Source organism: Odocoileus virginianus, chromosome 2 (genome assembly GCF_023699985.2).
Source record: "Odocoileus virginianus isolate 20LAN1187 ecotype Illinois chromosome 2, Ovbor_1.2, whole genome shotgun sequence".
Lineage (NCBI taxonomy): Eukaryota > Metazoa > Chordata > Mammalia > Artiodactyla > Cervidae > Odocoileus > Odocoileus virginianus.
The window spans coordinates 77,920,288-78,064,466 of record NC_069675.1 but is presented as its reverse complement, the minus strand read 5'-3'; the positions used below and the strand labels follow the sequence as shown (position 1 = coordinate 78,064,466).

The window sequence follows — 144,179 nt, the reverse complement described above, 5'->3', positions numbered from 1 at the left end:
TAGGATCCTGACCAAGTCAGAGCCTCCCTCTGGTGGCCTCTGTGCTGATCGGCCAGCCCTCCTGGTCCTTTATCACCATCTGCGTTCCTTAGAGATACTGGCTTCGCTTTCACATGCCATTCAGGGGGTCACCATTCCCATTTCATTTCCTTTGGTGATTTCTTTTGTACAAATTGGAAAAAGCATCAGGAAAAAAAAAAAAAGGAAATCCACCAATTAACCAGCTCTTTTTCCCACTTCTAAAATAGATCTCTGGTCCCAAACCACAATGAGGGGTGTGATTCACAGCTTCTGCTCTTTAGCTTCTGTGTCCATCACAGGAGTGGGTGAAGGCCAGTGTGAAGTACCTGGAAGGACTTTTCTGAGAACCAGTAGCTAGACCCTCCTGATTGACTTCGTTTCTTTGTTGTTTGTTTATTCATTCATTCCTTTACTGAGAATAAAAACTGTCGTGACCTCACTGTCCATAGGGCTGCATTCTTGGGCAGACACTTTGCCGAAGTCAGAGGCCAGGCATTTGGGAAGTGGATGGCAACATAAAACCAGAATCTGACCATTTCTCAGCTCTCCCACCACCAGCCACTGCTATTTCTTCTCTGAATGATGGCGGTAGACTGCTAACTCCTCTCTCCACGTCTCTTTTCTTCTGCCTACCTCACAGGCCAGTCTTGGGAAGGAAGTCAGAGCACTCTTTTATTTTTCTTAAGCCATTTTTAAAAAGGGAATTATAGTTAATTTGCAATATTGTTTGTTTCAGAGTGTCCTTTGTAAAATACAATTTGTAATATGTAGCTTCCCTCTTCAAAATTGTACACCGATTCCCCATTTCACTCAGAGTGGAAACCCAAATCCTCACTATAACCTTCAAGGTCACAGGATCTTTCCCTGCCCCCAGGACAGCTCTTAACTTTCTGGCCACAAAATCCTACTGCAGTCACGATGCTCCTCGCTCACCCTCCATCACCGCGGGGCTAAGTCTCGGGATGCGGTGCTTTCTTGCAGTCTCAATTCAGCCCCCTTGATGTGCAGTCTATTCCCAAATGTTGAATTCCCCGCCGCCTCAGTGCAACAGACAGCAGGGCGGTCTGGAGTTTGGACATGTTCAGAAACACTAGTCTGTTCATTAAGAATTTCCTAGTCTGCTTCTACCTGAAGCCAAACATCTGGATGGAATATGCAAAAGCCAGACCGTGTATCTGGGTGTTCTTCACATGCCGACAGAACACAGATCATCTGGAGACTATTGCAGTTTCACTCTTTACCCTTGGGTTAAGGTTCAGTTACTTTAAATTCAACAAACACTTGTTTACACCAGCTTTTTGCTTTTTTAAAAAATCTTTTCAATAGAGAGATGAATGAGTCCCACCATGAAGGAACTGGCAGGCTAGCTAAGGTCACAGGTAATAATCTACCCAAGCCTAAAAGTGCTCTGTGAAGATGCCTGATCTGGACCCAGTGGCTGCTTCATGGAGGGACCCCCGACAGACAAATCAGAGGCGCTCATCACTGATGAACTGGATGTTCCAACTGCAATGTTGGAAGTTGCAGTCTGTCAAGGCAATGAAACTCAGCCCAAAGCTCAGTTGTTTCCTCTGTAGAATGGGGGGAACACCTTTGAGTTGTCCAAGGCTGGGGTGGACAGTAAGGAAAAGGATTTGAAGCCACGGCATATGGGGAGTACCATCCTTAACAGCAAATAAGGGGTGTGTATGTAATTTAAAATTTCTCTGTTTTTAAAAGTACAGTTTAGCTCATGGGCTAATCAAATATAGGAGCTTTACCTCCTTTGAAAGTAGATCCTTCCCCTGTTCTCCCTACAGGAGAAACATTTACTCATCACTTAAGATGCAGCATAATTGCCCCCACTTTCCTGGAGAAGTCTTCTCGACCGTGAGTACACTGGTCACTTTTGTCTGTCTGCGATCAGCTCTCATCAGACTAAGCTCTGCCACACTGTCTACTTCACCATGTTCTCCTTGCTTATGTAGGGGTCCTACCCAGACCAGACAGAAGGGAATGCATGTCCCCTCCTTGGACACTTCGGGGTGGACCATCTTTCACACTCCAGTGTTGTGCTTTCTCTAGACCCTCGCCAGGGAGCTGGACCTGAAGGGAAGATGGGGAAGGGCCAGGAAGACCCTGGAGACCTGGGACGAAGGATATGGAAAGACAGGTGCAGCACCTCTGGGCACAAAGTGCCAAGCCTTTGGGCTTTCTCTCAGCAGGGTCCATGGGGCACAGAGGACATTTGGGGACATGCATCAGTCTGCCATGGGTAGATACCAGACACCTTGAGTACTCCTTCCTTCCTTCGTTTTCCAGGTCTTCCATGATACCTGCACCATTTTGTTTAACTTTTTATTTTATATCAGAGTGTAGTTGATGAACAATGTGCTGTTTATCAGTCCAGTCACTCAGTAGTGTCCCTGTCCATCACCAACTCCCAGAGCTTACTTAAACTCATGTCCATCGAGTTGGTGATGCCATCCGACCATCTTATCTTCTGTTGTCCCTTCCTCCTCCTGCCTTCAATTTTTCCTAGCATCATGGTCTTTGCCAGTGAGTCAGTTCTTCGCATCAAGTGGCCAAAGTATTGGAGTTTCAGCTTCAACATTAGTCCTTCCAATGAATGTTCAGGACTGATTTCCTTTAGGATGGAATGGTTGGATCTCCTTGCAGTCCAAGGGACTCTCAAGAGTCTTTTCCAACATTACAGTTCAAAAGCATCAATTATTCGGCACTCAGCCTTCTTTATAGTCCACCTCTCATGTCCATACATGACTACTGGAAAAACCATACTTTGACTAGATGGACCTCTGCTTTTTAATATGCTGTTTAGCTTGTTGATAGCTTTCTTTCAAGGAGCAAGTGTCTTTTACTTTCATGGCTGCAGCCACCATTAGCAGTGATTTTGGAGCCCAAAACATAAAGTTTGTCGCTGTTTCCATTGTTTCCCCATCTATTAGCCATGAAGTGATGGGACCAGATGCCATGATCTTAGTTTTCTGAATGTTGAGTTTTAAGCCAACTTTTTCACTCTCTTCTTTCACCTTCATCAAGAGGCTCTTTTGTTCCTCTTCAGTTTCTGCCATAAGGGTGGTGTCATCTGTGTATCTGAGTTTACTGATATTTCTCCCAGCAATCTTGATTCCAGCTGTGCTTCATCCAGCCCGGCATTGCATATGATATACTCTGCATATATAAATTAAATAGGCTAAATATAGTTATATAAGTTAAATATATATAAGCTAAATAAGCAGGGTGACAATATACAACCTTGATGTACTCCTTTTCCTATTTCGAACCAGTCTGTTGGTCCATGTCCAGTTCTAACTATTACTTCTTGACCTGCATACAGATTTCTCAGGAGGCAGGTCAGGTGGTCTGGTATTCCCATCTCTTTAAGAATTTTCCACAGTTTATTGTGATCCACACAGTCAAAGGCTTTGGCAGAGTCAATAAAGCAGAAGTAGATGTTTATCTGAAACTCTCTCTTTTTTTTTTTTCAGTGATCCAACAGATATTGGCAATTTGACCTCTAGTTCTTCTGCCTTTTCTAAATCCAGCTTGAATATCTGGAAGTTCACAGTTCATGTACTGCTGAAGCCTCACTTGGAGAATCTTGAGCATTACTTTGCTAGCGTGTGAGATGAGTGCAATTGTGCAGTAGTTTGAGCATTCTTTGGCATTGCCTTTCTTTGGGATTGGAATGAAAACTGACCTTTTCCAGTCCTGTGGCCACTGCTGAGTTTTCCAGATTTGCTGGCATATTGAGTGCAGCACTTTCACAGCATCATCTTTTAGGATTTGAAATAGCTCAACTGGAATTCCATCACTTCCACTAGCTTTGTTTGTAGTGATGCTTCCTAAGGCCCACTTAACTTCGTATTCCAGGATGACTGGCTCTAGGTGAATGATCATACCATCATGGTTATCTGGATCATGAAGATCTTCTTTGTACAGTTCTTCTGTGTACTCTTGACACCTCTTCTTAATATCTTCTGCTTCTGTTGTGTCCATACTCTTTCTGTCCTTTATTGTGCCCATCTTTGCATGAAATGTTCCCCTGGTATCTCTAATTTTCTTAAAGAGATCGCTAGTCTTTCCCATTCTATTAATTTCCTCTATTTTTTTTGCACTGATCACTGAGGAAGTCTTTCTTATCTCTCCTCGTTACTCTTTGGATCTCTGTATTCAAATGGGTATATCTTTCCTTTTCTCCTTTGCCTTTAGCTTCTCTTCTTTTCTCAGCCATTTGTAAGGCTTACTCAGGCAACCATTTTGCCTTTTGTATTTCTTTTTCTTGGGGACAATCTTGTTCACTGCCTCTTGTACAATGTCACGAACCTCTGTCCACAATTCTTCAGGTATTCTGTCTATCAGATCTAATCCCTTGACTCTATTTGCCACTTCCATTGTATAATCGTAAGGGATTTGATTTAGGTCATGCTTGAATAGTCTAATGGTTTTCCCTACTTTCTTCAATTGAAGTATGGATTTGGCAATAAGGAGTTCATGATCTGAGCCATAGTCAGCTACCGGTGTTTCTGCTGACTGCTTAAGCTTCTCCATCTTTGGCTGTAAAGATATTAATCAATCTGATTTCGGTATTGACCGTCTGGTGATGTCCATCTGTAGAGTCTCTTCTCGTGTTGTTGAAAGAGGGTGTTTGCTATGACCAGTGTGCTCTCTTGGCAAAACTTTGTTAGCCTTTGACCTGCTTCTTTTTGTACTCCATGGCCAAATCTGCATGTTACTCCAGGTATCTCTTGACTTCCTACTTTTGCGTTCCAGTTCCCCATAATGAAAAGGACATCTTTTTGGGTGTTAGTTCTAGAAGGCCTTGTAGGTCTTCATAGAACCATTCAACTTCAGCTTCTTCAGCATTACTTGTCAGGGCAAAGGCTTGGATTACTATGACATTGAATTGTTTGCCTTGGAAAGAGAGATCATTCTGTCGTTTTTGAGATTGCATCCAAGTACTGCATTTCTGACTGTTTAGTTTACTATGATGGCTATTCCCTTTCCTCTAAAGGAGTCTTTCCCACAGTAGTAGATATAATGGTCATCTGACTTAAATTCACTGATTCCAATCCATTTTGGCTCACTGACTCCTAAAATGTCGATGTTCGCTCTTGCTGTCTCCTGTTTGACCACTTCCAATTTGCCTTGATTTGTGGACCTAACATTTCAGGTTCCTATGCAATATTGCTCTTTATAGCATTGGGCCTTGCTTCCATCACCAATCACATCCACAACTGGGTGTTGTTTTTACTTTGGGTTCCATCTCTTCATTCTTTTTGGAGTTATTTCTCCACTGATCTCCAGTAGCATGTAGGGCACCTACCAACCTGGGGAGGTCAATTTTCAGTGTCCTATCTTTTTGCCTTTTCACATTGTACATGGGGTTCTCAAGGCAAGAATACTAAAGTGGCTTGCCATTCCCTCTCCAGTGGACCACATTTAGTCAGAACTCTCCACCATGACCCGTCCATCTTGGGTGGCCTTACACAGCATGGCTCATAGTTTCATTGAGTTAGAGAAGTCTGTGGTCCATGTGATCCGTTTGGTTAGTTTTCTGTGACTGTGGTTTTCGGTCTGTCTTCCCTCTAATGGATAAGGATAAGAGGCTTATGGAAGCTTCCTGACAGGAAAGACTGACTGAGGGAGAAACTGGGTCTTGTTCTGATTGGCGGGGCCATGCTCAGTAAATCTTTACTCCAACTTTCTGTTGATGGGCAAGGCTGTGTTCTCTCCTTGTTGTGTGACCTGAGGTCAAACTACGGCGGAGGTAATGAAGATAATGGCAACCTCCTTCAAAAGGTCCCATGCACCCATTGCCACACTCAGTGCCCCCGACCCTGCAGCAGGCTACCATTGACCCATGCCTCCGCCAGAGACTCCTGGACACTCACAGGCAAGTCTGGGTCAGTCTCTTGTGGGGTCACTGCTCCTTTCTCCTGGGTCTTGGTGTACACAGTGTTATGTTTGTGCCCTCCAAGAATCTGTTTCCCCAGTCCTTTGTAAGTTCTGGCAGCTCTATAGTTGGATTAATGGTGACCTCCTCCAACAGGGTTTATGCCATACCCAGGTCTGCTGTACCCAGAGCCCCTGCCCCTGTGGCAGGCCACTGTTGACCTGTATCTTTGCAGGAGACACTCAAACACAGTTCTGGCTCAGTCTCTGGACTGTTTTAAAAGACACTAGAAAAAATCATGATGCTCCCAGACACACAGACTATTGTTCTTTGATCTTGCAAGAAACCATTCTCCCTAGTATCAGAGTCTCTATTGCTGAGAAGGCAGCAGAATAGTTAATTTCCTACAGAGTTGCTTTCCATAGGAAAAAGAACTTGATTGAAAACCTAAGCTGATGATTTGACCTCGTTCACTGTGGAAAATTCTTCAAGAGATGGGAATACCAGAGCACCTTACCAACCTCCTGAGAAACCTGTTTGCAGTTGAAGAAGCAACAGTTAGAACAGGATATGGAACAACAGACGGATTCAAAATTGACAAAGGAGTATGTCAAAGTTGTGTATTGTCACCCTGCTTATTTAACTTATATGCAGAGTACATCATGCGATTTACCATGCTGGATGATGCAGAAGCTGGAATCAAAATTGCCAAGAGAAATATCAATAACCTCAGGTATGCAGATGATACCACCCTTATGGCAGGAAGCAAAGAGGAACTAAAGAGCCTATTGATGAAGGTGAAAAAGGAATGGAAAAGATGGCTTAAAACTCAAAATTCAGAAAACTAAGATCATGGCATCTGGTCCCATCACTTCATGGCAAATAGATGGGGAAACAATGGAAACAGTGACAGACTTTATTTTTTGGGCTCCAAAATTACTGCAGATGATGATTTTAGCTATGAAATTAAAAGACACTTGCTCCTTGGAAGAAAAGCTATGACAAACCTAGATAGTGTATTAAAAAGCAGAGACATTACTTTACCGGCAAAGGTCCATATAGTCAAAGCTGTGGTTCTTCCAGTAGTGATGGATGGATGGGAGAGTTGGACCATAGAGAAGGCTGAGTGCCAAAGAACTGATGCTTTTGAACTGTGGTGTTGAAGAAGACTCTTGAAAACCCCATTGGACTGCAAAGAGATCCAACCAGTCAATCCTGAAGGAAATCAATCGTGAATATTCATTGGAAGGACTGATGCTGAAGCTGAAGCTCCAATACTTTGGCCACCTGATGTGAAGAGTTGATTTATTAGAAAAGACCCTGATGCTGGGAAAGATTGAAGGCATGAGGAGAAGGGGACAACAGAGGATGAAATAGTTGGCTGGCATCACTGACTTGATGGACAGAAATTTGAGAAAGCTCTGGAAGATGGTGAAGGACAGGGAAGCATGGCAGTCCTTGAGGTCACAAAGAGTTGGACATGACTGAGCCACTGAACAACACCAACTGCTCTGAGCAGGCTTATCTTCCTAAGGCCTTGGGAATCTTTGGCCAGGACTGCTTCTTGCAAGCAGGTCCATCTCTATGCAGAGAATGGCAAACTGCAGGTTCCTATGCTCACACCAGGTCTTTTCTTGCCCCCAGTGCTGTCATGTAGCATCTCAGAAAGCTGCTTCTCTGGTTCTGTCTAGATTTAGAGACTGGTTTTAGCTGCTGACATGATGCTTCGACTGTCTGCCCAGTCTGGATGTTGCTTGTGGTCAAACCCAGCTCTGTTGATTTGTCAAGGCTGTTCAGCCACAGGGAAAGGGGGTGTGTGTGTGTGTGTGATAGGACCCGTTGATCACTTCAATGCTTTCCCCTGAGAGCATTACACTCACTGAGGCTTGTGCTAAGAGCTTGGGGGAAATAGAGAGGGATGTGATTGAGTCCCACCACGTGGGAGCTGGGGTGACAGAACTAACATAACTCAGGCTGAACATGTTCAAAAGCAAACTGCACTTGTTTTGCCTACAAATTCACTCCTATTTTGTAAATGATTCTGGCCCCTGATCCACTCACTCATACCAGAGACCTGGCATTCATCCTGGACTTTTTCCTCTCTCTTCCCCCCACAAAGTGATCTTAAATCCTCTTGATTCTTTTTCTGGTTCTCCTTTCCCATGTTGTGAGCCCTGCCTCCACCCAGCTGTTTCTTGTAATGCCCCTGACTTCCCCACACAATCACTTCTAGATGACAACTCATGAAAATTTCCTTTAAAAAAACTTGTCAATGATTTTTCCATTGACTTCTGGGTCAAGTCTGCCCAGACATCTGAAAACCAAGTGACCTCCTCGATGCAGCCCCATGGGGCGTTTCCATCTCATTTCTCCCTCTTCTCCTTTGGGAGTCAAAGTAGGTTCTATACACCGCCCCCCACCCCCGCCCCCAAGATTCAGTTCACATTTCCTGATGCTTTCCCCTTTCTTCTTGACTTTCATCCTGTATGAAATGTATCTCCCTTTGTCCAAATGCTGTCTGTCCTTCACAACTGGCCCAAATGCTACTTCCTACATGAAGCCTTTTCTGATCTTCGAATCTGAGAGTATCTTTCTCTTCTCCAAGTCTCTTGAAGACCTTGGAACCGAGCAGAACCCTGTGGGGCTCTCCTAGGTACAAAAACCTTTTGTGTGCCATTTCTTAATTACAGGATAATGCCTTCAAGCTCCCTGATCTCCCTTGAATTCCAAAGAGTAGATTCAAACAGTGCTAATCAGGGAAGGGAGGAAATGCAGAAACAAAGGAGGAATAATCAAGAAACAATAGAGTAGTGATTAAAGTAGGAGCTGGGTTCCTTTTCAAGGAATATTCATAATACCTTTGAGTTTTTCTGCAGGAACAAAGGCCTCCACCCAGGTGGAGGATGGCAACTTCAGGCTGAGCCCAAGATCCCTAGGGCACTGCCCTGTTACCTTACCATCAACTAATCAGAAGAAAGTCATACACCCTGCAACCCTCACCCCAAAATTTGCCTATATAGCCTTCTCCCTGAAAAGCACTGAGGAGTTTGTGATTTTTTTAGAGGATGGCCCATCCATTCTCCTTGCTTAGCCCTGCAGTAACATTTTCTGGACTCCATACTCCTATGTCTCACTTTGTTAACCTCGCTGTGTATCAGGTACACATCAGGTACTGTTTGATGTGTACATCAGGTACTGTTTGCAGAAGCATTGCATTGTAACTAGAGCAGAAGCTTGAGATAAACCAAGCATGGGCTGGAAGTTTGATTAAGCCACTAAATAACCAAGTGTTCTTGGGGAACTAGTATCTCTAAGCCTGTTTTGTTTTTAAATCCATGAAATGGGAAATCCTCAAGCTTTCTACATTTATTGAGAGGATGAGAGAATGGTACATGCTAAGCACTGAGTGCAATGCCCATAGTAGGTGTTTGATATAGTATAGTTTTCAGTGGTATAGTTTTCAGTGGGGATTGGTATTATTCGAGGTCTGTATTATGCACTGACTGTATTTAAGTTATGTGTGCATTGGCCAAAGCATCTGCCCAAGCCCTGAGTCCTTCTAGCGGGTGGGGGTGGGTTGCCCCAGGGCCTGCCTGGTGGGTGGTGGACTGCTGGGAACATGGGAGGGGGTCTGCTGAGGGCACTGCGCGGTCAGAGAGAGCAGCAGTCCCAGGGATGACAGTATCAAAGGCCTGAGGCCCCTGAAGAACCAGCTTGTTTCATTAAAACAAAGGGAAGGGTTTCCTTGAAAATCCCACTTTTCCCCAGATTTCCCTCTCAGCCGCTTCTGTGGTCACACATGTTTCCGATGAATCCACATTCAAATGAATTTCGGCCGACAAATAACTCGATACAGCTCTTTGGTGGGAGAGAATTCCTTCGGGATGAAGTCATGGTTTGGCTACAGTAAAATTAAAAATAACCCAGAACCCCCCACCGCCCCACCTGGCATCCACCCAGGACAGTGCATTTGGGAACCATTATCGGGTTTATCGGGGTAACGTATCGCAGAAAACCTGCTTCTGTTTATGGACCATTTTATTATTCCGTTTTGACATTTCCCTTTTTTCTTCAACCCTTTTCCCCCTTAAGCAAATATCTATTAGACTGAGTTGAAATGTGAGCCAACCAAATATATGCTTTTTCAACTTCAGGCTAAAGCAGGTCTGACTAGAAGCAGAAATACTTAAGTGAAAAGTTATGATTTACTTTCTTTCTAAAGGGAAACAGTGTCAGAAGGAGAATTTTATGTGACAAGGGAAACTTCGGAGCACAGAGCAGGGGCTGGCAGCTGACATACGCGCTGCCTGGGGAAGCGGCGGTGCTTAGAAGGCGGGGTGTGATCCTGGCCTGTGCTCCCCACGCCCGGGCCAACCAGGAACAGCACACACCTGAGTGACGTCCACCGTAGCAAAGCCCCCAGATTGGATTGTAGGCACAGCAGTGGTCAGATCAGGAAGAGAACTTAGAGACCGCACGGCGCTATCCCTCTTGTCTTACTATGGCATCGACTGAGACCCACAAGATGGAGGCGGCTTGCCCAGGGTAACTTCACGGAGGTCTGGTGTTAACCGGCTTGGTCTCAGACTGGAGCTCCGCTGGCCTGAGCTTGAGGACCAGTTCTGCCTCATGTTCTCAGGCGAGAGACTTGATTTTATGGTGCCTCCAGTCCATTGTCTGTTGTTGCTGGTCAGTCGCTCTGTCATGTCCGACTCTTTGCGACCCCATGGACTGCAGCACGCCAGGCTCCTCTGTCTTCCAGTGTCTTCCAGAGTTTGCTCAGATTCATGTCCATTGAGTCAGTGACGCCATCCAACCATCTCATCTTCTGTCACCCCCTTCTCCTCCTGCCCTCGATCTTTCCCAGCATCAGGGTCTTTTCCGAGGAGTTAGTTCTTGGCCTCAGATGGCCAAAATATTGTAGCTTCAGCTTCAGCTACCAGCTGTAAAATGGGATAGTGATTTCTGCCATGTCTGTGAAACAGGAGGATGCAAAGAAGACCCAGCTAGTATAGCAAATATTGACCGAGTGCTTTCTATGTGCTCTGCACTGTTCTAAGCCTTCACTCAACCTGCTTACCACTCAGAGCAATTGCATCAGTTAGATACCAGAACAATGTCCATCCCTGGGAATGAGGGAGCTGAGTGAGGCTCAGAGTTTAGTTACATGACCAAGGTTACATCTTTGGAGGACATAGAGGCTCAATTTGAACCTAGGGTGTCCCACGCCAGAGCCTGTGCTCCTGACTAGAACCAGTTGGTCTCTGTGACCTGTTCCCTCGGAGCCCAGATGTGAAGGTGAAAGGTGAGATCCAGGCTGAGGCATAATGAGACCAGCGCTCCTGCTTCCTGCACTGCATCCTTTTCCAGGACCCTGAACGGCCTCAGCTTCTGGAGGGAGAGGCGGTCAGGCTGCTTTCATGCCCTTTCTGTCGGGCCTGGAGCAACAGATTAAATGATGACATGGAAGGATGGTTTGAATTCTCTTTGTGTGCATCAAAGTGCAGACCTGAAAGGAATGTGTGCCAGTGAGGGTCGGGGGTGGGGGGTGGGGTCAGGAGGCAGGCCTTTCCTGAAGGCCGAAACACATAACAGCATTTCACGGGTGAGACTGGGGGGCCAGGTGAGCCCCCCCCCCGTGGCTGCCGACTGAGGCTCTGCCCTTGAATTTGCTCCCCTCCCCTCTTCCTCCTTCTCTTCAATGTCTGATTGCTCCCAGGCCTGACTGCCTCCTGGCTCGCCTCTTCATAAACCCCTGGATGTGTGGATGATCTGACAACTGGTTCCCCACTTCTTCTTTAATCTCCGTGTTCCTCTCCCTCTCACCCTCTGGGCTCCAGCTCTACTGCTGTGTGTGTCTGTGTGTGTCTGTGTGTGTGTGTGTGTGTGTGTGTGTGTGTGTGTGTGTGTGAATGCATCAAGTTCTCACCCCCCCTAGGGGCTGCTACCTCTGCCCAGAATGTTCCACCACCCCACTCTTTGCCCAGCTAACAACTCACCCTTCCCATCTGCTCCAAATGGCCTTCCTCAGACAGAACTCCCTTGATCCTTCTTCTTAATTAATCTCCCCTGAATCTCTCCTTACTTCCCTCATAGAACCATTTCTTTTCCTTTGTGCCCTCCTTACCCTTTGCACTCATACGTGTATTTTTTAAATATGTCTCTTTATTGAGACCAGGTATCTACAAGCTCTCCATTACCCTCATGAACTTTTTGTTATAACCCACATGGCCTATGAGCTAAAAAAAGTTTCTTGCATTATAAATGGCTATGTAAGCACCTACATAGTATCTCTGATTTTGCTTCTATACCTTACAAAACCTGAAATATTTTTAAAAATATTTATTTATTATGTTTAGGCTGTGTTGGGTCTTAGATGCAGCTCACGCCGGGCCTAGTTGTTGTGCAGCATGTGAGCTCTTAGTCCTCAACCAGGGATCAAACCCATGTCCCCTGCATTGCAAGGCAGACTCTGAACCACTGGAACACCAGGGACATCCCTGAAATATTTGTATGTCTATTTATTTTTTAAGTAAATGAAACTTGCCAATGTGTTCAAGACTGTGAGCACCATTAGAGCAGAGACAATGTCTCTTTTATCTACTCCACATATCTAGTACCCAACTCAGTGCCTTGTATGTAGTGGATGCTCAGTAAATATTGCTGTCCTGAAATTATCAACGGACCCTTCCTTCCTTCTAGCTCCTCCCAGGGGAAGGTGAGATGTTCAGTAGGAAGAATTCACACTGCATGTAAAATCTCGTTTGAACTCCAACTCTTCTGTTTACTAGTTGTGGGACTCTGGATAAGTCAGTGTCTTTGAACTTCAAACTTCTTATCCTTTAGGTGAAGTTAATAATTGGAAGGATGCAATAAGGTCATAACTATAAAGATTATGTAACAACATGTAAAGACTATATAAAATGTTAATTACTTTCATCATAATTGATGCTTTTGTGCCAGGTATCAATTTATCGTCTATCAACCCCCAACCACCTTTCATTGCGGGCTCTGTGCTAATGGAGAGGGACTCTGTATTTTCTTTGCCCATTCACACAATGTTTAGTTCTCTCAGTAGAGGGCACTGAAGAAAGAAATCAGGAGGAGGAGACTCCTCCTCTTGATTCTGCTGCTTATTCCTCCAGTCTTTCTGCTGCCAGCATCACATTTGGGAACATTCACTGGGGTTAACCTCCACACCTTTTGGGGGTTCTTCTATAGACAATTTCCCTTTGATTTGTGGGGTACATCTGTGGGCAGATCCCCAGTGCATCCCACAGGCATTCCAATGACTGGCTTCCCTGTCAGGCCCGCACATGGTAGGTTTCCAGCTTGCCAGCCATGGCTGTTGGTCCCTGCCCATCTGTTTCAATCTACCAGTTCCTAGATGGAGTATTTCCTGTTGGCCACTTTCAGTTGCAGCTCCCTGCCCACCAGCCTCAGCCTGGTATCTGTGGACCAGCTCTTTCAGCAACACAATGAACTTCATTGCCAACCAGCGGGGTACAAACTGCATCTTCTTCAATGAGGTGAGCTCCATGCTGAGAGAGGGCCCCAGGCTTTCAAGTTGATTTCTTTCTTAGAGGATTTTTATCAACCTTAGGAAGTTCTTTAGAGTAGTCTTTGTGTGTGTGCATGCTAAGTTGCTTCAGTCATGTCCAACTCTTTGCAACCCCTTGGACTGTAACCCGACAGGCTCCTCCGTTCATGGAATTCTCCAGGCAAGAATACTGGAGTGGATTGCCATGCTCTCCTCCAGGGGTTCTTCCCCACCCAGGGATCGAACCCATATCTTATGTCTCCAGAATTGGCAGGCAGGTTCTTTATCACTAATGCCACCTAGCAAGCCCAGAGTAGTGTTTACTCCTTTACAAAGTAACTGTAACTGTTATAGTTAATAATTCCTTATATTATTTTTTCTTCTGTTCAAATAGCTGTTTGTTCTCTGTCTCCTGATTCAACCCTAACTGAGAATGGTTTCAGGAGATAAATATACAAAGTTGAGATTCAGGGTTGCTTCGGTAGTGTCTTTGAACTTGAGGGCAGTGCTGTATTTTTTTGCTAATAGAAAATGAGATGCTAACAATTCATGGCATGCAATGGCATTGCCATTAGTCCAGCTGTTGCCTGTGGTTGAATGTGTTAAAGTGCCAATTGAAGATGTGGCCTATGTGGCAATAACGATGACAGTGGGGACTGTGGTGTGGGATGACTCTTCAGAGTGCACTAGAGCAATTATAGAAGAAAGTGACAAACTCTAGTCATATAACTGTCAGCTCAAGTCACAGATTGAGGAGCAAAGAGCTTACAAGATGGTTCTAAAATATGTTCTTGTTTCTTACAGCTGCAGGGCTGATATTGTGAAAAAATCAACAAAAAAATGTATCATGCAAGTTGCTGAATTACAGTAACAGGTGAACTCAGAGTCTTGCCAAGTTTCTCATGTGAGAGTGAAGACACTCATTTGGAAAGATTAGGAGACTAAAACTAGGATTGAGAACATCTGGTTGGCCCCTGATGCAACTGACAATCTTGAGCCGCCAAGTCACTCTGGATTTCCCTTGACACTGAAATTACCTAGTTCTCCTGTACACAGAAGTCAGACTTACATTCCTGTACCTGAAAATCTTATTACTTAATCTTACCTGGGGTAGATGCTTCAATAGTGGACGATCTCTCTCTTTAAAATCTACCACCATCACCTTCTATTGCCAACAAACCCATAGTTAGTGTTAAGTTGCTTCAGTCATGTCCAACTCTTTACAACCCTATGGACTGTAGCCCACCAGGCTCCTCTGTCCATGGAATTCTCCAGGCAAGAATACTGGAGTGGGTTGCTATTTCCTTCTCCAGGAAGACTATAGCAATAGATTGGGTCAAATTCATTGGTTTTACTAGGTGTTCCAGAGAAAGCATCAGATCATGCATTGTGGGTAGTTCTAACAGTTTATTATGAAACTGTGAACCAGACAGAGAGGTAGGATTTGTACAATGAAGAGACACAGAGGATTTCTGGTCTCATCTCACCCTCCAAAAGACTGTAACTCTGCTGGGGAGAAAAACCACATAAATCCATGTGAAAGTAAATAAAAAACAGTCTGTCAGGAAGGCAGCCTCTTTTAAACAATAGGAAAACATGTAGCACAAACAGTCAGAACAGTGGTGCTCAGGAGACAGAAACTTTCATGGACTGGAGGAGTCAGGAATTGTTTCTTTGAAGGAAGAAAAGCGCTATTTTGGAGATGGAGATGACTGGGTTTGAGGAGGTCAAGACAATAGAGGTCAGTGAATGGGAGAGGCAGGTTTTTAGATCCAGACTCTAAGTGTGGCCGCAAAACAGGGATCAAGATATCTGTGGAGCTTGTCAAATATCCCATGGATGCCTAGGGCAACTCAAGATCCCAACAAGGTACTGACTCCCAATGTGTAAGGTACACCCTATGACCTCAGCATCTTCAGTCTATGCCCAGGGCTGTCATACCTCCTTTCCAGATCCTAACACATGGTAGGCCTGAACTTCACATTTTACTCCCAGGAGCCCAACATATCCAGCCTTTACCATCATCAGGGTCTGGATCGAAGAGCATTCAGCCTCTAAACAGCAGGAACCCCTGAAGCTGCAAGTTAACCTCCTCATTGATACTAGTTTTGAGGAACAGATCTCTTTCCCCGGGTGGCTGGGTGGAAATGGCCTGTTCATTTTAAGAGAAATGCTGCTCCTACCCTGGAAGTTTTGCTAACACTCATACCAAAGTCTGACCATCACAGCAACAGGACTATGACAAGATACAGTAGACCTCTCAGAAGAGGTCACCCAATTATCATCAGCGTGGAAAGAAAAAGCAGTGGACTACTCTCTTCATTCTGCCTTTTGGACACTGATGTTCATACTACTGTCTTGCTTTAGTCTTCTGAGCATTTGTCACAGTTGATTAGTCAAAAATGCCACTAAAGAACAATAATCCTTTCAGAGCAAGGAGCATGGCAGAGAGGAGGAGATGCACTGTATCTGGCTCCAGGTCAGGGTGCATTACAATCTGGCACCCTCTGATGTTGGATCCTCCCTCCAGAAGCTGAGCTGCTTTTCAACTGGAGACAGTGGAATCAGTGCTATGGGTGAGTGACTCAGTGGGACAGTGGGGGCCGAAAAGTCTAGCTGACTTTGCAAGAGGAGATTCTCTTCCATTCTTGTCATGGATGATCTGATTTATATCTTTGGTAATAAAAGGAGCTCCTGATAGAGGCATGTTATGTTAGAGACAGCAGAAAACAGGCATGGATCTAGCCTTCAGCAGTAGGTTGGTCACCATCACAAACTGAGAGAAAAAGGCAGGAGGTGTAGGAGCTGGACAATGGCCACAGGAAGGAGAGCTGAGGAAAAGAGGGGAAGAAGAGAAACATATTCAGGGCTTAGTTAGTGTCCTTGGACCTCTGGGAACTGGGAAGAAACTCACTTTGTTTGGCTTCAGTTTATAAGCATTCTGTTCCTTCCTGTGGAATGTAATGGAAATTAAATAAATACTTGAATGATGAATGAAGATCCCAAAAGTAAACCCAGAAATAAATGAAGGTAAGGTAAAAATAAGATGTATTTTAGTTGAATATGAAGACCACATTAAAAATCAATGTCAAATAGCTGATTGACCTATGTTCCTTTGGAATAATAAGCTCCTCACCACTGGGGTATACAGACATTAGCAGAATGACCCTCCCTTAGGAATGCCATGAAAGGGCATTTCTGCATGGTGTTACACTCAGGGATACATGCCAAGCTGTCACCCACTGAATTTATGCTAATAAAGCTGTGAGTTACGTATGTGGGGTGGTCACTTGGGGTGGCCTTGCTCCCCAGACCACAGCAGGAAAAGGAGGGTTTCCTTTGCTCATGGATCCATTGATAAATTTCATGGTTGTTATAACCCTGATTTATCAGTACTTCAAACTTTTGTCTGAAGTGAAGCACAGACTTGTGGAAAGAAATAAGAGAAGACACATAAAGCTGGGTGACTGCCACAAGGCTAAATTGGATATGCCATGAATAATAAAATAAAGATGAAATATGCCTTATTATTTGCAAATTTTAACTAAACCTATTAGAAATATTTAATTACAGCTATAAAAGTTGTCATCAAAATGGCCTACCCTAATGTGAACATAAAAAGAATAGACAATGAAATCTTCATTAGTTAATTAAAATTTCTTAATTTAATGAAGTGTCATCCTGATAGATTAAGTTAAATAAATATGGTATGCTCTGTAGTTTACAAATGAAACCCTGAAAATAAAAACCATTCAAAAGAAGAGCCCTCTGTCTGTGTTTTGTTCATTCGTTCATTCCATGCCCTCACCATCATTACTGCAACACACATGCTATCAAATATCAGAGCTAAAAGGACCCAAGACAATGGATGGGACTCAGTAAACATGTCTCTATGCATGGTTGATCTTCAATACCAGTGCTCAACCGTGGCTCACACAGAGGGAGAAACACTTGAGGCCAAAAGCACATGCAATTTATTAAAGGAGAAAAAATGTCATCTATAAGGATTTTGCTTTAGTGGCAGCATTACAGACATGATCTGACATCACTGGGTAAAGTGTTCCACTAATGACTAATGACTGCGTTAGGTTGAACATTGGGTAAAAGAATAAGAATGCCTAGATGCCTGTCTCTCCCACAGTTGCATGGCCCTCATCTCTTACAGATGGCAAGGTGAGTTTGGAAACTCCATTAACAGAGAAAAGTGTAAGCACAAGACTTACTGCAGGTGAATGAAAAGTGGAAAAGTGGACCACCCTCAAGAACCCAGCAGGAGGCATTATTGTGTCCAGACCCCCTTGGTAAAGGGTTCCCTTTCCCCTTCCATGGGTGCCTCTGCTTTGACTGGGTGACAGTTGAGCACACCTGAATTGAAATCTATTCTGGATCTAGGTCCAGTCTTCAGAGATTACCTGACATCATCATTTCCCAACCATCCATTCATACCCGCTGGCCACCTCATGAAGCTTTGTTTGCCCTAGCTCTGTAATATATCAGTCCCTAGACTGTGGAGTCCCCAAGGCTCAAGATTCAATTTTGAGTTTACTTAGGGCCACGTGTGGCTCAGTCGTGTCTGACTTTTCATGACCCCACGGACTGCAGCCCGCCAGGCTCCTCTGTCCACGGAGTTCTCCAGGCAAGAATCCTGGAGTGGGTTGCCATTTCCTCCTCCAGGGGATTTTCCCAACCCAGAGATCGAACTCAGGTCTCCTGCATTGCAGGCAGATTCTTTACCATCTGAGCCACCAAGGAAGCCTAAGAATATTGGAGTGGGTAGCCTATCCCTTCTCCAGGTGATCTTCCCGATCCAGGAATCCAACCAGGGTTTCCTGCATTGCAGGTGGATTCTTTTACCAGCTCAGCTACCAGGGAAGTCCCATTCTCTGCGGAGTCAACACCCTGGAGTTCCCGGAAAGCGCCTATAATCTCTGGATGAGTAGTTTTCAAACCATGAAGTTCAATGTCTTTGTTCTTCAGTGTTCCGTGGAGATCGGGCAGTGGCAAGTAGTTATCTAGACCCATCCTCCTCTCCGAGTCAAGCAGCTCTACTTGTGTTTGTTCTACCTGCTGGCACTCTAGTTAAGCTTTTATTTGAACAAAGGGGCTTTTAGGCAACAATATGGAAGTCCAAAGATCTAAGCCAGTGTTTCTTAAAATAAACCATATAGACATATGGAAAATGAGGATTCCTTGACTCCTTGCAAAGAAATTCTGATTCAGTAGGTCTGGGATAGAACCCAGAAAACCGCTTTGTGGAAAATTGCCCAGGAGGTTTTGTCAGTGACATTTCAATACCTGGGTAACATGCAAGCTGTCTTCCATAGAACTTTTGGCTATGCAGTTCGTCTTCGATAGAACTTTCTGCCATGATGGAAACGCTCTCTCCGTGTATCACCACATTAGTTATTATATGCGACTACTGAGCATTTGAAGTGTGGCTAGGACTGAAGAATTAAATTTTAAAATTTACTTAATTTTACCTGGTTTGAAAGGACTGAGGCTAAAGCTGAAGCTCCAATACTTTGGCCACCTGATGCAAAGAGCCAACTCACTGGAAAAGACCCTGATACTAGGAAAGATTGAAGGCAGGAGGAGAAGAGGACCACAGAGGATGAGATAGTTGGCTGGCATCACCAACTTAATGGACATGATTTTGAGCAAACTCTGAGAGATAGTGAAGGACAGGGAAGCCTGACATGCTGCAGTCCATGGGTTGCAAAGAGTTCGACATGACTGAATGACTGAAAAACAACAAAGTCACATGTGGTTAGTGGCTGTAGCATCCTAAACAGTCAGACACTTTTTTTTATTCAAAGACTTCTTTGCCTATGCTGAAACACTTTTGGGTTGGGTTGCCTTAATTAACTTTCTTAAGTCCTATTTAATATGTATCTGGAATACATGGATAAATAATTTAGGGTCCCTTTCCTCAAAAAGCTTTTTACTCAAAAACCTAGATAGGAAGATTCTAGTCAGGGAAATCAGCAAGTCCGGTCATGTCAAAAGAAATAAAGATTCCAGTCTTGCCAGATGATTTTAATTCTTTCTGAATCCTTCAATTTCTAACATGGATGAGGGCTTTATATCAGGTAAGTTTCTGCTTCAATAGTTAGAATCTCTCTGAAATTCCAGCAACAACTTGTTGATGGGGAGATCACAGTAATTAAAAGGACAGGCTCTGGAATGAGACAGCCTGGGTCCCCATCCTCAGTCTGACCTTTTTAAGCTGTGTGCCCTTGGGAAACTTTTCCAACTTCTCTGTGCTTCACTTTCCTCATCTGTAAAATGGGGATAATACTATCACCTACTCAGAGGCATTGCTGTGAAGAGTAATAAAGTATGCTAAGTGCTGAGCCACTGCCTACACACAGTGACAGCCCATAAACAGGCAAATTTCCATAGCAGGGAGATTAAGAGCATGAACTCTGGAACTCAGCTGCCTGGTTTAGAATCCCAGACCTGCCACTCACAGCTCTGAGACCCTGGATCATTCACTTTACTTCTTTGGGCCTCCATTTTCTCCAATGTAAAAATGGGACTTATTAAGCAGTAGGGATCCTGTAAAGAGGTTAATATGCATAATTCACTGAGTCTAGCTCCTGGTATGTGTTATTATAAGCATTTATACTTATTTGTACCCTTACTAATTGTTCGTTTCCTCTCTTCAGTCTATATTTTCCAGATTGTCCTTCCAGACAGAAGTCAGAGTAATCTCTGGAAGGCATAAATCTGACCATGTCACTTCTCAAAGTCTTTCCATATCTTCCTATCACTCTCTTAACCTTTCACGAAGAAGTTTGGCCTCCCCTCTCACTGGGTTCTCATCTTTTATCTCTCACTCCCCAGGGAGAGGGGAGAACAAAAGCTTGTGCTCCATGCATACAAAGCCCCTGCTGGTATTATGGTCTTTTACCTTTGCACATGATGCTATTCCTATCTGAAACAATCTCCCTTTAGCCCTGGTCCGTCTGGGGGTCTCCCTCTAGTTTTCAAACCTCAGCTGCCTTTGCCAAGAGTAACTTTCTTGACTCCATCCAAACCAATTAGGCTAGGTTAGGTTTCCCATGACCTTCCTAACATATAACTTTGCATTTATCTCTATCATAATAATTATCAAATTGAATCATATTTATGTCCCCTCACTAGACTGCTAATTCTCTGGCTTTCATAACCATATCCTTGGCAATTATCACATGGGCCTTATACTCAGTGTAAATAACTCAGTAAGTGAGCAATGAGAAATAAGTGACTGAATTCTGGGTGAGAAATGAAGGATGTTTTCACTGGGAACCTCCTCCCTTTTATCCAGGGGTCAGCGATCTTCACTTATCACCACAAGAATCCTGAGATGCTAATTTGACAACCCTTTGAAAAAGTTGCATAATACATGGAAAACTGTAATTCCACAGGTATGGTCTAGCTATCTTGAGGTTACAAGATGAGTTAATAACAGGTAGTTTAAGTCAGCATACCATGCATGGCTGCTTCTCAAACAGCTCAACTCTGTCTAAGGCTAGAAGGGGACATTTATTAAAAACACTGGCAAAGGCTGTCAGAGTGAGACCTTTCATATCCGTAATTCCTACCATCTGTAACATCTTATGTTACATAAGATCCCCAATTACCAGTAGCAGTGTTAATCCATCATCTGTCCTAAATATTTTTTAGATATTCTTTATATATTCTATTTAGCTCCCCTTTCTGTTTTTATAAATGCACGTTCTTAACTTGCCACAGTTAATTTTATGCTGACTTTATCATATCACGGGACAATACAAAACCCTGTGGGATGATTTTTCAGAAGTAGTATAGGGTATAATATAATGAGTTATATTGAAACCAAAGAAAAAATTCCAAATCTCTGAAGTAAAAGGAGACATTCAAGTTTTCTCTTCCAAACATAAAATATTACAAATATAATTTCTTATGGGGTTATTCTTTCTTTCTTATTTTTTTTAAACCGATTTCATTCACTTTATTATTCTCTTTATAAAATTATGTGGTGGCTACAGCTGGGGCCTGGGTCCTCTGCACGGAGACTCTGGGGTGGGTCTTCACAAGATGGTCAGTAAATTCCTGATATGGAGACTTGGTGAACACCGTCTCTTCCCAGAGGTCAGGGGTGAGATAACTGCAGGTCTTGGAAATGGCATCAAATGTGGCCTTGGCGAAGTTGCCCAGGGTGGCGGTGCAGCCCCTGGCAGAAGTGTAGCAGTCGTCGATGCCGGTCATCATCAGCAGTTTCTTGGGCACAGGGGCGGAGACGATGCCAGTGCCTCTAGGGGCAGGGATGAGGCGCACCAGCACGGAGCCGCAGCGGCCAGTCACCTTGCGAGGAACTGTGTGGGGCTTGCCGATCTTGTTCCCCCAGCAGCCTCTTCGCACGGGGACGATGGACAGCTTGGCCAGGATGATGGCCCCACGGATGGCAGTGGCTACTTCCTGGGAGCACTTGACACCCAGACCGACATGTCCGTTGTAATCCCCGATGGCAACAAATGCCTTGAACCTGGTCCGCTGGCCAGCACGGGTCTGCTTTTGCACGGGCATAATCTTCAAAACTTCATCCTTGAGGGACGCTCCCAGGAAAAAGTCAATAATCTCAGACTCCTTGATGGGCAGAGAGAAAAGGTAGATCTCCTCCAGGGACTTGATCTTCATGTCCTTGACCAGGCGGCCCAGCTTGGTAACGGGGAGTCACTCCTTGTCCTTGGCCTTGCCTCCGCGAGCTCCGCGGCCTCTGCCCCGGCCCCGACCTCGGCCACGACCCCGGCCCCGGACGCCACTACCGAAGCCTCCGCGGAAGCCACCGCGGCCTCCCATTCCCTCCCGCAGCACCGGCGTCACCTGCCATTTGGTGTTTTCATGAAGAAGAGAGCTGGGGTTATTATTTGTATCTAGATAAGTTACTCTATAAAATCTGCTATTATTTGTAATAATAGGCAAAACACATTTCTGGTTAATTAATGCTGATGATTTCAGATTGTATCTATTCCATCTGTTCATAATCAGTATAAGAGAGTTATTTACTATTCAAGTTACATTTTGACATAAAAAAACTCTTAGCCAAATACGTTTGATTAATTATTTACCATTTGATAAATAAGAAGGTTCTACCCCTCTGCACCTCCGTCTTTTGTAATGGCAATACAATCATATATTCCTGAATAGAGCTGTCTGCCTTGTGAAGTATTGAGCTTCTCCTTGATACAAATTTAGAAGCAAAGACTGGAAATTATACTCCAAGTGTCTTTAAAAAAAAGCAAAAAAAAAAAAAAAAAAATCCTTACCATTGGCACACTTTAAAAATGGAGATGATTTTATATGTAACCTACAAGATGGATTCCCATACCAGATCGCTTAGGCCTGTCCAAGATGTCAGTGGTGGCTGCAGTGGGCAATATGTAAGCACATGGTGGGTGGCCTGCCAGAGATTGAATTCTCTCTCTCTGACTTTCTATTTCCTGACTTTCTCTGAAATGAAGAAAGGTTGCTCAGCCCATGCATAGATGCAGCCGCAGTATTCAGTCCTTCAAGGAGACAATATTTGGGAGTTTCTGTATCGTTCCCTAAAGAGTGTTCAGAATGACTGGGCTCCACTTGTCCTCAGAAGTAAGTTTCTCAGTGAAGCTTCTGCTATTACATCCTCCTCCTGCCTCATCTCTTTCTGTCTCCTGACCCCTGCTTCCTGGGTTCATGTCCTAAACAAACTACCTGTGCCTGAGTCTTATTATTAGGATCTGCTTTTGGGGGGAATTCAGACTTAAATATTAGGCTACAAAGAAAACCTTGGTTAATTCCAAAATGATCAGTTCAGTTCAGTTCAGTCGCTCAGTCATGTCTGACTCCGCGACCCCATGGACTGCTGCACACCAGGCCTCCCTGTTTATCACCAACTCCCGGAGTTTACTCAAACCCACATCCATTGAGTCGGTGATGCCATCCAACCATCTCATCTTCTGTCATCCCCTTCTGCTCCTGCCTTCAATCTCTCCCAGCATCAGGGTCTTTTCAGATGAGTCAGCTCTTCACATCAGGTGGCCAAAGTATTGGAATTTCAGCTTCAGCATCAGTCCTTCCTATGAACACTCAGGACGGATCTCCTTTAGGATGGACTGGTTGGATCTCCTTGCAGTCCAAGGGACTCTCAAGAGTCTTCTCCAACACCATAGTTCAAAAGCATCAATTCTTCAGTTACTCAGCTTTCTTTATAGTCCAACTCTCACATTCATACGTGACTACTGGAGAAAACATAGCCATGATAGCAATAGTATAAATCACACATTCTAATCATGATATGATAATACTAACATTGACAAAAATTAGAGTACAAAACTCAACAAAACCCTCAACTCTTAATATACTTAAAATCACTCCTAAATTATGCACAAATGGATGAAAACTTACACTCAGAGTATAAAGTAATCTAGTAAAAATGGTAATGAAGTGAAGCTAAAAGTATTATCATAGAAAAATGCACTTCCTGAATGAGTTTTTTCATGAACAGAGAAAAAAACCACTAAATATTCCATGAAAGACATTGTAAAAATAAGAAATGAAGAAGTTAAAAAGTAAAATAAGGAGCTTTAACTAAGAAAGTGGGAAATAATGGAGATAAAAATTGCTACAATAGATAAGTATCAGTTCAGTTCAGTTGCTCACTCATATTCTACTCTTTGCAACTCCATGGACCACAGCACGCCAGGCCTCCCTGTCCATCACCAACTCCCAAGGTTTACTCAGACTCGTGTCCATTGAGTCAGTGATGCCATCCAACCATCTCATCCTCTGTCATCCCCTTCTCCTCCTGCCTTCAATCTTTCCCAGCATCAGGGTTTGTTCAGTGAGTCAGTTCTTCACATCAGGTGGCCAAAGTATTGGAGTTTCAGCTTCAACATCAGTCCTTCCAATGAACACCCAGGACTGATTCCTTTAGGATGGACAAGTTGGATCTCTTTGCAGTCCAAGGGATTCTCAAGAGTCTTCTCCAAAACCACAGTTCAAAAGCATCAATTCTTCAGGGCCCAGCTTTCTTTATAATCCAACTCTCACATCCCTACATGACCACTGGAAAAACCATAGCTTTGACTAGACAGACCTTTCTTGGCAAAGTAACATCTCTGTTTTTTAATATGCTGTCTAGTTTGGTCATAACTTTTCTTCCAAGGGGAAAGAGTCTTTTAATTTCATGGTTGCAGTCACCATCTGCAGTGATTTTGGAGCCCCCCCCAAATAAAGTCTGTCACTGTTTCCATTGTTTCCCCATCTATTTGCCATGAAGTGATGGGACCAGATGCCATGATCTTAGTTTTCGGAATATTGAGTTTTAAACCAACTTTTTCACTCTCCTCTTTCACTTTCATCAAGAGGCTTTTTAGTTCTTCTTTGCTTTCTGCCCTAAGGGTGGTGTCATATGCATATCTGAGTTTATTGATATTTCTCCTGACAATCTTGATTCCAGCTTGTGCTTGATCCAGCCCAGCATTTCTCATGATGTACTCTGCATATAAGTTAAATAAGCAGGGTGACAATATACAACCTTGATGTACTCCTTTCCCTATTTGGAACCAGTCTGTTGTTCCATGTCCAGTTTTAACTGTTGCCTCCTGACCTGCATAACAGATTCCTCAAGAGGCAGATCAGGTGGTCTGGTATTTTCATCCATTTAAGAATTTTCCACAGTTGGTTGTGATTTACAGAGTCAAAGACTTTGGCACAGTCAATAAAGCAGAAATAGATGTTTTTCTGGAACTCTCTTGCTTTTTCAATGATGTAAGTATAAATAACAATTATTGATTGGTTACTACACGAAAGGCTCTTTGTCATGTTTTATAATTAACATAAATCCACAGATGATAAAATTGAAACACAAATAAAGTTCACCAAGATTATACACTTAGTAAGTCATGTAATCTGAATGAAAACCTAGTGTGTTTTTTTGGACTTTGAGTGACCCTCCCTTTCGTAAACCATGAATATTTGTCATATTTTATAATTTGTAAATTCAAAAATGTTTATTCTAAGGAAGTAGAAACAACCACAGATAAAGAGAAGATAATAAAATAGTGAATAATTTGTAGAAGGTCTTGCTAAATACTTTTTAAAGTGGATAAAATGTACCATTTTCTATTAAAATGCAAGTTACTAAAAATCAAATTAAATATATAGACTACACCAACAAACCTCACAAATACTGAAAATATTAAGACTTTACTGAAAATATCTGCCTAAAAATGTCAGCTGAGATGGTTTCTTAAGTGACTAGTTTCAGATCTCCAAAATAATACATTTTTTTTTTAAATCATAGAGTTGATTGAAAAAAATTGAATCTTTTAAAGAAGTCTCAGATATGGGTTATTATTTTAGTGACTTACTAGAGTAAGAGAAAAAAATGAGACCTAAGCACAGGTGCTCACCACTGATCTCTCCAGCAGTACCTAAATCTGAAACTGGTGTAATGGAAATGGAACAGGGGAACATGTAGGAAAGAGCAACTAACTCTGCTTGGGGAAGGCATGGAAATAGTCAAAGACCAAGAGTCACTGAAGCAATGCCTTAAATGCATGAACAGGATTTCACAAGACAAAGTAGGGGAAATAGAGTTTCAGGCAGAAGGAACAACATTATTATCAGTGTTATAAGTATGAAAAAATACATATGTCAGAAAATTATGAATGTTTTTTTATAGCATGGGGAAATGAGATGCATGTTTGATAGAAGGTAAGTGAGATGGAAAAGTTAAGCTCTTGGGTTTGCTTAAACAGTGTTTCTGCAGAATGCTAATGTCCATGAGAAACCATAGATGTTCTGTGGCATATGAGTTCTGTAGACAAATACACTTGAGAATTGCTACATATCATGTGCTTTTCCTTCCTGTGGAGATCTACAGTGAACAAAAAATTCTAGTAGTAAAAAGAATAAGTAGATAAAATAATTTGTTTAAACTTGTTCCACAAGTACTTGAAAATTGATTTTCTTTCCATGGAATACCAATTAGCATCTGCAAGAAGATATTTCAAGGAACATGATAAAGGCAATAATTTGGCCCAGACATTGTCAAATTTATGTCACAGAAATATGAATGTTAGCTGTATGCAAAATGAGTTGAAGGAAGGAAAATGTAAAGACTTAGTGACCTTCTAAAGAAGAGATGGTGTAAACAAAGCTAAATGAAGTGAGGAGAATTTGACAGATCTTTTCTTTAAAAAGTGTACTTGTTAGCTCTTAATTATCAGCTGGAGGAGTGGGGACAAAGAAGAAGAAAGATTTATTAGTATGAGTCTGATCTGAATCTAAAAGTATTGTGTATATGAAAAGGCAAGGTGCTATATGGACATTTCCAAAACTACTTTCTTATTTAATATTCAGAATTTCCTATCATGGAAAAATTATTTTCCAACTGCCAAAAATATTTAATTTTATGAATAGCATATTGTCTTTGATAAGCAGAGTTCTAGAAATAAAGTTGAACCAACGAATAGGGCTTATAGATTCCAGGATCCATGGCTGTGGACAGCCAGGGCAACAAGCATAGGCTGCTATCCAAGGTGCTGAACCGATCTGTCTCGCTACTGAAAACTGCTTCTCTTGCCTTTCTGCCTCTGCCTCAAGCTCAACTCTCTGATGGAGTAACAGCCTAGCACCAGACTGAGCAAGACTTAATCCGACTAGTATGCTTGCCTTTGTCAGAACTAGATGACTCTGACTTTTGATCAAGACAACAGCTTGATTTCTCAGCTGGACTCCTGGCATATCTGCGGCAATCTGCAGGCTCTGTGTTTACATAGGGCCTGGTGCACTGGGAAGACCCAGAGGGATCCGGTGGAGAGGGAGGTGGGAGGGGGGACCAGGATGGGGAATACATGTAAATCCATGGCTAATTCATTTCAATGTATGAAAAAAACCACTGCAATGATGTAAAATAATTAGTCTCCAACTAATAAAAATAAATGGAAAAAAAAGAAGAAAAAAAAAAACCTGACAAGTAGGTAAAAATTTCCTCCAGGAATAAAGCTGACCAGCCAGAGGGTCCAGTAATTTGTGGTTGTGGATGGCTGTGAGCTGTAGAAATTAATTCTCAAGTTCTCATTTCAGCACACTCAGCCTTCAGGACCCTGGAGTTTCCCCTTTGCAGACATCTACTGGTTATTGAACTAAGTTGAGCTTCACATTCTTTAGGACACATTTTCTGCCCACAGGAACTTAAATTTCTAATGGACAAATAAAACACATAATTCATTTATTTTTTTAAAAATTGATTTATTTATTTCAATTGGAGGATAATTTCTTTACAATATGGTGGTGGTTTTTGCCATATATATCGACATGAATGACCCATGGGTGCACATATGTCCCCCCAACCTGAACCCCCCTCCCACCTTTCTCCCCTCCCATCCCTCTGGGTTGTCCCAGAGCACCAGCTTTAAGTGCCTTGCTTCATGCATCAAACTCGCACTGGTCATCTACTTTACATATGATAATATACATGCTTCAATACTATTCTCTCAAATCATCCCACCCTCACCTTCTCCTACATAGCCCGAAAGTCTGTTCTTTACATCTGTGTCTCTTTTGTTGCCTTGCATATAGGATCATTGTTACCATCTTTCAAAATTCCATATATATATGTGTTAATATGCTGTATTAGTGTTTCTCTTTCTGACTTACTTCACTTTGTAAAATAGGCTCCAGTTTCATCCACCTCATTAGAACTGACTCAGATGTGTTCTTTCTTATATCTGAGCAATATTCCACTGTGTATATGTACTGCAACTTCCTTATCCACTTGTCTGCTGATGGACATCTTGGTTGCTCCCATGTCCTGGCCATTGTAAAGTGTTGCGGTGAACATCACTGGGGTACATGTGCCTCTTTCAATTCTGGCTTCCTCGGTGTGTACGGCCAGCAGTGGCGTTGCTGGGTCATATGGCAGTTCTATTTCCAGTTTAAGGCATCGCCCCATTGTTCTCCATAGTGGCTGCACCAGTTTGCATTGCCAGCAGCAGTGTAAGAAGCTTCCCTCTTCTCCACACCCTCTCCAACATTTATTGTCTGTAGACTTTTTGATGGTGGCCATTCTGACTGGCATGAGATGATACCTCATTGTGGTTTTGATTTGCATTTCTCTGATAATAATGCTGAGCATCTTTTCATGTGTTTATTAGCTATCCATATGTTTTCTTTGGAGAAATGTCTGTTTAGTTCTTTGACCCACTTTTTGATTGGGTTGTTTGTTTTTCTGGTATTGAGCTGCTGAGCTGCTTTGTATATTTTGTCGGTTGTTTTGTTTGCTATTATTTTCTCCCATTCTGAAGGCTGCCTTTTCACCTTGCTTATAGTTTCCTTCATTGTACAAAAGCTTTTAAGTTTAATTAGGTCATATTTGTTTACTTTTGTTTTTATTTCCATTACTTTGGTGGGTGGATCATAGAGGATCTTGCTGTGATTTATGTCTGAGCATGTTCTGCCTATGTTTTCCTGTAAGAGTTTTATAGTTTCTGGTCTTACCTTTAGATCTTTAATCCATTTTGAGTTTATTTTTGTGTAAGGTGTTAGAAAGTGTTCTAGCAAACACATAGTTTAAATTGCTGTGCAGTGGCCTATATTTAGCATCAAATACATTAAATCCATTAAGAACTGAAAAAGAGGTTTAGCATCCTTCCCACTCATATTCACATGTAGCACCACCACCTTTATAACTTCTCCCCATAATGATTGCATTATTTCTGTCACATAAAGGACTTAAAAAATCCTTTTAAATCTATTTAAATTTGGAAGGAAAGAATTTTATGGCCTCCTCCAAGTGCTTTTGATAATTTCTAGAGATAAGCTTCTTCAAAGTCTAAGAAGCCTTTTAGAACTACCAGTTCTCAAATCACAATATTGAAGACTTTAGCTCTTGGATGCCTTAGGGATGTTAATAAAATATAGCTCATGACTTGAGAAAAAGCCTGTTGTGGGGCAAACAAGGACAATTTAAAATTGCAGGCAGAGAGAAAGAGGAGTCTGGAAATGTGCAATTTGATAGCAAAAACTGGAACATTTTATACAGAAAAGACTATCTTGAGTTTACAAGAACTTTCAGCCAAAAAGACACTCTCTAAAGGAAATTCTGGGACATCAGTCAAGGGCTGAGCTAGAGTGGTAAAAATACAGCCCTAGGAACTTGATGAGACCTAGGAAGAAAAATTCCCTCTTTGGAATTTGACCTTTGAGCTGGAGCAGACAGAATGGCCAAGACCTTTCTATTTACTGAGTAAGAGGTACGTGTAGGTGTACTCAGTCAGGGTGGAGGTAATCAGCAGTGACCAGGATTTTGGTATTGGATATATTAATGCACTTAATATAAATAGTTTATATAAGTCAATCAATATTATACAGTATTATTTAATTGGTCATTTACATTGTGATGACTAATTAACCTTATAGACCTTTCAAATAGCAAACATCTAGAAGTTCTGTCTGCTTACTGATAATTGAGCAATATCATCACCTTGCCAGCAAAGGTCCATGTAGTCAAAGCTATAGTTTTTCTAGTGGTCATGTATGGATATGAGAGTTGGACCATAAAGAAAGCTGAGCACTAAAGAATTGATGTTTTTGAGCTGAGGTGCTGGAGAAGACCCTTGAAAGTCCCTTGGACTGCAAGGAGATCAAACAAGTCAATCCTAAGGGAAATCAACCCTGAATATTCACTGGAAGGACTGATGCTGAAACTGAAACTCCAATAATTTAGCTACCTGATGCGAAGAGCCAACTCACTGAAAAAGACCCTGATGCTGGGAAAGATTGAAGGTAGGAGGAGAAGGAGATGATAGATGAGATAGTTGGATGGCATCACTGACTCAATGGGCATAAATTTGAGCAAACTCTAGGAGATGGTGAAGGACAGGGAAGCCTGGCATATTGCAGTCCATGGGGTTACAAAGAGTTGGACACGACTCAGCAACTGAATAACTGGTAACTGATAAAGCACAAAATCAGGTATGGACTACTGATTGCAAATATTCACTAGGTTTCAGGAATGTATCAGCTGAGCCCTCCTTTACCATCCTTCCAGAACTCTGATTAACAACCAAATTTCTGGTTGGTATAAGGCATGTGCAGTTCCTCACCAGTTGTGTTCCTTTTGACAATCACACATATGCTTACTCATTTTTTTTCATGTCTTTTGACTCTCAGCATTTATTTAATTAGGGTTTCTCTCTCTCCTCTTCTTCACTCTCAAAGGCCCCTTTCTTTTTCCTTCTTTCCAGCTTTTGTCCATTATAACTTGCCTGTGTGTCAATTTACAGAAAAATTATTCATTTCCCTTTGTGTTTTGTATATAGACTCATGGAAAGTCTCTCTTGGGGACTCTGACCCACTGAAAACACACACAATTAGCTCTTAGGTGATCAGCTTAAGAGGTTCAGGGATTAAAAGTAGTGCTCTAGAAAAGTTTCAGTGTTTGATCATTAGGAGAGTTGCTTTAGAGTTTAAATTGCCTGAAAAACGTGCTTTTATGGAATAGGTTATTATTAATTTTGCCAAACCCAGAAAGTACCACTGAAGAGAAAAAATAAAAGAGCAAATAAATGCTCTTTTACTTCTTAGCATCCTTGAATAAGTAGGTCTCATGCATCTCTAGATATGTCATGCATCTCTGTAGTTTATGCCTTTTTAAATAATGGGGGTCTTTGCTGAAGTGCATAAATACAGCTGGTACCAAGAGGAGTTCATTTTGGATGTTTCAGATTTTGGATATATGAAGAAATGGAGGCTTAGAGAGGTGAAGGCAATTGGTGTGATTTCCTGATCCCCAGAGCAGACATTCAGCAAATATTTATGTGCAGCAAGCATCTAGAGCTTCCCTGGTGTCTCAGATGGTAAAGAATCTACCTGCAATGCAGGAGACCTGGGTTTGATCCCTGGGTTGGGAAGATCCCCTGGAGAAGGGAATGCTACCCACTCCAGTATTCTTGCCTGGAGAACTGCATGGACAGAGGAGCCTGGTGGGCTACAGTCCATGGGTTGCAAAGAGTCAGACACAACTGAGTGACTAACACTTAGCACAGCAAGTTCTTATGGCTGTGTGATTATTACCCACTCAACCTTGAACATCATATAAAAGAAGTATATTTTTAAATATATGTACCAAACTTTAATTTTCATTTCACACTCAAAACTTCTGTACAAAAAGAGGCAAAGCAGGCAAAAAAATGACAATGACTTCAGCAAACAACATATGACACTTTTTAAACAGCTTTGTGTATGCAACAGCCTTTATAGATGTAGTGGGAACATTGGGTTCCAAAGTTTTTGTTTCTTTAAGACAAAATTCCAATGTTTATTATTAACATCTACAAAAATTTGTAGCTGTCTGGGATACAAGATTGAATGAGAAGTCTCTGATGTCTACTGCACAGTTAGATCCCAAGACTGAGTAAGCTTCATTTTTCTTTTGAGGAAGCATGAAATTATTGTTATTTAAATGTGGTAATGTATTAAAAACCTCAGTTTACCATTAATATCTTGATACAATGGTGATGACTAGGAGCAAAGACCGATGAAGCATGATATTAACTAATAGTTAAAGGATAGTATCCAGGAGTTTCTTTCTGGTTCTTAATTAAAACTCCAGCCCCAAGGGGTCACCACAATTCAAAACACTGTCACTTTCTTTTTTTAACTAATGCCTAGTGGCACATAAAAGGTTTCTGAGAACAAAATTATAATGCCAAAGTAGCAGTGCATCTAAGAAATGTAATTTTCACCTTGTCACTTGCCCAAAAATAAATATCTGAGTAATGGAGTACACTTTTATTTGAAAACTATGAGACCGCAAATATGAAATATAGCTAACATTGACATGGATACCGTGGCTAGCACTTTCCCCTGCCCAGTTCATGGGTCCTGGACACACGTGCATGCAGCACACAAAAATGTGATTGTTCAAAGACACCTGAAGGACAGTCTGTTAAAAGAATTTGTCTCCCACTATAGCTCTGGAGTGGACCCAAGGCCCATCACCTGTTAGTGATCACAGACATTCAGTTAACCTGTCCTGCTGCTAACCAGAAGCAATAGTTCAGGCCCTGGGCTTTTGAGAATCCATGTACTGATGAATCTCGGCTTTGAAACAAGGTGGCCTGACTAAACTGGGGCAGGCCAGCAGCTCTCCCCCCATATGTTTGGTCCCACTTGTGAGAAGGTCGAATTAAAAATTATAAATGCGCTCAACCATTTACTCTGCAAGTCCTTTGTCTGATATGGGAGGAAAATAGACCCCATTACAATAAATACTGAGTACTTTTACATTTCTAGTCTTGAAAGTTGTTGCCCAAAGACAACAGGTGGCTTCCAAGTAAAAGAAGCTGAGTATCTAATGAATTTGTTCACCCAGTGTTATCCCAACTTCTGGACTCCTCTAGGGTTTAAGAATCCCTAGGTTTGGAAAGGTCTTTGAAAGCCATTTAGTGCATTTCTGTTATGATGACAGAACCCTCATCCAACCAGCTGTACTTGTTCAGCTTGAAAAGCTCTAAGGAAAAGGGCTTTTCCTCTCTATATTGACTGACTGACATTTAGATATAGACCAGGGAATCCATTCTGCCACTGAATGGATTTATTAAAAAGAAACAAAACCTAAGTATGTCTCTCCTATTCTTAAGAGGACTCAAGGGACTACCACCTGGCCACCAAAATCCAGAAAGTAATGGTGTGACAGCTCATTCCTTGGGACAATGACATCAAACTCTGATATACCCAAACCCAACTTCTGGAATTATCATTCCCTGGGCAACTCTCTGCTTCCATCAGAAATAGGCAAGCAATTATACAGGCCAGGTTGAAGGTTTATTTAAAAGTGTCCAATATCACCCTATAGTATGTATGCATAGGCCACGTGGTGAAAAGAAAAGGACATGGAATCAGGAATGAGGCATCCTGGGTTCTAGTCCTACAGAGGGGTGATGCTGTTTGACTTCATTCTCACTGGAGACCAGAATAGAAGTTTTCCAAGATTCCACTCTAAACTCTGATCTGCAGACAGAATAACCCTTGTCATATCGCTAATCATCAAGGCAAGGTGGGGTGATGCTTACCGGATTCTATTTACAAACGAAGGATGTGAGAGTCAGTCTTCTTATTGGCTCATGGTCTTATAGGAGTATCGGAGGTTATCTATTTTATTTGCCCATTTTATAGATGAGGACAGTGAGACACATAGAATTTAAGTGAATTTTCCAAGTTCACTCTGAATCAACAAGTCTAGGATTTAATCCCAGTACTCAGGCCCGAGTTTATACATTGTAACAAGTTGGTAGTTAGGTCCTGGAGGAGCTGTCTTTTAAATATCAGATAACCAGAAAATAAAAATCTCCCCTCTAAATTCCCCAAGCTTTCTGATAACTAGTTAAGGTCTAGCTAGATCTCTGCTGCCACATGAATGGTCCCCAGAGGCCATGGCTCCTATTAGGAGGAGTTGTGTGCCTAGCGCTCCACAGACAACTGGAATATTAGCAACCTCACCCACAATTTTAGCCAGAGTTCCACTTCCCTGATCCTGGAGACAGAGGGTTGAAGCAGAGAGATGACTGTCACTGTTGCTTGGATGCCCTTCTTCCCCACCTGTCCCCACTTCCACGACAGTCACCAGCCCAGTCACAAGAGCATATCTCTCTATTCTCCCTTCTCTGCCACAAACTGATGCAAACACGCTGATTTTTTCCTCTTGAAAAATGAAAAGGGAACGTTACCGGGTATAAATCAAAACAGGAAGAGAAAATGCTGATAAATAAAATAGGTGCAAACAGAAAAGTTGCAAGGGTGCTGTGCCATCTGAGGAAAGAGAGGGGGTGTGCTGAATTCGACACTGGGGTTTGCATCTCCACGTGCATTTTTCTTTTCTGGGATTCCCCCTCTCTCTCTGTCAGGATAACAGTTGTGTTTCTTGTAGCTGGGCTGACCCAGGAAATCAAACTCTTCATGTTTCTCTAACTATACTTCCCAGAAAGATCACACATCTAGAATTAAAACATGACCAAAAGCTGTTGGGAAGTTCTGATTGTTACAGGCGTAAGGAACTCCAGTAGCAAAGATCAACGTCTCCAAATTCTGCCTTTTGGAGAAGGGGTTTTTGTTCTAGACATCGAAGGTAAGGCTCTCCAGTCAATTTATGATCTCTGGGTTGAGTCAGTCAGGATACAAATTAAGGTCCATATATTTCAGTGACAAGAAGGGAACGGTTATGTAAATACACAAGTATTAACATCAATCTGTATTAAATTATGTAAACATATACATCTTCTGAGGTCAGTTCAAAGATCCTCTTCACTGAGCAAGGCTTTACTGAAGCATCGCTCGAATCTGTTTGGAAGTCGATTCATCATTCAAGTGCTTTGTAGTGAACCTGGGTGGAGAGAAAATGACGGCAGTCAGCGTGCAAACAGTGTGCAAACAGTGAGCTCTGAGACAGCTTCCATCGGAGTTGTCAGCTCATCTTTAGCTCGAGAGGCACAGCTGATATTTAGAAATCAAACGTGGCATCCGTTCTTTACACAAAGAGTCACACTTCAGTTCCAAATTAGTGTCAGATTTAATATTCAATCCTTCCTTCTAAAGAAGTTTATATTTTGGTTATTAAACAAATAGATCTTCTACCTAATCAAATAATTACATTAAAGAGATACAAGCAATCTCATTTTCCAGGGAGACAGATTTCACGTGCTTGAGTGCAGGCTGTTGGCCATCTAGGGCACAGCTCCTGAGTCACAGATATTAAAAGATCGGTTTGCCCATAACAACACTGTTGTTTAGTTGCTAAATCGTGTGTGACTCTTTTGGCACCCTATGGACTATAGCTCATAGGCTCCTCTGTCCATGGGATTCCCCAGGCAAGGATACTGGAATGGGCTCCCATTTCCTCCACCAGGGATCGAACCCACATCTCCTGCACTGAGTCACCATGACAACATTATCCAACTCACTGGTTACTGTTTTCTCCTTTTGTGAGAGTGTTTATCCTCATTCCCACCACAAGGGGGCACTAAGGCAGATCCATATAGGAAACAAAAGTGGTGTAGTATGCATCCTCACATTAACTGGTGTAGAAATAGGTCATGAAAAGGAAGGGAAAGAGAATGAACGTCTAATAAAATCTTGACCATGTTCTAGGCACTCTGTGGAAGTTTTTATTTCACAAACACTCACACTAACTCTTTGCATGACAGGTTATTACTTCCATTTTACAGATGAGCAAACTGAGATTTAGAGAAGTTAAATGACCCATTCCAGATGACAAATGTAACAATGCATGATTTGTGAACAATTTGTGGTTTCTGATGTGGATCCAGGTCTGGCTGCCTCAAAAGTCTGTACCCTCTGACTTCATCACAGTGCCTAGAGGAGACACAAAATGCCAAGAACGCGATGGAACTCGCAGTCTATCACAGTGCCCTGGTCTCCAAGCCTTGCTTAACTGAATGACACTGGACTTCCCTGATGGTCCAGTGGTCAACCTTTCAATGCAAGGGGCGTGGGTTCGATCCCTGGTCGGGTAGTCAATATTCCCCACACACCCCGTGGCCAAAAAACAAAAAACATAAAACAGAAGCAATATTGTCATGAATTTAACACAACATGGTCTGCATAAAAAATAAAATCTTAAAAGAAAAATCAGAAGCCAAAAGGTTTCTTAGTGAGTGTGGAAAGTTTGCCTTCTATGAAATGAGCACCAATGGAGAAAAACCTTGGTTTACCCACAGGATCTGAAAGACTCTTAGGTTAATGCCACATCTGTTCTGAAGCATGGTGACTTAGCAGCTGCACCAAAAAGGATCAGCCTCAGTGTATAATTTATTCGTGTCATGTGCATCTGAATTTCTTCCTTTATTAGATGGGGATAATAGATCTTACCACTCTGACTTGTGATGATTAAATGAGGGCATGAAACATACATGTTGTACATCAGAGAGGTTCATTGCTCCATTCCACTTATTGAACATCCACTACATGAATGGTATTGAGAGGAACAGAGGGAAATCAACAACGAGTAAGACAGCAGGGACCATAAACTTTTCCAGATGGCAATCCGATTGGCACAATTCAACAAACCATATAGATGTGTCACAGCTAAACAAATAAGAAGCCTGCCCCTGCAGTGGATTAAGTGCATGTGTCCTTGGGAAGAGCATGCTTTAGCATGGCTCGGGACCAGAGAGGAAGCTGTCAGGAGCACTGGCCAGAAACAGGGGCATCTAGACAGGGGAGTAGGGTTCTCAGTATTGGCAACTGCACAGATGCCTCATGCAGGGACCTTCAGAACAAACCCACAAACCCGAAATGGATTCCTGAGCCCCTACCCCAGCGATTAAAATTCATCTGGCCTGGGTTGGACCCAAGCACCTGTGTTGGCAAAAGCTGTGCACATAATTCTCATGTGCAGCCAGGTCTGGGGATCAGGGGTGGAGGGGGAAGTGACACCCAGGAGGTTTCTTCTCCTGACAAGTCCCCACCAACCACAAAGCAGTGTGGCCAGGATCTGGTCTTTGACCTGCAGGGTCACCCAGACCTGGGTTTAATCTCGGCTCAGCCATCTGTCGTGAAAACTTTCGCCAAGTGAGTTGACTTCTCTAAATTTCAGCTTCTTCCATCTGTGAAAAGGGGATGATAAAAATGGGGCTGACCTCAACATGTGTTAACAGACGTAAGAGGTTAAGCTTGGTGTTTTTAGCCCTCGGACCCTGGCAGCATCTAAATTAGCAGTGGATCTGAAGGATTGCTGCGCCACAGGGCTGAGGCTCACCTGAGGGCATTCAGCAGCCCCTCCACACTGTCTGGGGCCTGTTCCTTCAAAACCTTTATGCAGCCTTTCATCTAGGAAGAGAAAGAACAAGATTTGGTTAATATCTTAGCAATTTTGCCCATCATAGTATCTGTCCATAACAACATCTACCTGTAATAATACCACATTGTTTGTGCTCATAGAAACCAAACATTGAAATGACCAACAAACCTTCCTCCTCCGTCGGGCCAGGGAGTTGCTTCTGTGGGTTTCTAGAAGCGTCTGTGTCAGTTTTCATATTATACCACAATTGAATGTCTTCTGTGTCTGGCCTTTGGGGACAAAGACTTGAGACTGATTTTCTTGTCTTGGACACCAGAGCCAAGAGCAGAGCTTCTCTAAGTCTGTGCTCAGGGGAGGCTGACCAAATGAACTGCAAACGTGATCATTTTACACCATCCTTCTGCCCAGAATGCTTTTCCTCCTTTAGTTGTTTGACTGGTAATCTCTTTAAAAAATTTTTTAGGACTCAGCTAGAGCTCACCAACACCAGGAAGCTTCTTCTGATCTCATTACCTTCACCAGGTAGAAGTATTTGTATCCCTGATAGCACACTGGCATTTCTCAGAGAACCTTAGAGATTTTAGTGCTCAGATTAATTTGTCTCCCTCCCTAGGCCAGGAGAGGGCCAATAAAGGACAATAGTTAGGAGTATGAAGCACATGGAGGCAGAATGCCTGGGTTTCATCCATCCTTCTTTGTTTAGCATCTTCATAAACCTGGGCAAGTTTCTTAGCTTTTTGTGTCCTTGAAATATAATTTATTCATCATTTGGGAAATACATGAAAGCTAAATCTGCATCTTAATAGATCACATTATGTTATTCATATATGGGAATTTTTTTCACAAAGGAAGAATCCTTCTGGAAAGAATATAGTCAGTCATTTTAAACTCACAGATATTCATTCACTGATAGTATACAGTACTACGGACCTCTCTCACAATGGTCACTTAGAAAATGTTCTTGTAGGTTGAAAGCTTTTTCCTAAAAACCTGATAAAGCTTGTTGGATTGATGGGGGCAGCCAGAAGCACAGGGCTGAGAATCATTTGGGGGTATGTTTAGACTCATCCAAAAAGAATGTTGTGGTAAATCAGATGCCTGTCACAGGTGCAGGACGAGGACAAGAACAGGATGAAGAGATTCAGTCCCTCTCCCAAGAGCTCAGAGTCCAGTGGGAGAAGAGAGACAAACAGCTCCTTATCATCCTCTGATATGTGTTCTTGTAAAAAGTGCCCGGGGAGAAATAGGGACACAGATTAGAAAAGAGGCAGGAGTGTGGTGTGGTGGACACTCTATGGGAATTTCTAGTTCGATCTCAGGCTGATGAATGCCTGGGGCGTGAATTACAAGACACAGTCAGAGATGCAGTCGGGACCAGATTCAATGTGCGTTTAACAATATGTTCAGGACTCGAGGCCTTGACCTGTGGAAAATATTCTTGATAGGTGTTCAACAATCTAATAATGTGATTAATACTGAAAGGGATCTGGGCAGGCAGAGCTGGAGATGGGAGGGCCAGTGGGAGCCCCTGAGAGGGAGGGTGTGAGTGAGCATGTGAGTGAGTGTGTAGGGAGGGTGTGAGTGAGCGTGTGAGTGAGTGTGTAGGGAGGGTGTGAGTGAGCATGTGAGTGAGTGTGTAGGGAGGGTGTGAGTGAGCGTGCGAGTGATGGTGTGAGGGAGGGTGTGAGTGAGCGTGTGAGTGACGGTGTGAGTGAGCATGTGAGTGATGGTGTGAGTGAGCATGTGAGGGAGAGTGTGAGTGAGCATGTGAGGGAGGGTGTGAGTGAGCGTGTGAGTGACGGTGTGAGTGAGCATGTGAGTGATGGTGTGAGCGAGTGTGTGAGGGAGAGTGTGAGTGAGCATGTGAGGGAGGGTATGAGTGAGCGTGTGAGTGAGCATGTGAGGGAGGGTGTGAGTGAGCGTGTGAGTGAGCATGTGAGGGAGGGTGTGAGTGAGCGTGTGAGTGACGGTGTGAGTGATGGTGTGAGTGAGCATGTGAGTGATGGTGTGAGTGAGCGTGTGAGGGAGAGTGTGAGTGAGTGTGTGAGTGAGCGTGTGAGAGCAGCAGTAGACACAGAGGGTCAGGGCGAGATGAGAGGACGCGCTGAGGTCCAGGCCACAGGACTCGGGTGTCTGAGGAGGTGTGACGGTGAAGAGCGAACAAGATTGTTCCTAGGTTCTGGGGAAAAACCGCAGGTTTGGCTTTGACCCCAAGTTGAAAGGAAGTGAAATACCTGAGACAGGAGCACAAGAGGAGGAGCAGGTCTGTGTGAAAGTGAGAACCTTTGAGAGGCCGGCCGTACCTCAGGTGTCCAGAGGAGGTGGGGGTCTGGGATTCTGGGTGAGGTGTGGGCTTGAGACTGGGCCTAAAGAGTGACTGTATTGGATTGCTCCGTGTAGTTTTAAGGAAATCAGTTGAAAACGCCACCTCACTCCAGCCTGCATCCCTGACACCCATTTACAGCATCTGTTCTCTAAATGACGAACCTCCCTCTGGGCCGCGATGACTCTGCTGGGATGAATCCTCTGCCTGGAGCACTCTTCCTTCTCTCCATCCACTTGGTAAGATCCCCCAGATCCACCTGAAACATCGCCCTCTTTCTCTGCCTCTCTACAGAAGGAATTTCTCCCTCATCTGGGTGTCTAGAGCTCAGCACTTCCATTTTGGGCTCCAGAACACATTCTCTGTAAGGGCAGGGGACAGGATCTACTTCATTATCTGCTTCTTCATAGTTGATGCTGATACCCTCTTTATAAACCCTGTGCCTGTAACTGCTGACTTCGAAGCAGACTGATATCCGGAAGGAGAGCATTTATGTCATCAGAGAAAAATGGCCCATTATATAGTATACATACTGTGCTCTGTAAATCTGAAACTGTCTTAGAGACATGGGTGAGCTTCAATACAAGCAAGCCGTTCTTAGTGAGACCGACATGAACAAACAGACTTCATCATGCCTGGGGAGGGTTAGAACTAACATCATATAATGTTTACAGCCTCCGCAGAAAGAGTCAGTGAGTGACAAGCAAGGACGAGCTTTTTTTAAAGGTTAGGGCTACAAGACATAATGGTACTCAGTGTATTTTTAATTATTGACTCTCTGACAAGTTAACAAATGGCTGTGGTAAATGAGAATGTCCTATGAGTACTGAGTAATAAATTCAATCCATATTCAAATGATATTCATGGGTTATTAATAGAGCTATTTATGCTCAATCTATAGCATGAAAATGTTAAAGCCTCATGAAGAATACAATAAAATATTTATTGGTATGGAAAAAACTCGGTAATATACTGTTATGCAAATTAAATACGTTTTTAAATAGCAATTATAGCAGGGTGCTAATCTGTTAAGTATTACTACATACACACAGACACCCAAACATCTATATAAAATGAAGGGACAAACACATGTGACTTATTGATGGTGGTCACCTGTCCATGGTGAGGTTACCCAGATATGTTTAATTTTCTGTATATTGATTTCCTTTATTTTCCCCAAATTTTTATATAAATATTTATTTTCTTGAGAAATAAAAACAATTATATTAAAAATAAGAAAGACTCTATGGAGAACCATGGCGAGCTATGCTAGGAAGTCAGAACCTCAAAATGAGTAAACCGAGTTGCATTATGAATTGATATATTTTCTTATACTCTTCAGACTCACAGACCCTCTGGGCGTCTGGACCTTCTGTCTGCACAGAACTAAAGCATCAGAGATGCTCTTGTGTATGCATGAATGAGTCTAGAGTGTGCATGCCCCTACTTAGCCGTGTCAGAATAAGTTAGTACCAAAGGTCCTATTGTGTGCTTAGAAGGCTTTAAATTAATACAGGGATACACTACTGGGTGCTGCTGCAGGCAAACACTGGGCTGAGAGGAGTGTCTTTATCCTACTATCAACAGGAAATCACTTGCACACCACTGTCATTTGTTTTCCAATCCTATTCATTCACTCAGCAAAAATTTTATGGAGCGTCTGCTGAGCACCACGCTCTGTAGACCAAAGACACTGTCAGGCAATGGAGTGGGCATCAGGTGTATAGATCTTGGTCTCTGCTCTTGCCAACAGACTCAGAATCTGTGCTTGTTGTTTAGTTGCCAAGTCGTGTCCAACGGTTTGTGACCCCCTGGACTACAGCCCACCAGGCTCCCTGTCCATGGGATTTCCCAGGCAAGAATACTGGAGTGGGTTGCCATTTCCTTCTCCAGGGGATCTTCCTGACCCGGGGATTGAACCTGCGTCTCCTGCATTGCAGGCAGATGCTTTATTGCTGAGCCACCAGGGAAGCCCCAGAGTCTGTCAGAAAATCCAAAATGGTGGGAACTTTGGGGCCGGAAGAGAAGCAAGGCTCTGCTCCATGCAGGGAGCGGGAGACATGCTCCACATGAGGGGACATGTGAGGAGTGTCTTAAAGGAACCCTCCCCCAGTGGAGAAGAGGGCGGGCACTCTGGGTAGGGCTCAAGCATAGTCCAAGGACAAGAAAAGCATGAGAATCAGGTAGTACCATCTGCTGGGCTATGGGACAGGAAGTCGGAATGTTGCTTGGGATTTGACCATGGTGTTTTGTAATCCAGTTATCTCCTGATGCTTTTCACATTGAGACACATATATACAAATAAACATGTATATGGCACATGGGTAAGCTGAAGGGGCAGCTAGCAGCTAAGTGACTGTTCACCCCTCAGCCCCTCTACAGGCTGAGGGAATCAGCATCTCCACTCATCTTCTGTGCCTTTGAGGTTGAATGCATTTGCTGTAAGCCCGTGAACAGGACTGGACTTCTTGCTAAGAGGAGAGATGCCTTGATGGATTTGCAACCGGGAGAACTCACTCATGGGCAGTTGGTGGGGGGTGGATGGAGGGGAGGGAGAGAGAGAAGCAAGGTCTGTTTGGTGACATTCATGAGACCCTATTGGGAAATCACCTATCATAACTATTCTTACATCGATCTTGGATGTCTTGCAGAATGCTCCTACGGGGTGCACGTGGTCGTAGAGGATGATGACCCCCACCATGACCCTCATGCAGAACATCAGCGTTTCTTCACTGGTAAACCTACTCCTGTATTCCCTGGAAGAGACGAGAAATGGCAGAGGTGTTACTTCCATGACAGAATGTGTTTGTTTTTGGATCCACAACTGGCTAGTTTAGCCTCCTGCAATCCTCTCTTGAGAACAATCCTAGACCTGCAAGAAGCAGGTTATAATAAGCTCTTAAAGAAACTGGCGATGATAATTCTCCTTGACTCTATCCAACCAGTGTGAAAACAAGGTAAATTGGAGGGCAGTAAATTCTTTTCTCTTCTGCCCTCAGCAAGCCAGCTCATCACGTACCTAACTCCCCCGCCCATCAATCATGAATATTTTATAGCAGGTCTCTCTGGCTGTCCTAGATTATAGAGAATAATGGCTTTATTATGGAGAAAACGAATCAAGCTCATTTCTATAGAGCAGCTACTGCGTCGCCAGTCAGGGTAACTTCCTTTGTTAAGATACAGGCTGCAGATTGAATTAGATTGGCAAAGATACCTAAAAGAGATTGCACACCACTGATTGGGTTGAGAGTATTTGTGGAGCTTGAGTTCTGTTCACTTACCTTGACAGGGTCATTGATGATTCAGATAATTCAGGCCAATTCTAGAGGCTTTCTTAACATCAACTTCATTCTGACTTGGCCCCACAATGATGATGATTACTATTTCCATCTTGGAATAAATATTAACTATAAATGAAATATCTGAAAGGAATGCCATCTTACATTTGAACAGAACATCAAATTTTAGAAGGCATTTTTTATGCCTTTGGCACTCCCAAACTTTCTGCCTCGTAGATGGCATTATGATGATCTCATCAGGTAAGGAAACCAAGGTCCAGACAGGTCAGACCACTTGTCAATGGGCACAGAAGGGGCTACAAAATAAATAGAATAAGGGGAACCCTTACACTGGAGTGAAGATTTCCTCATTACCATACTGCCTCACCTCAACAACTCAACCATTTTTTAAATCTAGCAACTAATTTAAGTACAAAGAAACTGCCACATGCATGAAAGAGAGATTTTCATTATCATTTTTACAACAGTCTTACCTCTTCTACTCTTGGTTCTAAATATTCTCTCAAATCTTTTCTCCAACATACTTATAACAATACTCAGTCATTTAACTTAATCCACCATTTTATCTGCATACAACTTCTCCTGCATCTTTGATTCGAGTTTTGATTCTGCCATCTAACAAGCCATGTGATCTTTGGGAAGATGTCAGTTAACCAATTTCTGCCTCATCTTCTTTAGCTTTAAGATGGGGATAACTACACCTAGAGCCAGAGTTCTTTATGAAATTAATTCAGTTAATATATAATGAAATGTTGACGTGCTGACCCACACGTTAGAAGTTGTCATCACCACCATCATTGTTACAGAGATACGTGAATTTTTGACACGGCTACACCTCTGATTTAACTTACGGAGTTTCCAGCATGACTTTACAAACACTTGTCATCGTACTGAGGCAGTCTGTGGTGTTCTCTATTGGCAGGGTTTTGTTCTAAACGGGAGACACAAAGGGTGTTAGCCTGTTAGCAGCTTTTATGCACAACTGGGCAGAAGGCACTTTGTTGGTCAACATCACTTACTTCGGAGACAAAGTGCATGGTGGCATTGCTGAGGGTTTTCAGCATCGGCGTGGCTTCTGCATAGAACAGGGACATTCGATTTGCCATCTCATTGTTGACTTCATTCTCAATGTCTAGCTGATGAAAAGAAGATGAGAAGATGCGAGTGATAAAGAGATGGTCAACATCTCAAATGGTGTCCTCTGGAAAATGAATCACAAAGGCTCTGTCTTCTCCCTGTGCCCCTCCTGATGCAAAAATTAAAAGAGATTTGGAACCTGGGGCTGTCGACCCAGGAGATCCAGGGACTCACATGCATGTTGTTGATGCGATTGCGACTGATGGTCCTTCTGTAGTAGCTGAAGTCATTCTGAATAGCTGGGTTCCTCATCTGAAGTTCAGAAAAGAGGAAAGAAGGTCATTTCTCAGCATCAGAGGGGGGTTACACACCTGAAGTCCAGGCACTACATTTTGCACAGATACCAGGACTTCTCTTTGTTACCCAAAAGTCAAAATAACTTTGGGTTAAAAATAAACTCAGAGCTTCATTATTTAAGAATACACCCTATTTTTACCCTAGGCTAGATTTTAGGGAAAGCACACTGGCTTCCAAAGAGGAATAGACACTTGAGATGTTTTCTCTGGTTGCATCTGGCAGATTTTGAATTTCCACATACAAACCACCATTGTAAATCACTTTGACCACAAGGAGTGTGAATTCTCACCACATCACAGGTCTCTCGAGGAAAGGAGCTACTTCCCTAGTCTTTTTCCCCCACCCCACAGCCCTGCAAAGCACCTGGACATGCAGGTGCTCAGTACGAATCTGTTAAATTGTCCAAGCACACATGGCCTAACCTTCAGCTCATCAAATCGAAGGGTGAAATGCAGAATTTCCGCAAATTCCTTGGCCAGGGCCTGCTCCCGCTCCAGGTGCTGGGTTGGTGTGTAGGGTGGACAGGTCAGAGATTCCAATAAACTCTGAAGAGCTTTTTCTAAAAGTCAAAGGGATACATACATATTTGAGGTGGACCACAGAGATTTTTAAAAAGCCCAATTTGCAACCCCAGTTGACATTCTGAGATAACCTGTGTGAGTGTTTCCTCTCCACCTTTCCCCCCCAGAACAGTGTGAAATGTGATGTGTGTGGATAAGGAGGAAAAGGAACCCCCCTGCCCTCCATGCCTGAGAAGGCTGACTCCACTGCAGAACTGACCCGTCGCCCCAAAGCTCAGCTGGACCCTCCCATGTTCTGTTGTCCCAAATCCTAACACTGTAGAAAACCACAAATAGGATCATGTGCATGAGACAGCCATCTATGACCTAGGATGAGATGAGGTGGCCCTGAATGCATGGGTTAAATTGCTTGCTTTGTAGGGAGAGACTTGCGGTCCATACCAGCCCTTCTCCGCAATGACACTCTTAGCAAATCCAAGGAATATTTTTCTACAAACCTGCTGCCATATCTACCTCCATTACTATCCTGAAAACAGTCTCATTACTCTCACCTGTTTCTAAACCTTCCTTCCTGCTTTTTCTTCAATATATTTTTCTTGGCATCAAGTCATTTTATCAATCTTCTAGAGAAAAGGTAGGCAAACTATGGCCCACAGGCTAAATCTGGTCCACAGTTGCTTTTTTTGCAAATAAAGTTTTATTAAACACAGCCATGCTTCATTAATATTTTCATTCTGTGCCACAATGGCAGGGTTGAGTGGCTGTAACAACAATAGGATAGCCCACAAGCCTAAAATATTTATTATCTGGCTCTTTATAGAAGGGTTCGCTAGTGCTGACTTTATCATCCCTAGAGGCCTTTTACAGCTTCTTTCTGAGGACATCACTAGCATTTTCTATCTACAGAAACACACTGTCTTCTGAGGCAGCCCGCTTGATGGTGGATCTTTTTCCGTCTGCTGAGCTGACACTTGACTCCTTCTGATTTCAGTTCAAGGGGTCTAGACACACACTTTGAGGAAACTGAGAAGTCGATCCCTCTTCAACCCGAGAGTCTTCAGGAGCTCTTCCTGAAAAACTGGTTCAGTTCATTGAACTATTCCCTTGGAGTCTCAGTTTCAAGTTCTCTCAACATCATGGCTATTAGTCCCCCAGGGTACTTCAATTTCTCTGTTTAATTCTTAAAATGTGGTACCCACTTATGGGCAGAAGTAGAATAAAACATGACCACACACTTCCTAAAGGAAATCAACCCTGAATACTCATTGGAAGGACTGATGCTGAAGCTGAAGCTCCAATACTTTGGCCATCTGATGCAAAGAGCCGACTCCTTGGAAAAGACCCTCATGCTGGGAAAGGTTGAAGGCAGGAGGAGAAGGGGATGACAGAGGATGAAATAGGTGAATGGCATCACCAACTCAATGGACATGAGTCTGAGCAAACTACAGGAGACAGTGAAGGACAGAGAAGCCTGGTGTGCTGCAGTCCAGGGTGTTGCAGAGACTAGGACATGACTGAATGACTGAACAACAATGAAACCCCCCTTCCTCATTCTAGACATATCATACATTTTAACCAGTGAAAGCTCAGATAGCTTTACTGTTGGGGGAGGGGTTATATCATATCGGTGGTCACATGGAGCCTACTGTCAACCAGACTTGATCTTACTCTGACCTCTGCAAAGCCATCCTGTTCCTGCACAGAGGTTTGTTTTTTTTTTTTTTTTTTAAGCTTAAGAACAGAACATTATATTTGTCTTTCTTGTATTTTGCTATATTATTGGGTTGGCCAAAAAGTTTGTTTGGGTTTTTCTGTGCTGTCATCTGGAAAATCCAAATTAACTTTTTTTGGCCAACCAAATAAATTTAACACATGATTTCAGCCAACCAACTTCTTTTTGGGTTAGCAGGTAACATGTGTTTTCCAACTTCTCTGTCCTTTGGAAATGTGATCAGACAGGGTAATACTGTTAAGAGTAGGACTTAGCTGAGAACAAAACCAAAGGGAGACCCACTAGTAAAGACACTCGAAACATGCCAATAAATGCAGGAGAGGAAACTCTGAGGCATGCTGTCAGAAATTGACATGACCACTGTTTTTGTATCTGAGTGGCCTCTGATGATGCACAACAGTGGATGTGGGGCAGTTTCCAATCCCCTGAGCTTTTCCTACTACTTTCTCAAACACCATCACAGAACTTTACAAGAGGGCCATGAAAAGCATAAATACATACTCACCTAGCCTGATGGAAAACTCATAAAATCTCTTCAGTCTCACGACCAAAGGACACACTGCATTCCAAGCTTTTTCCTGAAGCTGAATGTCATTGGGATTTTGGATGGCCTGCCAAAACATGATGGAATTGTCTGCTTAAAAGGAAGCGGTAGGCTCCATGTCAAAATGACTAAAGATTGAGAAAGAATTTGAGTTAAAAAAAAAAATTCCTGCTGTCTTTTGCTAACGTGTACTGCCTCAATCAGTTCATCATGGAAGTGTTGTCCAAGATGCTCAATTAGGATGGTGATTTTAGCACTTGAATATAATGCAAATGGCTCAACAATGAGACACCATGTCATTTGACTTGCTTCTCATATTGTCAATGCAAAAAAAAAATTCATGTCTAATTGGAAGCAATTCAGATCTCCTCCATGACCATTTGATTCTTCTAAAGTAGAGCTAGTGCTCATTATGAAGTACAGATTCTGTAGATGTTTTCCTTTCTCTATAGTATGTATTACATTCCTGACAGTCTGAGATAGTACCTAAATTACCTAAATTAAATGGTGACCCTTAAGTAGAAAAATAACCTCTTAATAGGCTGCTACTTTCTGTGAAAAGCTGTTTTGCCTGGGTTTCAGCAGTTTGGGGATTATGATGCTAGCGGCATTTTATTGTTGCTATGTCTTGTTTTTTGTTTTTTTCCAGAAAATGGTGATGGCAATGTGTGTGTGTGCTGATACTTCCACAAAACTAATTATTTCAAACAAAAGGAGTGTGAGGTTTCTTGCCTTGAAGGCATGACAAGCTCTCAAAAGCCACACTGCCAATTTTTTTCTGTTTTGGTCACTGTTTTATTTTTCCTGCACTTATTATTTTGATCTTACACGTCATTTCAGGATGACAGACAAGCAGGCTCCTTAAGGGAGGTTGTTTATGTCTCTTGTTTGTGATAGTCATGAAACCTGCCAAAAATCATTACAAAATGTTGGAAAGTTCACATACACCCAGACCTCATGACTCATATTTCAACTACCGTTCACAGATTTCATATGTATGTTTCTCTTATATGAAGCAACATATTGACAAATTATTGTTTAAATGTGAGTCTTGCAATTTCAAATGTATGTCAGAGGGGAGAATGGCTTGCACTCTACATGGTCCACAGCACTAAGTGCTCAGATCAGTGGATTCGAATAAAAGGGACCATTCATACATTTTTGAAGGACACATTACCCTCCTTGTTTCCTGGTACGCTATGAAAAACTAGGGCTAGTACTTAATCTTGCTGTGTGTGTGTGCGTGTGTGGGTTTCCCTTCTCCACCAAGGGCGTTGTCAGCTTAGTGTTATTATTGGCATACATCTCGGATCTCTGGCCCCGCGCCCTTGTACGCCTGCAGGTCTGCAAGGATGCTCTCGGAATCCTGAAGCACGGCGCTGATCTGGTTCCATATTTCCCTCTCTCCTTCTGTGGGCTGGGCATCTAGGCAGACAGGAAACCAAGAGACACAGAGGCTTGTGTTTATAAACAGCCTAGGAAGAGGCTCGGCATTCAATTCTACCCACTGGACAATCCTATGTGACTCTGGCAGGCATGGTATTTCCTCTTTAACATAATAAGGTGCTAAGAAATGAAAACTAACAGAACTTCTGGCCATTACTCAGTTCAAAATAGTTACAAATATTTCACTCACATTTAACAAAGCATGTTGGGATCATTGTGCGTGCGCAGTTGCTCGGTTGTATCTGATTCTTTGAGACCTCACGGACTGTAGCCCACCAGGCTCCTCTGTCCATGTGATTTCCCAGGCAAGCATACTAGAATGGCTTGCCACTTCCTTCTCCAGGGGATCTTCCTGACCCAGAGATCAAGCCCATGTCTCCTGCAGTGCAGGCGGATTCTTTACCACTGAGCTATCTAAGAAGCCCATGGAATCATTGTAGGCACCCCTTTATTTGTATAGATCACTTTTTTTTGTTGCTGGACATATACTATGTGCCAAGTGGTACACTGGGTGATAGGAAGAATAAACATTACCTTTTGGGATCCAATTCTAATATTTAATAGAAGCTATTGTGACTGAAAATCTATGAATCTGAGTCTAGATGGGAAAGTAGTCCCACTTATATTTCCATACTAAAAAAAACTTAAGATTTTCCATAGTTAATCCTTCAGAGCTATTGCATAGATATATCTTTGCAGAACACAATGATCTGTAGAAAGCAATGGAGTTCCTTTTTGAACATGAACTCAAGAAGTGCAGAGAGTTCATTTTAAAGACTCCTATACTGTTCACCTTTGGTCTTAACCATGAAACTTATCCACAAAAATAAGTAATGCATTTAAACTTAAATACTGAAGAACAAATTCTAACAGTCACAGAGACATTCACTTAGTTCCTCAATGAATTCTGACTTGTTTACATTCCTGGGGCCAATGTATGTTCTTGCCTGCAGGAGTATTTTGTGAGGGCTGGTGGGTGGAAGTTGAATAGTGGTAAAGATAGGGTTTTATTTATTTCACAATGCCTATAAAATAGGTTTCTTGCCTGGGCTAGTTAGGAAATTAATCTTCATCTAAAACAAGGGCATTGCTAATTCAGGAAGAGGACAGATGTCATCTCCTAAAATCTGTTTTCAAAAATCCAAGTCCTAAGGGACTGAGTTCTCCCAGCAGACTCCACTAATGAAAGGGTACCTGCATGCATCCTCAGTCACTTCAGTCGTGTCCCCTCTTTGCAACCCTATGGACTGTGGCCCACCAGGCTCCTCTGTCTATGGGATTCTCCAGCCCAGGCCTGGAGTGGGCTGCCATGCCCCCCTCCAGGGGCTCTTCCGAAGCAAGATTCAAACTCACATCTCCTGCATTACAGGCTCATTTTCTTCCATAATTGGTTAGGCTTATTGCAAGTCCTAGGCTTTTCCGCTTTTCTCTGTCAGGGAACTGAATCACCTTTTTTTCCAGCTATTAATTAAGCCCTTGGTGTTGGCTGCACAGTCCCTGGCCTCTGGGCCAGGTTGCTTTAAGAGTCTAGAGGACTCAAATCACAAATGGCATAAACTTCTGAGACAGAAAGTACCAGCTGGGAGAAGCCCTAATCTGTCTGTCTCGGTTTTCAAATGGGAAAAAGACCCTGTAACCCTAAGTGACATGTGGTCTTAGCCCGTATCCCTAAGTTCATAATTCACCCCACTTTGATACCCCAGCTAAAAGAAGAGACAGGACTAACAAGTGAGAATCTGATCCACAAGACTGTAAGACTCAGACCTTATTTGTCTCACTTGACACTGTATCTCCAGGATCTAACACAGTGCCTGGCACCCAGTAATGGCAGTAGAAAAATGGGCTGAATGATTGAAACAGAGTCAGAGCTATGGCTTTTCCAGTAGTCATGTACAGATGTGAGAGTTGGACCATAAAGCAGGATGAGTGTCAAAGAACTGAGGCTTTCAAACCATGGTGTGGAGAAGACTCTGAGAGCCCCTTGGACTGCAAGAAGATCAAACCAGTTAATCCCAAAGAAAAATCAAACCTAAACATTCATTGGAAGGACTGACACTAAAGCTGAAGCACCAATACTTCAGCTATCTGATGCAAAGATCCTGATGATGGGAAAGACTGAAGGCAAAAGGAGAGGGGGCGATAGAGGATGAGATGGTGAGAAAGCATCACTGACTCAGTGGACATGACTTTGAGCAAACTCTAGAAGATAGGGAAGGACACGGAAGCCTGGCTTGCTGCAGTCCATGGGGTTGCAAAAACTCAGACACAACTTAGCAACTGAACAGCAATTCATATTGTTTTGGGATGGTTTTCCTGCTTGTCTTTGAATACCAAGCTATCTGAAGACAGGGCCTGTATTCTTGTCTTCAGTAGTCCCATAGGCCCTACCCATTGGAGAAACTTACTAAATGTGTCATGTCTCAATGGATAAATGATGAAACTGACCATATGACGGAGAACGTGGGTGTGGAGAAGCGGTGAAAAAATAAAGATCTTACTACTTCCAGATCCTCTCCTCTGTCTTGTCTCCTGAAACGGTTTTACCACTGTTGCATGTCTCACTATCATCATGAAGATAATATGCATTTACCTACAATCAGACTGGCTATTCACACTTTAGTTAACGTGTTTTTAAAACCTCCATCATTTATCTATGGCCTCAATGTTTCCTCAGTGTGGTTAACATCCTAATAGAATATTTGATTAGTGCAAAACTGCATTAATGTTACTCTCCTAATTCTAAAGCTGCTATTTTACTTTCTGGAATAGTCCTTTGAGAGACTTTGGGGTCTGCACTTTTGGCCTCCTCCAAATTGAGATTCAGTTGGTCACCATGCTTTTAAAATGTATTGTGTCTTCAGATGTCAAGGAGAGACATCTTGAAAAAGACCCAGAAGAATTAGTGATTGGAAAGGTTACTATTTAACCTATCAGCAACCTCCTAGAGCATTTGCTGAGTGAACAGGAACTCTGAATGAAGGCTTCTGTTTTTCTGTTTTTAACACAAAGATTGATCTTAAGTCAAAGGTACATACACACACTAAAAATAATGATGATGATGGAAGTGGGTCTCTGTTTCCAGTTGTGGCCAGTGAATTGTTTAGTGATGTATCTTCTAAGAATCACATTCTAAATTTCTAATCATCACCAGTTATTTCATTGAAATTGAGGAAAATGGTTACAGAAAGCTGGACTGTTCCTGTCTAACAATGAAGCTGTTAAAAGTGCCTGTGATTTACACAGGCAATTTCAGAAACCAACACTTCTAGGAGCCCTGGAACAAGCCTCTCCAGGCCTTTCTCCAGGCGATGATTTAAACCCCTATTCTAGACTTGCTGTTGTAGAAAGAATGAAAATGTATCATGTGCCCTGTGACCTTGAATACATACATTTATTGTCAAGAATTTGCTGAATTCCAAGTGCCTAGAATTTTTAATGGAAAAAGCACCATCTTATCAATTAAGAAAGTTCAACAGTATTCATTTTGTTTATAGGGGACCTATTTATCCTCCTTTGACTCAATTTCCCAGTGACAGTGGATATTAACTGTCGGCATTTTAGAGTCACCGGGGTCAGGGGGCGGTTTCGTGCTGAAGGACTGTGATATTTACTGAGAGCAGAATTCTCGGCATTCCACCGTGCCGATGCAAAGCAAGGTGGCCCCCAGCTTTGTCAGAAGCAAACATCTTCGGTGAACATACCCCAGGGCACAGGCGGCAGGGCTCAACCCTGAGCAAGACTGTCAAATCAAAGAGTTCTTATCTTTGTAAATCAGCCAAGGATGCACTCTGTCTCCACAAGCCCCGGGAACACACACACACCTACCCCTAAAGACCTATTCAAGGCTGTGTGGAAAAGCTGACAGAGAATCAAACAAATTAACTGAAGAAAATGTGAATGGGAGACGATTTATTTGGAGATGTCTTTGGCTTTGAAGGAAACCCTGGCGTTTCATCAGTAGGATACATCCCTATCTCTGCACCCACCAGCTGTTGTATAAACACCAAAGAAAGGCAGAGCAGGAAGGGTTCGCCAAGCCATAAATTAAATCTCCAGCTCTTCTTCTCCACCCACTTACTCATTTCACCCTTCACCCCTTCAGGATAAACTAAGAAGCATAATAACTACCTAATATTAACAATATACATGTGTGTGTGTGTTAGTCTTTCAGTCAGATCAACGCTTTAAGACCCCGTGGACTGTAATTCACCAGGTTCCTCTGTGCACGGGATTCTCCAGGCAAGAACACTGATGTGGGTTGCCATTCCCTTCTCCAGGGGATTTTTCTGACCCAGGGATCGAACCTGGGTCTCCTGCATTGCAGGCAGATTCTTTACCATCTGAGCCACCAGGGAAGCCCTGATATGAACACTGGGGGATGTAAAAATAGAAATGATTTATAGCACGATACTAACCGCTTACAAAAAAACAATCTACAATTGCAAAGGTCTGTCAGAAGATGTAAGTGTGATGGGACTGACATTATTTATTTGTACAGGAACATCAGTCATCCTATGCCAGAGCCCTTTCCCAAGGGACAGTCAGATGAGGGACTGCAAAAAGCAGGGAGGTTTAAGACACTTGAAGGCTTGTTTATTTCACATGCTGAGGCATCCCTGTGAAGTCATGGGGGGAAGAGAGAGCTCCAGGGATGTAATTTTTGAAGAACCATATCCTATCATAAGTTTTCACTCACTAAATATGAGACCTCAGGGCAAGCCAATTTATCTCTCTTGGTCTCAGATGAATTCTTGGTAGAGGGAGGGGAGCTAGCAAGAGCAGCATCTCCTCCCTATATGGTCCTGTGGGGGTCTGTGACGTGTAGGATCATAAAGAGGATGTTGACAGCTGAAAAGCACTTAAAAAGCGAAAGTGCTAGAAACTGAAAGAAACTGAATGAATCCCTGCCTTGACATAAACAAATTGCTTCCCAGGTCTGTTCTGTTCCTTGGTTTTTTGTTTGTTTTAGTTTCATTTGTAAAGTAACCAAAACATCCTTTATTTTTCTCCTTTCCCTTTCCAAGATTATCTGGCCCCCTATGCATAACTGCAGCAGATGTGAGAGGACCAGAGAAGGGGAGATGAAAGAAGAGATCAGTAGCAGTAAGAAGTATTCTCCATCCCCCAAAGAAATTCCAGCTGATTGCCTAATCTGACATGCGCCCACACCCTTGCTTTCAAGAGTAGGAGGCTGTAGTTGTAACAAGTCAAAATACGCAGAGCCTTTCTGGAAGTACCATGGCTTGGGAGCTTTAGAATTTCCCTCTTGACTAACCCCATCAACCACCATTATGGTTTTTGGCATTCCTATTATGCTCATAAGGGTGGATTTTTCTTGTAAGAAAATCACCTCTCTGTTACTATAGCCTAAGAAATGTATCTTCATCCCAGCCTAGAACCTGTACTTCTTTAGGCTAGTCCATCACTTTCTCTTTGTTCTAGCTATTAGATTTCTTCTCTGCTATCTCTACTATCGTCCCTTCATTGTGTTTGCCTCTGATCTCCCCAATAGTTACATACTCCTTGAAAAAGAGTTTGTGCTCTTCTATGTTCCTGTATTTATGTACCTTATGTGATTTCCCCCTCATGCCCCTCTGCTCCACTAAGACCCCACCCCCACTTCTGCTGGTCCTGCCTGAAGCTAGGATACAGAAGATGCTCTGCAGATAGTTACTGAATTAGCATCAATGAAGAAGCCAAGGTTCCTAAGCTTATGCTTCATGCCCAGGTCTATGTCAGATACTGAATAGGTCACACATGACATAAGCATAAGGTGCCATCTAAATCTTTTCCACAGAGAAGTTCTTTAGGCTAAAGTGAAATAATACCAAAGAGACCTAGCTATGTCTGAAGGAATGGGGAACACTGAAAAATATGTCAGTAAGATTACAAATATAAACACAAAGAGACTATTTGAGAGTTTAAAGTTTAAAAAAAAGACATTGCAATGAGTTTATAACATATACATATAACATATGTACACAGAAGTAAAACATGTAACAATAGCATAAAGAGTGAGTGGAAGGGTGGTGATTGGAAGTCTACTGTGACAAGCTTCTTAAATTCTTCATGAAGTGAACACTGCATTTTGAAGACAGATGGCAGTAAGTTAAAGATGTATATAATAATCTCTAATGTAAGAACCAAGAAGCACAACTAAAAAGTCAGCAGAAAGGACACAAAAGAGTACTAAAAATTATTTGGTTTACTTAAAAGACAGAAAGACACTGAGAAACTAAGAGGAAAAAAAATAACGAATGGCAACGACACCAAGATACACAAATACAAACGTTAATTAAATGCACATACAGTAATTAAAAGTAAATGGACTAGACATACCAATTAAAAGGTTGATATTATCAGCTTGGATAAAAAAGCTTGGGGCAACTACATATTGTTTATAAGAAACAAGCTATAAAGAAAGGTAGACAAAATAGGGAAATACATACTGCTGCAAATACTAAGGGTAAGAAAACTGTTATGGTCAAAATATGACATGATTAAAGGTAGATTTAACAAAAGATATGCCAGATTTCTAAAAACTATAAAACATTTCTGAGTGAAGTTAAAGAATATCTAAACAAACAGAAAGATAGACTATATGCATAGGTGGGACAAATTAATATTGCCTAGAAGTCAATTACCTCCAAACTGATTTATTGATTTACATAATTATAATCAGTATCCCAGCAAGATTTTTTGTGGACATTAAAAGCTAGTTTTGAAGGATACATAAAATTATATAGAAAAGTAAAGGTGCTAGAATAGTCAGAATATCTTGAGAAAGAACAAAGTTGAAACACTTGCTTTTCCTGATTTCATAACTTATTAGTTGCTATGTTTTGGTATTAATTGGTGAAATGGATCAAGAAGCAATGAGAGAGAATAAAAGGTCCCTAAGTAGCCCCACATATATTATAAAGAACAAATTTATGATTGAGCGTTAAAGCAATCCGCCTGTGCTAAAATAATTTTGTATCACATGAAAAAAGAAATAAATCCAATACCTCTTTCACAACATATGCAAAAACTTGCTAAGATTGATCATTGACTTAAATGTAAAGCTTAAAATTCTAAAGCTTTCATAGGGAAATGTCGTTGAGTATGTTTATGACCATGGAATAGGCATGATTTCTTAAAGAAGATACAGAATGCACTTAGAGAAAAAGGAAGAAAATGATGAATCACACTTCATCAAATTATAACATTTCTGTTCACGGAAAGAAAATAGTCATGGGATGAAAAAACAACAATAAAAAGACGGTAAGTGACTGTGTAGAAATACGAGCATAGACTGTAGAACCCACTACAAAGGTCAAACAAATTTAAATCAGATCTACACAACTGGAAAACCTAAGGACAGATGTGTCTAATTTTGTATTAAATTTTGACCCAGCTTAATTATATCTATTTGACCCAGTTCAATTATATTCCATCACTGACTTCAAAAAGAATATCCAACACTCGAAGCCGAGGTGCCACATGCATTTAAGCTGTTGCTACAGGCTGTTCAGCTTGCCTTCCTCCCTTCACTGCTGACTCCCCCCTTAACTCTTTGCAATCCAACCTCTGTATTTAAAGCAATAAATCCTGGATCTGTTAGGCAGCTAACTGCCCAACTCATCATCCCCTTTTCAAGCTTTCTTGACTACTCTCAGCATCTGAATCTATTTACATTCCCTCCTTCTTGAAAGTTTGTGTCTCCTGGCTGCCTGATCTAGCCTGTTCTATTCTGTTTCTTCACATGGCCAGCATCTGTTACTTGGGCTCATTTGGTCTCTTAGCTCAACACAAGCTGATGGCTGGGTCATCAAACTGGGTGGGGCCCAAGCCCTGCCATCAGGAATCTCAATTAAGTTGCCCTGTTTCTCCCTCAATGTAGCCTCTCTCCTACTCAAGCTCCCTTTAAACACAAGCATGCCTGAAGTTGTCATCCACTCAGCTCCTGTCTTCTGTAGTTTTCCTTCGGGGATTTCAACTATTGTCTTTGGAAAAGTCTTCTGAAAGTGAAGGTGTTAGTCGCTCATTCATGTCCGATCTTTGGGAGCCCACGGACTGTATGTAGCCCACCAGGCATCTCTGTCCATGGAATTCCCCAGGCAAGAATGCTGGAGTGGGTAGCCTTTCCCTTCTCCAGGGGACCTTCCCAATCCAGAGAACGAACCCAGGTCTTCTAGGTCTTCGGAAAAAAATATGCATTAAGTCCATTCCAAATGCCACCTTTGCAAGAAAACTTTTCTAATTCCTCCTGAGGTCATCCATTTCTTGAAACTAGAAGCTTCTCCCTCTATTCCCAGGTCACACTATACCTCTTCTAAGCCCCTTATTTTATTTTGTCTTTGAACTGTCTGCCTATATTGTCCTCCACACCAGCCTGGGGCTTCATCAGGCAATGGCTGCTCTTGTTTAGTTCCATCTCCCTGATGTCACCAGGCTTACACGGATGCTCATGACCATACTCAACATACCATTGCCATAATGAGCTGAAATCTACATGCTCAAGGAAAAATCATGACCTCAGCCCATCTTCCCCTCCCTTCCAGTCTGTCATCCTTCTTTCTTGAAAGCCAGCTTTAGGAAATAAGATTTGAAGAATCAACAAATGAAAATAATTTTTTTTTCATGAGACATCTCATCTCCCTCTCTAATTAGGCAGAAAATGATGGCTGTATTACTTCCTGGAAGCTGCCTATGATGAGCACTCAAGGGAATCGAAGCAAAAGGAAGAAGAAGGCCAAAGACAACTGTACCCCCACCTCAATTCCCCAATCATTCCCTGTGTGACTTCAGCCCAGTGACTCATCTCCTCAGACTCAGTGAAATAATGTTAATCTTCTCTTTGGTAGTAAGGGGATATAAACAGGATTTTATACATGTCTATAAATTTATAGTTTTATACTTTCCTTACATACTCTAGTTCTAGTAATAGGCCACCAGACATGGAAATCCAGTCTATACTTTGCCTTCCTGAAGAAATTATAGCATATCTATAAATGGAGTTTTGATACTATAAGTCATTACCAAAATTTAAAATATTTAAATGTTTTCTTTGGCCACCATGATCTTTCTTTAAATACCATATTAAGAAAATGGCCAAAGTACAAGACTGAGTAGGTCAGAGTCCTTGGGTTGTAGGAGAGAGGAAGAGAGGCCCCTTTGCTCTGCTGGTGGGGAAGGGGATGCCCTGAGATCTTGCTTCGGAGAACACCAGCTGAAAACTACTGCTTTAAATTCCTGTAGATTTTACTTTTATCCCTTTAAAGTTTTCATATTAGACTTGACAAAGAACTCAATATTATTCTTTGTGGAAGCATGGGAAGGCCACAGTTCAAGAACAGCTACATAGGCAAATGCGGCCACTGAATTCTGGGTGACATTGTAAGAAGCATGCACACACGCATGTGGAATTTAGAACTTCCAAAAGAGTAAAGCATGGAACTCCCTTTCATGAGTTGTACGAGAACGCTGTTTTACCACTATTTTGGCCTTTGTGCATGCTGAATGAAACAGTGTAAAATACATACGACAAGAAGTGGAAAGGACCAATTAAAGATGCAAGTAGTAAAATTAGGGTGTTGGAATAATAGGTAGTTCATTCTGCAACAATTTTTAAAATTATTAATAAATCTTCCTGTAATAATAAAGATATGTATATTATAGAAGAGCAGCAAAAGTCACACCAGTAAAAAAAAAAAAAAAGAAAACCCATTCTTTGAGTTCCCAGCTGCCCTCCTTACTAAACCGAACCAAACCCAGCACAGCTCAACCAAACCCAAACAAACCCAGCCAAAACCAACTAAATCCAACCAAATTTAACCAAGCCCAAACAAATCCAGCCAAACCAAATTAAGTTCAGCCAAACCCAGACAAGCTCAGCCAAATACAACCAAACCCAGACAAACCCAGCTAAACTCAACCAAAACCAACCACACCCAATCAAATCCAGCCAAACTTAGCAAAATAACAAGAACAACAACAAACTGAGTTAAATTACAAGTGAGATCTCTTTAATTGAATATAATTTGCATTAAAATTTTTTTTCAGAATGTATGAGTTTGGGGAATACTTTTCCTTTTTAAGTAGGTATTTAGGCATAACAAAGATTTTAAAAAGATACCTCCAGAGAGCTTTCGTAGTTTGGTTTGCTGTATCTTAGAAAGTTATTCTAGCGTTTTCTTAGAAAATCTCTATTAGAAGGTTTAATATATATGTAAGGAAGTTTCAACTTATTTTTAATATGAATAAAATACTTTAAACTATAGTTTAAACTATAGTTTAAAGCAGATTAAGGTTTGCAACAGATGGTGACTACTGGGACAAAGGACATTTAACTGTGTTTGGTATTGTGGAATTGCAATTCAAAAGGAGGAGAACACAAGAGTAAGTATAGACACATGAGATCAGTTGCTTAAAATGAATGTGTCACTCATTAATAAACATATTCAAACAATGAACAATATAAGAAAGAATCTCTGTATGTATCCAGTCATGATTCATAAGCCGTTTTCCCTAATTTAAAGTTTTTGATTTAAAAAAAACCTTTCAAATGAAAGCTGCATCTCAAAATTCTGAAACAGTTCAGTATTATCAAATAATACACAAAGAACAGACAGAGATTACTCAAAACTACAAAACCTCTAAGTCTCACGTCTGGTATCTATCAATTTTCTTTTACATCTAGTGATATTTGTTTTATATTAATCTGTGTAAATTACTATGTATACCATTTTCTTTGGATTATGACATAATAATTCATGAAAATTATTAGGAAAATACATGATGATGACTGATGTTAGGCCTACAATAACTGATTGCTTCTAAAATCAAAGAAAAGCATGAGCATATTAGATGTTCTTTTAAAAAAAATTTATTAATTAATTAATTTTACTTTACAATATTGTATTGGTTTTGCCATACATTGACTTGAATCCACCACAGTTTAAAATAATAATATATGAAAAGAAAGAAGGAAGTGGTCTTTGAAGACTCAGAGAAATGCAGAGAGACATTTGGATGTGGTTTAAGTATTACCTAACAATCTTTATAACTCCCCTATCAACAAACTATAAAGAAAGTGAAGAGATCTCATCATAATCTTTTTAATTTTGGGAACTTACTTTCAAAATCCAGGAAAAAATGTGGGTAGTTTTCAATTTCCCTGGTAAGGACTTTGAGCAGGTTTCCCATCCCAGCAAGCCTAGAAGAGGAAACACAAAACCAAACACCATTAGCAGTATAAAACACATACTTCTTAAAAGGTTAGATATTTTTTAATGATTTGCATACATACCACTGAACCCCTATAACTACATCAGAAGACCTAAGAGAAAGTATTTTTATACCAGGTGACAAGTGATAAGTTAGCAATTAGTTATTGTTCAAATAATTGGGTAATGGTCATAGGAGGCAGAGTTCAGGTGTATTCTAGAAATCTTTTTTCCCCTTTCCCTTTCACTAATCCCCAGAATCCTTACAGTTAATATTTTATCCTTGCTTTATTTCTGTTCCATTGGTGTGGGAACATACCATGTCAATGGACAAGCAGAACAGTGAGGGCATTATTAAATTACTTATCCAGAAAGGTGAATTTCTCAAAGTTCCCAAGGAAAAGAGTTTAGAGAACAGATTTACACTCCTAGGAATCCCTTTTAGCCTATACAAGAGGTCCTGTTTCCCAGATAAGTCAGAGGTTCCTGCGATTTAACATTTCAATAGTTATGAGATTAGCACTTCATGAAGTTTAAAAATGAAAAGGTATAACATCCAAAAAGTTATTCTCAATGAAACTGCAGCCTGAGGCATTCGCAACAGTGAATCCAACCTACAGAGAAATACAAATCTGTGACATATCTGCAACCCCAACCTGAAAGAACAGGGAAAATGTAGTTATTATTGATGACAGCGGATGAGAGGGTTGGACGGCATCATTGACTCAGTGGACATGAGTTTGAGCAAACTCCGGGAGATGGTGAAGGGAAGGGAAGCCTGGTGTGCTGCAGTCCATGGGGTCACAGAGTCAGACACGACTTAGCGACTAAACTTAACTGATTTAAATAAATAGCAACATGTCTACTGCTCTCAGCTCTAGACAGTAAACCTTCTTCTTCTTCAGGAGGCCATTGTGCCTTCATTCATTCTACACGTATTTATGGAGCTGCGATCTGAAGCTGGGTGCTGAAGTCATTCCTCTAACTCGTGACTCAGATACCTCAGCTTATGGGGGATCAACTTTAAAAATCACTGGATGAGGATAATGAAGCTCAGGACTGTAATTTTCTATGCATATGGCTCCTGATACTGTTATGTTGCTGTAGGAATTTTTTAAAAAATGCCACTGTAAGAAAGATGTGGTGAATGAAAAATAAACAAAAAGGATGCTATGCATACAAATATATAACAAACAGTTCTCCTGGGTGCAGCAGGTGGTATAATATAGTTTCCATAACCCTCCCTGTGAGAAAATACTCACATCCACTTACAGATATCACCCAAGGTCACTCATGTCACTAATGTGAAGCTAGAAGAACTTAGGGAGGACTGCTTGCAATCCTACCTGTTTCCTGTTAGCTCTGTTATCCAAGGCAAGGCACTGACTCTCTAAGCCTGTTTTCTCATCTATAAAAAGAGTTTTTGAAATGTATCTATTTCATCAATTCATGGCTATTAATGAGATTAAAGATATAAAATGCCTAGCACAGTACTTCTAAGAAGTGCTCAAGAAACAATATGTGATAATTACCACTGTCATCATTATGATGATTATCTTAATGCCTTCAAATACTTACTCAGAATTCTATGGAAGACAAATCAGAGAGGTGTTATGTGGCTCTAGAGAAGAGAATTAGAACCAATGAGGGAATAACGAGGAAGATCTTCATTCAATGTCGTGAAAACATTTCTCACCGCTAGGGTTGTCAGACTATTGGGTGGTGACTATTTGCCCTGTGAAATAGTGAGTTTCCTGTCACTGGTGGTGGTGAAGTAGAAATTAAAAATATTGTGAAAATGAGTTGGGCAGAAGATTGGGATATATACTTCTTTGACCTTGCCGATCTTGAAGTATATGAATATTTGAGCATGCGTGCGTGTGTGCTAAGTCGCTTCAGTTATGTCCGTCTCTGTGCAGCTCTATGGACTGTAACCCGCAAGCTCCTCTGTCCATGGGATTCTCCAGGCAAGACTACTGGAGAGGGTTGCCATGTCCTCCTCCAGGGGATCTTCCCAACCCAGGGATCGAACCTGTGTCTCTTGCATTATCACTAGTGCCACCTGGGCATGTGTGCACAAGTACACAGATACAATTTGAGGCAAACACCATGCTCCTCTTGTCCAAAAGAATCTTCCCTCTTTTATATTCTTTCTGTCATTGTTTTTTTTTTTTTCCTCCCTTGCCTTGATTTGTGTTTCCTTTTAAGATATTTTTTGAGCAAATCCCTGTGTGAGACAGGTTCTGCCAAATTAAAATTCACAACTAGTGTAGTCCATCCTTGTCACTGGGCAATATTCACAAACCCTCCTGGGTCTCCAGGAAACAATGTGTTTCCAATTTAATGAATAATTCCAACTCAGACCCCAAGGCAAATTTTGCAGGAAGATGATTCTACTGTTTAGTAGCAACCCCAACTTTCATATAAAATGCCTTAATGGAAGTTAAATATTCTTAATTTCCCTAGTTTTGTCCCTCTTGTGTCACAAGAGACCTGAACGAGTTTAGCTTCCTCCTAAAAGTCTGCCTTGTGTAGGATTTTACTGTCAGAGTTCCTGGGTGGGAAATACGTTAAGCCTTTAAAATTAGTAACAGACTGAAACACGCATGGAAATACATCCAAATATTAGCCGGCTGCAGAGTGCTATCTGTTCAGAAGGTTACTTAGTCTGGTTGGCTGATGTGGTCAAATATCCTGAGACGTGATCCTAACAACAGCCAGGGTCACTTAACTGGAACTATTCTAGATTTCTAGATGTTGACATCCCAAACAGGAACTGTCTGGAATGATAAAATTGTGGGAACTTATGTAGCGTTATGGAACCTAGAAAACATGCATTTCAATACAAGCTTCTTGAATAGATAAAGAAACAGTTCATCTCCTTCATGGCAAAAAAAAAAAAAAAAAAAAAATTGCTCCCCTCCAAGGGGACAAGAATATACACATTTTATTGAATGCCTACGGTATGCCTGGCACTGTGCTTGGAGCTTTCACATACTTAAATTCACTAAAACCTTATACCAACTCTTTGGGTAGCTACAACTGTCTTCATTTATTGGAAGAAAAAGAGGTTCAGATGGTTAAGTGTATTTCTAAAGACGATAGGAGAATAAAAGATAGAGTCACATTTGAACTTGAGGGTTTGGGATCCCAAAGTCCACATTCTTTTCCCCACAAGAAGGAACGTGGGGCTTCAGACCCCTAGGAGGTCCCTGGTTGAGAACGCTGAGAGTCCATGGTCTGCAGAAAGTGTCTGCAGGATAATACAGTACTGTAGGCCCACGATCCTTTTTCTGGGGACAGTCTACAGTCTGTTAAGATTCCAAAGCAGCCTGTTTCTCACTAGTAATGCTCCATCTACAGGGAAAAACATACTTCTTGAGGAATCCATGCTTTCTTTAGGAAACCATGGGGGGAGGGTAGAGTCTTCCAGAAAAGTTGGCTTCATAGAAGAAGTGAAGTCCACCCAGGCATGAAGGAGCCTGGGAATCTGTAATGGCAGAGAGGAGGTCCCCAGTTGGGGGATGAGGGGTGAGAAGGGAACAGCAGACACAAGTGACTGCTGAAGTCTTCCCCAAACAGAAGGCTTATTCCTCAAGGTTTATTTATTTAATACAATTTTGAAATGGATCTTTACACTTTTTTTTTTCCAAATTAAAGGAGGGCATTTCTCTAGTCTTGGTAGGAGTGTTAACAGTGTCTGTAAAGACAGCCCGCGTGTCTCTGCCAAGGGAGGCTCTCCTGTCTCCGTGGTGATGATTTGGGATGTATACTGGTGTTTTCTGTGACTACTTTCTTGGCTCTCAGCTTAAAACCACTTCCATGGGAGTTGGCTCATAGGCTGCTCAGTAGAAAATGATGACTTTCCTAAAGAAGTCGTTTTCTGCTAACACTTCAGATCCAAAAATGAGAAGAGAAGCAAAACACGCACACAGACACCACACATAGACACACACACACACTCATACATGTGCAATTATTTTTTTGTCCTATTTATAACTCTGCTCTTGTTTGGAAGAAAAAAATAAACAACAGGATTAGCTGTATTCCCAGAGTGTAAAACCAAATAAAATCAACCAGAGGTGATTTTTAAAAAATGAGGCCATCTCTGGTGAGGAAATTTGTTTACTAGAATTAAGACATAGCAGAACGCAAGTGCAGGGCATGGGCATAGCGAATTCTGACCTTTGCCTGTGTGCACCAACATTTCAATGCCCAATTTTCATGATTAAAGAACAAGCACTCAGAAAATTTCTTTTGTAGCTACAACTATTGCAAAGGAGAATTTCTAAGCCAATACCACCTTTCATCAACAAAGAACAGAAAGTGAGAAAAAATAGAGCAATAGCCCTACATGGTTTTATTTGCTACTATTTTTCCTAAGGTTTAAGATGGTAAAGACTCAATGCCTCTACTAGAGGAATGGATTTTCTTAGCATTTTGAGTGAGCCAATCAATACCTTCCAGCATCTACAAATTTTTTAGCATCCCTGGTACAAAAATTTAAGAAATCAAAGACTTAGATTCTTTTATCTATAACTCTGTATTTTGGAGATTAAGAAGTTCTGCTGAGCCTAATATTTTTCTGTAACATAGTTGTTAGCATATAGTGAAAGTGAAAGTGTTAGCTGCTCAGTCATGTCTGACTCTTTGTGACCCCATGACCTGTAGGCCACCACGTGCCTCTCTCCATGGGATTCTCCAAGCAAGAATACTGGAGTGAGTTGCCATGTCCTCCTCCAGGGGATCTTCCCAACCAGGGGATAAAACCCAAGTCTCCTGCATTATAGGCAGATTCTTTACCAGTCTGAACTACTACAAGCCCCAGACAAATCATGAATACACAATGACATGTATTTATATAACATCGTATCTTTGTCAAAGATGTTTCTGGACTCATTTATCCTCAACATGAGCATGTGTCAAAGGCAGGGAAGGTGATATTGGACCCATTTTACAGATGAGAACTTGTGGATCAGGTATAATAAATGTCCTTTTCAAAGTCATCCAGATGGAAGTCCCAAATGTCATCAGAACACATTCCACATTAGAACTGGGGCCATCTTTTTAAAGCTCTTGTTTTACGAAACAGCACTTGCCCCAGGAAATTAGTTCAAAGAAGGGTTCCGAAGAGAGGTGTCCTGACTGTCAATCTCTTGCTCTGTCCACTAATGCAAAAAGTAAATGGGACATTAAGTTCATTTTCTGAAAGACATTGAAATATAAGGTGCAGTGTGTTGCTGCCCCTGGAGAGTTTCTGTTCCATAGCAGAAGGGTCTCCCCAGAACATGCTAAACAGCTACTAAACGAGGACATTTTCATTGGTGATTCATTGCACTGGACATACTTCTCTCCTTCCTTGTCTAGATTATCCTAATTCAGACCCCCAGCAGAGCTTGTCTGCCTCCTACAGAGAGCCCCCAGACTGATCCTCTTAATTCCAGTCTTGTCTCTCCTCCATTCATTTCCAGCTTTCTAAACACAAATCTGACAATGTTCCTTCCTTACTTAATATACTCCCAAGACTCTGCAGGACCCGCTGGATACAAGGCATGCAAATGGGTGCACTGGGTCAGAAAACCTGGCCCCCAGCCTCTGCCGGCTCCCCTGTCTCCTCTCTTCCTCTGGGCCAGTGGGCCCAGCACTCATCACACCCTGCACTTCTCAAAAGCAGCCTACTTTTGTCGCCTCAGGGCCCTTGCCCACATTGCTCCTTCTGTTTACAATTAGAATGACAGCTAACATTTTTAAATGATCTGCAGGCCATAGCAATGAGAGCTTTTCATGTATTATCATATTTTAATTTTCACAACCACCATATGAGGAAGCAACTGTTGCCATCCCAACATTAGAGATACAGAAATAATCTTGGGGATTTAAAAAGTTTCTCAAGCCCCAAAGTCATAGAGCTGAGTCTGGACTCCAATTTCATCTGACCTCTAAGCACTGGCCCTCGACCACTGCCTCCCCGGAATTTCCTTTCAAGTATGAGTTCGGAAATTAGGGCCTTCAGAAGGAACCCCCTAAGTCTTCCCTCCTCTTCGACTCCAGCTCAAAGGAAACAAAACCCACTCCCTTGGGTGAGCTCTCCTCTTTGCCCACCTAACATGCTGTTTTTACTGTCACACGGCCTACAGTGTGGACGGCAATTACATACTTTCTCCCCAGCTCTGAATGTAAGGCCTGCTTGGGCAGGGCTGGTTTTACACCTCTTTGTATGTCCAGCACTTAGCACCAGGGATCAACACACAGTTATCACTGGCAAAGAAATCCTTAAGATTGTCCTGTCCAGTGATTCCAAAGCAAAATGAGGAATAAAGGCTATGGCATGAATCTTGCAGAAAGCTGAAGTTATGCAAACAACTCTAGGCTACTGTGTTTTAATTTACTTTATAAGATGATAGAGATAGTTACATCCTAAATCCCCAATGTTTATTTTGAAATTTTACAGGTTTATGAAATTCTAAAGACTAGAGGTCATTAACCTGGTCAATTACTTGGCCCAGCTGGGGAGCTGAGCTGCTGGTCTCTGCTCTGAGGCTGGTACCTCCAGAGTCATCCTGCGACCTGACTTACTTAGTTTTACCAGAAGTCGGACCTCCTAACTCCAACGGGGCCCCAAGATTTCCCCACCACAGTGGTGGAAAGAAGTCCAGTTCTGGCTTTCGGAGTGTTTCTGGTAACTGGATGTGATTTTAGGAGGGCTATTAAGACAATCTGCTCTTCAACCTGATCAATGAGGCTCACAGTTGGCAAAATCTTGACAACAGCCAGAGTGGCAGCTGATGCCAGCAACAGAAGAGGCCTGCAGGCTCCCCACACCAACCCCCAAAAGTGAGTGACCCCTCTGGCTTGTCTCCCGTGAACCATCCAGGGAGCCATCATAGAGGGGAGAGTACAACCCCGATACATCAACTATTCACACAACTCGGGGATACTTTCTCCTAGTGATCACACAACCCCATCACACACCATTTATACTCCTTGACTATTTTGAATGATAAGCAAAACTGGTTGACCATCAGCCTATACTATATCAGATACAAAATAGGTGGCTTAAAAAACTACTTCTCAACCAAGGGAAAGGTACATTTCCTAAATGTTAGAAGCACCTGTTTTTCTGGGAGGGAAAAATGTACCAATGGAATGCATGGAAGTAGTTCAGCCTATAAATTCCAGGAGCCTGAATCTGCTAAACCAGGTTCGCGATTTTAGATAGCTGGGCTGGGCTGGAATTCCCCGCCCCAGCTGCCACTTCTGCAATGAATTCGTAACGTTTTCTGTTCCATTGCCGAATGTGGTGCCAAGAATCCAACAGATGATTTCATTCCGAGATGAAGGAGGGAAACTAGAGTGAGTCTATTAAGCACTTTCATCTGACAATAAAAATGAGTTAATGGCTAAAATGTGTTTTTGAAACGTTTTAACACCACAAGTAATGGCACTCAAATGGGAAAATGCCTTGAATATTCTCATCCATCATTAATACCATGGTGTCCCTCAAAAGGGCTGGGCATTCCCAGCAGAATATAAGCTGCTAGAGTTGAGTTGAAAGGCAATCCATGGGAATTCTCCAAAAAAATACCCAGAGACCATTACGGAGCTGAACGATTAAGCGCAGGTTTAAAACAGTCCTTTCAATATCTGAGTTCAGTTTTTTAAAATAGACTATTACCTCATCAGAGCTAATTTCCCCATAAACATCAATATTACAGCAGCAAAACGTCTCCAAGAAATGAGGGCAAAATTAGATTCTTTTTTAGGGAATGAAAGTCAATGTGTTCCCCTCTGCCCCAATTTCCAGTACTAGTGAATATGGAAACAATCAACCTGCTTCATTATGGACCGGCCCACCACTGGGGCATCATTAGTGAATTTGTTCCCTTCCACTTGTGAAATCAAGAACCTGGTGATGGGGAGAGTGCTTGATGAGCTTGCCCCTTTGCTAGAAAGAAGGCTGACAGTCGTAGCCCACTCAGTAGTAGTAGTGTTAGTTGTTTAGTTGTGTCCGACTCTTTGCAACCCCAAAGACTGTAGCCCGCCAGGCTTCTCTGCCCACTGGATTCTCCAGGCAAGAATACTGGAGGGGGTTGCCATTTCCTTCTCTAGGGGATCTTCCTGATCCAGGGATCAGATGTGGGTCTCCTGGATTGCAGGCAGATTCGTTACCATCTAAATCACCAGGGAAGCCCACCCAGGTCACTTCCCAATTTCAAAGGGAGAGTGACCCCTGCGGCAGCCCAGGAGGGCCCTGAGCTCCAGTCTTGGAAATGCCGTCCATGTACTGAGTGGTGCTGGGAAAGCTATTTATTCCCTTTCTCAGATGGCTTCGCTTCAGTTCTAGAACCCAAAAGGGAACTCGGGGAAGTTGCCCAAAGTTTGGGCTGCTCTAACGGGCAAATGATTTAGATTAAACAGACTTGAGTTTCTCTTGGATTACAGATCTCCTTTTCCCAGAATTGCTTCTCGGGTACTTAAACCGACAGAAGCCAGGCTCCTGCTGCTCACAGCTGGGGCTGAGGACAAGTCTTGCCCTGTGCGCCGTTGGCCAAGCCCTCCTCCCTGAGATGCTGGAGGACCTCCTTGCGCCCCCTCATCTCTGAGTAGTCCTTCTGCAGTCTCCACTTGCTCCATCTAACCTTTCAGTGTCTGTCTCCAACGATCGTTCTTCACACCTTTTCTCCTGCTCCCAGGTGAGATCCCCTGGACTGTGATTTTCATTCATAAGCAGCAGACTTCTCAACCTGTAGCCCCAAGCTGGACCTCCCTCCTCAACTCCAGGCCAGTAACTCTAAGGGAATTTCCTGCAAGCATAGCAGTTTGGGGAAGGCCCTGATATCCTTAAGTTCTGCTCTTCCCAAATGTCCTCCTCCTTCCTTGTTCAAAGAAAGACCTCATTGCCTAACGAATTATGAGCCAACAACGCGAGTGTCCCTGAGATTTCTGCATCCTCTGCCCGCCTTAAATCCAGTCTCTCAGCAAACTCTATCCAGGAACATTCCACATTGACCTGAGCCCTGACGCTTCTCTAAGCCCTTCTCCTGGTGCAATCTCTCTCCATCATCTTTGGTCACTATCTCAGGCTCTCTCTTGTCTTCCCCCAACCCAACACCGGATATCCCAAGCACCTTGGATTACACAGCAGACTCTGTGCCCATTACAGGAAATGTCCTGTGTAAAATGCACACTGCTGAACTAAATCTCTTCTATTTCTGCAATCTCACAATCTAGCCTAAAAAAAAAAAAAAAAAAAAAAGGCTTTCCCCCCCAGTCCCAGTGTGGCTGGCTCTCACTCCGTAGGCAGCTGGTCCACACAGTTGTGCCGGAGATCTCTTTGCCTCCATACTTCACTGTCAGGTAGTAAAACATGACCTCTCAGATCAGGGCACCATCAGGCATGGTGCTCATAGATGGGGGTCCCTCTGGGAAATGAAAGCCCCCTGAAGAGTCCCACCCCTCCCAGAGTCAGGGACTGACTGATTCGTAAGTCTAGGGTTTCAGACTCTGAACTTTTTAAATGGAGGTTGACCTGTGCACCAAAGGAGACTTTGGAGTTGACTCGAATGTCAAAGCATTAGGGGTATTACCTCCCAGTTCAAATTTATTGAGGGGTTTTAATAGTTTGTAGTGTTGCTCAGTCGTGTCCAACTCTTTGCCACCCCATGGACTACATAGCCCACCAGGCTCCTCTGTCCATGGGATTTTCCAGGCAAGAATATTGGGGTGGGTTGCCATTTCCTCCTCCGGGGAGCTCCCCAGAGATCGAACCCAGGTCTCCTGTGTCTCCTGCATTGCTATTCACTATTCACTGAGCCGTCAGGGAAGCCCTCAGTTGGGGGGAGAGGATGTCAAAAATTACAGAAGTGCCAACAAGTCAATAAAAGCCATTTCATATACTGAAAACCTGAAGAATTGGAAGCCAAGGAAGGGCTGGTGGGATCCATCACATCTCAAGCTCATCCTAAGGGCGGAAAACCTCCTTTGAAATCTCAGAGGCTAGAGGGGCTCTGCTTTGGTCTCCAGTTTCTGAAAGGAGCAAGTGCCTTGATTTCACAGTACCCTTCATTGCAAACCAAAGTAAAGTTTTAAAATAAAATCCTTCGTTTGAACCCCAAGCAAGGGGTGAAGACCATCACTATGAGCTGGGACTGGAAAGGTGGGGTGGGGTAGGAGTGGGGTGTGCTGAGTTCCCGAAGACAGACCCTCTCCTACAGGGAGCTGCTTCTCAAGGTGATACCCTGGCCTGGAGGGATACCGGGTAGCTGGTGAAAGGAGAAAAGCACTTTTGGTGTAAGCACTTCCCATGGTGACTGTCAGAGTTAGATGGGTGCAATTTTTCACCTGGTACTGAAACCTGATCTGAAAAGCTCTTTCAAGTTTCAGCTCCTCGAACATTCTATTTGTCACATCAGAACATAGACGGTGCCCACAGCTCTGGCCTCGTTCTTGCTTCTGTTTTTTTGGCTCATGTTGCTTCCTTTGCCTGTTAACAGTCTTCCCCTCCCCTCTGCCTGTGGAGGTCCTATCTTTCAAGGCCCAAATCAAACATTTCCTCCCAGAAACCTCCTCCCTGACCTCCTGGCCTTGCTGTGAATTCTTTCAAGGGCTGTGTCTTCTTCATCTTCAGAATGTTACCCCACTCTTCCCAGTCCACTCCTCTCCCCCTTCACCCCTCCCCACCCAAACTCCAAGCAGGGGTCGGGCACACAGCCTGTGCACTAATGGCTATTGAAACAGAATGGGAGTTTCCGTAAGGAGTCACTGCATGTCTACAACCATATGACTGTCAGCTGCACACGAGACCAACAGAGGAATTATTGTTCAGTCGCTCAGCCGTGACTGACTCTTTGTGACCCCACGGACTGCAGCAGCACGCCAGGGTTCCCTGTCCTTCAATTTCCTGGAGCTTGCTCAAACTCAAGTCCATTGAGTCAACGATGCCATCCAACCATCTCATCCTCTGTCATCCCCTTCTCAAACAGTAAAGGATCTGTCTACAATGCAGGAGACCTGGGTTCAACCCCTGGGTCAGGAAGATCCCCTGGAGAAGGAAATGGCAACCCACTCCAGTATTCTTGCCTGGAGAATCCCATGGACTGAGGAGCCCGGCAGGCTTCAGTCCATAAGGTCCACGGGGTCGCAAAGGGTCGGACAAGACTAGGTGACTAACAGAGGAATAGGTAGGAGAAAATAAGCATTTCCCAAAACAGAGATATTATGGGGGGCTCGACTCTGTTGTCTTATGATCACAGATGACTTCCAGAATCTGATGAAAAGAAGCCTTCTTAGAAAAATGCACCTATGCTCAGACCTACATGTTTCTTCACATGATTCCAGGAAGTACAGCACACATACTGACACTCAAGAGTAGAAATCTCTTATTTATTTTAAAATCGCCAATTCCATCCTCTAGGCGGCCAGGCCAGAAGACAGTTCCAAGTGCATGGACAGTGGACCATGCTGAAAAAGAAAAGGAGTCTTTTAGTGGCAACCGAACAGACTGGAGACTTTGGGCAAGTCTTGTACTCTTCTGTTTTGGGGGGGATCTCTTTTGTTTGCTTATTTTAAAAATATGTGTTTATTTAGGCTGCACCAGGTTTTCAGTGCTGCATGAGTGCCCTAGTTTCCCTGACCAAGGGATTGAACCTGGGCCCCCCTGCATTGGGAGCGTAGAGTCTTAGCCACTGGACCACCAAGGAAGTCCTAGGTCTTCGACTCTTTTGAATCTGAGCTTTTCTCACCTGTAAAATGCACATCGTAATAGTTCCCAAACTGCCGTTATTGAGTTAGATACTGTACAGAAAGCAACGAGGAAAGCATCCGGCATGCAGCTAGCCTCCAGCAACAAATGGTCGTTTTCTGCACCTCCTGTCTAGCATATGAAAAAAACTGCAACCACAATGCAAACAAGTCATTTCTCTTTTAGCCATAAATTCTGCACGGCTGCTTTGGAGGGAGGGAAGAAAGCGCCTGAGACCACCGCCTCGGCAAGGAGGTGAGGCGGGCGCTGCGCGGCGGCTGCGGGCGCGCTCGCGTGGCGATTAATCATACAAGAGCCCATTTATGACAAACACTGGTCACTCCCTTTGCATGACAAGGCCTATGGGTCCACAGAGGCCCATTATCCAAAAAAAAAAAAAAAAAAATCCAGAGCATTGTGGGCGACGCGGGCGAAGCCGAGTGCACACACACAAGCGGACATTGTGAGGCTGTTTGCACAACCCCGCGGTGCTCCTCGCGGATTTCCTGCCAAGGAGACATTTCCATCTCGCGGAGGCGGCTGCAGACGTTTGCTCATTCAACATGGCTTCGGACTGCCGGCTGCAAGAGCCGGGGGCGTGGCGCCCTCTGCCGGCCGTCCTTGGAACTGCAGCCGGGGAGGGGCGGAGGATAACGCAAGCCATTCTCAGCATTCCATTCAGCCTCTTCTCTCCTTTCCCTTCTTGAGGACAGCGGTGCAACGGGCATGAACTTTGGGGTCTGGAAAGCCTCTAACATGCGCTGCCTGCAGGCCCTTGGACGAGCCCTGTCACCCCTCAGGTCTTATTTTCCTGGGTGGAAAATTCAGCTCTTACTTGGCTATGCGTGCTGAGTCGGTCGTGTCTCCATCTCTGTGACTCCACGGACCGTAGCCCGCCAAGCTCCTCTGTCCATGGGATTTTCCAAGCAAGAATACTGGAGTGGGTTGCCCTTTCCTCCTCCAGGGGATCAAACCTGTATCTGCTGCATCTCCTGCATTAGCCGGTGGATTCTTTACCACTAGTGCCACCTGGGAAGCCCCATTTGGCCGTGGCAAGCTTGAAAGGATATGACAGATACACTCACCCAGTGTGAAAGAAATACCTGTATTCCCCTTCTCCACCTGTCTCCAGTAGGATGGGTACTGTCATCTGATCTCTGGAACTAGGAAAGGAAATCAAGGGTAACGTCTTAGCTTAAACTGTGGCCAGTGCTCAGATGTGTTCAGAGCATGTGACTTATCTTCCTGATGTGTCGTCTCTTTTTTCAAATTGTTCTCCCTTCCTTGTTTTACAGTGTGTGTTCCGTGTTGGCAAGGACAGCCCCGACATGCAGTATTTTACCCAGCATCTGAAAGGCCCCATCTTCCAGACAGGTTTCTCGAAGGTGGGGGGCAAGCTGGCAGAAACTCTGAGCTAAGTTGTCTTTCCCAAAGATAAAAGACTTCTTAAACTGAGCTGTGATGTTGAGCATAGCAACAAGAATATGAAGTTGAGTTTGAACCCCAGCTCAACTATTTATTGGCTGGGTAGTCTTAATCAATGTATTTAACAACATTGACTTACCCTCCCAGAATTGGAGCTTCAATATGAGTAAAACAGAGATGATTTCAACCTCTTCAGGGCTGGTTTTTAGAAATAATGACACAATATATATAAATGGCCAGATGCATAAATGGTAGTTGCCATAATTCCCCAAGGGGCTCAGTGCTAAAGATTCCACCTACAATGCAGAAGCCATAGGAGACTTGGGTTTGATGCCTGGGTCAGGAAGATAACCTGGAGAAGGAAATAGGAACCCACTCCAGTGTTCTTGCCTGAGAAATCCCATGTACAGAGGAGCCTGGTGGTCTACAGTTCATGGGGTCGCAAAGAGTCGGACACAACTGAAGCGACTGAGAACATTATCACTATCGTTATTTTTCTTGTTTTGGTCACTGGTCTTAGTGCTGCCCTCCTGGCCATGAAGAAGAGTTTCCCTTTCTGACACAACTATTAATATCTGATGGCTTAAAATACCATGTTAGAAGATGTATGTTGATGACTTCCAAATTTATAACTGTCACTTTGACCTTGATCCCCTTGTGCCTGAACTCCAGACTCATTTATCTGATTAACTGCTTGACTTCTAACAGACACCTCACATGTCACACATCCAAAATTAAAGTTTTTATTTTTCCCCTAGGAATCTGCCCCCTCTCCAGTCCTTCTTCTCTCAGTATATGGCATTTCCATGTTTTCAGACATTCATTCTAAAAACATCTGTGTCATCCTTGACACCCCATATCTAAGCTAATAAATCCCATCAGCTTTCCTTTTAGGATACAGCTTGAATTTGAACATCTCTCAGACATGAAGGTGTTATCAGAGTCTTAGACCAGCCCACAAGCCATCCCATCTCTTGCCAGGAGTATCATACTCACTTCTTAAAAGATTTCCCAGCTTCTAACCGCTCATAAAATAGATAGCAAGTGGGAATTTGCTGTGTGATAGAGGAAGCTTTACCCAGTGGTCTGTGAAAACCTACAGGGGTAGGATGTATGGCAGAGGCTAACGCAATATTGTAAAGCAATTATCCTCCCATTAAAATTTTTAAAAAATAATTTTTTTTAAGTTTCAGCATGTTACTTCATCGGAAAAGTCCCTTCAATGGCTTCCTGGTTCACTTAGAATTAAATACACAATTCTCATCATAGTCACCAAGGCCTGAGGTGACATTTCCACAAGGTAGTTCATTGCCTGCAATTCTTCATTCCATTGCTGGCTACTCACTGCTTCTGGCCTCTCCCCTTTTCACTCTTGAACTTATCACATGCGTTTCTGACACAGGAGCTTTGCTAATCTTCAGGCCTAGGATGCTTTCCCCCAATATGTCGGCATGGTTTTTCTTTAGGCCTCTGTTCAGGGCTTACTTTTCAGTAGGGCTCAATCTAATCAACCTCTCCAACATCGTACTTCACCTGATTCCCCACTCACTGTTTTTATTTTTCTTTTAAATCTCTATCACCACTGACATATACCCTCCAGCTCCTAGACGAGGGCCTGACACACAATAGGAACTCCATACCGAGAGTGAATGAATGAAGTCATCGGTTCAGAAACACAAGTCCCATGACCCCTTGGAGCTTCTCCTCCCATAGAACGAACGTTTCTTCTGCTAGGCTCATGGAAGGAGAGGCTCTCAGGTCATCTGTTATTTCGGTCAGACAGTTTTTTCTGTTGTTTGTTTTTTGAACTTTTCATTTTGTGTTTGAACCCCAATTAGGGCTTCCCTGATAGCTCAGTTGGTAAAGAATCTGCCTGTAATGTCGGAGATCCCGGTTCGATTCCTGGGTCAGGAAGATCCCCTGGAGAAGGGATAGGCTACCCACTCCAGTATTCTGGGGCTTTCCTTGTGACTCAGCTGGTAAAGAATCTGCCTGCAATGTGGGAGACCTGGGTTCGATCCCTGGGTTGGGAAGATTCCCTGGAGAAGGGAAAAGCTACCCAACTAACAGTGTTGTGATAGTCTCAACAGGTGAACGGTGAAGGGAGTCAGCCATACGTACACAGGTATCCATTCTCTCCCAGACTCCCTTCCCGCCCAGGCTGCCACACATAACACTGAGCAGAGGTCCCTGTGCTGCGCAAAGTCCTTGTTGTTTCCCGTTTTAACTACCGGAGCGTGTACATTAGGTCTCTTATTTGGATAACAAAAAGGGAGAAGCAGCCATTCCGGGGGGTGCGAAAGTGCGTGGTCAGTGAGCCTGGTCCCAGTGAGGAACGGGATGAACCTCTAAAACAGAAACTGTGTTTTGGGGGAGAAGTAGAGGAAGAGACAGTCAGGAGAATCTGCTGAGGACTGATTACGTAGGAGCTCTGAATCCACAAAGCAGAAGCAAGGACAGTCCTGGGAAGAAATGCAGCTTGATGCCCTGAGTGGGTTAGACGGTTACTGTGTAACCCAGGGCCTGAAGGCCGTGGAAGCTACCGTGACTGTGAAAGTGAAAGTCACTCCGTTGTGTCCGACTCTTTGCGACCCCATGGACTATACTGTCCATGGAATTCTCCAGGCCAGAATACTGGAGTGGGTAGCCCACCCACTGGAGTGATAGAGGGAGTCACTGCCTCTCATCCTAATCTCTTTTCAGCCACGTGTTCGCCACGAGACTCAGAGCTAGAGCTGGGGAGTGGGGGCAGTGGGGGCAGTGGGGAGGGTCGCCACCCCCTTCCCACTGCCTCACTCCCCAGCTCTAGCTCTGAGTCTCATCCTCATGGTCTATAGCCCTCTAGGACTGGCTAGATGACCTGGAAAACTCCTCCTTGCTCCAGCATCCTGAGGTTTTAATGCAATGAGAATGTCCAACAATTTCTAAAAATGTATTCAGGCAACCTAAAGTCACACCAGGAGCTAAGTTAATTAGAAACGGAACGGGACTTCCATTTAAGAAAAAGAACTGAGGTCTTAAGATGGCCGCCGGGCGGCACCGTCCGGACCGAAAAGATGTGCAGTGGGCTGCTCCCTCCTGGCCTAAATGAAAGTGATGTTGAATTGAGTTCTGACGATGATACCACGTTAGAGAGCTCTGAACTTAACTCACAAGAGGGCAGAGAAGATGGGACCTGTAAAAAGACAGAGGCCGCAGACGTTCCTCCAGATGGACCAGACGCTGAAGCAGAGGCAAATGTAAATGCGTATGAAGAGTGTCCGTCTGGGATTCCCTTAAATATGTGAAATAAATTTCAAGAATTGCATAAAAAGCATTCTGAACAGAAAACTTCAGCTTCTAGACCCGAAAAGAAAAAAAGAAAACGCTCCAGAAAAGGTAAATTGAAGAATGAAGAAGAATCTCATAGTGAAGAGTCTTCAAGTGAAACCCAGTGGAAGGAGCTTACCCAGTATTTTGGAGTCAATGAGAGGTTTGACCCACCTGTTAAAAGGAAAAAAGTTGAAAAGTTGGGACTTGAAAAGAGGATAGACCAAGCTGTGGAAGAGTGGAACGTTGAGAAGGCCGAGGAACTCAGCAACCAGCTAGCTACTCGAGAGCTTGGTGTAAAAATTGCCAGAGCTATATGCCTGCCACAACTTAGTGACAGCCAAAAAGGAGGCTGAAAATTCACAGGTTGCACGAAAAAAGAAGAAACTTGCCTGGGGATTTGAAGCAAAGAAGAGATGGGAAACCAAAAGCAACATGGGATATATGTGACTTGCCAGAGTTCTTCAAAACCTTTGAGGCTTCACTCGAGTCTTCAATTGCTCAATTTACTAAAAAAGATTTTCCTGCTTATGTTAACTATGTCAGAAAATTGATGGAAATAGAAAAAATAAGCATAAAATTTGGGAGTTGATTATCAAAAAAAAAAAAAAAAAGAAAGAAAAGAAAAAGAACTGCGTGCTGACTGTTCTTCCACAGAGCCTCCCTGGTCTTGGTCCATGGAGCCCTTTGGATTTCCAGCTATTTGGGAAGGATGGTGGGGACAGCTTCCCAACACTGGAGAATGCCACATGCTATCTGGAAATTGGCCACTGCTTCGGACAGAGAGTGCTTCTAGAGTTTACCTCTGAGAAAAAGCAGTAATTCAGAAATCAGGTAGAATGCCTAAATGACCCAAGAGAAATTCTTCTCAAGTCTTTGTGTATTTCTGAAGCATCAGACACCATGATATATGCAAATGCACTAACTACAACTATGAGTTTCCCTAGTAGCTTGGTGGTAAAGAATTCGCCTGCCAATGCAGGAGATGCAAGTTTGATCCCTGGGTTGGGAAGATGCCCTGGAGAAGGAAATGGCAACCCACTTCAGTATCGTTGCCTGGGAAATCACATGGACAGAGGAGCCTGGTGGGCTACAGTCCATGGGGTCACAAAAGAGTCTTGTACACGACTTAGCGACTAAACAACAACTAATTTTCATGCATAGATAAACTGGTTCCCAAAGTACCTAATAAGGAAATGCTTAGGCAGCTGGGTTTCATCTATCACGTATATTCAAAGGTCTGATGTGATCTTTAATTCAAACTTTTTTCCTTTGAAATTCCAGAAGCAACTGACAACCTGCCAGCCCTTGAAGCCCCAATCAGGTCTCACTGCAATGACGATAATAGTAAAATTGCAACATGAAGGGAGTAGGTAGAGGATAATTTGAAAACACCAAAGCTATGTCCACTGACTTTCAAAAAAATTCCAAGAGATGGTGAAATGATGCTGCTAACTGCCGAGACTCTGGAAGTCTACTTACTTTGCCCAGGAAATGGCAGTTGCAACAAGTAATTAATTATTTCAACATTTCTAGAAATTACCGGTAACACTGAAGATTCTGTGTCGTTGGCAAAACTCTGTTGGTTCTGGTGAGTGATCTCTCCACCTACTTTTCACTTCACATGTGACTTGATTCAGCTGATGCCCACCTCCACCCAATCCAACATCCCTCTTCTCCTTTGTCACAAGCTCCCAAGTTAGACCTGACCTCTTCCTTGTTATGGTCCTAATATATATACTCTGTATATCCTGTAAATATTTCTATCAAAATATAATACTCCTATGTGTCTCCTGAGCTTCCTGAAGGCTGGTGTTAATCAGTGGTGTTAATCCAGCCTCCATACCCAGCACAGTCCTTAATAGAGGACAGGAAAGTTGGCACATGGTCAGGGAAGTAAAGGCACAGACATTTGCTCTTCTTAGAGACTAGAGCTCCACGGGCCATGGTCCCTGCAGTGGGCTGGCAGCAGAGAGCAGCCACGTGTAAAGGTGGCTATAAAGGGCTTCCCCTGATGGTCCAGGGGTTAAGAATTCACCTTCCGATGCGGGGGGTGCAGGTTCAATCCCTGGTCGCAAAGCTATCCCACATGCCGTGAGGCCTGCACACTGCAGCTGGAGAGCCCGTGCCTCCTGGAACCCGTGCTGCACAATAGGAGACGCCCACGTGTGCAACGAAGACCCAGTGCAGCCAGTACAGAGAGGGGGCTACAAAGGCTGGAAGGTTCTAGTGATGACCGGTATCTGGGAAGAGGGTGGAAAACAGGAAAGGACTCCTTTGGCTTGGAAGGACCTGGGAGGGCTTCCTGCAGGAGGGGGCTGTGGAGTGGAAGCACTCAATTGTCAGTGGGCCTTTGATGGCTGCGGAGGTCTGGGGTTGGGAGGATGGGAAGCCCCAAGTCCCCCATAGCTGAAATGACATTCTCTGTGGGTAGAGAAGAGAGGCCTTTGGAGTGACAGCTGTGCAGAGGCCCGGCCGTGAGACCCGTTGGCACATCCATCCTCGGGTTATGACGAAGTGGTGGGACCAGTCTTCCTAGGTGGCATTCAAAGCTGCTACAAAGATGGTTCTCTGCCAAGCAAACTTACGTCCACCACCAGCCTGGGGCCGGTGCTGCTGCTGGCGCCGGTCCGGGGCTGGTCCGGGGCTGGTCCGGGGCAGGGGCCTGCCCTCTGCTCCTCTGCCCCTCTGGGAGCCCTCTTCTAGCACCTTCTCTCAGTCTGGCCATTCTTGTCCACCTGTCTGCCTGTCTTCCTAAAGGATGAATCCTTACAGCACAGGGACCAGGACTGACTCATGTTTGAATCCAAAATAGGCCGTTCAGGGAACACGTATTTCCAAATACATGGAAAACTGAGTGGATGGAAGAAGGTGTGGATGCCAAAGTCCGTATCCAAGGACCTCTCACCGGAGTGCCGGCCATCACCTTAGAGCAAGAGGGAAGGAAAGAGGAGGGGCCAGTGGGACAGGAGGGAAATGTGAGCAAGAAGGAGGAATGAATGAAAGGAAGAAAGGGAAGAAGGGAGAAAAGAAAGAAGAAAGGAAGAGGAGAGGGAGGGAAAATCATTCCTCCCACTTTCACATCTAGTCTAATAAAGACGTAACTGGATTCAGACTCCTGGGGGTCTCATCGTAGGTCTGACATTAAAAGAAAGAAAACTTGAGTCATCAGAAGAGCCAAATACAGCCTCAGTGATGCCCAAATTAACTTCTGAAAAAGACATCTCCTCCCGCAGCTAGGAGGAGTTGGCCAGTGAGTCACTTTCACAAAAGGAGACTCGTGGAGCTGTCTCAGCATCACTGCGAAGCTGAGCTGGGAGAAGTCCAAGGTCAAGGACAGATGTGGCAAAGGAATAGTGTCTCCTCACCAAGTGGGGCTGGAATTGCGCTGTGGGATGCTCTGTGAAATAAAAACTCTGGCAAGGCAAGAAGGCCTGCATTCTGAAGTGGTCCTCAATGCTTTTGGCCTCGGAGCAGGTGGGCTGGCAGTGGGTCCCGTCCCAGGTAAGTCCTGTCCACTACTCTTCATTCATCTTTCCTAATAGGTATCAGTGTGGGCACAGAGGACCCTGAAGACTCCCAAAATGATGTCACTCAACCCCCTGCTTCCCAATCCTCATTCTCGGATAAACATGATTAATTAGCAGCTCCTGACCCTCAATCCTGAACTCAGTGCCATTTTAAGCGCTGCCCACAAATCTCACTTAATTCTCACAATAACTCTCCAATGTAGATAAGTAGTTGGCTTTCAGAGATACTAAATCTATGTATTTCTGCCACAACCAAGAGCTTTTCTTTGGGCAAATGTAAGAGCTTGCAGTTAAGTACTTTCTCCACTAAGGGGCGTGCTCATCTCCCGTTAAAAGTGCCGGTCAGGCTTCCCTGGTAGCTTTAGATGGTAAAGAACCTGCCTGCCAATGCAGGAGACAGGAGACTCAGGTTCTATTCCTGAGTTTAGAAGATCCCCTAGAGAAGGGAATGGCTATCTACTCCAGTATTCTTGCCTGGAGAATTTTGTGGACAGAGGAGCCCGGCAGGCTACAGTCCATGGTGTCACAGAGTCACTACTAAGAGACTAACACTTTTCACAAAAGAAGTTTGTCCTTTTCACAAAATGGACAAAGCAGAGGGATCAGTTTCAACGCCCTGAATATATTCTAAACGTTGCTCCTCTTGGTAATAAAACGGGCTCACATTCACAGCTGTGGCACTCAGTACTCACTGAACACATTAACTGACTTCATTCCTGTTCTCGGTCATTTCAAAAGCATTGGTCTTGACCACTTTGCTGGAAATGGAGCCGTGACATTTGGTGGGAAAGAAAAATGAATAGATTCACCCGTTGGCTTAGTAAGCATCCTCCTTCCCAGCCTCTTCCCCTAAATTTCTCAAATTACCTTTTCCACCCAGGGAAATGTGTCTGGTGGCTGAATCAACTTGACTCCAGTTGCAAAAGGGAAAGAGAGAAAGAAAGAAAGGAAGAAAGAAAGAAAAGAAGGAAGGAAGGGCTGAAATCCTATTCAAGCTGATCAGAATGAATTCTGACTGCTCATTTTCATGCAACATCCGCTTAAAATTATATTGCGGATCTGGAAAATTCTCTGGCAGCGTAAACAGGGAGAGCAGGAGATCCTCCGTTAGTGATCAAGACCCCACCCTGTACGTATAAACAGAGGCAGGAGGTGTGCAGAAGTGGAGTGTTGTTTTCACAAAGGATGCTCCGGCAGGAAACTCAACATACACAGAGGAGTTAGCAGAGTGACTGTGGAACTTCCCTGTTTGGGCTGATCCAGCAAGACCACAATTAAACCAAACAAACAAGCTCACCAAGTTTATCTCCAGATTTCTGTTTAAGCCCAGCCCTGCTCTTGATGACTCAACCATGCACTATCCTGGTTTAAACTTGACCCTGCAGCCGGGGTTCCCAGGCTGGTGTCTGTGGCCACAAATGACTAAATTTGAAAGTTGTGCCCTGCATATGCTCCAGGGCAGCCAGCTCTCACAGACAGATCAAGTATTGTTTAGGCTACTCCTAAATTCCACTTGAAGATAGCAAATTGTTAACTCAAGCACCAGGTCAGGGGCTGCTGCTCCGCAGTTCCTAGCAGCTGAGAACCCAGCTCAACAAAGTAATCCCAGGTCATTTGGTGGAGTAGAGGGCGGAATGTGGGAAGCACAGTGAAGAGACCGCGGAGACACTGGCTTCCCTTTCACTTAGCAGCCTATGGCCTTGGCCACGAATCTGACCCAGGTGGTAAAGAACCCATCTCCCGATGCAGGAGACATAAGAGACACAGCTTCAATCCCTGGGTCGAGAAGATCCCCTGGAGGAGGGTATGGCAACCCACTCCAGTATTCTTGTCTGGAGAATCCCATGGACAGAGGCGCCTGGAGGGTCACAGTCCCTGGGGTTGCACAGAGTTGGACACAGATGAAGTGACTAAGCACGCATGCACGCATGCACTAGATTAAGGATGTGAAGTTCCAGTGTCAAATCTCCCTTTCATCCTGTATATCACAAGTAAATGGTTGTTTCAGGACTGATTGTCTTAAGATAAATGAAACCAGGGGTTTCCCCTTGTACTAGTTTCATATTCATTTTGTTTTAAGGGTGAGTTCATTTATTGACAGCCCCCTCCCCGCCCCCAGCGCCCGCCACCTGGCACAAATCACAGCACGAAAAGTAAGCAGGGATGGCATTCAGTAAGCCCCCCACCTCGGACCAGGTCTTAGGCTGAGGGCTTGTCATACAAGATCTGCATCCTGGAGCCTGGGACAAGAAGGCTACACCATCTTTACTGCTGCCACTTTCCACAACGCCTCCCACTGTCCTGGCCTCAATTTATTCATCTGAAAAAAAGGGTCAGACAGAAGCAAAACCGAGTGATCTCACAGAACCCTCTAAAGACAACTTTTATGAAATTTCCAAGGCAGAGCTCTCTCAATAAATCTTTGTTAAAATAGAAAACCTAGGTGTTTAAATGCAACACTTACTTAAGATAAAACACACACACACAGACAGAAAACAAGCAACCCACTGTGTGCAGCAATTAATCACCGTGACTCACTAATATTTTGTCTGTCACTGACCAGGCCACTAGCATCCCTCAGAACCAACACCAGCAGCTCCCGTTCGTCTCCGACCGTCCCTGCCAGGGTGTGACCCAAAAGATGCCCAGGGCGCACACGGCCAGCGCCCCCTTCCTACCCTCTGCCTGGGGAGCCGGTTGGCATGGTGACGCCTGAGACATTCTTCCCTCGATTCCTCCCTTCCCTTTCACTCTATTATCACTGTGTGAGATCTTGCCCCAGAAGAACAGAGAAATCCTGAGGGTGAGGTCTGATGTCAGGGGAGAACAAGCAAGTCTTTGTCAGGCCGTTCAAGGAGGAGGCCCAGCCTGGGCTCTCTGGCCGCACACAGAGGGGTCTGTGCTCGCCCTGCCCAGAGCCTGGGGGCCCTTCACCGGGGCATCCTGAGCCCTCTTCCTCGCCCGACATCGGAGCCGAGCATAGTGGACGGATTTCCACTTGGCGAGCAGGTATTTCACACCAAAAGGGCTTAAAGCAGAGCTTCCACCCACACTCACTCCAGAGAACCACCCACGAGAAATCCACCCTCTAACTGTTCCTCCCACTCAGCACAGCAGCCCCTTCCCTACTCATCCTTAGTCAGCTCCTCCATCCTTCTCTCTGCCTCCTTTCCACTCCCCCGACCCAGGCTCCCGCCTCCATCTCCTCCTTGCTACCCACTCCTCTCCAGACTCCCGGCTCCTCTGAGAAGCCAGCTGGCTCAAGGAACTCTCCAGCCTCTGGTCTCCTACGAGGCTTCACTTGTTTCGTCAGACAGAAGGAGGTGTCCCACACTCGTGACGTCTCACTGTGTTTATCGTGTTGCTGACTTCAGCAGTGAAACGTCATCATCCAGGCAAAGTTCTGCTTGGGGGTGGTGGGGGCGGGGGGGGGGGTGGATTTCCCCTGGTGGCTCAGACATTGCAAGAATCTGCCTGCAATGTAGGAGACCCCAGTTCGATTCCTGGGTGGGGAAGATCCCTTGAAGAAGGGAATGGCAACCCACTCCAGTATTCTTGCCTGGAGAATTCCATGGACAGAGGAGCCTGACAGGCTATAGAATCCATGGGGTCACAAAGATTCGGACACAACTGAGTGACTTTCATTTTCACTTTTTCACAGGACAAGTTCTGCACGCAGGAGATGCCTAATAAACAGCCATTAAATGACTGAACCCACAGCTCATCCCAGAAACGGAGTTGAATATTGAATTGACGTTTTAGCAAGGAGATCAAACCAGACAGTCCTAAGGGAAATCAACCCTCAATATTCATTTGGAAGGACGGATGCTGAAGCTGAAGCTCCAATATTTTGCCCACCTGATGGGAAGAGCCGACTGCCTGGAAGAGACCCTGATGCTGGGAAAGATTGAGGGTAGAAGGAGAAGGGGGTAACAGAGGATAAGACGGTTGGGTGGCATCATCGACTCAATGGACATGAGTTTGAGCAAATTCCAGGAGACGGTGAGGCACAAGAAAGCCTGTGTGCTGCAGTCCATGGGGTCGCAAAGAGTCGGACACGACTGAGCGACTGAACAATAAATTGCCCCAGAACCCTGGCTAGCAGCAGGGTCACGGCAGAGAGAGCTGACTGGCAGGAAGGGGAGCCCGCAGGGCGCTGATGGCCAAAGCCGCACTCACATGGACCACTCCACAGGACTCCTCTCTCCGCCAGTTTGCAGCCTGCTCCTGCCCCAGGCTTCCTTCCTGCTTTCCAGGTCAGCTGCAGGCTCCCTCCCGGGACTTCTGGGCTGGCAGCTTACAAGTCCCCAGGGAAGAAAGGAAGCCTGCCGTCAGGGCCAAGCCCAGCACTTTAACTTCTCCGGGCTGGAAGACTCAGCTGCAAGGAGGCTGGGGGCCTGGAATGGGGGACAGAACAAGGGAGCAGCTACACTGAGGCTCCCGGCAGAAGGCTGGGAGGACGGGGTGCAGCTGAGCCCTCCATGTACTCTATACTGGCTCAGTGTTCTGGTTCCAGGGCTGGGGGAAGCCCTCCACGAGGAGGTGGGGGCTCTTGTTTCTCACCTTCTATAGCTTTCTGATGGTGATGATGCAAATCGAGTCCTACACAGGGGTCCTGTGGGACTACAGGGGAATTCAAGGACCCTCCTTGGGGACAAGTTCAGAAACAGGAGTTGGACAATCAAGCCCAATACCTCCTAGTGATGATGGAGGAGGGAAGGGGTGTCCAGAGTCAAAAGTGTGTCCATGCCAGGCCTGGACTAGAACCCAAGTGCACCCTGATGTCTGCCCTTCATTCTATCCCTCCTTCCTTTTCTCCCTCTTCCTCCTTCTCCTTCTCCCTCCCTCCCTTCCCTCCTTCCTTCTTCCTCCCCTGCACAGCAGAGTATAGTGTGCTGCCAGCACCAGAGGGATCTACAGAGATTTCCAGGCACATGCACCCCTGACACCACGATGAGCTGCTGCTGCAGTCTGAAGCCCTATTTATAGGCTCCCCCGGTAGCGCAGTGGTAAAGAACTCATCTGCCAATGCAGGAGATACAGGAGATGTGGGTTTGATCCCTGGGTTTCAAAGATCCAGGAAATGGCAACCCACTCCAGTATTTCTTGCCTGGAAAATCCCACAGACAGAGGAGCGTGGTGGGCAACAGTCCATGGAGTCACAAAGAGTCGGACACGACTCAGCACGCATGCACACTTTCCCCTATTCATAGATAGGGTGACACAGCATGGGGCTGTGGAAGAGGGACAGTTAGAAGAGGACCTGAATCCTGACCACTTGAGAGCTGTGGACTCGGGCGAGATGCTTCATCTTCCTGAGCTGCAGGCTCCTCTGCCACGGCCAGAATCCAGACTCCCTCCTGTTGTGCTTCTGAACGCATAGTACCATGACCTTCAGCGACCTTGGCACACCGGGGATGTGTGCACATCAGCAAGGTCAATTCTCACCCACATCCATCTCCAGACAGCAAGCGTGCCTGAAGGTCACGGGCACCAGGCTCTGTGCTCGGTTAAAACAAATTCTATATAATGTGAATGCGTGCACACTTGTATGCTGGCTTCCCAGGTGGCACAGTGGTAAAGAATCTGCCTGCCAGTGTAGGACCCAAGAGATGCAGGTTTGATCCCTGGGCTGGGAAGATTCCCTGGAGTAGGAAATGGCAACCCACTCCAGTATTCTTGCTGCAAAATTCCATGGACAGAGGAGCTTGGCGGGCTACAGTTCATGGGGCTGCAGAGAGTTGGACACAAATGAGGGACTATGCATGCACACACATACATGTATATATATGCACTTTCATATATATCAGACCCATTTACACATGAGAATGTGCATATACGTAACATCTATATCTAGATTTTTTTTCCTAAGAGAAACATAGGACAGATACAGTTTCAAAAATCTCCTGCCTCCTCCTTTCTACTTCTTTTCTTGGTCCTCTTTACCCGATTCTGATACTAACAATCTCCATGCGGTCAGAGAAGGGATGAACTCAAATTAGTCAATGATTATTTTTAGTTTATCTAGGGAATGAGGTGGGAGGATGAGGAGGTAGCAATTAATGCTTTTTTTTTTCAAAGCAGAGCTGAGGCATTATCTGTGCTACTTCCTCCCCAGCGTCATCACGGAGGACTGAGTGTTCACCCTTATTTATGAGAGTGCTGTTTTGTACTTTCAACCAGCCCCCAACTCCTACTCATCCTTCAAAACCTAGCTCACATGGCCCATCTTGGAAGAATTCCCTGACTTGCCTGAGCAGAGGGCAGGCTCCCTCTCTGCACCCACATCACTTTGTTTATGCTGAGGCTCTTGCCCACCATCTGCTTCTGTTACTGCTGGTTCCTCTGTCTTTGTCACGAGCTATGAATTGCTTTGGGGGCTGACCAGGCTTGATTTGTCTGGATGCTCCCAGACCTATCATGGTGGCTGGTGCATCGTGAGGATTCAGGTAGTGTCTGTTCAATGCATGTGTACAATTTCATTCACCTGCTGGGAAAGACTGAAGGCAGGAGAAGGGGTCGATAGAGGATGAGATGATTGGATGGCACCACTGATTCAATGAACATGAGTTTGAGCAAGCTCCAGGAGACGGTGAAGGACAGGGAAGCCTGGTGTGCTGTAGTCCATGGAATTGCATAGAGTCAGACAGAACTGAGCGACTGAACAACAGTGACAACAATGATTCTAAAGAGAACACTCTTAGCTTAGTGTTCAACAGACAGCGAGGGTTCAGAAATGGGTATCACCACTTGCTTGCTGACTAGAAAAAACAGATTGAGATCTAAATTCCATTATTTCTACTAGAATAGCATGGACTGTTGCCAGCCACTCTCTCCCATCAGAGACAAGACTTGTATTCTAACCATTTACCAGTAATTTGTGCACCAAGATGCAGGTGCAGTGCCATCAGCATTCACTATTCCCAGGGACCTCGTAGTGGAAAGGTTGGGTACCACAAGCATCTCACTCAGTTATCTGTATGAACTTGTTTTACAGCTGAGGTATGATCATATACTATTACAAGGAGTAGACGTAAAATCAGCACTTTACAGAACAGGGGGTCAAATAAAAGTTGACCCTTTGCTTTGTAAAACTACCTCATCAGGTCCATCCGTCTTCACTGAAGGCTCTGTTACCAGCTCTGAGTTGTCCTCAGGATTCAACCAACCCTCTCAGCCTGACATTCAAAGCCCCTGGTTAGTCCTCCCACCTTCTGTCTCTGAATGAGTCTTTCTCGCTCAGACTCACCTCACCTTCACAGCCACAGGTCCCCCGAGAGGCAGCCCTTGTGTACGCCTGTCTTCTACCTGGAAATGCCCAAACTTTCCCTGAAGTTTCCCGCCCTCCCTGCTACTCACCTGGCAGACTACTCCCCTTACTTCCAGGACTCAGTGGAGATAGCGTGTCCCTAGGAAGCTTCCTCAGCTATGCCCCTCATTCTGCTTACATTATCCCAGGGACAGGGAGCTCATCACCTCAAAGGCTCCACCTCTTGGCTCCCTCACACCCACTCTCATCTGATAAGTGGTGTGCTGTCTAATTATTAGCAGGCTTCTCAGGAAAGCCATAAACCACCCAAGGGCAGGGCCTGGATCTCAGCATCTTTTCCCCAGGTGTCTTGCACTGGTAACCACACAGAATAGGCACTCACAGGTTTGCTGAATGGATTGGTCCTCCCTCAACCCAAAAGGCCAGGCTTGGCAACAGTCTAGGTGAATGAATTCCAAGGGAATTGGTACCAACAACTTGTGGGAGGTACCAGCAGAAAATTCCCACTCTGGCAAATTGCTTCCAAAGTAACCAAATTAGAACAACTGCTCACTTGGACCTGATTTATTGATGCATATTCTCCAAGCAGCCTTGAACGAGTGCCTGGCCACAGGCTCCTAGAATGGGGCCAAGTCTCATTTATCTCCAGAGTCTCACTATCGAGTGCCCAATACAGGTTTGGGAATGAATGGTGAGTACTCTACTGGGCAAGAACATCCATCTTTATTTCTATTTCAGGATGTTTCAGGGATGAGGCCCTTGAGATATTCTGGGGAAGAGGGAGGAAGGATAGAGGAGGCTCTGGAAAAGTCAACCAGAACATAAAAGCCCAAGTCTTCACAGTGGCTCACAAGGCCAGCACCACCTGCCCACTCCTTCTGTCCTTACCTCCTTCCACTGTCCCTCGTTCCTCTTGCTCCAATCCTATTGGCCACTTGCAGTTTCCTGTAGCCCAAGCACACCTCCACTTCACAGCCTATGTTCCCACTTTCCTTCAAGCCTCCATCCCCAACTTTGTTCGGATCTTGCTCCAGTGACACCTAGTCAGGCGGGCTTCCCTGGTATCCTGCCAAAAACAGGAGGCTGGGGGATACAGGCATACAGGCACTGCTATCACTCTGAATTGGCTTTATGGTCATTATTTTTTTGCTTTATTTTTTCCATAACAATACTACCTGGGATAATATATGCTTGTTTATTTACTGACACGCCCTTGATCCCATCAGAATGCAAGCTCAAAGGGAACAGGAATTTTGCTTTGTTTTGTACAAATCCCTAACTCCGAGAAAGACCCTGCTGTATAGACATGCTCCATTCATGTTTGTGGAATGCATGGATGGCTGGATAAATGAATGCCCCATAAGAGCTAACAGTTAAAGAAGAAAACCAATGCTGTGGGCCTGGACAAACACGTGCTTGAAACCTAACTGTCTCGCTGAGGGGCCAGGAAACCCGCCCCTGAATCAGCTGATCCCAGCTGTTAAGTACATTCATCTGGATCTTGGAAGTACGCTGGTCTGAAGCGGAAAAGCTGCTGGTGGTGAGTTAGTTCTCAGCTACTATCTGATGGGACAAAGGATGTACTCAAGAGGCTGGGAGGGTGGTAACAGAGCAAACCTTCAAATGGTTGAACTGCAGAGGGTGGTCTGTGAAAGCCAGAAGAGGGAAGGTTGCTACTGAAGAGGAATGCTGAAATCGAGAGCTGTTTACAGTTCTTCTCTTCTTTACTTGTGTGTGTAGACTAACCTGTCCCTGGGGTTTTGGCCACAGGTTCAAAGGGAGCCCAATGGGGGCTCAAAGCTGTATTGAAATACCTCTGAATAAGGTTGATCAGGGAAAGAAGCTGACATTTTTTTGAGGTTTACCATCAGCAAGAACCCACGCCAATGCATTATTGTCTCCTTGGAGCCTAAGCACAAGCCTTCAACACAGCAGGGACTGTCCCCATCTTACAGTGGGGAAACTGAAGCTCAGGAATTTACATGATCTAAGCAAAAATCACTCAAGCAAAAATAGCAGAACTGAGATGTGAAATTAAGTCTGTCTAATTTCAAAAGCTCTTCTCCTTCCTCTGAATTATGCTACAACTCAGGGACCCCTGGGGGGAAAGAAACCATAAGAGGAAGAAAGGCAAGGAGCACAAGACAAATAAGTTCCCCTAAGAATGAGAACCTGATATAAGGAACAAGTCTGGGACAAAATAACCCCAGGACCTCAGAACTGGAAAATACCTGAGAAATCACCTGGTCTTATCTTCTGTACTGTCAAGCTTTATGAAATGCTCCTGATTTTGCTTTTCAGGGAAAAATCAAAATGTGTAAATGAAAAAGAAGAGCTTTAGGAGAAGACAGCAGAAAGTAACAGCAGCAGCCAGTGAAAGAGTAACAGTGGGCGTGTGGTCATCATGGCGCACTGCCACCTCCTTCGCGACTGCTGACCTGGGATGTGTGGGTGTCCTGGGCCAGCTTAAAGGAGATGCACTAATACCCCAAAGTCCCTGCAGACAAAATCAGCAGATCTTAAGTCACCCGGGAAGAATATCAGCTTGTGTCAGATCCATGTTCAAAGAAGTTCAAGTAGGTGTGACCCTCTCCACTTCCAGGTAAGAAGAAAAGTATCCAAAACTGACTGGGAGGCAGTGGGGGAGAAAAAAACCAAGGTGCTGGTGATGAGGGAAGAGGCAAGGGGAACAGTACTCTGTAGTGGTACACCGCGGTGCTAAATTTACCTCGAAATTCAGCTGATTTTACCTCTCAAAATGTTATTCCAAGTGAGACACCAGCCAGGCCTCTGGCATGAGACTTAAATTCATGCCAGGTCAGCTACTTCTCTCCTTGCTGGTCTCAATCCAGATGGCCAGGATGGGCAGAAAGAAACCCTCAGATGGATTCTGTAGGGACAGAGCAACCTACAACGACAGCTCTGAGCTGTTCCCCCTCCACCTTTCAAGCTCCTCTGTTTCTTGCCTAAACACTCAGAAGACTCATGTAGCAAATGCTTCCACTCAAAATGCAGTTACAGAACCTGGGGACAGTTCACCACTTCAGAATGACAGCTACTTTGAAATACACATCAGTTCTTCATTATATCTTTGCTTTTTCTTTTTTCTCCTTGTACACGTATGTGGTGTAAGGAAGCATGACTTCCAATCAGGAATGAGAAATCTGGCGGAAGGACCATACTTGAGACTTCCAGGTATTCCGGGAGCCCGAATATCACAGATTCTCAGCACTAAAAATGCTGGTCATCACCATGCTGTCGGCTAAAAGCAAAGACAGTTGTTTCTTACCTGGAGATCTCTCCCGAGACTCGGAGTCACCAATCCAGGCTGATGGAATGAACCAGATGAGCAGCTGTTCCGCCAAGACAAGTCTGGCTCCCCAGATCAGGGCTGTGGCCCCTGAGAGTCCTGTGGTTTCTCTGTCCCTGGTGAGTGATAATCTGCAGAAAGGGAACACAAGTCATGTTACTAGGAGAGGCCATTTCCTCTTCTACTCTGGCCATAACACATTCGTTTACGCAGAGCAGAGAGAGCCCCAGAATCACCGATTACCAGGGACGGAAGAAATGCAACAACCTTGTCACATGTAGTTCGGAAAACTGAGGCTCAGAGAAAAAAAGAGCCTCACTCAAGGGTACTGCCACTTGGAGGGAGACTCCAGATCAGAACGTGTCTCTGACTCTTTGGCTGCTGGAATTTTAAAACAAATTTTTAAAAAGCAGCCACATGACCCATCCGATTTCTCAAACAAGTGGTCATTGACCCTGAATGGAACTCTCTGTTTTTCTTTTTCTTTTTTAAAACAGATTTTCCAAAAGAGAGGTGGCACTTTTTCCAGAATGCTGTTTTTGTAGTTTTCTGTAGTATTACCCCCTGGGAGCTGAATGAGTAAAACAGTCCACCTCAGTCATGTGGTTGGGATGGTGGCTGTGGCATTAGAAAAATACTGTTATGGAAGAGAGGGACCCATGAGCACAGCAGTGGGTGGACTTGGTTTTTTAATGAGAGTCGTCTGTATACCAGCCCCTAGGTCTGCTGATCTGTCTCTGTCTCTCTCTTTTTGTCTATCTGTCACTACATGTTTTAGGAAAACACACAAATACACATGGACTCTCCTCCCATGAGTATCATCCATTATGTGATTTCCCTTTTTTTTAAATTAAACTGTAATTGATTTACAATATTCTGTTAGTTTCTGGTATACAGCAGTTATTCAGTTATGGTGGTGGTTTAGTCACTCAGTTGTGTTCAACTCTTGTGACCCCATGGACTGTAGCCTGCCAGGTTCCTCTGTCCATGGGATTTCCCAGACAAGAATACTGGAATGGGTGCCATTTCCTCCTCTAGGGGATTTTCCTGACTCAAGGATCAAACCCACATCTCCTGCACTGCAGGCAGATTCTTTACCAACTGAGCTACAAGAGAAGCCGATTCAGTTATACATATATACATATATGTGGGTATATCCATCATGGTTTATTACTGGATGTTGAACATAATTCCCCGTGCTACACAGTTCAGTTCAGTTCAGTTCAGTCACTCAGTCGTGTCTGACTCTTTGTGACCCCAAGGGCTGCAGCACATCAGGCCTCCCGGTCCATTACCAACTCCCAGAGCTTGCTCAAACTCATGTCCATCAAGTCGGTGATGCCATTCAACAATCTAATCCTCTGTCATCCCCTTCTCCTGCTGTCAATCTTTTCCAGCATCAGGGTCTTTTCCAATGAGTCAGCTCTTCGCATCAGGTGGCCAAAGCGTTGGAGTTTCAGCTTCAACATCAGTCCTTCCAATGAATATTCAGGACTGACTTCCTTTAGGATTGACTGGTTGGATCTCCTTGCAGTCCAAGGGACTCTCAAGAGTCTTCTCCAACACCACAGTTCAAAAGCCTCAATTCTTCAGTGCTCGGCTTTTTTATAGTTCAACTCTCACATCCATACAGGACTACCGGAAAAACCATAGCTTTGACTAGATGGGCCTTTGTCAACAAAGTAATGTCTTTGCTACAGAGTAGGACCTTGTTGTTTTATTATGTGATTTTTCTGAACACTGTACATTTGAACAGCCACTTCTCTGTGCAAACCATCAAAACCAAAGAAGGGATCCCACATATATGAAGCAAAGCATTCACATCATGTGAATCTTATATAGTTTCCTAATTTATCCTCAAAAATGTCCCCTAAAGGTACCATGAGCTCCATTTTCCTAAAAGGTTAGACCTAGAGCCGAGTTGGAGAGAACCAGAATGCGCTGCAGAGTCATAAAGAAAAATCGGTGCAGAATTAGGCATGGACTCATCTCTGACTCCGAAATCCGTGTTTTGTTCATCTTAACTAGACTGCAGTTATTAGGCCAAAAAACACTAGGAGCTGTCTTATTTTCCAGTGTGTTAGCTTGAAGGCAGGCGAAAGTTCTCTGGCAGCTGTTCATGCTGTCAGGACATGAGGGTTATTCTCTTAGATTCTCGTTCAGACAGGAGGCTCAAAGGGCCCTGGCTTCCTGTGTGTTGCCAACCAGGGCTCACGTGCTCCAGCCAGAGGGCCCATCAGGAAATCATGATTATCAACGGCCGGCCTCTGTTCCTGGTCTTGGACAAGGGACAGGCTGGAGAGATGGTGGGGGGTGGAGAAAGGGGAAGAAAAAACAGGAAGTGGCAGGGGAAGGGAAGGAAATGATAGAGAAAACACAGCAACTCCTGCCTGATGAGAAAGGGATTTCTGAGCCCTGCATTTTGGGAAACCAGGTCACGGTGGTAGCGGGGTGGGGAGTGGGGGGATCAGGGATGGGCCAGGGCGAGAAGTTAGTTTCCTCCACGTTTGGGGTCGTGCCCGTGAATTCCCAGCAGAGCACAGGCCAAGGAGAAGGGTGCCCGCCACAGGTGCTGTGTCCCAGGGGCACCTGACTGTAGACCTGGAGAAGGTGGCTTTCTAAAGAAGAATCCGGGGGAGACCACCTCTCTCACCTCTTGGTTGTTGCTGAGGCCAGATGTGTCACAAAAGGACCTGGAAACTTTCGAGGCAATCAGTATCAGGGGGTTTTGATCCCGTCTCCACTCCCATCCTGATCAAATATTCTCAAAATTAGAACCATTTTCACATGTTTGGTTAGGACTTGATCTCCCCCAGTGGGGTCCAGCAAGAATCACACTTTCTTCTATCGCAATACTATGAGAGTCAAGGCCAGCAGAATGCTGGGTCTCCAGACCATGACTCTAAGTACTTCCAGAATCTTTTCCTATCATTTTGTTCACTTTACTTAATTACAGACACAACAAAAGTCCCCCAACTCCCAATGGGCACCATTGAGGCTGGCAGTCACCTGGTAAGCTGCAACCACACAAATAGAAAGCTAGACTAATAACCTAATCACTCTGTAATATCAATACTAATAATACTTTACAGGATCCGAATGGGTACTAGAGGGTAGGCAGGGAACACAGAGCCCCCCCAACAGGCAAGTCCTCGATACCAGTCCTACCCACTCCAGTGGTTCCCCAAACTCGTTGTGCATCTAGAGAAGCTAAAAAAAAAAAAAAAAAAAGTACAGCCCAACCTGGAGTAGGGGCCAAGCTTCTGGAGAGATCTATGTCATCACTGGCCCTGGCCCACGGACTAGCATTTAGACAGCTTGGATCCTCACCCAGCCCTCACAGGGTCCCGCCTCCTTCCATCTTGTCCATTCAATCATGGAGACCCTCCCAAGGAGAAGCCTGCTCCAGGGTTCTGACCTTGATTCTGTAAACTACTCCTCCACCATCCAAATAAACACAGAGCAATGAAAAGCAAGCGTATCTTTGAGAGGAATCCAAGCTCTTTGAAGGGATGGCTGGCGGTTTCCTGTTTGAGTCACCCACAGGCCAGAGGTCCGTCAGGGAGCACGCCGTCAAGTGAAGAAAGACACTGACAACTTCCGCCTCTGGTCCCCACCAGCAGCCCAACCTCGCACAGCATCAGCACGGGTCTGCTCCTGTTGCCATGGTTACGAGTGACCGGAGCCCCGGGGAGGAAACCGGCACCACCCGAGACCATCAGTAGGCGGCGCTGTGGCAGCACCTGAGTGCTAGTGCTCAGCGCTGTCTGACTCTGCGACCCCATGACCTGTGGCCCACCAGGCGCCTCTGTCCTGGGATTCTCCAGGCAAGAGTACTGGAGTGGGTTGCCACGTCCTCCTCCAGGGGATCTTCCTGACCCAGGGATCAAACCCGTGTCTCCTGCATTGCAGGCAGCTTCTTTAGCACCTGAGCCGCCAAGGAAGCCTCTCTTGTCAATATCTTGTCCATTTTGGTCATTTTAACAGCTTTAAGACCAGAGACATATTAATATATCTTTTGTTACCCGAACATTATTGACAGGAGTGTTCCAATACTCACTTACATTACAAATCGCTGGTCACAGGCATCAGTTTCTGCAAAAAACTCCCAGATCAATAACGTGTTAAGAGAGGGACAAAGCATGGTGTTATTAGCCTTTGTTAAAAATGGGGAAGCTGAAACCCAGAGACATAAAATGACTTCTCCAGGTTCACATGACAGAACCGAAACTAGAACGGGCAGCTCCTCACCTTCTCCAGTCTCGTGATCGGGGACCTTTTCACTACCTCCTGTCCACCCCCCCAACCCTGCCTCCCCCATTCAGGGGAGCGGCTGAGAAATAGCTTAGGATGGCTGTGTATCTTCCATTTTTGAATGGTTCTGAAAGTGGAATAGCTGGACAGAGAGAAGGTGATACCTACAGACAGTGAGGGAACTGGAGAGCCTGGAAGACCACCTGCCTGCCCTCCAAGCTGAGCGAACTCAGAATCCAGAGCAGGGCAGAAGCCTACTTGTTCCAGCCACAAGTTAACCAGCGGCGGGGCCTACACCCTGAGTCAGGGAAGCTCAGCACACTCTCTCCCCCAGCAGCAGGAGCCCCGGTCAATGTGAAGAATGACAAACGGGTAAGTGCGTGGATAATAAATATGACTCCTGCTCATCAGGCTCCTGCAGTGCAACAGGCATCACTGAACACTGGAGACCTGGTGACTCCATGACCCACTGGCCAGATAGGTGTTCTTCCAGCTGCTTTTACAGATGAGGAAGCTGAGGCCTTGTCCAAGGGACTTGGCTTCTGAGAGGTAGAGACAAGGTCTGAATTCCTGCAGTCTGGCTCCATTCCTGCTCTTAATTACTATGCTGTTAATATTCCATCTCCCCAGGTGGCGCTGGTGGTAAAGAACCTGTCTGCCAATACAGGAGACTTAAGAGATGTGGGTTCGACCCCTGAGTCGGGAAGATCCCCTGGAGAAGGGCATGGCAGCCCACTCCAGTATTCTTGCCTGGAGAATCCCATGGACAGAGGAGCCTGGCGGGGGCTACAGGCCATAGGGTCTCAAAGAGTCAGACTTGAATGAAGTGACTTAGCACACACATACTCCATCTCAAAGCAGTTACATTAAAAAAACAGAAAAGAAAAAGGAAAGAAAGGGAAAGGCACACAGGACAGTCAATTAGTGTTAAGAAACAGGGAACAAAGGAGGCACACTAGAAGCAGACACTACCTTCATGCCAAAGGAGGAGGAAAGGAGGAAACTCTCCAGGGCGGGAAATAGTGATTGAAAGGTGCTGAGCAGGCCGGATCAGGATTCTGGTCCCCAGCCCTGCCTGGGTGGCAGCCCCAACCCCACCCCCTCGGTGTCAGCCAGCACCAGTAAAAGACTTCCTGGCTTCAGTATTGACACAGCACCACTCGTGGGAAGAGGAAGTGGGGTGGGCTGCGGAGGGCTGGAGGGAGGACCCAAGATGGGAGAGTCATCGGGGGGTGGAAGGGACGGTGTTCTTGAGAACTCAGTGCCCATGTCACAGAGGGAGGGACCCACTGCGCAGCCGGTGAGCAAGACTCTGCCAAAAGCCCCCACCCAGAGCAGTGAGGGCACACACTGCCAGGGAGCCTGGGTTCTAAGGGTGCTGGGTGATTCAGACTCAGGAAGATCTGGGGAGCAGGGCAGGACAGAGAACATCCCTCATCATTTCACAGACGGGGAGACTAGAGCAAAAATAACAACAGTCATGACATCATCATCATCATCATGGCAGCCACCATTTATTGACACCTGTCATTTATCAGAAATGAACTAGATGCTTTATATAGGTTACACGGTGATAACAACAACTCTAAGAAGGCCGTATGATTATTCTTAATTTATAGTTGAGATAAGCTAAATCATATCCTAAAGGTCAAGTAGCTAGTTGGTTAGGAGCAAGGATCTGAACTGATGTCTGACATTTTGGTCCACAGTCTGACCTCTAAGCTACACGTGTCATGAAATGGTGACAGGCCCTGCTCATGACTGATGGTGCTAACCCACAACCAACTTTTGAACTCTTAAAGCACAAAGGTACAGGTCTTTAAACTTAGACATATTATCCACACTTTATCCATACTATGTGTCCACCTATGTGGTTACATACAATTAAGGTAATCAAGTAACTCATGATCCAAACTTGGGTTCTTGCCAGAGTGAAAGAGGCCTATTTATATGCTGCTGGGGAACTTCCCTGGTGGTTCAGCAGTTAAGACCCCACTCTTCTAATGCAGGGGGCGTGAGTTTGATAGCTGGTCAAGGAACTAAGATCCCATGTGCTGCATGGTGCAGCCAAAAAGATAAATAAAAAATAAACTGAGGGACTGCAACAGAAATCAATGAATCAGAAAACAGGGAAAAAAAAAATAATAATGCCGCTGGGACAACAGGTATTAACCAGTCCTGTCCCAGGCACACAAAGACGTTTTGTCACCCTGCTATAACCACAGTCCCAGGGGTGGGTTCTTTTAAGCCTCACTGATTCAGTGGAGAATGCTTCTACATGATCTCCTGCTTTCTAATTTACCCAAACACTCCTGTGCAACAATCCACTCTCCCTTTGCTCACTAGAAACTCTTCTACATCCATTGGCCTCGTGGGCCTTAAGTATAAAACAGGCAAGCTGATGATAAAGCGGATACCCTATGATTTGGGAAGCAAGGGTGTGACTTGTTCAGCAATAGATTTTGAAAGCACTGCTGGGCGCCTGGTACCCTCACCCCAAGAACCTCAATGGGCAGGTGTTCTGATAACCAGCCAGTCCCCCAGACCAGAGGGCTCGGCGTCTCCCTCACCTCTGGTGGCCCAAGGCAACGGGACAGGACACTGCAAACAGAAGCTGCCTCATCCTGCTGGAGAAACCACCACCCACCGACAGGACCCAAGACCCTGCTTCCTTGGAAGGCGGCGCCTGGCTGGGACAGGCGTCCTGTCTCCATTACCAGCAGGCACCAATCCCCCAACTCCTGGAGGGTATGGGGTTGTACCCACCTGTCCAGGGATCTCTCCTCTGACTCTACAAGTCTGGGGAGGAGGGAGGCTGCACTTAAAGCTTGTTTTTGTTTCTTAAGCTTTTTGTTTCTTTTCTGCCTTCTTAAGAATCTCTGATCAAGAGGAAAAAAGAATCTGCTGTTCTTTTGAAACCAGGAAATCAGTCTTAAATCAATCTCACACATCAATACAAGTGAAATGCTAACAAGACAGCAACAGGCACTATTAGTCCATTCTCTGAAGAGCTGTTTCCTGCAGTTATTTAATCAGGGGCATCCCAGGACCTCTGGTCCAGCGATTCTCTTACAGCTCAGGAAAGGTCAGTGGTGCTGGGGAGCCCAGAGACCCCTGGAGGGACTGGTGAAGACACAGGCCGCAGGGCCCTGCAATAATACACAGAGCCAGCCTCTTGTTTTGCATAGAAGTGTCTGCCAGTGATGATTTTTGATTAAGAGGAAGACCTCTTTTTTTCCCCAAATTAGGTCACATTCATACGCCATTGGGGTTTTAGGGCATGGACTTATCTTTTGGGGACCACTTATCTTATTCAACCCTCTGAGGTTCCCTGGTGGCCGGGGTTCCCTGCCTGCCAAAGCAGGAGACACTGAGATGTGGGTTCAATCCCTGGGTTGGGAAGATACCCTGGAGTAGGAAATGGCAACCCATTCCATTATTCTTGGCTATAAAATCTGATGAACAGAGGAGCCTGGCAGGCCACGGTCCATGGGGTCGCACAGAGTTGGATATGACAGAGAGACTAAACCACAATTCAACCCACTACTGCTATCAAGTTATTGCTGTTACTATTATTAATATTATTGGCCATGCCATTTAGGGGATGCCTGAAATCTTGGGGAGGGAAGGGACTTGGTTAACGGAACCCAGCAAGTAGGCAGCAAAACCAGGACCAGCACACAGTTCTCCTGACTGACTCCTACTTCTTCTATCTCAGCATGTGACCCCTCGAGCTAGGGACGAAGGCCAAGGAGCCCAGACTGGGGCAGGAAACAGCCCATAGACAGACAGTGACAGAGCCTGGGCTCAGGCCATCCCAGACCGTCAGAGAGCAGTGGGGGTCAAGGGTGACACAACCATCACTCTTCTTCACTCGGTGCTGGACATCGGGTGCACATCCCATGACTGCCTCATGTGTGACAGTCACGAGGTTCGTTCCATCAGGTCATCCCCTGGGGTCAGAGAGTGGCAGACACCTTAGAGACCCAGCAAGATCAGCCTCCTCGCCCTGACAAGCCTGAGCACCAGTGCAGTCAAATTGCAGATCGCTGGGGCTCCTTCATGTTCCCGCCTCCCTTCCCAAGGCTACAACTCCAGGAACGTCTCCTTTCTGGAAGGACGAGGGCACAACTTAACAGGCTTGCACGCCTGGCCATCAGTGGTGGTGCAAGCCTGGACACCTTGACTGCTTCGTGGGGAGCCAGGAAACCTCGGTGTACCCTGACCTTGGTCTTGCTTGGGCTGCGTGACCTTTGGTCCCTCACTACCTCTCTCTGATCTTCAGATGCAAAGTCTGCTCAGTGCAGACTTACAGCCACATACACAAGCAAGCCTCCCTGGGCTACTCTGAAGATCAAATGAGCCTTGAAAGCACCACAGCTATTTATGTTCATACGCTCTCTCTGCCACTGAGGGAAAGCGCCTTGAGAGGAGGGGCCCACGTCTTCCTGATTTTCACAAGCTATCACAATGAGCTCAAAGTCCTGCACAAATGACAAACACTGATGGCTGAGTTTGTAAAATTCAGCCTCCCTGGGGGCAGTAAATGGCTCAGGGTGGCTAGAGAGGGAAAAAGAGGCTGGCGTCAGGTGGTGGAAGACTCTACACACGCCCATGCTTTCTGTGTGGCCAAATAGTGAGCTCGTCTATCAGATGTCTTTGTGCTCGTGGGAGGACGGAGCTGTGGAAAGAGCCTGGGGTCTCGTGCCCAACAGTCATGAGCTGTAACTTCTGGACACCCGGACACCTGGCTGCCCTGTCTGTTTAATGGGAATGATCTCTTTCAGGCATCTGGGCGACCCAACATAAAAAGTGGCCAGTCCAAAAAGGAAAAAAAAAAAAAAATAGTGGCCAGTGCAGTGCACGTGTGCTCAGTCATATTCAACTTCTTGTGACCCCACAGGCTGTAGCCCACCAGGCTCCTCTGTCCACGGGATTTCCCACGCAAGGATACTGGAGTGGGTTGTCATTTCCTTCTCCAGGGGATCTTCCCAACCCAGGAATCGAACCCAGGTCTCCCGCATTGCAGGCAGATTCTTTACCATCTGAGCCATAAGGAAAGCCCTCAAATTCAGCAAATACAACTGCCTCCTAAATAAGTGGAGCAAAAACTGACCTGGGCTATCAGAGGCAATGATTGTTACGGAAGTTCGAAGTCAGTGCTGCCTGGAGGTAACTAAGAAATGGTACCACGGTCGGACTGGACTGAGCAGAGCGTGAGAGCCAGTCTAACTGGAGGCATCGGTTCTCCAAGCTCCCAACGACCCTGTTGCGCTCCAGCACCTCGTGCAAAGCCTGGCCGCACTCCTGCACCCCAAAGCCACAAGGGTCTCACGGGGCAAGTACCACCCAAGGACCACAAACCACCTGCGAACTCCCAGCAGCCCCTGGTCATCGACACAGGGCACCTCTGAAGTGGTTTGGGTTGGGTGTTCTACAGAGGCCTTGCTTACGCCATGAGGCTAGGTAGGGTGGGCTTGGGGGTGGGGGGCGGCAAAGCACAGGGGGTTGAGAAGTGAGAGATCTGGGCTCCAGTTTCTGCTCTGATCCTAAATCTCTCTCAGAGCCCAAGTACATCACTCAGCATTATCTGCATCATGAATGGAGAGGCCTTTGGAACTTAGGGCTCTCAAGGCCTAAGACAGCCCTTCTTCAGTGGAGTGTTTCTAAAAGAACTTAGCCTGGGATATATATATACTGCCCTTGGAGAGAGTGGTTTTCTGACAAGCCAGGCCTCTGCTGAAAACACTGTGAAAGCGGAGGGCCTCCAGCAGACACCTCAGGCCAAATCCAACAGGTTCTAGTTCTCACCCCACTGACTCTTGCTGTGCAACCCTGCATGAGTTGCTTTACCCCTCTGAGCCTCACTTTTCTTCCTGTGAGACTCAGCGGTAACGGCATTCTGCTCATGTCATTTCCCAGCAAACTGTTTTCTAAAACTTCATAGAAAGTACAAATCTCCTTTCTCTTGGACGTGACAAGGCTAGTCAGACTCCACCCTCCCAGACAGCCAGACACACCTTCACAAAGCAGGGATGGGAGAAAGGAGGGGCCGTCCATTACACTCAGGAAGAGGAGAGGGTCCCGGCCAACAGTGGCAAAAGGGATGAGAACGGCCTGCAGTGACAGCTGGGAGCCGGCTTATCTGAGCTGATGACAAGATGCCGGTCACCCTGGCCCAGGCAGACAAATACTGGGGACCCTCAGACAATAGCACAGCTGCTCCAGTTCCTGGGCCCCCCTCTGTTGCGAGGCAAATTAGGAATCGTTTAATCAGCATTCATCCTCAAGATGCACAGGGCTTCTGCCTTTCTCAATAGCACAGGGATGTAGGGGGCAAACACACACACCTCCCCATCAGGGTCCCGGACACCCTACACCTGGACCTGGGGAAGCAGGGCCCCAGACACCCTACACCTGGCCCTGGGGAAACGAGAAGGGGGAACCGTGGACATAAAATATGCCTGGGATGCGATCAGACCGATTACAGAAAAATGCATCGTCCTTCTGAGACCCACTAATTTCTAACGAAACCCATATTTCTAAGACTAGTGTTCAAATCTCTCCATGGTCAGGCCCATATTGAAAGAAAACCACCCTCATATAAGCTCTCAATTTAAGTCCAGTGTTCTTCCACCCTGTTCTGCAGCCTAGACTTACCTCTCCACACACCTCCATCCTTTTTACCATCCATCCAGGCCAGCAGCAGTCTCACCCCCTCCAAGAAGTCTTCTCTGATACTTTTCTGATACCCAGTCCACACAGACCTCTGTTTTGTCTGAACTCTCATAGCACTTTTGGCCTGCACCAGTCAGCATTTTTGCTTCATCACTTTTTGACTGTTCTCTTATACCAGCCTCCCAACTGGTTTCATCCTGCCTGGACTCTGACCCATGTTCTGCAGAAAGAGCTTTCTAAAGCATATCAGATGATGTGTGTTCCCTGTTTAAAACTCTGCCAGCACTTCCTACCACTTCTAAGGTCAAATTCAAATGCCACGGCATACTCCCGCCCCTCCCCTGAGGCTGCCCACGCTCCAGTGACGTCAAAGTGTTCCTGAGGTGATATATTGAGGGGTTACCAAGAGTGGGATAAGAACTCAGTTGAGAACTCCTCTCACAGTTTCAAGCTCCCCTCCCCAGGTCAAATGCTGGACCACAGAGAAGATGGCTAGAAGCAAATGGCATTGAACTGTGGCCAAGGTAAAAAGAGTCAAGACCAACTAAGTGCTCAGTCATGTCGGACTCTTTGCAACCCCATAAACTGTGGCCCACCAGGCTCTTGTTTTTAGTAAGTTTACAGCATTATAGTCTTCAGCCAATCCATTGACAAACCAAGTGGGAGAGTAGTCATCTGAGACTGGGACATAAGACAGTTCATTTGTTCTTTACAACCACAGTGATGAGGCAATGTTCACAGCCATGGAAATTGAGGCTTACAGAAGCTGAGCTCATGCCTGAACTAAAACTCCAGCCAAGATCATACCTAGATATTCTGGAATGGTATATGGAACACTGCAGCCCAGTGGCCATCACTATCTTGTACCTCTAAGTACCTCCCATTCAACTTTTCTGATGCTGAGCAAAGACACTTAGTTCCTGCCTAAGAGTTCATTCTGTCCAGGAGACCCTCCCAATGTAACTCCTTAGATGGAAAGATTGTGAAACTGGATGTTCATCCAAAAGAAAAGGGAGAAAATTCCACTCTAACTGTTCTATAGTTATCCAGAGGTGATCAGAAACCCTGACTAGCCTAAATGTACCCCCAATCATACCTCGCAGTCATAAGGGTGTGTGTTTATCGTAGAAAGGGTAGAAGAACAAGGTTCGGAAAACAAAAAGACCACTGTGTGGACACTGTGTGGACGGAAGCACATATGTCACCAGATCACCAGAGCCAATTATATGTATGTCTTCCCAACTTCATATTCAGTAAGGTCTTATAATTAGAAACCAGCCATGTGGGAATACTTACACCATGGAAATTGGCAAACACTCCTAGACAGGTTTGTTTATGTTTTTCCCTAGAGGGTCAGTTATTAAACATTAACCACCACTCAATGGATCCATCATAAGTCACTGAGTTAGGATGATGGATGTAAACTGAAGCCACAGCTGTGCCCCCAACTCACTGTTTGACCTGAGCACGTTTCTCTCCTTCTTGATCCTCAATGACTTTAACTGTGGACTGGGAGCAAAGAATCCTTGCTTTCCTGACACATGACTGTATAAAGTAGGACAGCGGACCTAAGTGCATTTTAGTAAATGTAAAGATAGCTCGGTTGGTAAAGAATCTGCCTGCAACACAGGAGGCCCCAGTTCGATTCCTGGGTTGGGAAGATCTGCTGGAGATGGGATAGGCTACCCACTCCAGTATTCTTGGGCTTCCCTTGTGGCTCAGCTGGTAAAGAATCCATCTGCAATGCAGGGGACCTGAGTTCGATCCCTGGGTTGGGAAGATCTCCTGGAGAAGGGAAAGGCTACGCACTCCAGTATTCTGGCCTGGAGAAGTCCATGGCCTGGAGAAGTCCATGGGGTTGCAAAGAGTCAGACACGACTGAGAGACTTTCACTTTCAAAGTTGTGAGGATGTATTTGGCAATGTCTGCAGGCATTTCCAGTTGTCACAGCTGGAGTTCGTGCAGTGCTACTGGCACCTGGTATATGGAGGCCAGAGATACTGCTGAACACCCTACAACACACAGGATATTTCCCACAACAAAGACTTATTTTGCCCCAAATGTCAGTAGTGCCAAACTTGAGAAGCCCTGAACTAAAGATGCTTAAACATGTGGCCTGTTCAAGTTCCCTGAACACATCGGCATCCAGGAGGAAAATAAAGGCAACTCGGGTCAGTTTGAGGAACTGGAAGGGCAGTGGGTGCAGAACAGCGTGATACATGCTACAGGGCGACAGCCCGAGGATACGACAGTTTCTGCACCAGCACAGTGCCTGCATACAGTAGGTGCTCAGCAACGATCTGTGGGAAAGGCAATGAGTCTCGCTGAACCCACAGTGTAGTCTCTCTAGTAGACTCACTCGTGTGTGCACACCCTCCATCACAGTGACACCAGCTAGAAGAAACTGGCAAAAGGGATTTCACCTCCTCTGAGAGGGAGACGGGAGGAAATGGTGTGACATCCCAGCCCCCGGGACTCGGCTTAGACAAATAATCACCAGCCTGACAGTCACAGCAGCCATCCATGGTCAGAAGAGCAATATTATTTAAGTCACTTTCTAATAGGAGTTGAAACATCTTGAAAGGTGAGGTTTTGAACCCTCTCTGGGGAGGCGACTGTCAAAAACACACAGCAGGCGGTCTTGCTTTCCACACATTCACAAACCACTTTTTTTTTTAAAGACAATCCTTTTATCCCTTGTACCACTTGGGACTGCAAATGCATTTAGCACAAACCACCCGAAGCAGAAACGACGTTGGTTAAGAAACCCTCCAAGCACCCGGGGAAGCGGGCTGGCACGGCCCAGATGCTCACAAGAGAAAACTGATGACATGCCACATACCAACTGCCCCAACTCCTCTGGGGCCTGGAGTCAGCAGGGCTGTGGGGCGAAGCTTTGCCACAAGTCTTTCCTGGAAGACCCCCGGCAAGCCTCTTGGTTCTGTGTCCCTGGGCTGGACTGGGAGAGGCGGCCCATTTCTCAGGGAGCGGATGACAGGACGGGACCCCCCTCGGTGTCTCCCTGACCATGAGCCATCTGACTCACAAAGCCCTTTAATTAAAACCCCAAGGGTTCACAGCTAGTTCTAGATGTAGCTGGACCCAACGGCTTCTCAGGCACCGGAGCTGCCAGCAGAATGACCAGGGTCAATTGGTTTCTCCTGGTCTACCGATGACAGCTCACTCAGCTGCCAATTAGGCTCGCAGGATGCCAGGGCTGGAAGCCGCCTGAGTATCTGCTCCCCTCCCCCACTCTCCTTTGAGAATGAGGGGCCCCTGGCCCAGAGGAGGGGGGGACTGCCCCAGGCCTGCTGTGGGGTTTCTTATTGACTCTTAGTCGAGAGCACTTTTGTGACTGCTCAGTGAGTCTTTTTGTTCAGGTCTCTGAACTCTAAATGGTGAACCCTACATGGAGCATTCAGTTCAGTTGAGTCACTTAGTCGTGTCTGACTCGTTGCAACCCCATGGACTGCACACGCAGCATGCCAGGCTTCCCTGTCCATCACCAACTCCCAGAGCTTACTCAAACTCATGTCCATTGCGTCGGTGACGGCATCCAACAATCTCATCCTGTCGTCCCCTTCTCCTCCCATCTTCAATCTTTCCCAACATCAAGGTCTTTTCCAATGAGTCAGTTCTTCACATCAGGTGGCCAAAGTATTGCAGTTTCAGCTTCAGCATCAGTCCTTCCAATGAATATCAGGACTGATTTCCTTTAGGATGGACTGGTTGGATCTCCTTGAAGTCCAATGGACTCTCAAGAGTCTTCTTGGAGCATAGGCATAAACTAGTTATGGTTCAGGTAGGACTTGGGGCCACATGATGGAAGCAGGGCAGTTTCAGGGAAAGAAATTTACAAAGTGGCCACCACTTGGTGAGAACTTGGCTCCATCCTTGGCTGAACTTGGCCCCTTCCATCCTCATCTCTCATTCATTTCTCACGTCCATGACCCAGCAACAGATCATGACCCAGGCTAAGAGAAGTAAAGAAAGGCACTAAAGCCCAAAGGAAGGCACTCAAACTAGTGAATCTGATGCTCTTGCCTTAAATAAATTACTTTATTTTTCATTTAGAGTCCTAATGTTGAAAGAAACAGTACAATAATGTCTTAAGTAATGCCTGAATGTTATTTTACAAAATAAAAAATCGTTTTGCTTAATTATTGATAATCTTCAGAATTACCTGATGGCAAGCTTGACTTTTTTTCCTACTAAAAAATTCCTACAAAAATGGTCAATATTTCTAGATGTGGTCCCAAGGGCCTGGGTCAGTGGAGGGGATAAATAAGATGCCTCTCTGGACCTCTTCTTGGAATCTGAAGGCAGCTATGCAACTGAACGACACAGGAGACGGTATAAAACCCTGCCTAGTGGGCTGAACCCTTGAATAGGGGTGCATCCAGACAGAAGTATAGCAATAAGGAGGAGGAATCCCACTGAGGTCTGCCCTGCAACCTGTCACTAGCTTCCTGTGTTTCTTCCATTTGGGGATAAAGCTTCTGAGAACAAATAAGGCCCCCTCACCTGTGTTTACTGGGAACTCAGGAGCTACCAAGAAAGATAAAAATAAGAAATAAGAATTAAAGTACAGTTTGGTGGTTGCTGTAAGGGGGAAGCAGAGGCTGGTGTGGGAGCACTAATTCGGGGCCCCGAACTCCATCCACATGGTGGGAATCCAATCAGTCAAGACTTCATGGAGGGGTCAATGTCTGAACTAAGTCTGGAACCCACACAGGACTTAGCCAGGCCAACAGGGGGAGTTGAGAAGGAGAGGAGGGAAAGAGGACAGAGGTCACAAGGCAATAAAAATGAATGGAGGTGATAAAACTCCTGATGTAAGGAGCTATGTGAGCTGGGTATGGCTGGTTCAGTTCAGTTCAGTTGCTCAGTCATGTCTGGCTCTTTGTGACCCCATGGACTGCAGCACGCCAGGCCTCCCTATCCATCACCAACTCCCGGAGTCTACTCAAACCCACGTCCATCATGTTGGTAATGCCATCCAACCATCTCACCCTCTGTCATATGGCTGGACTATAAGACAATAATGTGTCAGGTAGGAGGGAAACCTGGGCTGAAATGGAAGCTGGACCACAGGGGCCAGCAGAGTTTTGTAAAGGAATCTACCCCTCACGTGGGAGCTGGATCCTAGTGTTCACCTTTCACTGTTTGTCAGGGACAGGGTGACATGGTCAGGTTTATATTTTATGTCATGCCTCTGTCTGTGTGTGTGTGTGTGTGTGTGTGTGTGTGTGTGCGTGCATGAGCACATATGTGTGTACACACTATTCCATCCTGGCTGTCAATTATTTCATCTCTAAAATGAAAAAAACACATTGTGTGCTCCATATCCCCAACATGTTACAGGAATGAAATGAGATATTTAATAAAAGGTTTATTAAAGATTAAAAAAAATGAGAAGCCTCTATGAAGAATGACCCCTAGCTTATCTCAAGGCTATCAAATATGAAAATACACTCACCAGAAGAATGAACTGAGAGTAGATCATGGTGCTCAGAGCAGAGGAGACCAAAACCCGCAGCCCCAGGCCTTCTTATCTGGAAGGCCCTCTCGGATTCTGTACCCAGGGAGCATCTTGCCCCGCGCACCTGTGTTCAGGACTCACTTTCCGATTCACGGGTCAGCAATAAGGAGGCAAAAAGAATCAAAAACCAAACACCCAGCTTCTTTTGTTTGTCTAGTTAATGTCCCCAGTTTAAGACAAAATAATAATTTCCACAAACCTCAGCTTGAATCTTACAGAACACATAGGTAGGTAAAACATACTTGCTATTCAGATGAAATGGCAAGTCCTTGCCAGAAAAGGTGGGCAGAGAGACCTGCTCACTGGGTCTGTTTCTCCTCTCTACCGGTCCTGCCTCTGAGAATGGCAGTTGTACTAGTCACCAGTTCTGTCTAACTTCTTGGGACCCCATGGACTGTAGCCCGCCAGGCTCCTTTGTTCTTGGGATTCTCCAGGCAAAAATACTGGAGTGGGTTGCCATTTCCTTCTCCAAGGGACATTCCCAGACCCAAGGAACGAACCCAGGTCTCCTGAATTGCAGGCAGATTCTTTACCGTCTGAGCAGTAAAACCCAGGAAAACCCTGGGGATGTCTGACTCCTGTTGAAATCAGGCAAGACAAAAGCTGTGGCAGGCTGGTCACCTGGAGCGGAGGGCTTAATGTCGCCTTCACAGGGGAGTGTTTCCAAGCCTTGCACAATTACCTTTATTAGCATAACGTTTTGTCCTGCCTTTTGTAAAACACTTTCTATTTCCATCTCAGGAAGAATGCAGCAACAGAAATTGCTGCTACTGTGGGGGAGGTGAGGTAGTCTATAAAATTTAAACCATGGGGCATTCGTTCAAGACTCCTGGGTAAGGATGTCTCTTGATAAATAATTCATGATAGCCTTAAAGCTTGGCCTACTTCTGACACAGGGATCATATATTTTGGAGAAGTCAGGTGGAAGGCAGGGAGAAGGAGAAAAATCACTTTTAAATGGTTCTGTTGTGCTCCGCCTTGTGGGTAAAGCCAGACCATATTTTGGACCGCTCTTTTCTACCAGAAGGGCTTCCCTTAAAGGCACTTAAAAAAATGTTTTTCCTCTTAAATTGAAAAGGCAGCATATCACCCGGTTTCAGTTTTATCTTCTGTAACACTAGATAAAGATGAGGCTGAATCCATCTGTTAACACATATAGGCTGCAAACTGTGTGAAAGCATGCATGCGCATAAACACACACGCACATGCACGCACTCACACACACCACACTCATTGCAAAAAGGGAGAAAAATCCACACTTTAAAAAAAATTATCCAGCAATGCTACCCAATGCAGATGAGATAGCAGCACTTTTATCCTTTTATGGCATATTCAGGAGGAAGCCAGCCTCGCCCCAAAGGCTGCTCCCCCAAAGCTGCTGCCACGTGCATTGGGATCCTGGGACTGGCGGCAGGCCAGGCCCTTCCCCCCACAGCCTGGAGTTCCATTCTTGATGCCGAACTCAGTAATGATCCCCTGGGCACCATTACCTGCCGTGTCTCAGCCCACTCTAGCTGATGCTGAAAGAATCGCTGGGCAGAGGGGGGGTTTCTATCCTCTGGTACAAAGGCTACACTCTTGAGGCTGGATTTTCAGGGGTAGAATAATCAGGCAGGCTGCCTGGGCCCCATCTGGGTCACTTGGCATTTCCTAGGGCACTGCTGGTGGGGGTGGCACTGCAGATTACCCTCTTGAGGCTTTGAGGACTGCTTTTGCTCAACTATTCCTGAAAACGCTGTATGCAACTGATCAGATCAGATGAAACAGATCAGAGATCGGAGGCTGGAGGTGACCTAGAGGAGCCCTTGCCAGAGCGCACATTGCTCACATCTCCACAATTACCTCTTTTGAGTGGGCACCATGCAGGTGGAGAGTCCTGAAAAGCACAGCATTAATTTGTTTCTTAAATTCAGTGACCATGGGCATCATAGAGTTCCAAAAATAAGCCAGCTTCATTTCATTAATGAGGTGAAGGTTGAGCACCCACAGTTTGGAAGAGGATGGGGGTGGAAGTGATAAGCAAATGCAGTCGCCAAGGCCACCTGGCACTTGAAGAAGGGGGCTTCCCAGGTGTCGCTAATATGAAGAATTGCCTGCTAATGCAGGGAACATAAGAGACACAAGTTCGATCCCAGTGTTGGGAAGATCTCCTGGAGGAGGGCGTGGCAACCCACTCCAGTAATCTTGCCTGGAGAATCCCATGGACAGAGGAGCCTGGCGGGCTGCAGTCTACAGGGACACAACTGAAGCGACTCAGCATGCACCCACGCACGCATGCATGTGGTCTTCAGGGAGGGCCCTGAGCTCCAGCGACAATCCAGGCAGCCCACACTCTCCAACGCTAGGTCCTGGGGATTCCGCTTCTGTGGATTCTCACACGGCCTCTCCCCCTCCTCCCACAGCAGCTGCCCTAATTTAGGTCTTTATTATCTTTCTCCTGGATGGTTTTGCACAGGCAGCCAGATGACTCTTCCTGAAGCAGCAGAGCTATGATTACGCCACTCCGTGGCTCAGAGACCTTTAATGATTTCTCCATGGGCTAAAAAATAAAAGCCCAGCTTCTAATTTTTAAGGTCCTCTTCACCAGGTCCCAGCCGAAATTCTAGCCTCACCTTCTTTTCTCTCTTTCCTGTACCCTGCCGTCTGGCTCAGTGTCATCGTTCCAGCTGTCCCACCTGCATGCCCTTGTTCTTCTATTTCCCTCTATCTAAAACAGTCTTCTCTCTACTCCATCTCCTGAAATCCAAATCCTATTCATCCTTTTAAGACCAAACTCAAAAGCTACTTCCTCATGGTTTCAACACTGACCCCCAGGGAAAATCTCTCTGTCCTCTGAGCTCCCGTAATTTTACTGTATCAATCACATTCTTTTGTGATAACAGATTCTGTATAAGTGTTGCTGTACTCCTTAGGCTATAAGAAGAGGGCAGAGGAGAACGCAATTGACTTAGCAGCTCTATTCAATCTCAATCAGTCCTGCACACAGTAGGTGCTCATTTATGTTATATAAGTGAATCACCCTTGTGAAGATGTCTGCAAGACTGCAGACATGCAGCTATTTTGTGTAGGCACAGCTATTTAAAGAGATCAAATGAGTACAGTCTAGAGGCGCATCATGAAAGGACAGTGTGGTATGCAGAGGAAGCAAGCTGGGTGGGCTGGGGTCAGAGATGGATGACACTAATGACCTCCTTGATGATAAATCCAATGGTCAATTCTCAGTCTGCATCTTTACTAGACCATCAGCAATTCTGCACAATTGAGTCATCATTCCTTCTAGAAAGTTTTAGGAGATCACAGTCTCTTATTTTTCCTCCTGGTTAATCTCTGTTTCCTCCCTGTCTCCTTGGTTGGTTCCCTTCCTTTTTTTCCAGAACTCTTGACATTGGCATTCCCTAGGACTTAGACCTTTAGTCCCTCTCTTCCTTATCAGGACTCATGCCTTTAGTGATCTCACCCGGTTTCACGGCTTTCAAGTTGTCTATATTTTGATAAATCTCAAATGCATTTTTCCATCTTTGACCTCTTCCTTGCTGGCACTAACCACAGTCTGTTCAAAATCCACACCTGGATGCTGAACTCAAACTTAATGTGGCCCCACACTGAACTCCTCCCTGCTCCCTAGCCTACTTCATCCAGTCTTTCTCATCTCAGCTAATGACATTTCCATCCATCCAGTTTCTTAGCACAAAACATTGAGTCATCCTAGCCTCCTCTTTATTTCACATCCCACATCCAACCTTCCAGGAAGTTCTTTTAGCTTTACCTTTAAAGTACATCCAGCACAGATCCACATGTATCCCCTTACTCCACATTGTCCCGCGCTCTTTTGACCTTCTAATAAGCTAGAAGGCAATAAACATTATTCTATTACCTTTGCCTGAGTGATACTAACTTTAATCTACTTTTTCTCACTAATGTTTCATAGGCTCAGTACATGGAACTCTGCATGGCACAAAGTAGGCATTCAATTAATATTTATCAAATGCATGAATGAATGATTTTAGCTGATCATCTCTGAACTGTAGCTTAAGTAATAAATAGCATTTAGCCCCAGAGAAAGGCAGCCACAGCCAAAAGGCATCTGTAGGCAGGGGGAATGAAAAAGCCAGGGCCTAGAGATAGAATCTTCACCAACATCTTAGGATTTGTCAGTGTCGCAAGCCTGCCTGCATGATACAAAACCATGAGCATACTTGAGCAGTTTCCAGCTTATCCGGACCAGCCAAGGACATTTTCAAGGGACTTCAATGGACAGCATGCTTTTTTTGTTAAAAAGACATACAATCAAAATGAAATGAGACATACCAAAGTTGGTAAATAATTGTGTAGAAACATCCCCTGTACAATTTTATTTACAGTACACATCTTTTTCCCTACAAAGACTTTATCCCTAGTTCTATTCATGCTGTGCTATGAGCTTAGTCAGTCAGTCGTGTTCAACTCTCTGCGACCCCATGGACTGTAGCCTGCCATGCTCTTCTATCCATGGACTTCTCCAGGCAAGAATACTAGAGTGGGCTGCCATTCCCTTCTCCAGGGGATCTTCCCAACCCAGGGATCAAACCCGGTTTCTTGTATCTCCTGTAATGCAGACAGGTTCTTTACCTTCTGAGCCCCCAGGGAAGCCCAGTTCTCTCCATATTCACGCAGAATTAGACATCCTGTAAGTGCATGTTCAGAATCTAGCCCATGTCAGCCCTGCTCCCTGTCATACCTTTGGGGCCCACCCAGGCATAGTGTTTTAAAATGACTTGCTCAATGAATAAGGAAATGAATGAATGCCTTCTGATCATCTCCTGCCAGGACCAGTTCCTCGATGTAAGAATATACTCTAAGAAAGAACGCTCCTTGAGACGTGTCTTCAAAGCAGAATATACATCACCCTTCATTTCCACCCAGTACCTTACACTGGAAAGATCTAGTGCCTAGAAGTCAAATTCATCTACATGCAGACCTGGAAGCAGGCAAGGGCACCAGGGCACATCCATCTTCATGACCCTCTGCCAGCATCTCAGCATCTCTACTCTGTTGCTGGGATTTGATCTGAGGTAGAGAGTTGGTGTGAACCACTTAGTCGTGGTGTCCACCCTGCCATAAAAGGAGGTTAGGTCTGGAACTAGAAAGACTCTACAGTCAGTCCTTGTAGTGGAAGGGTTGAGTCAGAGACGCCTCAGTGTATGCATCTCTAAAATGGGAATTATCATACGAGGGGGCCACAAGAGGACTGGTAACCCCTTGGAAAACTAGCCTCACTGAGTTCTAGCCATGGATGACCATTTCTCCTCTGGGCACTGTCTGCCATGATCCCCAGGGAGACGGGGCTTATCCTGCTATTCAAGATCCATCTGTCCAGCAGGTGCTGTGGCTTAACCACTGTCATCCAGCGGAAGCTTCCTCTTGGCATGTTTTCTTCACAGATGGTCATGAAGACACTTGCCATCACCAAACTCAGAAGCCTGATTAGGGGCTTTGGGGCTCTGATTAGAGTCAGGAATTAACTGGGCTGGAGAAATGACTTCGTGGAGGCCACACTTAGATAATCACATGGAGGATGACTCCAGCATCACTGTGCATGTTTTCTGCTACCTTTGGGGGTATGATCTTTAACTTGGAATGGGGTCAGTGATTGCCATGGGAAATAAGGGGAAAGTAGAGCAGAAAAATAAAGCAGGATTTTCACAGTTCTGCTGCACAAACACACACACACACACACACACACACACACACAAAGACACAACCATTTGGTCTCCTGGAGATCAGTAGCTGATTAGATTTACCTCATCTATCAAGGAAACTGAGTCTCAAAGAATCCGATTAACAGCAAAACGAAAACGTATAAATTCCCATTGTTTTCATTGCAGGGGAGAAAGACTTGGGTCAGTTAGAACATTCTTTCATCTGAAAGTCATATTTCATCTGAACTTGCAGATGTTCTGGGGACAACTGGCAGGCAAGCAGAACACATTCATAAGAACCAACATTCTTTTCATTTTTTTCCCAACACGAGGGTACTCTTCCGGCCGCTAAAAAAAATCACACAAGCCTTATGCCCGGCCTTTATCAGCCTCTAAACTAATGAAGTCCCATCTTCTTGGCTTGTATTTCAACTCAGCAAACATTAATTGTCAGCAAGACAAGAAGCTAAGGGTGTGGAATTTGGAGTGCAGGGTCCTGGCTTCAACTTAAACAGCCTTAAGTAGGCACTTCCTCTCTTGCAGTCTCAGTTTCCTTACCGTATAAAATGAAGCTAATATACGCCACCCATCTCACATGGCTGCTAAAATTTAAATGAGCTCCCATATTACAGCCCTGGTGCAGTGTCTGATATGTGAGAGGCTCGCAAAAACACTGAATCTGAACTGAATGCCTGTTAAGTAAATGCCACTCTGTTATGTGAACCACACTTAACAGAACCTGATTTCAAAGTGGTCGTATTACTGGAAAAGGAGATGGAATACATTCACCAACAACTCTAACATAAGGTAAAAACTAGTAAAAGCTCTAAGATGTCACCAAGAAAATGTGCTGGAGGGTGAGACAAGGCAGAAATTATTTACAGCCAGGGGCATTTGGGAATGTGTTCCGGAAGAAGAGATACTTGACGTAGGAGGATGCCACAGTTTTTTTTAAAGGAAAAGGACGGATGATAGTTTATTTATACTTTAATACATAGAAAAGTCCAAGCCATCATGCTTGGCAATTTTTTGGGGGGTGGGGCAGTAAGAAAAGAAAGGGAACATGACCAAGACCTTGTCTCTAGATAATGTATAACCCAATTGGGAAGAGATCATGTGAATATACATATACACACAGACAAGTCAGCTGTCCCTGACAATTTGTAACAAATGGCCGATGAATAATTCAGAAATTTGGAGTGACTAAAATGTTAAAGCAAGCCACAGAATGTAATCGCAAGTGCCACCAGGTAGCTCTAGCGTTTCCCTCCCTAGGTGTCAGTATTACCATCTGTAAAACAGACCCAACCGTGTGTGGCAAAGATGTCCTTAGTCTAGGAGGACAGCTGATGAGGTCAGGGTGGCCGGGCCACTCTCTTATGACCACAAGCAGCTTCACCACAAGCACACCATTTCCTCTGTATGCTGTATCCACATTACTGTTTCCCAAGTGGCTATGACATCAAACATTGAAAATCCCTGGTCTAGATGATCTCAAAGAATCCTGCCTGTTTGGTCAAGCTATCAAGCAGAGGTTGAGTGTGGCCCTGAAAATGGAGAGGTCTTAAATTGTCTAAAAGCAGAGTCTCAGAAATCCAGAGAAGCCGGTCCATGCACAGGGAGCTAGGGTTCTGGGCACAGCCCTGGCCAGTGAGCTCAAGTCTCACATGGCTGCTCCATTTAGCAGCTACCATAACCTGGGTCAAGTGTTCCTTAGTTTCCTCTTCTATAAAATGGGCATAAGTCATAAAGCGTGATGTCCAGGATTGTTGGGAAGAGGAAGGAAGACAATGCAGGTGGGAATCCTCCTGAAAATCTGTGTCCTTGAACTTGAATGCTACATCAGAGCCACATACAGAATGTCTTCCCCCAATAGCCAACAGCATGGAAAGTGATAAAGATGTAAATAAGGCCTGTATTTTCCCAGCTATTAATAAAACACAGCATTCTAAATGAGCTGCTGTGTCTTGCAAAAACCTGTTAGTGCTAGTGACAAAAGGCTTAGATGTTAAAGTGGATTTTGAAATTCCTGGACGCTCAGGATGAAATTATTTAAATTAAAGGTGTTAGAGAAAAGGTAACCCTCAATTACAGAATAAAAAGCAAAACAATGTTTCATAATTTGCAGGTTAAAAATGCAATTTACACTGGCCTCTTAGAAGTTGTCTACTCAACGTCTGACGGGGAAATAGAGGGTGATGTTTACTTACAAGGACCCCCAGAGGGTTGCAGGGCGCTCACCTGCCTTTGAACCGGCCCCCGGGGGTCTCCCGAGCCTTCCTGCCTGAGGTTGGCTCTGAGCGTGTTTCTTGAGCTCCATTTCACACGTAGAGGCCTCACGCCTTGGACAAGCTGGTCGGACACAGCCTGACCTGGGCTGTCAGCACGACACGATCAGGGGCCCAGAGCAAGCGTCCTTGTGAATGTCCCTTGTGCCTGCTATGGCAGGGCTTCTAGTCAGTTCCAGTCCAACCGGAACTGACTAGAAGTCCTGCCCAAACAGGAAGCCCAGCGGGCCCCAGACCCTTTAGGCTCAGGTTCAGCCCAGGCGAGGACCTTGAGAGATCTTCCAGTCTTTGCACCACGTCAAGGGGCTGTTCGAACAGGAGCGTGGCCTCATCCCTTCCTTCCTCTCCGTTCATGAAGTTCCACACCCCAGCCTCAATCAAACGCCTCATCACTAGACCAGTCACATGGAGGACCAGACCGCTGTGCCACTCTGCCTACCACTCTCTCTCCTGTGTCCGGAGCTAAAACCTAAAACGAATCATGAGTACAGCCCCACTAAATCATCACAGCACCCCCAGGAGGAAGACGCAGGGATTGCCACTCATATCTTGCAGATGTGAACAATGAGGCACAGAGAGGCCAAGTCATTAGCCCAAGGGCACACAGTTGGGGAGGGGAGGATTGGTGTCCATGCCTGCTGCTTGGCCTTTGGCCCCGCCCTCACATCTTTGGGCCTTGGTTTTTATTTCTTTAAATTTAAGAGGCTACCATTGCTTCCAGCAAGACAGAGACAGTACAACAACAAGATATGAAGAATAATAGTGTTTTGGAAAGCCCCAAAGAGAGACACAACAACGGTCAAAAGTGTGGTTATTAATGTCCCTCAGAAGGACACTGATCATGAACAATGCTGGGGACACTAGGTTATGTTTGCACTCTGAACCTTCTTTGATGTCATGATATGAGTTCCAGTGTAAGGGGCAACAAGGCTTCAGAAATGTGATTATCTTTCTAAATTCCATATATATGCATTAGTATACTGTATTGGTGTTTATATATATGCAAGACAGAAAAAGAGACACAGATGTATAAAACAGACTTTTGGACTCTATGGGAGAAGGCGAGAGTGGGATGATCTGAGAGAACAGCATCGAAACATGTATATTATCAAGTGTGAAACAGATCGCCAGTCCAGGTTGGATGCATGAGACAAATGCTTGGGGCTGGTGCACTGGGAAGACCCAGAGGGATGGGATGGGGAGGGAGGTGGGAGGGGGGTTCAGGATGGGGAACACATGTAAATCCATGGCTGATTCATGTCAATGTATGGCAGAAACCACTACAATATTGTAAAGCAATTAGCCTCCAACTAATAAAAATAAATGAAAAAAAAGAAATGTGATTATATTTGAATTGAAGAACTAAATTGATAAACCTGTTGATCTAGCATAGAGTTAAAATTCATGCATTGCCAAATGTTCTCATCTTAAATGGGCTGAAAACCTTAATCCTACTTGATTCTTTGGCTCCAGAGTACTGGAATAGCTGTGACTTTGTGGAATTATTCAGAGCAGCTAGTCTATATCCAGTACGTACTATTTCCCAGGCACACTGCTAGGCTTTACCCCTAGCAGATGGGAGTAAATGACCCCAAATTTCTTCTCCTGGAGAGATTACATTTGAATGTCCTGGCACAGTCTAGTCCAGTTGACATAAATATCAACAACAGATATGAGCTCAGTTCCTACTATGCCATCAATTATTATTTTACTAAGAACATAACATTCACATCCGGTTTAATAGGTTTACAGTGTCTGGCGTTGTAGAAAGAAAGCCTTTCTGGCTGCCATATGGCTTCATGTATTAATACCACCTCCCCTCCCGTGGCAGGGGGACATAGTCGATACAGGACATGGCCATTTGCCCTTTTAGGAAAAGGAATGTGAGGAGCAGAAGCTTCAAGAAGCATCTTAGGTCTCTGCTGCCTTGCTCACTCTCTTCTCTGTCAAGAGGAGGACGTTGTCCAAGAAGCAGCTGTCCAGTCAGACTCCGTCTCAGAATGAGAAGTGTGGGTCAGCACCATGAAAGCCAAACAGCAGCCCCTGACGCGTGACGTAAGTGAAAGTCTTGTTGCTACCAGCCACTGAACCTTGGGGGTTATTTCTTACTGCAGCAAAACTGACTAATACACCACCTGATGGCATATCAAGTCATTTCATACTCACAGGAATTACGTTGAGGTCAGCAAAGAAAGAATCAGGTCCGTTCTATGATTGAGGTCCCAAAGACTTAAGAGTGATTAAGTGATGGCCCAGAATTAAACAGCAAAGAGATGTAAGTCAAGGGAACAAAACTGTATGTTTTATCACTGCTGCATATGATTAAAAACAAGATTGGCTCACTTTTAGTGTAAAAATCTCTTTTGCAAACTGCAGATCAATTCAAACACTAGCCAATCATGTCTCTGGGTCAGTTCCTGGTATCAGGGATAATGTAGTCAAAGAACATGATATACACAGTAAAAGAAATGCAGAGCTGAAGGACAAGGCTTCCATCTCTATTGAACTGAACTGGCTACAAGCCTCAGACCTTCTGCCCATGGCTGAGAGACTGTTCTCTGGCTAAGGGAAGGCTTTCTGGACTGGACAATGTAGCCCTGCAGTGGCTTACATGACAAATATCCCCAGAATGCCCATCACAGATCCTGGACCATCCCGGGGAATGGTGTGTTATTTCACCAGGAAATTCAAACATCAGGAGACCCTGACCTTAAAACCTTCACAGGGTGGTAGTCATCCAGAACAGGGGCTCACAGGATCTGACACGAGTGACTAATTCAATTTTCTTTTTCCTATTGTTTAAAATTCAAATCCTATTGTTCTTTGCCTCTGCTTTATTCTCTTCTTTCCCTCTTACTTTCCCTTTTTCAAAAAGCTCTTTTCAATGGGGAATGAGTGAGTCACCTTAATCATTTATTTAGACACATTTCAGGCTGGCTCAACGCTCTGTCCCAGCTCGCTGACATATAAGGAAAGCATTCTAGATTCTGCAGCAACTGATCTTTTCACCAGAAAGCTTCATTTTCAACAGCTATTTTTGGGGGGATCTGACAGAGCTGGCATCCTACATGCTTTTATAAGATAATAATTCACACTGTGCATTTCTTACCCTGACCGGAGCAAGGTTGACTTCTGACACCTCCCACCCCCTACTTATCCACTGGTGCTGTTTTCATACAAAACCCAAGTCCTTTCATATTCTGAGCAACAATCCTGACCTTTTTCTTCCATCTGTATAATATTGGTCAAAAAAACAATCGGCCCCACAGTGTTTAGGTAAATACATACATGTGTACACTTCTAAAGCATTGCACTGAATTGCAAAAACCAGACGCTAATAAAAAGTCAGGAAAAGCAATTCTGAAAGCTGGAAGAAAGCCCAAACAAGCAGTCAGAGACATAGCAGGAGCAGCAAAGTTTAGAAAAATTAAGTTGTGAACGAATGTTAGACTTGATCCAAACCTCTCACCAGGTACCTCATTGCTAACAGAGGTCTCTCACAGCCCTGTGAGTAACACCTTGCAATTTGTACAGAATTTTTCATTTGTTGGCAAAGCTTGTTATGTTCCTAATATCCCTGGGAGGGAAAGCTGAAGATCAAGTCCACCAGTGGGTGAAGAGATGAAGGCTCTGAAAGGCTGTCACTCGTTTTACACAGATCATTGGCAGGTACAGAAGTAAACCCCCAGACCTTTAATATCAGACGCAGTGACTTTTTATTTCTCCACATTTATATCTCTGCAACATGCATTTGAAGCCAGGTCATTCAAGGGGTCTTATCCCATGTGTTTTGAAGTATTGTTTCTCTAGCAAGGCTCACAAGGAATATGTTGATCTGCTATGTCTACACGAGCACCTGGTTTGATGCCTGAGTATAGCCCAATGTCCAAAAAGAGTTGCTGAATAACAACAAGACATCCAAATAACAAGAAAAATCTTTGCTTTTTCTTTTTTTTAATTTTTAAGCCAACCCATCCCCTGACACATCAGTGGGGAAAAAACCACTCCCCCCAGCATCTCTCGTGAATGAACACTCAATCATTTCCAACTATGTCATACACACCTGGACACACAAACACATCTGGCTGGAAACCCCGTTTCATCACTGCCTTGTTGAAAAGCCCTAACAGCTTCCAAATGATTTCAGAACATCCTACAGCCTCAATATCCATGAATTGCAACCCTCTCCCCCAAGGATCCAACCCTAGTGAGTGACTTGGACCAACTGTTCTGAGCTGGGACAACTTTGTCCTATAAGGATCCTGAGGATGGAAGATTCAAATTGGGAGCAGATATGAAGGTGGGAGGGCTTCCCAGGTGGTGTTAGTGGTAAAGAACCCACCTGCCAATGCAGGAGATCTAACAGATGCGGGTTCAATCCTTGGGTCAGGAAGATCCCCTGGAGGAGGGCATGACCACCCACTCCAGTATTCTTGCCTGGAGAATCCCATGGACAGAGGAGCCTGGTGGGCTACAGTCCATAGGATCACTAAGAGTTGGAACAACTGAAATGACTTAGCATACACACACACGCATAAAGGTAGGAGCTGCCAGCAGGAAGGAGGTCCCTGACCGTGACATGTCATGGGAGACCCAAGGCTTCTGCTCAGCCCTCTTCTCGCCCCTGTTTCAGCTGATTTCCTACGTGTTCTTTCTCTGCCTCAGAAGCAGTTCAGGCCCCTCAGAGACCAGCGTGGAGCTCTGCAAGGGAAACTCCCTGCCAGGGAGAATGCTCTTTTCTTTCCTGAAAGGTCTCCAGAGACAAGGCCTTCCAGGTCCCTCTGAGTCAGCAAAGTGGTGAGTGGAAAGTCCTGGCTAGAATCCCGACACGCTCTGAGGGTTTCACTCTGAGGCTTTCTCAAGAGCTCCTTGCTCAGCCTGCGGTCACTCTCTGTAAACACTGGTCCCCAGCAGAGATCCGGGCAGTCCCACTAATCCCGGGGCTTTCTGGTGAAGTTCTCTTCCTCTCGACTCCAGTTAACACTCTCCTCGCCACAGTTTCCTCTTTCAGCTTTTTCCTGCCCCTTCTTTCTTTCCCGGACAACTCTTTGATGGTTGTCCAAAAACGAACTCACTAATTGGGAGTTCAGAAATGGCATGCCTTCAAAATTCCCATGTTACCCAAAGAATTGCAAATAAACTTTTCATTAGCATTCTTGGCTTTTAGAAAAAGGAAAGGAATATATAAAAAAGAATGCATATATGTGTATGATTGAATCATTTTGCAGTACAGCAGAAAGTAATACAACATTGTACTCAACTATATGTCAGTAAAAAAGTTAAAACTGAAAAAAAAAAAAAGACAAAGAAAAAAATGAGCACAGTTATCATCAATGCTGCACTCTCCTTCCATCACAGGCCTGGGGCTAGGTGCCTTCCCTCCAGGATGCACAGGCCAGGGTGGGGACAGACCAATGGAAAAGCAAGCTGTAAAAATACAGCAAAGGTTCTCAGTTGGGAGGAGAAGCTCTGAAGTTGCTGGTCAGCCCATGGCAGTCTCCCCAACCTCCCCACCTGCCTCTTGTCCACTCAACCACAGCCCTGGCCTCTGTGCTGTTCCACCGCCAAGCCGGCATCACCCCCTCCAGGTTTTAAAGTCCTTCACTTGCCCTGTGTTCTGAGATTTTGACTCTCCTCCTGGAACATGCTTCTCCAAGTGAGCTATGTGGGTTCACTCTCTCATTCTCTGCAGCCCTTCCCTGCAGCATCACCCTCTCTGAGACGTTCCTTGACCATCCAACTTGAAATAGCAACTCTTTCCCCTCAAACTCTCCCCACCGACCCCTCACTGTGTATACCCATCTCTGCTTCATGTTCCTTCATCAACTTGCAGCCATTTAACATCATCTCTGTTTTACTTGCTTATATTATTTATGGTCCATTTTTCCTCGATTGATTCTAAGCTCCATGAAACAAGGGGTTTGGCTGTTTGGTTCACTGTTGACTCTCCAGATACTGACTCAAAGAAGTACCTGACTCATTGTGGGTACTCAATAAGTTTTTGTTGAATAAGTGGATGGATGGATGGATGAATTTGTTGGGTAGTTGGGGAGGGTTTTAGGTGAATGTAACACCAGAAGTGAATCTCAGAGAATCTGTTCAGGAAAGGATATGCAACTCATGTGCAATCTTGGGTAAACATATCACCATGATCCCTTCCATAATATGAAGCTAATGTATAATACTGGCAAGTCGGTGATGAACCATGAAACTAGAACAGGAGTTGGGAGCAGCTCAAATGGCCAAGGATGGTGCAGGCTGATGCAAGATGGGGAAAGACAAGAGGAACCATGTCTTTCTTCAAAACCACCAGACTGGGTTCTGACCGCAGCAAACAGAGACAACGAGGCTGAGAGATGGGTGGATCAGTTGGGGCTCCACTTCATGATTCAACAAGGGGTATTTTGGTCCTCGGCCAAGGGAAAAATCCCAAGCCCCCTACAAAGCCATACTCCAAAATGTTAACTCACAAAGCAAGCCACAAAATAAATAATAAAATAAATAACTATATCTCTCTGAGACTTAGTTTTTTCCTCTGTAAAATAAAGTCACAACATCGTCTCCCATTAAATGACACAGGAAAGTTTCTAGAATTTGACACATGCATGGCAAAAGTTTGTTATATGGAAATATATTATTTGCAGGAAGTTTACATTAAGGTAGGGAGCACCGTGGGACTCCACTGGAAGAAGACAAAGAACTCCAGCTAGGATTGCATTTTCTGAGGCTTAAGTAGAACCATGTCAGGAAAAAAAAAAATTTGATTTTCCTAAGAAAAAAATAAAATTGTGGCCTGGAAGCAGTATGAAGTATGTGGTGTGGGAAAGTGTAGGACTCTGAGAGCCAGACAGTCTTGAATCCAAATCCTGGTGCCCCACTTTCAATCCTATGTCTTAAAGCAAGTTCATAAAACTGTCTTAGTTTCAGTCTTTATCTGTAAAAGAGACAGAAATATATCTACCTTGCAAGGTTGTCTGTAGGGTGAGGAATGTATACAGACAGACTAGCAAAACAGAATTGATGGGTATTAAAGGCATGCCAAAGATCACAACTCACTGTTACAAATATAACTTAAAATGTGGTAGACTTTGAAACATTAGGCCCATGTCAGCATAGGGTAACCTGTAAATAACTACGTAGAAAAAATAACTCATGCATATATACGATGAAATAGCAAGCTCACTGCTGCTATTTTAGCTGATATGAAGTATTCAAATCATTTCCTGAATTTGAGGTGGAACAGATATATTTGCACAGCCCACAGCCTTACTAGTGGGTTACAGAGTGGACAGGGGGAAAGGGGCCTTCAGACAGGTGGTTTAAAGGGAGGGAAAATGGGGAAGATGCACAGAGCATCTCATCCCCACCCACATGTGCTGACACCCGCGGCCCCCGCCCCATGGGAGCAAGCCCGCAATTTGCACCCATGGAGAAGAGCGTTCTCAGCAGCTGCAAGCTGAGGAACTGAGGGGCAGTGAGCGACAGATAGTTCCAGAAGGTTAGCTGGGTCAGTGAGAGACCTCGGCCCCTAGGGGACTCTCTGGATAGGGCACTCTCCATCACCCCAGAGGTCTTCCTGATCCTCGGAAGTGTAGAAGCAAACCCTGCAAGGATCCTCTACCCCCTTCTCCCCGTGTTCCTCCCCCACCTTCGCCTCCAGCCTCCGGACTCTCTCAGCTCAGCCTGGGTTTGGCCCAGAAGAGTCTGGACCAGGAGACAGCCCACCGCCCATCACAGGGCAAAGGCAACTCAGTTTCTCTTCCGTTTCTCTTTCTGCTTCTCTTCCTTTTCGCTTTCATAATCTTTTCCTACCTTCCCCCAACCGATTGCTACATAACACTGGATGTGTTGCTTTCTATTTTCTCTAGTCCTTCATTTTTAAAACCCGTATTAGGCTTTTCTCTTATTTTTAAAGTCACATCCTCAAATAATGTGTGTCTTTTCAAACATGTATAAAATCAGCTTTGACAGAGGTCTGGGTTTCCAAAGCTGAAAGATTAGATATTTCTCCCTAAGAAAACATAATTTAGTTGCTTCCTGCCAGTTAAGCTCTGAATTGCTTTTGTCGGTGGTCACTGGTCCCTGAAATATCAGAGGTCCCTCAGCCCCAGGGACCCTCCAGGAGGTCCGTTCCATTCGTGAGCTACACAAAGGCCAGGAGTCAGACTGAGAGGGGGGCTGGTCCAAAGGAGCTAGACCCAGGTCTTGGCAGCATCTCCCGGGACCCGAAAGGACCTCCAAATCCGTGCACTCTCACCTGTTCACAGTGACACACACACATCTACACACATTCACATACACACCACATACCACACACACAATGACACACCGTGCACCCTCACACACCCACATACCAGGCATACACTCACACTCACACACACTCGCCACCAGAGCTCAGGTCTTGTTCATTTATGAAGACCAGCCACTCCGGGGCTGCCCCCTCAGTATGCCCTGGTGTCAGTGATCTTTACAAATGCCCGGGGCTCCCACAGTCTGTGTGAACTGAAGGACTTCAGGATCCCCAAAGCCAAGATCACTTCTCCATTGGGGAAAGCCCCCTGTGCAAGGTCAAGGCCCCAGTTCCTAATATGAGTTACTGCCAAGTGAGAATCCTGGATGAGCAGGGTGGGGCCTCTGAGAGACAGAAACATCAAGCTTTTAAACCAAGTCAGACTCTGGAGGAAACTTTCAACCTGGCAAAAGTCAGAATGGTGGTACTTTAAGTGTAAACTCCGAAGAGAAAGAAAGTGAGAAAGAAGGAAGAGAAGGCAGGAAAGAGGAAAGAAAGGGAGAAAGGAGAGAAGGACAGGGAATTAGATGGGTCCCCAGCATCCTTTACCTAAATGCTCTACATTTCAACCCCTTGCCCACACGGGCCATGGCAGGGACCTATTCCATCTCCCTGTCTCCCTGGGCGGATCTTGCACTGGTCCTGCGCTCTGCAACAGGGAACTCCCTACCACCTTCCTTACACCCCCTCAGCTGTGCCCGGCATGGCTTCGACTGCAGCCCAGTGATGCAGAGCAAGCCCTGGTGCTGGCCATCACCAGCAGGGCAGTGTCACCTGCACAGCTGGGTTGAACATCCTGCGAGCCCTCCCTAGGCATCACAGGAGGTGCAGGGGTCAAGGTGAGTCCCACACAAGCCAGCCCACAGCATCAAAGGATCATGTTGTGAGAGAAGCGGAGAGGATAGGCCCAGAGGAGGCCAAAGCAGAGCCTTTCGCCTCCTCTGGTCCACCTTGAGCCGGATGGAAGCTGGGAGGATGAAGTCAAGGAGGCAGATCAACGCTTTTCACTCTCTTTGGGGCCCCAGCTTCAACTCCTAGACTCTCAGGAAGAAAGAAAGAATTAGTTGACTTTGAAATGGAGTTCCAAGGGCCCAGAGAAGGGAGGCAAGGAGCCCAAATCCCTCAACAAATCAAGAGCAAAACCAAGATAAGAATGGAGACCTTCTCACGCCTACTCGGGCCTTTTGACTTCCTCCTGCTTGCTCTCCAAGGCCTGCTTCCTCCTCACAAGGCTAAAAGGATGAGTAGGATTGAAAAATTCCCTCGTATCTTCCCCCCAAGGCCAATGATGAAACAATTATAAGCCACTCTAGATCAAAAATTCCCAGCATGGAATTTTTAAAAAAAATACTTGGTCCCCATGAAACTTTGGAGCCCGTGCTTTAAAAGGTTTTGTTATTTTTATTTTGTTTTGTTTTTGTGCCAGGCCTGGTCTTTTAATTTATATCCTCTTATTTAAATTGAGGAAATAGAAAACTGGCCACAAGGGCTTTTGATGAGCACATGACAAACCATGTCACTACAGCACCTGCAATCAGGAAGATGTTGGAGGACCCCTCTGGTGTCTCCCCAACATCAAGGGTCCTGTGAGTACCTCTGGGCTTTCAGAAAGAGAGATTCATAAATGCTTCTTTGAAACTCTTTGCTCAGATGTGCTGCCAAATTCAGAATTTTTCAGATTTTAGAAAGGTAATAGAGTACAGATACCATGTTACATGCACCTCCAGCAGGGTCTGGAGCATTCATTCTTCTGATGAAAAATGTATTCATCCCGAGTGGGATAAATACAAACTAAAAATAGTCTCATGTACCATCAGGCCAGTTTTTGCACCCACGTGAGTTATGAAAAAAGAAATAAAAACTTTGCATTTTCAGAGCATTTTGGATTTTCGACTTGCAAATAAGGGAATGTAAGAAAACAGCTTATAGTCCATTGATTACTTCTGAAGGTGCTCAAGGGCACAGATTTGAAGCCTCAACACTTTAAGGAAAAAATACATATGCATTTGAAAACTCAAGGAAAGACAGGATGCAAGACTGATCATACAGTCGGTGTGATGCTGGATGTCAACTGGAAGTCTTATCCTTGCTACACTCCAGTAAGGAACATGGTCAGGTTCATTTCAAGTATAAAACAAAGGCTTATGAGCTAGAAACACAGGTCCAGCAGAGTGGACTTGGGTGACTTTGCCAAGGCAAATCAGGAACGCATCTTTTAGAGAAAGAAGTTCCCTGCTGTTTCCAACCAAAAACAACAAATAAAAAGGAGGCAAGGCGGTAGATGAACTTTTCAAACACATTTTTCTTAAAAGATCAGGCAAAATGAAGACTGACATGTTTATTTATGGCACACCTCAGAGATACTGTGGGTTTGGTTTCAGACCACCTCAGAAAGTGAGTCACCTGAAATTTTTGGGTTCCCAGTGCATATAAATGTTATGTTTACACTAAACTGTAGACTATTAAGTGTGCAAAAGTACTATATCTAAAAAATGTACATATCTTAGTTGACAAAATTTAAATTTTGTTGCTAAAAAATGCTAACCATCATCTGAGCTTTAAGCCCATTGAAGCAGTCACATCAAAGATCACTGATCACAGAGGACCAGAACAAATTCAATAATAATGAAAAAGCTTGAAATATTGCCATAATTGCCAAGATGTAATAGGGACACAGGAAGTGAGCAAATGCTGCTGGAAAAACAGCACAGACTTGATTAACTGAGGGTTGCCACAAACTTTCAATCTGTTAAAAAAAAAAAGCAATATCTGGGAAGTGCAGTAAAACAAGGTATGGCTGTATTCTTTGCAATATTTCTGGGCCACAGATATTATTAACTTCAGTTCAAACCTTGGAAAACTCAATAAGCTTAAGGCATCGTCCCAAGGGAAAAGCCAGGATTCCACCAGGTCTGTGGACTTCAGACGCATTCACACTGCAGCCCTGGGATGCTCCCACATAATTTCCATGTGCCTATTTCACCTCTCTGGATCTCAAAGTGTTGGCATCATCTCATTTCCAGGGTGAGAGGTAGAGACAGGCCACACTTTGAAAGCACACAGACACAGTTTCAGCTACCAGCTATGCAATCTTTCTAATGAATGATGTGACATTATTCAAGTTTCCTAACACCCAGGGACCTCAGTTTTCCCATCTATAGAATGGGTATATCTGCTTCTAAAGCTCTTTGTGGAAGTGTGAAAGTGTCAGTCGCTCAGTCGCGCGACCCCATGGACCGTCACTCTTTGTGACCCCATGGACCATAGCCCACCAGGATCCTCTGTCCATGGGCTTCTCCAGACAAGAATAATGGAGTGGGTTGCCATTCCCTTCTCCAGGAGATCTTCCCGACTCAGGGATCGAACTCAGGTCTCCTGCATTGCAGGCAGATTCTTTACCATTTGAGTCACCAGGGAAGTCCTCTAAAGCTCTTTAGAGGACTACTAAAAATGGATATTAAATGCTCATTATTCAAAAGGTACTGCTGCTGCCTGTGTTTTACAGGGGGAAACACGAGACTCAAGAGAGACGAATAACTTGCCGAAGCTCAGGCAGCTCTGAGTGGGTCTTCTCTGCCCTTTACTCCAGGAGCAGGGGATCTGGCCTCATCACTGCAACTGGAAGACCCTGAGTTTGGATGACACTGGGAGTGAGAGAGTTTGACGGTGTGTTGAGGCAGTTGTGTGCTTGTCACTATTTCTGAGGTCCCACAGCAATTATGCATTTTAATGCATTCCAAAATCCAGAAACCATCAGACCAAATGGTTTTTAAATGGATATTAACTTAAAACAGAGAGCATTCTGCAGGAACCAAAGCATCCTTTACCGACTGGAATATGGAGGACAGACCACATTCAGTGTGGTCACAATGTGGAGGTCAACCGTTCCAGCTGGTGGACACTCTGGAACGTGGGAGTGAGCTGGTAAGGGTCCTTCCCATCTCTACTGAGCTCCTGGGACCCTTCTGTGTCTCCCTTTTGTCATCAGCCTTGACCTTCAACTATGTATCAGGATGTTCAATCAGACTTGGCCCCCTATCTATGAGGGAGAGCAAGATTTCTGTGTTCTTTGAAACCTTTCCAACTAAGGCTGCCAGGCTTTGCTTCTTCACCTGACAATTTGGGACAGAAGCTCAAATCATTGGCTAGATGTGGAAGCTCCCTTCTAAGTCACCAAATCAGCCTTCCTGTTTTACCAACAGAAAGTACGGTGGTCTCCTTTATCCTCAGAGGACCCATCCGTTCCAAGCCTGCCAGTGGAAACCACAAATAGTACCAAATGCTATATATACCATGATTTTTCTGACACACATGTGCCAATGATAAAGTTTATAAATTAGTCACAGTCAGGGATGAACACCAATAACTAATAAAAAAGTAGATCCATTATAACAATCCAATGTAATAAAAGTTATGGAAAAGTGGCCTCTCTCTGAAAGTACCTTGTTGTACAAACTCAATGCCTTTTCCATCTTAACTAAACACTCTTCATGTAGCTGTGACTTTTGCAGTTTGAGGTGTGACAGCAAAACTAGCATGAATTTCTTACTCTAGATCTTACCAACCTCAGCAAAGATTTTTTTTTTCTTTCTTTATTATGTTGAGAATTTTCACCTTTTCACTGAAAGGAAATACTTTACAGCTTCCTTTTTTGGCACATCCAAATTGCCAACATCGCTACTCTTGCACATTAGTGCCATTATTAAGTAAAATAAGACTTTTTTGAACCACAGTAACGTGATACCACCAGAATCTATCCTGTAACTGAGATGGATACTAAGAGACTAATAGGAGGAATACACTGGACAAAGGGATGATTCACATTGCAGGCAGGACTGAGAAGGAAGGGGCTAGATTTCATCACACTCCTCAGAATGGTGCACAACATAAAATTTATGAATTGCTTAGTTTTGGAATGTTCCATTTAAATATTTTCAGACTGAGGTTGAGAATGGGTAACTGAAACTATGGCTGTATGCCTGCCAGCGCAGTCACTCTGTCGCGTCTGACTCTCTGAGACCCCAAGGACTGCAGCCTGAGTCTGCCAGGCCCCTCTGACCATGGGATTCTCCAGGCAAGAATACTGGAGTGGTTTGCTATTTCCTTCTCCAGGGGATCTTCCTGACCCAGGGATCAAACCCGCATCTCCTGCGGCTTCTACATGGGCAGGCAGGTTCTTTACCACTCAGCCACCTGGGAAGCTGGAAACTGTAGCTATGGGGGGTCTCCTACAGAGAGCCGCTCCTCCTCCCCAATGCAAGAAGCTAGGAATAGAGCTGAGTCTTTCGCCATCCAGGCTTTAACTTTTCTCTTCCAGGCTTCTCCCTGCAGTGTGGCAGGTGTAATAGAGGTGTAACACAGGCAACGCCCATGGGGAGCAAAATGGACTGTGTTGCAATAAGAGTTGAAACAATGACACTTCCCCACTCCCAACCCTGCTGCGATGCTTTACTTTACGACATTCTCCAAGCTCCATTTCAGGTGTGCGTTTCCTCCCCTGCCTCTCCAGGAGGGAGCACTACCTGCGGGCAGGGACAAAACCATCCTGATCCTTGTGTTCTGTCTAGCAGAGCGCTGGACAAGAACCAGTCTCATACACATTTGCTAAGTGAATGAGTGAATGATCTCATTTTTTACACTTGATCCATCATAAAACTGCAATTCAACTCTTTGGGGGCATCCCATTTCCCCAGTTTCATTTTAAAGATCTAATTATCCATGCCATATAGAATTTTTATTAGAAAGTGAAGTCATTAAACAAGCAGACACCAGACTCAGGCCTTGAGATAATTGCAAATAGAAACGGATCTGTCAGCAGAGCTAAGCTGGACCAGGAAGCATGTTGCCAGCAAACATGGCACCGTTTTCAGAACAATGAGGTCCTCGGACCAGAGAAATTCGACTTCTAAATCTCCCAGGAAAGAAATGCTGGGAGGGGGCCATTCTGTAATCACTTTCCTACCTCCACCTCCCAGCCATGAGTTATACTGATAGACTGAATCCCAACCACCCTTGTATTTGTTGGGCCACTGACCCAGGTTTTCTGACCTTCTTGCTTCTGTCCCCTTAACCCTGGGATGCACCTGTCATGATTTCCATTCATACGTTCAGTCCAAAAATCAGTTCAATTTATTTCAATGACAAACCGGCAACCCATTCTCAGGCAAAGGAAGCTATTTCAAGCATCATCAAAATTTTCTCTGAACTTGTACATGCCAAACTCCTCTCCTCCTCACCACTTCTAGGAATGACACCTCAGTCAACTGCCAAAAACCTTGATAATGCTGTGATGAGAGCAAAACCCCAGTAAAGTCTCTAAATATTTACTATGAGTCTGAGTCTGAGTTACAGCCCTAACTGGTCCCACCCCTGTTAAAATCTGCTCCCATGCTCCAAACACAATTATTTTAGGTCACTGACACACCAGCCAAGGAGATGACAATGCTGTGTACCTTGGCATGAAGAGCAAGTAGGACCCAGTTTTAAATTCTGGCCTTGCCACTTACTAGTTGCTGGACTCTGCGCCAGAGACCTTTGCCAATTTCCTTCACTGTCCAAAGGGCACGATAAATACTAATATCACAGAGTTGCAGTGATGATTTGAGAAAATGTTTTTCCACAGGTATTGTAACTTAAGAAAATAAAAGGAAACTAAACAGGCCCAGAATAAAAAACGTGAAGCACTCATTTCAAAGTATTATCTGACAGAGGAGCCAGGGTATACAATGGAGAAAGGACAGTCTCTTCAATAAATCGTGTTGGGAAAACGACAGCCACGTGCAAAAGAGCCAAACTGGACCACTATCTGACACTGCACACAAAAAGTAACTCAAAAAATAGATTGAATGTAAGATCTAAAACCATAAAACTTCTAGAAAAAAACATACGCAGTAATCTTCTGGATGGCAATGATTTTTTTTTTTTTTTGACGACACCAAATGCAAAAGAAACAAGTGGAACTACATCAAATGATTCTTATAGTGACACATTTCTTAAACCCAGGAAGTTTGTTGCCGTTTCAAATTTGTTCCCTTTTGAGGACATCAAACACCACTGTTGCTCAGCATAGTGAGAGAGAACTCAAAGGTTAACCAGCAGTGCTTAGAACAGGAGTGTGGGCGATTTTTAACTTTCCCCAATAATGAATCTCTGAAGGCCAGAATTAGACCAAAAAGCTCCTCACCATGGTTTTCAGAGGACCCAGAGGGCCAGTAACTGAGAACTTCTTTCTAATCAATATAACTAAATAACAGCAAGTGTAAAGTGGGATCCAGGCCAGACCCTATAAATGCATAAGATCGTTCACTTCCTAGAAGGCAAGTCTCATTATTACCGTTTTACAGGTGCAAAGCCAAGGCTCAGGGAGGTCAGATGCTCTTCAGGAGCCCACCCCTAGGACACAGCAGCAGGAAAGTTCGAATTCATGGCTCACTCCAAAAGTCCACTTTCTTTCCAGTCACCATGCTGCCTTGTCAAGTAATTCCTGCAGCCTTGGAGAAAGGATTTTGACGAAGATGAACTCAGAGCCAGAGGCTATGATGAATGGATGAGTCAAAAGTCAGCAAGGAAGGCAGGAGTGGCCCCTGCCACAAACCTGACACTGCTCACAGAGCTGAATGAGGGGCTCAGCAACCATCCCCTCTGGCTGAGAGGGCCGGACCCAGGGCTTGCCACGTGGGCAGAGGTAAGAGAATTGTGTTTCAGCCAAAAAGCACAGGATGAATGATTCAACCCTATCATGGGGGCCAAGGCAAGTCACCATCTCTGGGCCTCCATGACCCCGCCTTTTCCTTGATCACCCACCTCTCCGGCGGCATTGCAAGGCTCTCCTTTCACATCTGTCTTTACCCCCAGGCTACATTCTTTGAAAACAGAAATAGTGTTCACTTTTTAAAATCCCCAGTTCCCCAAACTATATTTGGTGCAGAGTAGATGCTCAGTTAACAGAAGGTGCATAACTAAAGAAACAGATTGATCCAGCATTGAGTCTGGACCTGCAGACTGGAGAATGCCTCTGCTCCTAAGATTTCACAGCTTAACTATTCTTAAATCAATTCTTCATCTTTGAGCAGTGGTTTGGGGGTCTCTTTAACCTGGAAATCTCCCAACAGGAAGAGGACATGATGGGCTCCTCAGGCTTTGAACTTTGCAAAATGAAAGCACTCCCTCTAAGCTACTGCATTCCACCCTACAAAAACAAGCCAACTGTGGCCAGGAGGAGAGATGCTATCAACCCTATTTTAAAGGTTAAAACTGAGGTCCGCAAGAGTGTCTGCCCCAGGGCTGGAATTTGACAATGGGCTGCTGACTCCCTGATTTTTTCCTGCCACCATGAAGCTTTTCCAGCTCATTACTAACAGGCCAAGAGCACCCACAAAGTAAAGGGTGGGGGACAGGGTGGGGAAGAAGAGAGTGTGTCGTGAAGGGAAAAATAAAAGGGGGGACAGCTTCTCTGGAAAAGTGTCACTGACAGCTGACAGTCGGTGACCCATGGCCTGGACAGCTCTGAACTCCTCGCCCAGAGTTGGCTGGGGAAGATCTCCTGGGCTCTCCATGTCCCCAACTCACCCGGCTCTGAGAGTAAAAGCAAACGGAACGCTTCTGGGTGCTGAGCAAAAACAGGAAGTCCCAAGTGGCTTGACTCTCCTCCCAGCTTCAGCTCCCCCAACCTCAAGAGTCAAGGGTACACAAAGGACCTGACAGGTAGCTCTCTGGCAGGGGCCTCTGCAGGGGTCCACCAGAAAAACGGGAACACCCTTCCACTTGAGTCTCCCAGCATAAGGGTTTAGGGAGTTCTGTTATCCCTCTCCTGGGACCAGTACCTGGAAGCCCATGGGGTGGCCAGGGAGCGAGCGGGATGTTTGCCCACCAGCTCCATCACTTTTCCATCCATTCAACAAAAGCTCAGCACCTACTGTGTGCTGAAAGCAGAGTGACCCTAGGGAAATAGCTCACTCTGAGCTTAGTCATGTCATCTGCAAGGTGGACACGGCCCCTACACCACAGAACTGCCTTGAAGATGAAAGGAAATAATATTCCCGGGCTTCTGTATCACACTTAGGTCTATTATTAGCACCACTGTGAGCCCCAGGCTGTGATGCCGCGCCCCTGTCCCAGAGCTTGGGGCAGGAGATGGTGTGGCCAGGTCTGTCTCTACCTCTCTCCTCTTCCCTCCCGTCACTGGAGCCTGCGGGCCGGGAGGAGGTGAGATTCTACCAGTCTCCCGGCATGGGGCCCAGGTTTGTGATTGTTTATTTCAGAGCAAATAGAAAGGAGAAATTAGAGCCATAAAAGACAGGACAACAGACCAATAAAAACCAGCTCCCAGAAGAGTCAGAAGAAGGAAGACAGGCACAACTGTCACCATAGCAACACAAGACAGTCAGAGGCACGCAGGAAAAACAGCCCCTGCTCTGCCTTCTCTTTCCACAGCAAAGCAAGCTCTTGGACGTCCTTCAGTGTTCAGGGAAAGCCAATGGCCCACCCTAAACCTTGCCCGTTCCCTCCTGCCCACGCACACCAAGCCCCGGGCCCAGATGCCCAGCCTGACCTGGCTGTCAGCCACCCTCCTCGAGCTAGCCCAGTACACGTCCCAGGCCCCGGGCCCAGCCCAGCTTTCCATGCCCTGGGGACACGGCACTGTGCAGATGGCCCGGGGCCCAACCAGAGTGATGGTGACTGGAGAGAGGGGGAAAGTTTCTAACAGGGAAGGGAAGAAGGTCCAAAGGGCTGGTGGGGACACCGAGGCCCTGCACACAGGCTCCAGGACTCTGCCCTAGGTTCCCCGGGGGGGAGCGGAGGGGGAAACAGGGGTACAGGAGGGGAGGCCAGGGCCAGTACTGTTGCCCATCAGTGCTGGACCCTACAGGGGAGGGGAATTCTGGAGAACCCGGGGTGGGGTCGGCAAATGACAAAAGCTCGTTGGCCCCAGTCTCTGGGAACGCTGGTCACAAAATCAGGGCAGCTTGGAGAAGGACCCGGGGACCCTCTGGCCCGGTATAACAGAGGCTCTTCGGCCCTTAGGCTGGCAGGCATGACAGGTGTTGCTACCAAATAGCCTGGCTGGCTTGGGACCAGTCTTTTGGGAAGTGGGTCAAATTGTTCCCAAAGCTAAGGATCCGGTGAAGTCCCTTTCTTCAGACTGGGATTCTAAGCGGGGGAGGGGGAGGGTGATGGCAAGGCGGTCTGGGTCCCCGCACAGCTGCGGGCTGTCTGGCTGGCAAAGAATCTCCCTGGCAGGTGGCAGCACAAACGTCCAGGTGGGTAGGCCCCAGGGAGTGGGGGATCGTCCCTGCCTCTGGGGGCGGTAGGGAGTGGTGGGGAGCCGGGTCTCTGGTGGTGGGAACGGGGAAGCAGAGTTGGGGGTCTTCTGGAAGAATTGGCTTTGGAGCCGAAGCTACCTGGAGCTGGGGTTGAAGGGGAAAGATGTTGAGCGGTTGAGAGACGAGGGAGGTGATCTGGGGCACAATCACGAGGCTGTGCTCCGCAAAAAGGGGCAAAGGGGCTCCAAGCCGGACATCTGGACGGCGATCGCCGGAGACGGGCTAAAAGGACTGGGTCCTCGGCTCGCCCTCCCGCCCGCCCTTCCCCGAAGGCTGCGTCGGGAGTTTAGGAAGGATGGCAGGGTTCTCCGGGCGCCTCCGGAGTCCGCGTCCCTGCAGGCCCCTCGCCGCGAACCCCGCCGCGCCCCCGCCACGCCCGCGCCGCGCTCACCCCAAGTCGCCGCCGCCCTGCTCTGCCGCCGGTCCGCCGCTGCCCCAGCCGCCGCCGCTGTGGACGCCTCTCCCGCGGCCGCCGCAGCCTGGGAGCCGGCCCCAAGCCCCGCCCCGGCCCCGCCCCGGCCCCGCCCCGGCCCCGCCGCAGCCCCGCCCCCAGCCCCAGCCCGCTGTGGCCGCCCGGCCCAGGCCCCCGGGGAGCCCCACCCCCACCGTCATCCGGCCCGGTCCCCTTCCCAGACCCATGGTACTGACCACCTCCGCACGCGGTCACTCCTACTCTTTTTTTCGGCCTGGGCCTCTGGCTTTGCCCTCCAAGAGGAAGCCCGCATCTGCCCTGCTGCTTCTACACACGGAATTCCTCCATACCCACTATTTCTCTTAAAAAAATAAAAGGACGGGGGACAGGCCTTTTGATTAATCCCTAGCCGCACTTCCAAATAAATGTGTGCCCATGCACCCAGCCAGACCATCCCAGCCTCAACCACCCTATTCCAAATTACCCTCTTTGAATCCAGTTCTCCTCCCTGCCCCTCCTGGCACAGACTGTTAACAGATTCCCAGCCCTGGGGCCTGCCCTTGTCTGAAGGGACCCCCAAAAGTCTTTGCAAATGCTTAGTGCAAAAAATGTTATTACCCCTCAGAGCAAGTCTGTAAAAACACTTGAAAAAACCCTATGATGCAAGGGAAAGTAGGGGATTACAGTGTCATTGTCACGATCATTGTTTTAAAACATCTGCCATTAAGAGAGAGAGATTCAGGAAACCAAAGAGGGCTGCTCAGTGCCAAACAGGTTGTGAGTCAGAGCTCCTGTTGGGGGGGCCCTCCTGCAGGCACAGGCCTCTCCGACTTCCTTTCCCAGTCAATCAGCCAGAGCATGGGTGAAACTTTATTAAACCCCTACAAGGGGTCAGGCCATGTGCTGGGGGCTGCAGCAGTTGCTCCAGGAATGTGTGGTTTGGGCGCATCAGGCAGTCCTGGTTCTGGAGTGCAGAAAGCTTCAGGAGACCTCAGTCAAGTTCTTCTTGACGGAGCTCCTGCTCTGAGCTTTGGCAAGAATTCAGACAGGGGCCAGGAAGGCACAGTCTAGTTAGAATGAAATAGTCTTCCCATTGGGAGGGGTCCTTCAGATCAGAATGCACAAGTCCCCATTTTTTATTTTTGCCAGTCAAGTTACCTGTACTTGAATCAGATCATGTTGTCAATCCCTGCAAAGACCTGTTTTATCTTTGGATGGCTCTCCTGGAAAATCCTTCTTGCTCCACCCCTGTACATATACACAGCAAAGCTTCTGACTTATTCTATTCACCGTGAACCTGGTCAGGGTCTGAGGAGGGCAAGGACCAGCCAGCCACAGACACCATTCACCCCACGCGACACCGTCATTTCAGACTACGGGAGGACTCCTTACTTTACATTCGTCTGTCTCTAATAACACAGCTGAAGTTGGTGAGAAGAGACTATTTGATGTATGAAATTTCACTTCGACACACTTAAAGAGGGCTTCTGTTTCAGTAATTGAGGGCTACCTGCGTAGTGTTGCCTAGCCCATTGTGAAATAATAGGGTTTCTAATTATTAGTGTGGAATTTAATAATTATGTGTTTCCTAAGACACAATAATCAGATGAAATGGTCTTTCAACTTTGTCAGTAATACTAATAACAAGTTTAGAGGTTACTATAATAAAGATTACAGTGAAATTAAGCTGTCAGTGAGGTGGCAGGTAGGTTGAGATGAAATTTCAGTGGTCTTTCTTCAAAAAGTACATTTTCTAAAATGAACCTTAATTAAATTAAATTTAAACCAGACTGTTCTAATTTCAAGGACATCCTTGTCATGTATGTATTTTTTTTAAACAGATACCTTGAGCTTTGACAAAGGGCCAGGCACTGTGCTAAAACAAATGAAGGTATCATGACACTTGCCCCCAGCCTGAGGAGTAGATAGACTGATTGCCAGCCCAGTTTATGACAAGGCAGGAGAGAAAATAGGCTAAAACAGAGGTATTTTCCTGTGGGCTGAGGACAAGGAGTTCATTGTGATTGGGGAAAATTGGGTTCAGATTCTTTTAAGCTGAACCTTGAAGGATGACTGGGCTTCAGGAAGCAGGAAACGAGGTCAAGGACCCTCCAGGTAGAGAAACAAAGAGGTGTGGTGTGGTTGCAATATCAGGGGCTGGACAAAGCGCAGCAGAGAATGAAGACCCTGAACATCAACCTGAGAAGGCTCCTCCTGATCCTGGGAACACCCATGGGTTGAGCAGCCTTGACTGGAACCTCAAATAAGGAGGCTGATCGCAGTTTGGAGGAAGAAAAGGAGACAGTGATGAGAAAGACCAGGAGAAAAGCGCCATCATCACCCAGGAGCTCTGCATTGCCCTCCATGGACCTGTTCTACTCTCTGACATTTGGAAACACATTCTCTGAAGCATCCCCAGTTCTGAGAGCAATACTTGGCACAAACTGGTCTCCAATAATATTTGTTGAGTGAGCAATAAGGTCGCAAGTGATGGGTGCAAGTGATCCCCTGTGGAGACCAAGTAACAAGAGCTGATCCCACCCAGGGCTCTTCTCCATCCACTGAGATTCGTCATAGGGCAAGTGGAGCATTCCTTCTAAATCCCTGGACACATAAGGTTTCCCCTTCTCAGCATGGGCTTCCCTCATAAGTCAGTTGGTAAAGAATTCTGCCTGCAACACAGGAGACCCTGGTTTGATTCCTGGGTCGGGAAGATTCCCTGGAGAAGGGATAGGCTACCAATTCCAGTATTCCTGGGCTTCCCTGGTGGCTCAGCTGGTAAAGAATCCACCTGCAATGTGGGAGACCTGGGTTCAATCCCTGAGTTGGGAAGATCCCCTGGAGAAGGGAAAAGCTACCCACTCCGGTATTCTGGCCTGGAGAATTCCATGGACTAAGTCCATGGGGTCATAAAGAGTCAGACACGACTGAGCAAATTTCACTTCACTTTACTTCTCAGCATAGCTCCCCTTGTTGCTTCCAAAGACATTTCTGCTCTGAACCTTTGCTTGTGTGTATAAATATATACACACCTCCAATGACTTACTCCCCCATCTCCAGCTGTCAAAGACCACTGGTTCCAAGGCTAATGATGCCTTCAGGACAATGGTGGACTATAGGCTCACAGTTCTTTTTTCTAAATTCCTGTGAAGTTGACAATCTGAGTTACTCACTCTTTGCTTCATCACATATGCAAGTTTCTTGAGGACAAGGATCTTATCTGAGACACAGAGAAAACCTTCACTTTATTTGGAGTCAAAGCTGAGCATACATTCTGATTCTGTCATTCACTGGCTGTATGAACCTATGTTACTTAATCCTTTGGAGTTTCAGTTTTCTCATCTCTAAAATTAGAGTAATAAAACTTATCTCAGCAAATAGATGGGAGAGCTGATGTCAGCTCTGAAACTGTGAAAGAAAGAATAGTTTTGTGTGTGTATGTGTGTGTTTCCTCCTAGTGCGTTGAATAACTGGGCATTCAGTAAGTGCTCATTTCAGACTTGGTGTTTGGTGTGTTGATTCGTAGACATTAAAACTTGGAATGGAGGCTGAACCCCTGAAGCGCTCTCTGCTTGCTACTTCACAGGAAGGAATCTTTATTTTGCCCTCCCACTTCACTTAGTTCCGCAGGAATTATATCGCGCCTTCCCTCTAGTATGACGATAATGGCTTCCAAGGGTGGTGGGGTTTCTTCCCCATTACAGGCCAGGGTTCTTTTATGTAACTGAGTGTTTCTACGGAAACATGGCCCTGGCTTCAGAGGGAGCATAATAGATTTGATTATGAATATTGAGCCAATTTTCACAGCTGACACGCTGCACACTTCCTTGTTGCAAAAAAAAAAAAGAAAAATCACAGCCTAAACTATGTACAGAAACTTGGTAATGGCTGAAAAATCATTGCCTGTGGCTGAATTGGAGCCTATGACTTAAGCCGGCTGAAATCATTATGTTTTAATTCACAGCGTGTCAGGGTTCGCTTCTTTGCACATGGTTCTCTCCCTTAAATGAACTTCCAGCCTGCTCCATTCACTGTTTCTATTCATTTTAAACATCCTGGTTCAAAAACAACCCATCTGAAAAGCTTCCTTCAACTCTCCAGGGCCGAATCAAGTGTTCGTTCTTGTGGGCTTTTGTAGTACTGCATTCATACATTTATCATATCACTCAAAAAAGTGTGAATCTGATAAGTTTATATGTAGTTGATTTTTGTTATTCCCAGTAACAGTGTTCTATGAAGTCACCACAAACGTTGACCTAACAAATATTGAACCATTGCTTCTAGGAGAAATTCAAGATTAGGTTCCTGTGAGCTTCTGGTGATAACATTTTCATCCTTCACTAACTCCCATAGTTTGCTCAAATTCATGTCCACTGAGTCAGTGATGCTATCTAACCATCTCATCTTAGGCCTCCGCCTTCTCCTTTTGCCTTGAATCTTTCCCAGCTTCGGGGTCTTTTCCAGTGAGTTGGCTCTTCGCATCATATGGCCAAAGCATTGGAACTTCAATCTCAGCATTAGTCTTTCCAATGAGTATTCAGGGTTGGTTTCCTTTAGGATTGACTGGTTCTATCTCCTTGTGGTCCAATGAACTCTCAAGAGTCTTATCCAGCACCAGGATTTGAAAGCACCAATTCTTTGGTGTTCAGCCTTCTTTCTGGTCCAACTCTCACATCCATACATGACTACTGGAAAAACCATAGCTTTAACTAGACAGACCTTTGTCAGCAAAGTGATGTCTCTGCTTTTTAATACTCTATCTAGGGTTGTCATAGCTTTCCTTCCAAGACACATCTTTTAATTTCATGGCTGCAGTCACCATCTGCAGTGATTTTGGAGCCCAAAATCTGCTTTAAAATTCCCATTTAATATATACTGTTGGTTCATTAACATTGAACTCACAGTCAACAGCACTGTAACTCATTCTTGAGCGAGGCTTGTCTAACACATGCATTTTCTTCTTAAAGCACAGCACCACCTTCTTGCACTTAGGAACACCAGACAGCACTTCATCGCAATGCCTGAGGACCATTTTGGACAGTGGAATCATCAACAAAAAAATACAAAAATGTGAAAACATGGTACTGTTAATACATAGACAACAAAACATGGCACTTGTCTGCAGAGTGCCATGAATCAAAAAGGTAGAGCTTTCTCTCAGTTGGCCTTCACTAGGAACATGCTTATTGCTGGCTCAAGTTTTTGTTGCTTGGTGCATTTGACAAATACCGCAAAAGCACTGAGAGTAGTAGTGATTTTGATGTTAGCAAGTAGGCAAATTCGCCAATACAGAATCCACAAATAATGAACGTAGACTGTATGCACTGCCGGATGAGACTATGAACTCTGCTTCCGGAACTCTGTCTTATTGGTCTTTGTATTGTTTCAGAATCTCAAAGAACTCCTGATACATGAGAAAAGTGATGCTCAATAAATGACAATTGAATGAGTGAAGTTTCAATCCACTCTTGTATTTCTTTGGAGATTTTTCCCAACCATTTATAAACTTCTGTTAATAAAGGAGCAAAATGTCTCAGATCTTCTTCCATATGAATGAGGATCTCATTAGGTGTCTGTCAGTTACTGAGAAGAGTCCTGCTTTTGAATGTAAAGAACATTCCAAATGAAGTAGATTCCTCTTGTGTGGCAAGTGTGGGCAATACAGATATTGACTTCCAAGATGGGTAAAAGGTTATAAACAGCACCATCCATCTGTCCCCCCAGAAAAGAAGCAGGGACAATAAATTCTCAGGTTTTGGAGAAATAGTGTCAGACGATGGTCAAGAATGGAGAAAAATTACCTAGTTCAGAAATAGAAAGGCAGCACCAGCGATGAAGCACACAGTGGTAATAGGAAAGGAAAGTGACATCTGGAGGCAGGGAGACCTGGAGGCCTTGTGGGAGTTTTGCAGAGGTCAGGTTTAAATCTGGGCTCTTTTGCACTTATGGCACCATGAATTTGGGCAGAACTTCTCTCTCCCTTGTTTCTCACATATATTAAATGGGGACAATAGGACTTACCATAAAGGATCGTTTATGCAACTGACATTTACTGTGTGTCTACTGTGTATCAGACTGGTTCCAAATAGGAAAAGGAGTACATCAAGGCTGTATATTGTCACCCTGCTTATTTAACTTCTATGCAGAGTACATCATGAGAAACGCTGGGCTGGATAAAGCACAAGCTGGAATCAAGATTGCCAGGAGAAATATCAATAACCTCAGATATGCAGATAACACCACCCTTATGGCAGAAAGTGAAGAAGAACTAAAGCGCCTCTTGATGAAAGCAAAAGAAGGCAAGGGTGGGATGTTCTGAGAGAATAGCATTGAAACAAGTAAACTATCAAGGGTGAAACAGACCACCAGCCCAGGTGGGATGCATGAGACAAGTGCTCAGGGCTGGTGCACTGGGAAGACCCAGAGGGATGGGATGGGGAGGGAGGCGGGAGGTGGGATTGGGATGGGGAACACATGTAAATCCATGGCTGATTCATGTCAATGTATGGCAAAAACCACTACAATATTGTAAAGTAATTAGCCTCCAGCTAATAAAAATAAATGGGAAAAAAAAAACCACAAAAAAAAAAAAAAAGAAAGCAAAAGAGGAGAGTGAAACAGCTGGCTTAAAACTCAACATTCAGAAAACTAAGATCATGGCATCCGGTCCCATCACTCCATGGCAAATAGATGAGGAAACAGTGTCAGACTTTATTTTTTGGGGCTCCAAAATCACTGCAGATGGTGATTGCAGCCATGAAATTAAAAGACACTTACTCCTTGGAAGTAAAGTTATGACCAACCTAGACAACATATTAAAAAGCAGAGATATTACTTTGGCAACAAAGTTCCATCTAGTCAAAGCTATGGTTTTTCCAGTAGTCATGTATGGATGTGAGAGTTGGACTGTAAAGAAAGCTGATCACCAAAGAATTGATGCTTTTGAACTGTGGTGTTGGAGAATACTTTTCAGAGTCCCTTGGACTGCAAGGAGATCTAATCAGTCCATCCTAAAGGAGATCAGGCCTGGGTATTCATTGGAAGGACTGATGTAGAAGCTGAAACTCCAATCCTTTGACCACCTGATGTGGAGAGCTGACTCATTTGAAATTACCCTGATGCTGGGAAAGATTGAGGCAGGAGGAGAAGGGGACAACAGAGGATGAGATGGTTGGATGGCATCACTGATTCAATGGACATGAGTTTGGGCAGACTCTGGGAGTTGGTGATGGACAGGGAGGCCTGGTGTGCGGCAGTCCATGGGTTCGCAAAGAGTCGGACACGACTGAGCGACTAAACTGAACTGAACTGAACCGTGTATCAGTTGGAAGCATGAATGAGATATTGAACGTGAAGCTACAGTGCATAGTTAGGCAAATTTTAAAAGCAATTTTAGTTATTTGCATTATAAACTTATTTTTGCTTTTGATTCTCTGTTACTTCTTTCTCTGATTTGCAAGAATATATGACTTGAACCATTCTCTTTGAACCGTTCTCATCTAACCATTCTCTTCTAACCATTCTCTCCTAAACCCTTTGATACTCTTTCATAGGTCAGTTGATCTCGATCTTTGATGGACCAGCTAAGTCCAGGTTTTGCTGATTCCATCATCTTTTGGCACCTTTGACCAAATGAGTCAGGCCCTCTAGGGGACTCAGCCTCACCACCCACAAAGCTCACACGGACTCCACAGTCACTGTCAACAAAGTAATGACACATGTAAGAGGGCCTGTGAGCAAAGGCTGAGAGCATTTTATAGGCATAGCCCAGTCATCTATGCAGCTTCACAAACAGTTAAGTAGGGATCACTTCTGACTATACCCACTTTATAGTCAGGGAAATTAAGGCTTGATGTAACTTGTTCAAGTCATCACTGAGTCCTCACCACAGTCACAAAAATAAAACAGGTGTCATGGATCACAGTTTAAGACCAAGCCTTGAAATCCTTGGACTACCGGATCTTCCTTTTCTGGACAAATAGTTTCTTAGTTTTATCAGTGAGCAAACAGACAGGTTGATTCAGACATAGACCAGGACTCGCTCTTGTTATCAGAGATTGTGTCCAATGTAGGGAGCTGAAAACCCACTAGCCCCTAGGATGATGTGAAACTTCCCACCAAACAGAATGGTTGACTCTGAAGTTTCTTTACAAGCCCTGAGAGCAGTATATGAATGTTTAATGTTTAAATGCACATAGCTACTATATATAATAATTACAAAAAGTGGCCTTTTTAAATGGTTTTCCTCCTATTGTGTTTGCCTTTTGACTCTTTAATCACTTGAGAAATGCCTTAGAATAGTGATGCTAGCAGGAACTTTGATATACTTAGGTCTCATATTTGTCTTCTTTTTTTAATCCTCCCTTGAACTACTGCCCAGATCAACCCCTTATCAACTCTTGCCTGAGTTATTTTGACAGCATTATGATTGGTCTCCCTGTCTTCATATTCAGATCATCTAATACACTGTCCAGTGATCTTTCTAAGAGATACATATGATCATGGCAGCCCCTTTATTCACAGCCCCCAGTGGTTCCCCATCACCCCAGAACAGTTGGACATTCTTTGGAGAACTCATATGGTCACACCAGATGACTCATGTGGTCATTTGTAATCCAACTTTGGTTGTTCCGTCTGCTGCATTTCTTTCTTCTCTTAAAGTATTATATCACTCCTCTCTTCCTTTGTCCCTGCTATTTCTTCTTCCTGGAATGCCCCCTTCTCCCTTGTCAAATGGATGAAGTCCAAAATATCCTTTCAGGTGGGAGAAATAGCAATATCACTTTGTACTGAAGTCTTTTCAGAACTCTGATCCTCAACATTCCCAGATCCTGTAACTCACTTTATCTCAGAGTATTTTAATTCTCCCATCACTTCCTGAGCCCCTGGAATTTATGAATTAAACATATTTATGAGCTATCTCATTTAATATATGTTATATGCAATATATATATGATATATAATATATTCTATATTAAATGAGATAGCTCATAAATTACAAATATAATAAAATATCTGTGTTCTCAGTGCTTGAAATTTAATGTACACTTAGTAGTAAGTATCTCTTGAGTTAATCTCAAATGGAATCCCTCAAGATTTAGAGATTAGAAAAACTGCTCTTTCAAGTTATTTCTGAAAAAGTAAAGTATAAAAATATAGTCAAGCTCAGAAGAGGTTTAGCCATATGGGAACTTCTTAATAGAAAAGTCAGTTTCAGGGTGCTTTTTTGTGCATAAAACAAAACTCCTGCAATCTGCCTTTTTAGCTGAGTGATCTTAAAATAAAATCCACATTACTGATTATTAATCAAATCCAACAAATACTTCTCAGCTTCTGATGTTCAAATGCTTCATTTTCATATATCCTTGCACCTCTATATTTTCTTTGTTTTAATTATACTAAGCATCTTTTTGTTCTTCCCCAGACATTTGCCTGGGAGGCTGGGGCAAGCTATAAATAATAGTCATCATCATTATAAGCCTTATTATTTACACAGCCTATTTTTAGAGCTAAGGACTAACTCACAAACATGCCCACTATGACCCTGATAGAGATGCAGTGATTTCTTGGGGGTGAGTCTTGGACTCTTGAATATTTCACTCGTCTCATTAGTGTCACTCATGTGGTGTGACTGCTCAGATGGCAGCTGCTTCATCCAATAAACTCCCATCAAACTGCTTCCCATCTGTTAATGGGAGAGGAAATGGAAGCGTTTTTAAAATATGGTCATTTTTATGTTGCTATATATGCCTTTGCTAAACCAAAGGCAATTGGTTTTCTGATTTCCACATTTCATCTATACCCAGGTATTCCTGAATCTATTTAATATTTTTTAGAATAAAAGGAACATTACCTTTTATAACATATATTTAGACATTTTAGGATCTTCAAAGAATCTTAGAGCAGAAGAGCCTTAGAGATATGGAGATTCAGGAAGGAAAGGTGATTTCCCAAGGTCATATGGGAAATGAATGGAAGAGGTATAATTTAAAATATAGTGTGCTGGTTCCAGGCTGATTTCTATCCCTGAAACTGAACAAATCTTCACCCAAATGCTGATTTAAACACTGAAGTTTTCACTCTGTCATATATCTAGGATGCTAGCCTCCTGTACATAGATGATCCAGTTTCTCATAAATCCCAAAACTATTTTACTGGCCTGCATTGGATCTTGTCCCCAGGAGGGCGGAATCTGTCTGGGGAATGTGAAAGTGTTAGTCACTCAGTCCTGTCCAACTCCTTGCAACCCCATTGACTGTAGTCCACAAGGCTCCTTTGTGCATGGGATTTTCCAGGCAAGAATACTGTAGTGTGTTGCCATTCCCTTTTCCAGAGGATCTT

General features: G+C 44.7%; 1 protein-coding gene and 2 pseudogenes across 3 annotated transcripts; 1 reads left to right on the top strand and 2 right to left on the bottom strand.

Moving 5' to 3' along the window:
* Positions 1-21,419: 21,419 nt before the first annotated feature.
* LOC110131203 (small ribosomal subunit protein uS5 pseudogene) lies at positions 21,420-22,311 on the bottom strand (annotated as a pseudogene).
* Positions 22,312-31,574: 9,263 nt separating this feature from the next.
* CYRIA (CYFIP related Rac1 interactor A) lies at positions 31,575-133,923 on the bottom strand. 3 transcript variants are annotated; one of them, XM_070451466.1, is made up of 12 exons: positions 133,818-133,923; positions 90,354-90,505; positions 59,701-59,780; positions 48,441-48,562; positions 47,099-47,204; positions 44,763-44,899; positions 44,218-44,295; positions 43,926-44,042; positions 43,758-43,837; positions 42,237-42,363; positions 37,243-37,313; positions 31,575-34,848 (listed from the first exon to the last, which is right to left on the bottom strand). In XM_070451466.1, exons 3-12 carry the CDS (start codon positions 59,768-59,770, stop codon positions 34,785-34,787), a joined length of 972 nt encoding a protein of 323 aa, XP_070307567.1. In that variant the 5' UTR covers positions 59,771-59,780; positions 90,354-90,505; positions 133,818-133,923; the 3' UTR covers positions 31,575-34,784. The 3 variants fall into 3 exon arrangements, with proteins under 3 accessions (XP_070307567.1, XP_070307559.1, XP_070307561.1); XM_070451458.1 differs by lacking the exon at positions 31,575-34,848 and adding an exon at positions 35,016-37,090; XM_070451460.1 differs by lacking the exons at positions 31,575-34,848; positions 133,818-133,923 and adding exons at positions 35,016-37,090; positions 101,289-101,387.
* On the top strand, positions 76,009-76,884 carry LOC110131193 (protein FAM204A pseudogene; annotated as a pseudogene).
* Positions 133,924-144,179: the final 10,256 nt, after the last annotated feature.

Coding starts and splice junctions, on each gene's coding strand:
- CYRIA (XM_070451458.1), bottom strand. CDS start 59,770: ATGGGAAACCTGCTCAAAGTCCTTACCAGGGAAATTGAAAACTACCCA. Junction 44,043..44,217: donor ATCGCATCAACAACATGCAT/GTGAGTCCCTGG, acceptor TCTTTTCATCAG/CTAGACATTGAGAATGAAGT. Junction 42,364..43,757: donor AAAGTCATGCTGGAAACTCC/GTAAGTTAAATC, acceptor CGTCTCTTCCAG/GGAATACAGGAGTAGGTTTA.